This window comes from Lissotriton vulgaris, chromosome 1_1 (assembly GCF_964263255.1).
Source record: "Lissotriton vulgaris chromosome 1_1, aLisVul1.2, whole genome shotgun sequence".
Lineage (NCBI taxonomy): Eukaryota > Metazoa > Chordata > Amphibia > Caudata > Salamandridae > Lissotriton > Lissotriton vulgaris.
Window position 1 is genome coordinate 91,451,930 of NC_141685.1, and position 144,179 is coordinate 91,596,108.

Below are 144,179 nucleotides of genomic sequence, written 5' to 3' on the forward strand. Positions count from 1 at the left end.
GTTCAGTCACCGTGCTGGAGAATATCAAAACATCGTCTATATAGACGATCACGCTCAAATCCAAATATTCCCTTAGTACTTCGTTGATGAAGAACTGAAAAGCAGCCGGAGCATTACATAATCCGAAGGGCATAACACAATACTCATACAGACCGAACTTAGTCCGGAAGGCAGTTTTCCACTCATCGCCTTCACGGACTCGTATGAGATGGTATGCGCCTCGGAGATCCAATTTCGTAAAAACCGTTGCATGCCTCAGTTGATCGAGCAACACAGGTATCAAGGGAAGAGGATACTTGTTCTTAATAGTACCCTTATTGAGCGCCCTAGTCTACACAAGCGCGGAGGCCGCCTTCACGTTTGGGGATGAAAAAGATAGCAGAGGAAGCAGGAGAGGAAGAAGGACGAATAAACCCCTTAGCCAACATCTCGTCTATGTACTCCTTCAAATGCTGTTCTTCGGGTCCAGACAAGGCATAGATGCGACAACATGGCAGTGTAGCCCCGGGAGCCAAATCGATTCTACAATCGAATGAACGATGGGGAGGCAAGTCCCTCGCTCGTCCTTTGTCGAACACCTCGGCAAACTCTACATATGCCTCTGGTATCTTCTGCACATCACACCTTAAGCCATCACCTACTGCACAAGTTAAAGGAGTAACCCAATCCGTGGCGACCTTATAACAACTTTTCAGACAATAGACTGAATCAAGAGTCACAGTTCTTCGAAACCAATCAATCCTGGGATTGTGTGATTGCAACCAAGGTACCCCCAACACAATACCAAAAGAAGGAGCATCAATTAAATCAAACCCAAGGTATTCGGAATGTCCGTTATCACATATCTTACACAAGGGTTCTGTCTGTTTAGTTATAGTACCAGAAGACAACTCGGTTCCATCTATGGCCCTCACAGGTTCGGGTTGGTCTTTCATGATCCAGGGCACCTTTAATTGTTCTGCTAACTTGATATCCATGAAATTACCCGTGGCACCAAAGTCCAATAATGCCGATACAGGGGCCCTATGGCTGTTAGATATAACCAAGCATACGGTGATCATGAAATGTTTAGGGACTCTCTTGACTATACCAGAAATCTGATATGATGGATTAAGTTTGTCTACTACCAAATCTTCGGGTGGCTGCACACATGCTACCACCTTTTTGGAAGACGGAGAAGAGGGTTTTACAGAACAATCTCGGGCATAATGACCTCCTTGCCCACAATAAAGACACAAATTCTGAGATCATCTTCTACTCTTCTCTTCTGCGGAGAGGGGACCCCTTACTCCACCTATTTCCATAGGTTCCGGAGTTGTTCGGCCCTCTCCGGTACTCTTAGTGTCACTCCTAGCAGGAACTACACGTGACACCTGAAAGCGGTTTTTCTCACCCCTCCTTTCTAGTAGTCTGTGGTTCAACTTTACTACTAGATCGATGAATTCAACACAGTCCTCAGGAGGATTCACCACCTGTGAAACAATATCTTTCAAGTCTTCTGACAACCCTTGATAGAACAAGGAGGTTCTCTTATCAGCTGGCCAATGGGTCTCGGATACTAAACGATTAAACGCGGACACATAGGTCAGTAAATCCTGTTTCCCCTGTCTCAATTTTAACAACTCAGCATCACTGGCTTGCATGAAAGCATGTTTCGCAAAAAGACAACGCATCTGCTCTTTAAATGCTCCATAGTTATACAAAACAGGGTCATCATTGTCCACCAAAGGTACCGCCCAAGAGGCAGCAGTTCCCGCCAAATACGAAATAACAAACGCCACTTTGGAGGAGTCGTTTGGGAACGAAGCAGGACGACACATAAAGTGTAAATGACACTGATTCATAAACACACTGTATTTACTAGAATCTCCTGTAAACCTCTCTGGAACTGCCAACGGGACAGGGGTAGGGGTTGTAACGTTCACAGTTAAAGGGGGATTACTAGCACTTGTACTCCTGTCAAAATGGAAAGTAGCAGGCTGGACTAAAGAGGGTTTACCCATTCCCCAAACTGGATCCTTAGCCTTTCCTGCACTCATTTCCTGTCGTAGCCCTTGATTCTCCTGTTGTAACTCCTGTACTTTGATCTGGAGGGCATTAACAGCCACCATCAGTTCTTGCATCGTAGGGGCCCTCTCCTCCAGAACATTCCCTTCCTCATCCATTCTCGCTCGGGTGGTGTAAAGTTCGTGGGCTTGGTTTTCTGTTAGATTTCTCCCCAGCTGGACCCACACCACGGAAGCGAGGATGGCCCCAATCCTCTACCCCTATTCGGAATGCAACACGCCCTTTATATCACAGCGTGGCCGCGGACCGAACAAAGGGAGAAGGTAGGAAAAACAAAACAAAGAAAGAGAAACCCCCAGGCTCTTTCTATGTCACAGCTAGGCAGACCCTTTTTTGGCACCCATGGATAGGTCTTCTCACCTGCAGCAAAACAAGAGAAGAAGCAAAGAAAAGAACAGAATGTCACTCAATATCCCAGTGTCCTCTCACCTGAATCCCCCTCCATTCACCCTTAACACTGCCCAACACAACCCATTTCCCCTCCTTACTTGTGTGACATAGATGAATCTTCCAATGGGAGACGTGTGGAGGGAAGTCCAACAGGTAACTATAGACAAACTCCCAGTTGCCAGCGTTTTGTTTATAAGGGGGAAAGTCATAATCCTGACATAAAAAACCCATTGAAAAGTTATTACCAGCAAAAATCGCTGTAATGCATAACATATAACCTACTTGTGGCCACAAACTAAAGCGCGTTCCTAGATCAACGCCAGAAGCTAACTGCTTCGAGAAAAAGTCCAAGCATTCACATAACGATGTGAATCGGGTACTCAAGAACCCGGAAATCGGCACCGCCGTAAATCCCACTATATCAATGGTGAACACAAAAACAAAATATAAATGTCCCAATTCTCTTCGGTACTCCTAGGAACAGTAGCACAACGTAATTCTCCAGTGGAGAGCAGCAAGCGGGAAGGCGACCGATGCGTATCGCATCCGGGAAGCAGAACGAAGCCTCGTTCTGCGCGGGACTGCTTCCAGCGTCCAAACTCCGTGCTCGGAAGAACACACCCAATGGGATTAAAGCTAAATCCCCTTAACTCCAACCAGGTAAGAAACCAAGCACCGAGCAGTGGCGCTGGCACCCATTTATGGAAAGGAGGGAAACAAGGGGCGGAGGCTACCAAACAAAGGTGGAAACAGAAAGAGGACACCGGAGTAACCATGCACAAAGAGGAAAGAAAGGAGGAAAAGCCGGCTAATCCCTAACAGATTCTTGGCAAAAGAATACTGAAACTAAGCTACACCTCACTTACTTCTTCCCTTGTAGTAGACCTAGGTTATGTACACCGGGGTAGGCGTATTTTAGAAGCACCAGTTGAGTATCTTTTAGTCCTTATTTATTAATGTATGTATTCTATGTATTTTATGGCTTAGAAACCATGTCATGCTTTTACAGTATTATTTTATAATACTATTTGTACTGTACGCATTGTATTTTGCAACCAGTATTACGATTGTAGAAGTTAATTTCTCCTGCATGAGGCAGAAGACTGTTCAATAAATACTTTTTATTGAAAATGCCCGTCTCTCTATTTCTCTGCACCTCTGGTGAAACGAAGCATGCACGATTGACTGAGTGAAATAACTATCTATTGTTTCCGTGACTCTAGAGATACATTTCTTATTCTTGGGAAGCAAAGTTGTCATGTTTATGCGTTTGTCAGAAAGTAATCCCTTCGTGTTTATTCGAGAAAGTTTCTAGTGACCTCTGAGCAAGCTGGCACTCACAATTAAGTCTAATATATTCGATAGAGACCTAGTCGACCTCAGTAATACGTCTAATCTATAGTATATGATATTCCAATGCGCAGAGCCTATTGGCAATATAGGAACTACACTACAATTCCCAACTCGACAGCCGCCTCCGGACTGTGGTCATCCTGAACACGCTTGATCACAGAGGGCAAGACAGTCATAGACGGCGTGCCGAAACACTTCACATATACTGCTTCAAATACTTTACCCCAATTCTCACAATCTGTTACCTCTAGCAATAAGTCTTTCTGCAAACTAATTGTGAGAATCCTGTGTTTTTCCACAGGAGTGGTATTAGGAAACACTGCTTCCAATCGTACTTAGTTTGGGGGTGCTTGCCCATTACCGAATTAACCAAATGAACAATGACGGAACTAATCGACATCCCGGCCGGTCCAACTTGTTGCGCTGGAAGAAACATAATGAACTAAAGCCCTATGTACCCCAACCCAACAAGAGAGGTATAAAGTTGACACAAGTCGTCAATCGAGCATTGGGATAACGTGGATATGGTGTGAACCCGGCAAAGAATGGCCAAGTGGCCCCAGGAATTGACAAGGGACCTAACCGTACCGGAGTTACGGTGTGGGGGAGGGTGCCATTAAACCAAACACGATGCTGCCATGCCGAAATTGGAATCTCTTGTGTCCTATATGGAGTATAGTTCACAGGAATCACAGTGTGAATGTATGTATGGAACGTATCCTCATCCGCATTTATTGCAGGAAATATAACCCAAGAGTAGCAAAGCTCAAAGGGCTGAGCTATGTCAATATCACCCATAAGGACATAGAGAAGAAAAACAATTTATAAATTGCAACACAAAAAGGGTTGTAATTCAAAACGTGAACCTTTTTATAAATCTCAAGCTTGAAATACCCTATAACACATTCATATAGGTAGGTTAATCCGTCATGCCTGTTAACCGGAAACAGTGGTAAGGGTATTGTGGACATATAAAGCACTAATCAAGATGTTGAGCGCCATGTTGCGGGGAATCTGCTCATGCACAGAACTATGCGCAGGAAACCAGGTCCTCAGTGTATTGTGGTGTACCTAAAACCCACCTCAGTGCCCAGAACCCCTATCCAACTAGCATCAGTGTCTCATTCGTTCTCCGTACTAAAGCGAAGCTACCAACGATTAGACAACCCAGAACAAGTGACTTTGCGACCTCTCAGGAATAATGGGAATCAAGAACACTATTTCATTTTTATTCTCATAAATGTCCACAATGTGAGTAATCAGAGACAAGGTATAGTTTAAAATGTTTATTTCAACTACATGCTCTAAGATGCAGTATCGTTGGTAACATCAGTAAAAAGATGCATAAAATCAATACAATCAGCATTGTTACAATTCCATAAAATACAAAGGGAGAAATCATATTATAATGATAGTGGAACCAGGTCTATAGCGCCTTGTGTACCCCCCTCCCCTTGCTAGGAGCTAGGTATTATAATATTAGAAGATCTCTAGGTTAAAACCAGGAATCCCATACCTCCAAAGTCAGCTGAAGTGAATCAAATCATCAGCACAGCTCTTTGTCGATGGAAAGGTTTTTTCCAAGTGCTAGTCTCATGCATGCAGTGCAATATTAAAAGCACCTGAGTTTCAGAAATGAGCAGCTGTGTTCGTGTTGTGTCTAGAGCATGGGTCAATCAACCTGCATCAACAGCATACATTGTTATTTTAACCTTGAACACTTTGTGCAGACTTGAGGTCGCAGTGTGAGATTCGAGATGTGAAAACCAGACAGTTCTCATGTGAAGGAAAAGCAAGCAGTTTGTCTTTATAAAAACAGAAACCTGTAGTGTCATGTGCAAAAGCAGCAAAATGGTGTTTGAGCAACTAACTCACTTATGCTAATATAGCAATGTGTGCAGGCAGAACCGTATCCTCACTACACTTTTACAGGTAGCATGAACAGGAACTCTTGGATGTTTTTCTTTGTAATTCTTCATCGCTAAATAAAAACCACCAGTGTTTCTTTTCTTTTATTCCACATTGTGCTAGTCTCCCAGTGGATTTCCTGTTTTATCACATTGTTTTTTTCTATGTGTACTGAAGTGAACAATCACTGGGAACAGACTCTTTTATTATTCTACAAATCTTTGTTTTTTTTCTTTTCTTCTAGTCGAGTCTTCATTCATCTGGTGTTTGAATATCCCACATAATTTTATATTTTTTCCTGTAATTCCTTCATCTCACAATAATGGCACTGTTCTGCTACTGTCTATATCCTCAGATGAGTCAATATTATTGTTAATGTTCGTAAGTTCTTTCTGAATTCACTGCATCTCTAGGATTATTTCTAAGTGAGTTAAATGAAGGTGTGTGTTTGCTGAGGCTATGTAGGATCAGAAATTGGCAAAAGCTCGTCACACTTTTAGTGCAATTATAAGGTTTAGCCCAGGTGTGTTTGCAATTGACAAAATCACTTCTGAAATTCATTGCAATGCCCATTTGTACTCTGTGTATGTTAGTTGATGTACCCGTAGGTTTAATAACTGACTGAAGATATTCACACATTCACTGCACATGAAAGGATTTTTCTCTGTGTGCATTAACTGATGAATCCTTAATGCGAAAGATTTCCTAAAGGTACTTCTACACTCACTACAGTTGTACGGTATTTACAGAGTGTGTGTAAGCTGATGTCTATATAGGCTTGATAATTGACTACATTTCTTCACACATTCATTGCACTTGAAGGCTTTTCTTCTGCGTTTGTTCGCTGATGCCTGTTTAGGATTGACAATGGACTACAGCTTTTCAAGCATTCATGGCATTTAAAAGATTTGTTTCCCCTTTGTGAGCTCGCAGATGATTTCTTAATGCTGAAGAGTAAGTAAAACTACTGCCACATTTATTGCAATGGTAAGGTTTTTCCCCAGTGTGTATTCGCTGATGTCTCCGGAGGTCTGTTAACCGACTAAAGCTCTTTACACATTCATTGCAATGGTATGGTTTTTCCCCTGTGTGTGTTCTCTGATGTGTGTGTAGGTTTGATAGTTCCCTAAAGCTACTTCCACATTCACCGCAATTGTATGGTTTTTCCTCAGTGTGTATTCGCTGATGTCTCCGGAGGGCTGTTAACTGACTGAAGCTCTTTACACATTCACTGCACTGGTATGGTTTTTCCCCTGTGTGTGTTCGCTGATGTGTTTGGAGATGTGCTAACCGACTGAAGCTCTGCACACATTCATTGCAATGGTATGGTTTTTCCCCTGTGTGTATTCTCTGATGTCTGAGGAGGTCTGTATTTTGACTGAAGCTCTTCACACATTCACTGCAATGGTAAGGTTTTTCCCCGGTGTGTATTCGCTGGTGTCTCCGGAGGTCTGTTAACTGACTGAAGCTCTTTACACATTCACTGCACTGGTATGGTTTTTCCCCTGTGTGTATTCTCTGATGTCTGCGGAGACATGTAATTTGACTGAAGCTCTTCACACATTCACTGCAATGGTATGGTTTTTCCCCTGTGTGTGTTCGCTGATGTGTTTGGAGTTCTGCTAACGTACTGAAACTCTTCACACATTCACTGCAATGGTATGGTTTTTCCCCTGTGTGTGTTCTCTGATGTGTTTGGAGTTCTTGTAACCGACTGAAGCTCTTCACACATTCACTGCAATGGTATGGTTTTTCCCCTGTGTGTATTTTCAAATGTACGTGTAGCTTTGAAATCTGATTGAAGCTCTTTACACATTCCTTGCAATGGTATGGTTTTTCCCCTGTGTGTGTTCGCTGATGTGTTTGGAGTTCTTGTAACCGACTGAAGCTCTTCACACATTCACTGCAATGGTATGGTTTTTCCCCTGTGTGTATTCTCTGATGTGAGTGGAGGTTTGCAATTTGACTGAAGCTCTCTACACATTCAGTGCAATGATACGTTTTTTTCCCTGTTTGTATTCGCTGATGCTCTTTTAGGGTTTCTAATTGGCTAAAGTTCTTGACATATTCAATGCAATTGCATGTTTTGTCTCCTGACCGTGTTTCCTGAAGGGTCAGCATAGTTAATAAACTGCTTGCGTTATTTTCATATTCCCTGTATGTGTGTGATATTTTGGACACTTGATTTCCGATTTAACAACAAAATACAAGACTCACTAAATACCTGCCACATTCATAATATAAGTAACGCTTCCTTGTGGGTGATTGCATTTTTAGAATGGATAAATGCTTCGCATGCTTCGGGTAAAGCTTAATCTTCATTCCGGTAGGTGCAAATTGGGACAATAATCTGTGCTTTAGGCAGCAGAACCACTCGTTCCTTTTCCCTTCAGTTGTTTGGCTCCACTTCGTTGTGCTTTTCCCTGGTGCCTGTGGTTTGACTAGAAAGAGTTTGCAATACACCTAGAGCACTGAATGATGGTATGTTGCCAGTTTAGATAGCGAAGCACTGTTCTAGCCATATCATGATGATGAAGCGACTTGTAATGTGTACAGCTACTCCACAGAGTGTCCAGGGGCCAAGCACAGGTCAGAAAAGAAAGTAAATCAGTTTGTTTCAAACATGGACAAAAAGCCAAGTTTTCAACTTTTTTTAAACATTATCATGTTGCTAACAGCTCAAAGCTGAAGAGGGAGTTTGTTCCAAGCTATGGATTCCAAGTAGACACGAGACCTTCCTCCAACTCTCATACCGGCCTCATGATCAAAGCTGGTGTTAGACGCTTTTTTATACAGCAGGTGGTTTTTCAGTTTTGCTACCTTAATTTTGTTGAGGTCATTTCTTCGTCTTGGGGTATCGAGGTGCAGATCTCAGACTCTTACACTCACTGAATTGCCTTTGACTGCGTCTTCCTGGATCTTTCCTCTGCCTCGGATTGCACTGAAGTTTTTGGAGCATTTTATTTTTGATAATTTTTGCAGGTTTGATGGGTTATCTTGATTATTCATAATCAATCCGTGTATTTAAGGCTTATTTTCTGTTGGATGTAAAGAAATGCAATATTACTAAATGCAAATGTAATAGAATGTGAATACACAATATTTAACCAGCTGTAGAAGACATCTCTTCTCTACCATATTTGAAATTTAGTAAGGAACATGTTACCATACAAAGATATTTCATTAAAACTGCGGTTGAACATGTCACATCTTATTTACTTCTGAAAAGGCACTGATTTACCATTATTTACTGAGTAACTTACTAAAGAAAGGGCAGTCAAGAGCACTCATGCTACAGGTACAGTTTTAGGTAGATATACATGGACAAGATTTCATTTAAACAGAACAGATTGTGGAGAAAGAGAGGAATCAGGAAGCACTGCCGTTAATTCAGTTTCAGAAAGTAGCTTCCAAAGGTAGCTCTTCAGAAAGTGTATAACAAAGGTAACTCTTCAGGAAGTATTTAACCAAGGTAACTGAAATAATGTAATAATCTTCATGGAGTCAAGGTGTAGTTCCAAGTTAGTATTTATTGTAGTTGAAGTTACAGATGGTATTGGTGAACCAAGATGGTAGTTAAATGGTCAAGTAAGTAGGTAAGTTAGCCCCACCAGGAGCTGTCCTCCTGGACACTCAGCCTTCCATCACCAAGTGAAGGCCCATCTCATAGCCAGCATTCTATGACATACATAGCATTCTAAATACAGACAAGCTGGAAAGCATGAGAAGACAGATGACAGATAAGGAGATTAAGAAACACTTTACAACATATCCCATTTCCTTACACTAGAGAAGTGAAACAAAGAAGGAATCAGAAAAGAATGAAGCATAAGAAATATAAATAACGGTATACAAATAACAGGAAGAAGTGATAAAGTAGAAAAATAGAACTAATAAGAATCAAGAACAGATATGTCTAGAAATGGAATGATATAGAAAAAGATAATGGGGGGGCGTGGCTTAGCGCCCGGCGAGGACGGCAGCGCAGATGTAAGCGCTCCCGGTCGCTCGGGGATTCCGCCGCTTTCTTCGCACCACTTCTGCCTGCAAACCTGCCTTCAAAGCAGCGGAGACTGCAGCCAACAAAGCGGTTCCGAGCTCCGGCCTCGCTGAACGCCGGAATGGTGGTTTTCGGCGATTTCTCGGCGGACGCGGCTGAGTGATAGTCGCGCCCGCCATTTTATTTCCTGTCAGAGCGGACCTCGGCGCTCCTGTTACTCGACCATGCCGGCTTGCTCACAGGACCTGGGACTTACTAACTCTCTCTGGTGAGGCTTATTCCTGCATTTTTGTCTCACCGCTGCCCTAATTTTATATAAGCTGCTCTTTACTGATGTTCAACGAGTTTCCTCAGCGCTCTACATGTTCTGGGCGGCCATTTTACGCTAATGGACTTTCCTTTTTCCTAATATCCTGCTGATGCCATCACTGTAAGTTAACCCTTTGCTGAGGGCGCTGTTTTTTTTTTTTTTTTCTAACGCTCCTACAATTAACGCTATTTGCATTTCAATTACAATTCAAAGCAGCTTTGAACATGGCTCCTGCGTGTTCCTTACCTGCTATCCATATCTTTTTGACGTCCTCCACCTAAAGGACTCTCTCTGCTTTCCACAGCGAATTGGTGGCGGCTCTACCCATCTTTTGACTCTTTGGCATTCTGATATTCTGTGCAGTTCTCTAATCCAGGATTAGGACTATTGCTGGATTACCTTCTTATTTTCTCCTCACCAACGACTTCCTTCAACTTCATTTTTTATAGAGAGGAAGACATTTTCTCGGACCCCCAAAAATCCACGTCGTGTCTTCATCAAAAATTCAAGAGTTTTCTCCGCACTGGCACACCTTGAGGCCTCTCAAACTCCCGTCACTCAAATGTCGCAGTCATCTGCGGAGCGACCTATCCAGTCCTCAGGGAAAGTCACGACGAAACGTCTCAAAAAAGACCCTCCATCGCCAACGGGGTCCACATCGGCTGTCTCTATGGAGCTGTTATTGGAAGAGATACGTGCTCTCAAGCCCTTCATGGAGGAAACCAATTCTAAGTTACAGGTCCTTACCGACAACTGGTCCCAGATGGATGCCAGAGTGACTACAGTGGAACACTCTATAACTTCTCTCCAAGAGTCTTCCTCCAAGGTATCTCACATGCAATCTCAAATTTCCTCTCTCCAAAAACAAGTTGAGGAATTGGAAAATCGAAATAGGCGCAACAATCTTCGTCTTTACGGCCTGGCGGAGAACTGCGAGGGGGCTGACCCTATTGCCTTCTTCAAATCATTTTTGCCCAAACTTCTTCATTTGCCTGAAGACACTAAGCTCAACATCCAACGTGCACATAGATTGGGTCGGCTCCCTTCTACTTCCTCTCCCTCTTCGCGACCAAGAGGTGTCATCATGTACTTTTTAGAATATACTGACCTCCTCAAGGTTATTTCAGCAGCTCGTGCCTCACCTCGCTTACAATGGTCAGGCTCCAATCTTTTCTTTGCGCAAGATTATGCAAGAGCCACAGCTAGTCGCCGCAAGGCCTTTTTGGATATGCGACCAGAACTTCGTGCAATTGGAGCTAGATATGGCCTTTTCCATCCTTGCCTATTCAGAGTGACCCACAACAACAAGACCACGACATATGAAGATCCTGTCCGACTTCGCAGCTTCTTGAATGCAACCCAAGCATCTGACATGGATTTTTCCAGCTCTTCATCATCTTTCCCGCCATGATTCCAGCGTGATGCAGCATCGGAATTTCAATTAATCTGCACGCTTATTGTGCATTCTTGAATGTGTTACTGTCTGTTTTTGCCATGTTTCTTGATGGCTCTGGTTTTCTTGTTATCTCCCCCACCTTTCGTCATTTTTTCTTGTATTCCAGTTCGTTAATTAATATTGTTCGCCACTATTTCTTCATGTACCCTTGCGTTTTTTCCTGTTGTTTTGTTCCCATTTTCTCTTAATTGTTTCGCTCACTACTGGTTTTCTCCCCCTTTTCCTTGCAGGTTTTTTTTTTCATTTTATATGACGTCTCCCCCTCGACTTGTCGGTCCGCTTGCATTGGACGCTTGCTTCCTTTGCCTGGTGCTCCCCCCTCATTCATTTCCTCGTGTACCCTTCCCTCGATGATCGATCCTCCCCATCTCTACCCTTCGTAAGTATGTTTTCCTTTTTTCCCTGGTTGTTCACTTCCCTTCTTGTTTCTTTCTCACTTTTAAGTTCACCAATTTCCTTCTATTCACAGGTGTCTCTCCCTTTTGTTTCTCAAATTTTCTTCGCTCACCATCTTCTTCCTATTACTCTACTTACCTCCTGGACTACCTTCACATTTTCTTCACAGCGAGTGATTTTATTCTCCTTTTTTTTACCTCATTTTCTCTTTCCTCGTTCCTTTGCTCTCCCTGCTTTTCTCACTCCTCTGGGTCTTTCTCTAATTTTCTTATCTTCTTCTGCTTTTCTTTTTTTCCTTTTCTTTGATATGACATGTCTCTTAAAATAATCACTTGGAATGTTAAGGGTATCAACTCACCTATCAAACGACAAAGAATCTTGTCTCATCTCTCACGTCTAAATGTGGACATTGCTTTTTTGCAAGAAACCCATCTGTCTGCTGAAGAATCTGTTAAGTTGAAAAGAAGCTGGGTGGGTGATGTTTATTTTTCCCCTGGGGACGGTAAACGCAATGGAGTTGCTATTCTGTGTCACAAAGCTCTTTCTTCTTCCATGATTGCTCAAGAATCAGATACTGAGGGCCGATGGACCTATGTTAAGCTTTCTATTAAGAATGTTCCAATTTCTCTTCTAAATGTTTACGCCCCCACCACTGGTGACCCCACTTTCTGGCATTCATTCTCCCAGCACATCACTAGATTCATGGATGATAATTTCATCCTAGCGGGAGATTGCAACCAGCCCTTAGATCCCTTTTTAGACAGGAACTCCAAAGCACATTTCATTCCTAACAAACCTCATAAACTCTTCTCCCAAACCATTTCCCAACATAAGCTCACTGATGCTTGGCGTCTTTGTAATCCAAATCTCCAAGAATTTACCTTCTACTCCCCATGTCACCACTCCCAATCTCGAATCGATTACATTTTTGTTACTCACACTATTGCCCAAACTCTCTCTTATGCAGAAATAGGTCCAATCTTACTTTCTGACCATGCCCCTACATTAGTTCAATTGGATCTCTTACCTAAATCGACAGGCCCTAAACGTTGGCGTTTTAACAATTCTCTTCTTCTTGATTCCAAATTTACTACCGCCTTCACCTCTTTCTCCCATGAATTTTTTGCCCTAAACGAAAACTCCCCTGTTCCTAAGCATACCATTTGGGATGCTTTTAAAGCGGCAGCGAGGGGCTTTATCATTGGCTTTGTGGCTAAAAAACGTAAAGCTGCTCGAGAAGCTACTAAAACCATCCTTCTAGATATTAAGAAATTGGAGCATTCTTATTTTACCTCTCGGTCACAGCAATCTTTAACCGCCCTTATCAGCGCTAAGATGAACTTTAACAAAAAATCTACAGATGACGCATCATTATATTTATTAAAGTCTAGTGCCAAGTTCTATGGAGGCAAAAATAAAGCTGGCAAGATCTTGGCCAATTATCTGAAGGTGAAACACAACAAACTAAACATTGAATCTATCTACGACAATGATTTGAACCTCAAACACATAGACGCAGACATTCTTACTACATTTTCTGCTTTCTATAAGACTTTATATTCTTCTGAAACTCAACCATCTTCCCATTCACTGGACACGTTCTTCTCCACCATACAAAAACCCTCACATTTTCCACTTGACCTTTCTCAATTAGAACACGATATGTCCCAACAAGAATTGCTCAAAGCACTCCAAACCCTCCAAAAAGACAAAGCCCCTGGGCCCGACGGCTTCACAGTAGAATTCTTCCTCCACTTTTCAAAGCTTCTTATACCCAGACTTCACTCACTTATTGGCACCTTCCTTACCTTGGGTTCTTCCTCTGGCTCTTTTTCAGACGCCCATATCTGCCTCATACCCAAGGAGGGGAAAGATCCTCAATATTGCAAAAATTACAGACCGATTTCCCTGGTCAATATTGATTACAAAATTTTCGCAAAATCTCTTGCAGCTCGACTCGACCTTCTCCTTCCAGACTTATTGGGTGAAGAACAGTCCGGCTTTGTCAAAGGCCGGTTTATCACTGACAACACTAGACTCTTATTTAACATTCTTTCTAAATCCCGCCCTTTACCTCACCCTCTTGCGGCCATTGCCTTAGACGCTGAAAAAGCGTTTGATAGGGTTGAGTGGACTTATCTGTTTCATACCCTCCAATGGTTTGGTTTTGGTCCTGTCTTTACGTCTTTAATTTCATTGCTTTATTCTAACCCACGTGCAGCGGTCTGCGCCAATGGTCAAATCTCCTCATTTTTTGAATTAAAAAGAGGTGTTCGTCAAGGATGTCCCCTATCCCCCTTTCTTTTTAACCTAGCTTTAGAACCCTTCCTCTCCAAGCTTCGTCAAAACCCCTCCATTCATGGTTATCAACTATCAGATTCCCATATCAAACTAGCTGCTTATGCGGATGACATCCTATTATTTGTCTCCAACCCCTCTCTCTCCATCCCTGCTTTTCTTACCGAAGTTCATGCTTACTCCCAAATCTCTGGTTATAAACTTAATAATGATAAATGCGAGATCCTTCCTTTAACCAAATTTACATTCAAACCAGATTTTGCCGCCTCCAACTTCACATGGAAACCTTCCCATATCAAATACCTTGGAATGCATATTGCCCCAACCATCCCGGATACCGTTTCCTTATGTATGTCCAAATGTATTCAAAAATTGACAGATCTTACGTCCAAATGGCATCCCCTTTACCTCTCCTGGTGGGGCCGACTAGACACTATAAAAATGATGTTGTCTCCCATTGTTTTATACACGCTCTCTAACATTCCGGTCCCTATCCCATCCAAATTTTTCAAACAGATCAACTCCATTCTAACCTCCTTTCTTTGGAACAAAAAGAAACCACGAATGTCCTTGGCGCGCTTGATTCGTCCTAAATCAGAAGGTGGGGTTAACTTCCCTGATTTCCCAGCCTATCACAAGGCGTTCCAATTGAGACAAGCCTCTTTTTGGCTCCAAGACCCTGATACCCCATCCCCATTATGGGCCAAACTCGAACGCCTTCTTCTATCTCCCTTCTCTTTCACCGAATACCTCTCCTTCTCTCGCAAACCAGCATCTGTTTCTACTCAGATCCATAAGTTTACCACAAGAATACTTCTTTCTTCCTCTCATTCACCCCCTACCACTATTGCTGATTTCCTCTCCTCCCCCATATGGCATAACACCTCCTTACTTATCCGGGACAGACCCTTTTTCTGGAAATCATGGCATACTCGGGGTCTGCAATGGGTTTCCCAACTTTTTTCCAACTCCTCCTTTTTATCTTTTCATGAACTTCGCATCCTCTATGATCTACCCGCCTCTTCGGCACGTCAATATCAATCCCTCAAAAACGCAGTTCTATTGAAATACGATCTCCTCACTCAACCCAACCCTCCTTCCCCCCCATCCACTCTCACTTCCTCACTTCACTCCTTCTTACGCACTGCACCAAGGGCTACTGCTATTTATAAATACCTTCACGCTAGTAAGATTCCGAGACCTAAATCTAAAGTCGAGGAGTCCTGGGAGCATGACTTGTCAGTCTCTTGGTCAGTTCCCCTCTGGGACAGAATCTGGACCAAACTCCGCAAATCTTCAAGAGCAGCAACACTCACTCAAACTTTATTTTTTATTTACAACAGACTCCTCTTCACACCTTCTGACCTGCACAAACGCTTCCCTAATACTCCTCACACATGCTGGTCTTGCTCCTCTCCGCAAGCTGATTTATTTCACATGTTATTTTTATGTACTCATGTTCGCAGTTTTTGGTTGCAGGTTTGGGCTCAAGTTAATATGATTTTCCACACTTCTATCCCTTTCTCTCACACACACATTTTTATGGGTAGCCTCTCCCCTTGCTGGGATGATGTTGATTTGAAACCCCAAGTTGTTGACCTTTTACTTGCCGCTGCTTTCCAACAATTAACAGTTAACTGGAAGGATCTCTCCAAAATCTCCTTCAAAGCATGGTGGTTTAATGTATGCCATAACCACAGGCTCGATACCACTCATGTTTTCCCGGCATGTTTGGCTGTCAAACGCATGGACTTATGGACCCCAGTTACACTTTATTTGGACTCTTGCAGTAAGCGTCTGTTTCATCCTCAGCCTCCACAACAAGAAGTTCCCAAACCCCCTTAATCGCCCGATACGTTCCATTTATTCTTCATTGAATCACTTTCTCAAGTTTTCTCAAAGTTTTTAGGATTGCCATATTTTATGCTCATGTATTTCTCCTGCATCTTTTCCTTATTTTTCAATCTGTACCCAGATTTATTTCTCATTACAAATGCATTTATATATTTATGTTCTTTTTTTTATTTTATTGCTTAAGAGTCTTTAACTTTGTATTCCATTGTATTTTGTTTGACACCTGATTTTCTCTTTTGATTATTATCAAATAAAATTCTTTTGAACTTAAAAAAGTAAAAAAAAAAAAAAAAAAAAAAAAAAAGATAATGAATTAAAACACAAGACACAAGACACACACGTCCCCTTTCCTTACACTAGAGAAGAAAAAAAAACATTAATAAGAAGATGAACAACGAACACAAAGTCCACGGGATCGTCAACCACACCAATTGGCCAGACTGGCGTAGTTGTGAAAACTCGTAGAGAAAGATAGAACAAGAATGAATAAATATAATTCAAGTAAAGGTGAAAGAATAACACCTAACGAGAACATAAACAGCAGAAAAGTTATAAGTAAGAATAAATGAATAGAGCAATAAAAGAAAAGCAATAAAGCTCAAATATCAGGAATATAATAAAACCAAAGTTCCATGTGACGTACGTCTACGCACAGGAAACAATCAGAAGTAGTAAAACTATTTTGCGCAAAAAGAAGATAATAAAATTAATAGGGCTCGAGCAAAACTATCAAAAACAGTACTGAATTGAAAGGATGACATAAGAAAAACGTATTTTAAACCGGTAACAGTAGACAAAAATATTGCCCATTCAAAAAACATGCATCCATTGAATAATAACGTAAATATCATTTTTAAAACCGGTAACTGTAGACTGTCGACTCATGAAACATGCATCCATTGAATAATAACGTAAATATCTTTTAAAACCGGTAACTGTAGACTGTCGACTCATAAAACATGCATCCATTGAATAATGACGTAAATGTCATTTTTAAAACTTGTAACTGTAGACAAAAGTGTCCACTCATCAAATATGCATAAATGTAATAATGACATAACATAGCGGAATTCATCATGAAATTCAATAAACATCACTATGTTAAACCGTGAAAAATTCATATAATTAATTTATAATTATACCTGCTGCAACCTATCATTATAATACAAAATTTCATTTTAAAAGGCATCACAACAAGAAGAAATAAGTGGAAGAAATCTCACTATCAAAATGTGATGATTAATAAATAAAACAATGAATTAAAATAAATAAGGTTGTCACAATTGTCAAAGCACTAAGAAGATGCAAGCTGTGCGAATCAGCGCAGAGTATCCGCAGTTGAATCAAGATATTAATAAATAATTGGTGCTGAAAGAACCTGACAACTGTAGACTGAAAAACGGAAAACATGCTTGGCATTGTAGTTAAAGTAGAATTGAAGAAGTACCTGCGCTGAAATAAATGATAAAATGTACTCCATGCACTTTCCGATGTGAAGAAATTGTAATTCCGAATACCATGAGAGACATGCAGATAGGATTGTACCACCACAGAATTTAAGCAGGCTGAAACAGAGGAACAGAACTTGAAGGAAACACGTCTGGAAGAGGTGCAGGTTATGACGTGCTGAATAAAAAACACTTTGAAGTATTATGAAGATGGCAGCACGTTTCCTCACGTCGTGCCGGGTGGTTAAAGGCACAGTAATGTACTCCATAGCTAAAGCGCAGTGACATTGACGCTAAAGGCACGTCATCGACTCTTGTGAGGCTGCAGGCAAGATGAACGCGCTGAATGCACGCGCTGGGGCCACATTTAAATGAACTGATGGCGGTTGAACTGCCGAGGTGAACAGGCAAGTTAACAATAAATCTTTTACAGTTCGTAATCCAAATGCTAGACGTACCAATTCATTTTCCATGTCATGCTGCATATAGGAAAAACATATCACGAACTAAGTGAAAAGCTCTTCAAATGCCTTCACTTCGCCCAGCTGCCCCATAAATCTGTAATCACCAGACAAGCAGGGTCGGAAAGGGCACAGCAACAACAGATTGTGACAGATGAAACCCATAACTCGGGCGGGTGCAGTAATGAAACCTTTCCTTTTAGAAAGTTAACACTTTAAGTTGCAGGAATCCATGGAAATAAAACACACTGAATGCTTATGAATGAGCAAGTCAAGTACAGTCAGGCAGTCTCTTTTGAATCAGTCAGGCAGACTCTTTTGAATCAGGAGAATGAATTTTAAAATAGGAGCAGAGGCTTTAAAAATCAGATGCAGCAGTAAATAATTTAAAACTTCGAAATAAATAGAGAACTCACCAAGCTTAAGTTGATGTTGGCAAGCCCAGGTGAGGCTGACCGTTGACAGTTGGTCACTGGTGGGGCACGGGCAGCCAACAATGTATAGTTGCAGGTAAGTGCTTGGGTTCTTAGTTGCAGAGTTAGAGTTCTTAGATGTAGTTGAAGACTTTGAATGTAGAAATCCTTTAAAATAGCATCCACGCAGGGTTTGAAGTCCAAATCGTCGCCAATGAAATAATGTAATAATCTTCATGGAGTCAAGGTGTAGTTCCAAGTTAGTATTTATTGTAGTTGAAGTTACAGATGGTATAGGTGAACCAAGATGGTAGTTAAATGGTCAAGTAAGTAGGTAAGTTAGCCCCACCAGGAGCTGTCCTCCTAAACACTCAGCCTTCCATCACCAAGTGAAGGCCCATCTCATAGCTAGCATTCTATGACATACATAGCATTCTAAATACAGACAAGCTGGAAAGCATGAGAAGACAGATGACAGATAAGGAGATTAAGAAACACTTTACAACATAAACTCTTATGGAAGTGTATAACAAAGGTATCTCTTTAGGAAGTGTATAACAAAGGTAACTCTTTAGGAAGCGTATAACAAAGTTAACTCTTCAGGAAGTATACATGACAAAGGTAATTCTTTAGGAAGTATATATGACAAAGGTAACTCCAGACACCTTCTTCCACGATGCTTTCATGTTCACACTGGATCAGCTCAAATGCCAACTCCCGCCTTTACCTTGCAGCTCATTAAGGGCCTTACTACGAGTGCGACGGCCCTCATGATCGCCGTACGCACAGTGGCGGGCCAACTGCCACCATCCTGGCGGTCTGCCCGCCGTATTATGAGTGTGGTGGTAGGAGGCGGTCTGCAAACACCCTGAATATGTTGGCAGTGCCGATGCCGACATCGCCGAGCATATTACGTCTGCATATCCACCGCCCTTTTCATGGCGGGACCCCACCATGAAAAGGATAAAGGCCATGCAGGTAAAGGGGCCCTAACAGTTCCCCGGCAGACTCTGCTCCTGGGGTTGCATGCGGGGGGCACATGTTGTGCCACCCCATGGAATTGATCTCTGCCAGGTGTACATGTTTTGCATGTGTAGAATCACACACTAGTAAATGTAGCGCACGCATGCTTCGCCTTGTCAGTGTGTGAATGACCGCTTACTTGTGCGTAAGTGAGAATTCACAGACTTCAATCTGACTATTTCTGACACTGGAAACGGTTAGAGTTTCACTTCAACAAAATGCGGGAGTAACTCTAGAAGTCTGAGTTTCAGGTCATTGCTGCGCTAGCGCTTAGGGGCAAATATTGTGGTTATTGCTGCAATTGTTTTTACGGTCCACGCACCTTTTAAAAACTGTTTTCTGGCACTTGCTAATTGCGCGCTGACTCCCCGTTCCACCGCAGTGAATTGATGCAGATTTTTTGTGGAGGGAGAATACAGTGCATAGTATTTCCTGGTGGTGCCATTAGCGGGCGGCCATCTTGGCAGGGTGACGCTCCAGCCTTTCCAGGAACCCTGACTACTTAAAGCTTCAGAGCGCCAACGCGCAGGATCTAGAAATCTGAGTTTTAGGTCATTGCTGCGCTAGCGCTTAAGGGCAAATATTGTGCTTATTGCTGCAATTGTTTTTATGGTCCACGCACCTTTTAAAAATTGTTTCCTGGCACTTGCTAATTGCGCGCTGACTCCCCGTTCCACCGCAGCGAATTGATGGTGATTGTTGTGTAGGGAGAATACAGTGCATAGTATTTCCTGGTGGTGCCATTAGCTGGCGGCCATCTTGGCTGGTTGACGCTCCAGCCATTCCAGGAACCCTGACTACTTAAAGCTTCAGAGCGCCCATGCGCAGGATTTAGAAATCTGAGTTTCAGGTTATTGCTGCTCTAGCGCTTAGGGGCAAATATTGTGCTTATTGCTGCAATTGTTTTTACGGTCCACGTACCTTTTAAAAATTGTTACCTGGCACTTGCTAATTGCGCGCTGACTCCCCGTTCCACCGAAGCGAATTGATGCTGATTGTTGTGGAGGGAGAATACAGTGCATAGTATTTCCTGGTGGTGCTATTAGCGGGCGGCCATCTTGGCAGGTTGACGCTCCAGCCATTCCAGGAACGCTGACTACTTAAAGCTTCAGAGCGCCCATGCGCAGGATTAAGAAATCTGAGTTTCAGGTTATTGCTGCTCTAGCGCTTAGGGGCAAATATTGTGCTTATTGCTGCAATTGTTTTTACGGTCCACGTACCTTTTAAAAATTGTTTCCTGGCACTTGCTAATTGCGCGCTGACTCCCCGTTCCACCGCAGCGAATTGATGCTGATTGTTGTGGAGGGAGAATACAGTGCATAGTATTTCCTGGTGGTGCTATTAGCGGGCGGCCATCTTGGCAGGGTGACGCTCCAGCCTTTCCAAGAACCCAATCTACTTTAGGTCACATGTCACCACCGCGCAGCGGACACTCGCAGCGGGAGCGCCTTAGAAGCGCCGAAGAGGCACCTAAGGGAAGCCAGTCTGCGCCAGTCCACGCCCAGCCGTGCCCAGGTCCCATGAACCCTGGTCATGTGGCCGGGAACCTAATCACCTATGATTCCCCATGCCTACATGAGCTAAGATCGGTCGCCAATTTGAAATGTCTGCCCTCCATGCGCCTCACTGACACTATGACCAATTGCACTCATTGCAATTGGGAGTTACCACCTAACACCATAGGGAGACACTCCACTTATAGCATATGGAGGATGTTCCTCCTCAATTGTAGATCACTGCCTAAACACCATACTGAGTTAGCCCTTCTAATAGAAGAACATAAGCCCGACGTACTCTTCCTAACGGAGACATGGCTCCAACTGGAAGCCGACCCAGCCACCGTGTGGGCAATCCCACAAGGCTATACTATAAAGAGATCTGACCGTAATATGGGCAGAGGAGGTAGCCTAGCCATCATTTACAGAGAACTATATAAGTGTCGCATTACTCCAATCATAACATCAGTTTGTGAAAGTATGTCGTTTTCGCTGGAACTGTCCCCGACAAACACCTTTACGGGTCTCCTGGTTTATCGACCTCCCGGAACGCTAGGTCAGTTTACCTCGAACATGGCTGACCTAGCTGCCAATCTGGCGCTTACCTCGGCTAACTTTACAGTGCTGGGTGATCTAAATCTGCATCTAGATAACCCACTTGATCCTGCAGCCAATAACCTTCGGCTGAGCTTTCAAGCGATTGATCTGGTTCAAAAGGGATTCCTCCCGACACACAACAAGGGCCATCTATTAGATCATGTGTACAGCAATCTTGATGCTCTGAACACTGAAACGCCTCTGCCACTACCCTGGACTGACCACTATTTAATACCTTTTACTTGGGTAACTGGGAGCCCTTCATCTGTCCAAGAATCCAAAAAACACTGGGGTAGAAAGTGCTCCAAACTCTCTTCCATCAAATGGGAATCTGCGCTTGTTGACCTTAAACCTCTGAAGGCTTCCAATCCTGACACGGCCAGTAGTAATTTTGATAACTGGATCCAAAACTCCCTTGACTCAGTCCTCCCGAAGGAACCCATGCATTGCATAAAGAGGCAAAAAGTAGCCCCTTGGTATACTCCTAGACTAAGGGACATGAAAAAATCATGTCGTAAGCTAGAAAGGATCTGGAGACAAGATCGCTCACAGCACGGGAAGGCAGATTACAGAACCGCAATTAGGCTCTATAAAACCGAAATCAAGGCGGCTCAAGCCTGGTTCTATAAAACAAAAATTAATATAGCTGCCAACGCTCCAAAGGAAATATTCTTGATAGCCAAATCACTGATTTCCCCTCCCCCAGAGTTAGCACCATGAGACGGAGCACATGTACGTTCTAACAATCTAGCAACCTTCTTCTATCAGAAGATTCAGACTATCTACGCATCCTTTGCCTCTGATAACATCGAACTAGACGCTGCTACAACAGCGAGCTCCAGCACTCCAGCTACCTGCATGCTGGAAAAATTCACTCTCCTAGACGCTGTTTCCCTGGATAAAATAATTCCCAAGGTCACCTCAGGATCCCCTGGGGATCCAGCACCACCACAATTTCTTACCTCGGTCATTGACTTAATTTGTCCAGTCATTCTTGATGTTCTTAACACCTCAATCATCTCGGGCATAGTTCCTACATCATGGAAATGTGCAATGGTCAGGGCTCTTTTAAAGAAGCCCAATCTGGACCAAAGTAATGTATCCAACTTTCGCCCTATCTCCTTGCTGCCCTGGATGATTAACTGGTTGAGAAACACATTAATAACATCCTAGTGGAATACTTAGAATCCAATGATCTGCTGTGTGCTGCCCAGACGGGGTTTCGTCCCCAACATGGGACCGAGACAGCCCTGCTGGCAGTGACCGAGGAAACAAGAATTGTGCTGGACCAGGGAGGGAAGGCAGCCATTATATTGTTAGATCTCAGTGCCACGTTCGACACGGTTAACCATGCCATTTTATTACATCGACTCAATGGCATGGGAGTGTCGGGCACGGCTCTGACATGGCTGACCTCCTTCCTGGACAAGCGCTTTTTCCAGGTCTTTGAGGGAGAGGTTGCATCCACCAAGCAGCCACTTAGTTGTGGGGTCCCCCAGGGTTCTTCCCTGAGCCCCACACTTTTCAATGTTTATATGAGGCCCCTGGCAAAGATAGTCCATCCATTTAGCGTTCGAATTGTCACCTTTGCAGACGACACCCAGCTTGTGGTTTCACTGAATCACGCTGAGGGGTCGTCTAGCACTCTGAGCCCCTGCTTAGAGGCAGTGGCCAGATGGATGGAACTCTCCTGCCTCAGACTAAATGGGGAAAAAAACAGAAATCATGTTATTAGGCAATCCTTCACCTACCATCCTTGCCCCCATCTCGCCTACGTGCCTAGGACCCCTCCCACCTCTCTCCCAAACCACAGATAAAGAGCTTAGGAGTTTGGCTGGATAGCTCTCTCGATTTTACGTTCCAGGCCACCAAAACCTCATCCACCTGTTATGGTCTGTTCCAGGCGAGAAGAATCATGGTTCAGGCTCTGATACTTTCTCGCCTGGACTACGGTAATGCTCTTTACCTGGGAGCTCTGGTGGCTGCGATCAACAAGCTTCAGGTCACCCAAAACTGTGCTGCCTGACTGCTCTTTCAAATTCCACTTTGGCAGTCTGCCAAACCAGCTCTGAGGAAACTACACTGGCTTCCCGTTGCAGCTAGGCTACAGTTTAAAGCCATGTGTCTGACCCAGAAAGCTATACGGAGAATGGTTCCAGCTATAATGCATCCTTTAGTCACCCCCTACCTCCCCCACAGAGCTCTACGCTTCAGTTCATTACACCTGGCCACCGCCACTAAGATAAACAGGGCCCGTTGGGGTGGCTGTTCATTCTCACACAATGCCGCGAGAATGTGGAATTCCCACCCTCTTACCCTCAGAAAGAACAACAATCTGCTGGCATTTAGAAAGCTTTTGGAAAGGGGCGACCACTCGGTCCCCCCGAACGTATGGTGGAGTACCCCGATCTCCCCGGGAAACCATTTTGGGCGGGAGGCGTGTCCCGGCTGGTATGCCCGAAGCGGCGTAGCTGGGGCGCGCCTTTTCCCGCCCAAGAAGGGGTTGTCCTAGACACCAACACCGCCAGCCACGCCCGGGGGGCGGATTGGAGGAGGGTCTACGCCCGCCCGAAGAAAGATAAAAGGAGCGACAAGCGGGGCGGGGCGGTGAGTGAGCAGTGGCAGGGCTCGCAGCTGCTTTGCGCGCTGTTATTGTGTAATGTGTTTTTAATTGTGCTCACGTAGCGCTTTTACAGACTGTGCTGCACAGCATACCTTCATTTTTAAAAACTTTATTTCTGCACGGTAATTGGATGCACTTTCAGCAGTGTCTCCGCTAAAGCCAAACCCTTAGCGGACTTAGGCTTCTAGAACCCCCCCGGACTCCCTGACTCACCAGACGCTTTGGGGTGCCTGTCTTGTCTTCCCTCCTCCACGCCTCGGTCCGACAGGGTGGCTAGCACCGTTGAGCGGAGGGCGTGGAGGTGAGAGACAGTCACTTCCGTTTCCGCCTGCGAGTGACCGGTTAGCGGTCTAGTCGCGGTGAGACAGACGGGCTGAGGGCTTTAAAAGGCATCCAGGAACGTGGGACGAGTGGCGGTGAGTGAGCAGTGGCAGGGCTCGCAGCTGCTTTGCGCGCTGTTATTGTGTAATGTGTTTTTAATTGTGCTCACGTACCGCTTTTACAGACTGTGCTGCACAGCATACCTTCATTTTTAAAAACTTTATTTCTGCACGGTAATTGGATGCACTTTCAGCAGTGTCTCCGCTAAAGCCAAACACTTAGCGGACTTAGGCTTCTAGAACCCCCCCGGACTCCCTGACTCACCAGACGCTTTGGGGTGCCTGTCTTGTCTTACCTCCTCCACGCCTCGGTCCGACAGGGTGGCTAGCACCGTTGAGCGGAAGGCGTGGAGGTGAGAGACAGTCACTTCCGTTTCCGCCTGCGAGTGACCGGTTAGCGGTCTAGTCGCGGTGAGACAGACGGGCTGAGGGCTTTAAAAGGAGGATGTCATACCGGGAGCGCAGCGGACGTGCGCAGCGGGCGCGCCGAAGTGTCGCCAAAGTCGAGCCCGTCTGCGCCCGTCCGCGGCCGACAGCGGGCTAGGGCGACAACCCCTGGTCGTAAGATCCGCTGGTCTAAGGAGCAGCTCCTTGGCGTCCGACCTCGCACTATATCCAAATGCATGCATGGTATGACGAGTGATGATAGGGATTGTCCTCACTGCGGCTACTGCTTTACTACTTTGCTGCGGGACACTACGGAGCAAGCTCTTTCTTGTGGCCTCCTTAATGTAAGATCACTACGCAAACATAGACTTGATGTCTATGAGATGATCCTTGATAAAAAATTTGACCTAATGTTTCTTACGGAAACTTGGTTAGACCAGTTTTCCGACTCGGATATGATTGAGGCCACGCCTGAGAACTATTCTTGGGTTAGGCAGGATAGGCCTGAGGGGGTGGGAGGGGGGATTGCTATTATTTTTAGGAAAACTTTGGGTTGTTGTCTAGAGCGCATGATGATTGTGGAGAGTGAGGCGGGAGTCTTCACGATCCAAATCAATGGGGGCACAACGATCAAAGGCTGTCTGATATATCAGCCGCCAGGGGCCTGTACTAAGTTCAGAGAGAGCCTGCTAGAAAACCTTATGGAGGCTACCCTACGTAGGGATAGATTTCTCCTTTTAGGAGACCTGAACATTCACCTTAACTGCCCTGAGGATACAGGGGCTAAGGACTTCTGCCGGGACATGCTAGCTCTTCAACTCGAATTGAAGCTATCGGACCCCACGCACCGCCAGGGACACCTTCTGGATCCAGTTTATGCTAACTGGGGAGGTGTGGAGGTGTCCGGTATAGAGCCTATCCCCTGGACAGACCACTTTCTGGTGGCATTTTCCATACAGAGCTTAAAATCCAACAAAGCTAGTCAGGCACCCCCTAACTATCTCAGGAGGAAGTGGGCCAAATTCTCGGTGAAAGATTTCAACCAAGCTTTAAGTAAAGGTGGCCAGCCGGGGGGCGAAGACATCGAAACAGCGGTCCTAAATCTGAATCAGCGCATTATTGAAGCGCTTGACCAGACAGCCCCTCTCTGCCGCACTTCCATGGGTGCTCGGAAAGAACGCTCTGCCCCATGGTATAGTGGTGAACTGAGGTTAACAAAGGCAGACTGTAGGCGAGCTGAAAGAGCATGGAGGGTGTCGTATGACAATCAGGCCAGAGAATTGTTCTTGGAAAAAAGGCGCCTGCACCATAGGCTGATCAAAAAGTCTAAGGCGGCCTACTATGCTGGACAAATCCTGGGGTCGAAGAATTCGGCTAAAGAACTCTTCGGTATTTACAAGTCCTTGACCACGGTAAATTCATCTACTGAGCCGGAGAGTTCCTCTACGGAGTCATGTGACCGTATTGCCGAATATTTTTCAACTAAAGTCGAGAAGATCTACTCGACTTTCCCCAATCCGACAACAGGGATTGACCTCCTAGCAGCTTTTGCGGACACGGAGGCGGCAGGGCACCTCACTAACTTCTACACCCCGCCATCTGAGGATTTAGTAGTGGTGTGTCGCTCTGTTAAATCAGGGTCCCCGTGGGACCCAGTGTCTCCCAAACGCCTGGCGGAAAGCCTTGAAGTTTTGGAACCTTATATGAGGCACGTCCTGGACATCTCCTTCAGTGCGGGGAAGCTGCCTGAGGGATGGAAACAGGCGGTGGTGCTCCCGCTCCGGAAGAAACCCCACCTAGGCTTCGAGGTATTAGAGAATCTGAGGCCCATCTCCCTCCTGCCGTTTCTGTCCAAAGTGGCAGAAAAGGTGGTTAATACTCAAATCATGAAGCACGTGGAAGAGACGGGATTGCTCCACGCGAAACAGTTTGGCTTCAGGCCACGCCATTCCACCGAGTCTGCCCTCCTTATGGCTACGGAACATCTGAGGGAGGGGGTGGATGCAGGCCAAACTATGGCTCTGATCTTGTTGGACCTCAGCGCGGCGTTCGACACTGTAGCTCATAACATCTTGCTACAGTGTCTGAACAGAGGTGGCATCTCTGGCACCGCGCTGAGATGGATCCAGGACTTCCTCATGGGGAGAAGCTTTCGAGTTAGGCAGGGAGACTGCTATTCAAAGGGGGTTCCCTTGGGCCAAGGCGTACCGCAGGGTTCGTCATTGAGTCCGACCCTTTTTAATATGTATGTTGCGCCGGTTGCCTCGATTGTGGAGAGTCATGGTCTCCAATTGGTCTCGTATGCCGATGATACGCAGCTGGTGATCTCCCTATCGCACGCGCCCTGTCTTGCTGCCGATGGCTTCCGCTCGTGCATGAAAGATCTTGCCGAGTGGATGGCTATCAACTGTTTGAAGCTTAATGGCAGCAAGACAGAGGTGCTGGTGGTGGGGAGAGCCCAGTCTGCCTGGTCGTCGGCATGGTGGCCACCTTGTCTTGGACCAACCCCGACCCCCTGTCAAGAGGCACGCAATCTCGGGGTGTGGTTTGATCTGGATCTTACTTTTGGCCCCCAGATTAATCGGGTGGTAGGAGTCTGCTTCGGGATTTTGAAGAAGTTGAGAAAGGTCCTCGACCTGCTCCCGATTAGCGCCCGTCAAACCCTGGTTCATGCCCTGGTGACAGCTAGGTTGGATTATGGGAACCTGCTGTACCTGGGGGCTTCGGAGAAAAGCATGGCACGCCTGCAAGTGCTGCAGAATGCGGCAGCTCGTTTGATTCTCAGGCTGCCCAAAAGGGCGCCTTCTAAGGCGGCGCTTCAGAAGCTACACTGGCTCCCCGTAAGGAGAAGAGTGGAGTATAAAGCCCTCTGCACCTGTCATCGAATTTTGAATGGCAGGGCACCCGACCCTCTGAATAAATTGATCGAAGTGTATCAACCAACTCGTGCGCTTCGATCCGCAGGGGGCGGTCTCCTCAAGATCCCTAGAGTCAAAAAAGCCCGTATGGGAGGCAGGTCCTTCAGATGCTTGGCGGCCAATAACTGGAACAAACTTCCAGTGGACCTGCGCTTGGAGCCGGAGGAAGCCAGGTTCCGAGCGAGATTGAAAACATTCCTCTACACAAAATAATTGTCGGCTCTGTCTTTGTGATCCCTGCTCGCTGCCTCTTCCTCTTTTAGCGCGTGGACACGCCGGTGTGCGTAACGCAGCGCTCTACAAATGTCCCAATAATAATATTAATAAGCCAAGGAAGCATCCTCTTGTTCCTGTGCTCTGAAGGTGCACCCCCGCGTTGCACGTGAGCTCGAGACGGAACGAAGAGCCAATTTTGAAATTTGTAATTTCTCTTTTTTCTCTTCTAGTGCTGCAAGTCTTGTCAAGGACCTTCCTATATACGTGAGGAGAATGCCAGGCAAAAGGGTCGCAAAGAAGGTTAGCACCGACCAAATGCTCCGGATGCTGGTGAAAGACATGGCGGAGATGAAGAGAAAAATGGCGGCCAGAGATGGTGCAGGACGGCCAAAAAGAACCATCCCAGTGGCGGTCCCTGCCGGGAGGAGGAAGAGGGCCAGGAACGGGGCAAATGAGGACGAGGTCCCAGTTCCGGAGGCTCCCCCGGCGAGCCCTCCCAGACCGGTGGAGGCTCCCGTGCCGGTTCCCATCGAGGGGCAGCCGATCCCTGTGGTGGTTACCCCGGTGAACGAGGGGGACATGCCCCCGGAGTTGGCCGCCCAGCTGGCGGCATGGTTGGGTAGTAACAGCGTGGGTTCCGTTGCTCCAGGGGACACGGCCGAGGAGGCCAAGCAATTAATGAGGCAGTTGCGGCAATCACGGGAGGCCGCAAAACCACCTTGTCCTTTTGTTTCCCCGCAGGCGCCAGTGGGTCATCCGGGATCAGGCGTTGGTACGGCAGGGTCGGCAGTTACAGCGGCAGCTTCAGGTAAGCCATTGCCGATGGTTGGGGAGGGATCGGTACCTTCGAGGAGGGAAAAAATTGTGCAACATATCCCGAAGGAGGTGAAGGAGAGGATATGGGCAGATAAATATGTAAACATATTCTCCTTGTTGACCGATCACTACGAAATCGAGCATGTAAAAAACCAGAAAGAGTTTCTGCATCCAAGTGTATGGCGAGCCAAGATGGCCGGTTTTAGAGTCGATGAATCGATAGGCAATTGGGGCAGAGAGTCCGGAATGTTCATTGCAATTATGGGGGAACGTAGGCCCGATTTGTTGGGGGAATTGGCTGTGTATCAGACAGGTATCATGGGTTTTTATGAAACGTATGGAGGAAATCAATGGTTTGCCTATGATAATATATTTCGTAAATCCAAGGAACATGATGCATCCTTGACATGGGATTGTTTTGACTCCATTTCATGGCAAAATATGTAAGTGGGGAAGTCACCAGTATTGGGGGGTGAGATAGCCGGGTATTCCCGCCATTCGTCAGGGACGCCCTTTCGAGCAAGTTCCAGCAATGACCGGAACTCAAGGATTAGCGGCAGCACAGGGAAGAAAGGGGTCTGCTGGAGCTTTAACAGGGGCAAATGTACTAGGCCTCAGGGTTCTTGTAAATTCAGGCACGAATGTTCGGGGTGTGGTCAGTCCTCCCATCCGGAGAACACGTGCAGAGCCAAGACTAGTGATACGGGGAGTAGGGGTAGCGCCAAACAGGTCTGAAATGGTCCAGGGGGCACCGCTACCGACCCCGGTTGATATCATGGCAATGATCCCTTGGCTAAACGAATACCCAGATCATATCTCCGCTGGGGTGTTGCGAGATGGTTTCTCATATGGTTTCCGCATCCCGGCGGGGGATTTTCAGGGTGAAGCACAATGTAAGAATCAGCTATCGGTGCAGCAGAATGCGGCGGTGGTACAAGCAAGGATTGGTAAGGAGGTGGCCCGAGGTCGGGTTGCTGGACCATATGACAACCCGCCAGTTGCTAATTTTGTTTGTTCACCCCTCGGTGTAGTCCCCAAAAAAGATCCGGGGGAATTCAGGTTGATACATAATTTGTCAGCTTCAAGGGGTCTTTCGGTGAACGATGCGATTGACCCGGATGTCTGTTCGGTACGGTACGCATCTTTCGATGAGGCCGTCGCCATGTTGAATCGCCTAGGGCCCGGAGCGCTGATGGCTAAATCAGATATCGAGTCAGCGTTCCGGTTGCTCCCGGTACACCCAGACGATCAGCGTCTCCTTGGTTTCATGTTTCAGGGTCGCTATTACATGGATAAATGTATGCCAATGGGTTGCTCCATCTCTTGTGCTTATTTTGAAGGATTCAGTTGTTTTTTGCAATGGGCCTTCACAAGAATAACAGGGTTTACTCATGTGATGCATTATCTTGATGATTTTCTGTTCCTGGGGGCAGCTGGGGACATAGAGTGAACACGAGCTTTGAATGCATTTTGTGATCTCATGAGGCGCTTTGGCGTGCCATTGGCACCCGGTAAGACAGTGGGGCCGTCTACTTCACTCGAGTTTCTTGGAATAGAGCTCGATTCCGAAGAGGGGTGCTTCCACTTGCCCAGGGAAAAGGTGGCGAAATTCGAGGCATCGCTCAAAGCATGTATTAGCGCGACCAAAGTGAGATTACATCAGTTACAGCAGGTCGTGGGTCAACTGAATTTTGCCCTGAGGGTGATCCCAATGGCGCGCCCATTTTCCCGCTCAATTGCGCAGGCCATGGTTGGCCTTAAGGAAGGCCACCACCGCACAAGGCTCTCGGCTGAGGTCCGGCAGGACATGCTCATATCGTTGGCATTTCTGGTGGATTTCAACGGTCGGGTCGTGTGGAGCAAACCCGGGGTCTCCTCAGAGGAGTTGGGGTTGTGGACAGACTCGGCAGGGAGTGTTGGATTTGGCGCCATCTTTGGGAATCACTGGTCAGCACAAACCTGGCCGGCATGGTGGCACGAGAATGGGCTCACAGGTAACATAGGATTTCTTGAGCTTTTCCCTATTCTGGTGGCCTTGAAAACATGGCCCGAGGGATTTCGTGACCGCACTGTGGTGTTCTGGTCTGATAATATGACCGTTGTTGAGTGTATCAATAGTCAGGCTGCCCGCTGCAGATGGATCTTGAGATTGCTGAAGGAAATTGTTTTGCTGTGTATGAGACTAAACGTCCACTTTAGGGCAAGACATGTGCCAGGGGTGTTAAATCAGGCTGCTGATGCACTTTCTCGTTCCCGTATGCAGGCCTTCTGGGGTTTCCTACCCTCAGCGGACCCGGTGGCGGCACCTTTTCCCGAAGCTCTCTGGTCTCTCGGTGCCCCGGACTACAAGACCTCGTGGGAGAGAGTCTAGCTCCCAGAACAAGGAAGGCATACGAAGGGGCGTTCCGTTCCTATTGGTCCTTTTTGGGTTCTGCTGGGGGGGAGCTATGGGGCCAAGAGGAGTATGTCCTGAAGTTTCTGTTATCATTACGTCAGGCAGGCAAATCAGTAGCCACGGCACAAAGGCACCGGGCCGCTATTTCTTTCATGGCCCGAGCTCATGGTCTCCAGGACCCCACAGCGTCTTTTGTGGTTCAGAAGGCGCTACGTGGGTGGCAACGCCTTGAGGGTCGCAGAGTGGATGATAGGCACCCGATAGGTCTGGAAAGGTTGGCCCTGTTGATGTCAGTACTCCCTGCAACATGTTCATCACAATATGAGACAGTACTGTTTAGAGCCGCTTTTTCATTAGCATTCCATGGGGCTATGAGGGTAAGCGAGCTTGTAGCAAGGAATAAGCAGGATACGGGGGGGGGACTGTGCCGAGAGCACATCCGCATTGCTGGGGAAACAATGGTAGTCTCCTTTGCCAGGTCCAAGACCGATCAAGGAGCAAACGGCGAGTGTGTAATAGTCCGCCGGATTCCCGGATCGCCCATATGCCCGGTAGCCTGCGTGGAGGAATATTTGGCGCAGAGGGCGGCAGCATGGGGGGGAACCTTACTGAGGCACGCCGATGCCACCCCGCTGACGAGGTTTCAGTTCCAACGGGTGCTTGCGATGGCAATTACAGCCGCAGGGTTAAACCCGTGTGAGTTCGGGACCCATTCCTTCAGGATAGGGGCTGCGACGGAGGCCACAGCCAGGGGTCTGAGTGTTGATAAAGTGAAACAGTTGGGGCGTTGGTCCTCGAATTGTTATAAACGGTACGTGCGGTTGCACATGTTATGAAGCTAATATCATGAACTCACGCTTCTTGTTTTTGTTTGGTTTTACAGTTTCGCATGCTTACGAGGCGGGGCAGACTGTGCAGTCGACCCGACACCTGGGAACCAACGGTCAAAGGACACCGGCTGTGGACAGAGTGGTGTGGGTCGTGGGCCACTCATACGTGAGGCGTGCCGCAGACGTATTCAAAGCAGGTGACATGATTCACATGGCTGGGGAATACGGGTACAGGGTGACCTTCTACGGAAGGGGCGGGCTCTGTATTGACCAGTTTCAGGTTTTTATGGAGGGTTTGTTAGGGCGGACGAGGTCACTGCCATCTATACTCATAGTGCATCTTGGGGGCAATGATTTGGTGACCATTGGTCGACGAGTGCTTCTCGAGGTAATACTATCCACTGTAAGTTGGTTAGCAAAGAGGGTCCCTGGGTGCACAATTGCATGGTCCCACATGATCCCACGGAAGGTGTGGCGGGGGGCTAATTCTGTGTCTGCTTTAAATCATTCTGTGAAGAAGGTAAATAACAAAATTGGTAGATTCTTTCGTACGAATACATTGCATTCTATTCCACATGGGTGTATCAGGGGGGATCAGATGTATTTGGAGGACGGGGTGCATTTGTCCCGGGTGGGGAATGATTTACTCATAGGAGACTTCATAGCTTGGTTGAAGAAGTTATAGCCATGACCTTTAAGTAGGAGTTTTGTGGGGGGTCCGGATAGCCGGTCAACTATCCGGGCCTGTGGCGGTAAGGTCATGATCGGTGAGCAGTAATTGGAAGATCCCTAGAGGTTTGGGCGTTACCCATTACGGATGGGAGCGCCCGGGGGGAGGCGGCCATTGGCCCCTCAAACGGGAGACGGTCCCATCTAAGGATGGGACGCCGAAAGGGAAGGCGGCCATAAGCCCCTTCACTGGGGAGGAGGGGATACGGACCCCTCCTCGGAATTTCCCGGGGCCCGGACATCAGCGACGGCAGGTGTGGTAAGTTGTGTGGGGTGGGAGGGGGGTCTACGCTACCTTCTAGACACCTCACACGAGTCCTCGGACGACCACTAAGATGGCGTCGAGTTAACAGGGGGCCCCCGCTAAGGCAAGGGAAATTGGAAGTTGGCACAGAGGTACAGTCCTCTGTGCGCCCGCCCCTCACAAGTGAGGGGGGAATTGGTATTGGGGATCTGACACCGGTTACGACCTTGCCGTTGGCCCGTAACGTTAGGATGTACAATTTCAATGTTCAGAAATGCATTTGCAGGATGTTTAGTATCGGCTAGGAGAACCTTTGTATTAGAGATGTGTTAAGGTCAGCCAAGAACATCGTACTGTATAAATGAAATTGTACATGATATGAAACTGTTATTTTAATGTTTTCATTTTGTTTCATATTTTAATAAATACGGCCGGGAAGGTTAACTCCCTCCCGCCTTCCAAAAGTTCAGAACCGTTTCCGTCTTCCCATCCTTGGGGATTTGTGTTGAGAGGGGGTGGCGGGTATCTCAGCCATATGGAAAGGGGCGACCACTCGGTCCCCCCGAACGTATGGTGGAGTACCCCGATTTCCCCGGGAAACCATTTTGGGCGGGAGGCGTGTCCCGGCTGGTATGCCCGAAGCGGCGTAGCTGGGGCGCGCCTTTTCCCGCCCAAGAAGGGGTTGTCCTAGACACCAACACCGCCAGCCACACTCGGGGGGCGGATTGGAGGAGGGTCTACGCCCGCCCGAAGAAGGATAAAAGGAGCGACAAGCCAAGGAAGCATCCTCTTGTTCCTGTGCTCTGAAGCTGCACCCCCGCGTTGCACGTGAGCTCGAGACGGAACGAAGAGCCAATTTTGACCCACCCACCAGCCCCTGTTGACAGCGATTTGTTGGAATAAAATTGATTGACGCAAATTGGTTTCTCTTACAGGTTGTCTTGGAATAAAGTTGATAATGTGTGTATAATAAAGGATGATTTTTTCGTTTTAACATGTTTTCTTAGTAGAAATGTTTTCGAATAAGTTAATGGTGATGCTCAGTAGAGCTGGTCTCTCTTACAGTTTGTCTTGGAATAAAGTTGATAATGTGTGTATAATAAAGGATGATTTTCGTTTTAACGTGTTTACTTAGCAGAAATGTTTGCGAATAAGTTTAATGGTGATGCTCAGTAGAGTTATACGTGAAATCGTTTGAATGTAATAATTTCCTTTTCATTAGCTTAGTTTAAAATGTCGTATTTATTTCTGGTCGGGCGGTAAGGTCATGATCGGTGAGCAGTAATTGGAAGATCCCTAGAGGTTTGGGCGTCACCCATTACGGATGGGAGCGCCCGGGGGGAGGCGGCCATTGGCCCCTCAAACGGGAGGCGGTCCCATCTAAGGATGGGACGCCGAAAGGGAAGGCGGCCATAAGCCCCTTCACTGGGGAGGAGGGGATACGGACCCCTCCTCGGAATTTCCCGGGGCCCGGACATCTGCGACGGCAGGTGTGGTAAGTTGTGTGGGGTGGGAGGGGGGTCTACGCTACCTTCTAGACACCTCACACGAGTCCTCGGACGACCACTAAGATGGCGTCGAGTTAACAGAGGGCCCCCGCTAAGGCAAGGGAAATTGGAAGTTGGCACAGAGGTACAGTCCTCTGTGCGCCCGCCCCTCACAAGTGAGGGGGGAATTGGTATTGGGGATCTGACACCGGTTACGACCTTGCCGTTGGCCCGTAACGTTAGGATGTACAATTTCAATGTTCAGAAATGCATTTGCAGGATGTTTAGTATCAGCTAGGAGAACCTTTGTATTAGAGATGTGTTAAGGTCAGCCAAGAACATCGTACTGTATAAATGAAATTGTACATGATATGAAACTGTTATTTTAATGTTTTCATTTTGTTTCATATTTTAATAAATACGGCCGGGAAGGGTAACTCCCTCCCGCCTTCCAAAAGTTCAGAACCGTTTCCGTCTTCCCATCCTTGGGGATTTGTGTTGAGAGGGGGTTGCGGGTATCTCAGCCATATAAAAACTCATTTGTTCAGGAACAACCTGTTAGTGCCCTGTCCTGTCGCTTCTCTGATTCTAGCCAAAAGCGCTGCGAGGCCTCAGGGTAGATTATGCGCTATATAAATATAATTTTCATTCCATTTCACTCTCCTGCCCGGGTAGGAAGAGAAATGGATCACCCTCTAAACGTGGGGGCGAGTAGTGCTATAAGGTTCATAGCACCTTTTATCCGGGCAAAACTGGGGAAATGGTACAATGCACTGGGAAAATGGCATGTGATGACAATGTGAAATGACATTCCCACTACATGTTCTTTTGCCCTTTTTTAGGGCTGTCTGTGTCAAGTTTATCAAGGCCCAGGGTTTAGTTTCAATTCAAGAGATAGTGCAGGATTAGACTAATTATAATGTGATACATTCCAACAAATGCCTTTACCACGTATGCCTTTACCGCGCAATGCCTTTACCATGCAAGTCTTTACCACGTACCACCTTTACCACGCAAGTCTTTACCATGCATATGCCTTGACCACATAACACCTTTACCACGCAAGTCTTTACCATGCATATGCCTTGACCACGTAACACCTTTACCACACAAGTCTTTACCATGCATATGCCTTGATCACGTAACAGCTTTACCACACAAGACTTTACCATGCATATGCCTTGACCACGTAACAGCTTTACCGCACAAGTCTTTAACATACATATGCCTTGACCACGCATAAAGAAAGATTTACAAAAATGGCCCTGCCAGTAAAGGGTGGGTGCCCTTGAGCCCATCCAGGGCACCCACATCATTATTGTTGGGGGCCAGAGGGGGTCCCTAAGCCTCCGTGATGCCAGCGAGAGCCAGCATTGTTCCTACCCGTAGGGAGCAGTTTAAAATCCTGCGCTCTACGGGCAGGAGCAATTTTTACATAAGCAGTGCATTGTGGGTGGCGTACGTTATAGTTAGCCCATGTAACTATAACTGCTGAGTTTATATGGTTTTGTGTGTGTAAAATCTGAGCCTAAGGAAATGTTCCTGTACACTTTTTTTCTGTGAATTTCTAAAGTTTTTGATGCTATTAACGAGCTATAACGTCCCTGTAACCTTTGCTTTTTTTCAGTGAAAATATCTCTCTTTCTCTCTCTCTTTCTCTTTCTCTCTCTCTCTTTCTTTCTCTCTCTTTCTTTCTCTCTCTTTCTTTCTCTCTCTCTTGCTCTCTCTCTCTGTATACATATATATATATATATATATATATATATATATATATATATATATATATATATATATATATATATATATATATATATATATATATATATATATATATATATATATATATATATTCGCCTATTCCACATTTTGTGATATCCTACTCTAATTCCTCTTTTCTCTAACATTTTCATACAGAAATGTTGGCAGTTTTCAGCGTTAAAGTAAATAGATTCTCTGTATTTCTGGATTTCATATTTCCCATAGGAACCAAAGAAGCTTCTTGTACTGAGGGCATGAGAGGGTACACCGTGGCTGACCTCCGGACTGCCCTGGGGCTTGTCTTTATGGCGGCTCCCACTTCGAGTCTCTATGGTTTGCAAATAAACTTCCCCAAGGAACTGGGCTCTTAACACCTTAATATGGTGAACTTGAAGCACATACAGGAGATCACCATATCTAGTGAAGTTGTCCAAAAGTCATGACAAGACCTAGAATACAGGCACCTGTAATGCACCGAGCAGCCTCCTGTACTTAGCTGTGTTCACATTCAGTCCTGTTAGGCACTGCCATGCTCCCCGATGGAACTTCCCGCCACTGAGGGGCTGATAATCATTTCCAACTCTAAAGCAGGTGTATTTCACAAGTAGAACAATATCCAACGAGTCTTCACTCTTTCATACAACATCCCTCTCACAAATAAATATTTCTCCTCCAGCAAGGCTAGGTGACAGCAGCAGCCAGTGTGTCAGGGGCTCTAATCCAAGAAAGAAACTCCCTCTTTGGCCCGTGTTAAACTGTGAAATACAGCAATAATTAGAGTTCAGTGGGCCCTGGTGCCACTGCACCTGCTGCACTAATGGAAGCTACGCCTCTAGTTTACGCGTTGTGTTTGAAAGTAGGAGAGGAGATAGGCAATTTCTGTTGAGATAAAAATAAAGATTTAGAAGTACTGTATTTACACTGAAAATCTTATCCTAATAATTGATTGTGAATACATAGAACATTGTGTGTGCTAATGTAATTTAATGCGTGTTTTAATGTATAGGGCAGGCATAGGGATAACCTAATTAAAAGAGGATTTATATCTTCTAAGGAAGAGGTTAAGTACACTGGTAAAGACATAAAAGGGTGCTCCCACAAAGAAATACACATACAAAGAGATGCACAGACCCACAAACACACACAACAAACATGAACACACAGACACCTAACTACCCACAATGGTGCACACAAACACATAAATACAAATAGAAAAAACTAACAGCCACAAACAGATATTCAAACAGACGCACACAAACATGCACACACAAGCAAACACACAGGCTAAAAGACACTCACACACGTACACCAGCACACACCTCATTGACACTGAAGTAAATAGGTAATAATGAGACACTGGCAGGCAGGAGCGTGGCTTGGGCAGTAAGATTGGAGGGGTGAGCTGTAGATTTTCCATGAATGGAGCCGGCATATAATGTTAAAACACATTATATGACAAGCAGGGCGCATGAGAGGGGCAATGGAAAGGAGACACACGCGGAGTGAGAGAAAACACGTTATTTTGTAATACAACCAACATTGTTGAAGACTTTCAAAACAGAAAGGGAAAAGTGTGCGCGCACGTCTGTGTCTGTGTGTCGATAAAAATTCCTGTTGAAATGCAACAGACATCTCACCATACCCAAATGAAAGCATCTGTGCCCAACTATTTAGCTCAAAATACACTTACTAGTGAGATGTAACACCCCAAATACCACCCCCGGAAGCTACGCCCCTGCTGGCATGGCAGAGAATGACACCGGTTTGGGAATTAAGTAAAATTTCAAGTACTAGCGTCTCTACAGCAGCACACAGGATGGTAGCCTAATTTGGCCTGGTGCTCTAGGGGATGCCATTCCCACTAAATCTTCAGCCTGATCTTGCTATGCCAGGGATGATGGACGGCGACGCGATAACTTAAGACACAGTGGGTCGGTAACAGGCAGGAAGCTCTGATACCTGCTACTGTTTAGCCCACTGAGTAGAAAGGTGACAATGTCCCAAAAAGGGCTACTGCCCACTAGATTAGCATTCAAGGATCACTGACATAATCACATCTGTCCCCAACAGCCCCTCAACAGAGATCACTGAGCAGAGCTTTAACTATACACAAGGACAGAGCACAGAGGTCGCCGTCACCAACAACAATTGATGGAATATTTTACCCTAAGTGGGAAGTGTATGCCCAGACGTGTGTCACTTGCTCACTACACCACTGGATTCAAGCTAACCTGGCTGATGAGGGGTGATGCCTTGAAACCGGTCCCAGGATGCTTGTTTCCGGTCCAGGGAGGACCTGGCTTGGCAGTTCGGGCTGGACTGTTCCCATGAGGCACAGGGTTGAGACTGATTTGCATATGGCTGGGTACAAACTGGGGTGGTGAGCAAAAGAATGATGGATTTAACCCAGATCTTTGTTGCTGGGGGTGTATGTTTGCAGTGTCCAGCATTCCGTCCATAAATTGTTTCTTTTGAATATGTCACCCTAAGTGGGAAGGGTATGTCCAGACGTGGGTCCTGTGCTCATCACTCCACTGGATTCAAGCTAGCCTGCCTGATGAAGGGTGATGCCCTGAAACCGGTCCCAGGATGCTTGTTTCCGGTCCAGGGAGTATCTGGCTTGGCAGTTCGGGCTGGACTGTTCCCACAAGGAACAGCGTTGAGACTGATTTGCATATGGCCAGGTCGAAACTGGGGTGGTGTGGTGAGCAAAATAACTAATGGATTAAACCCAGATTCTTGTGACTGGGGGTGAATGTTTCCAGTGTCTGGCATTCCGTCCAGCAATTGTTTCTTTTGAATACAGCTTGACGCAGGGGCCTAGGCGCTGAGGCAGGGCTGTCCGCTGAACATGGAGGAGAGCGCTGCAAGGTGCTGCTGCGAGATGGTCATGCTGCTAAATCTTTTTCTTTTTAATTACTTAAGACCTACAAAAAGAGATCTTTCTGGACAAAGATCTAGCTTTCTGCAAAAGTTGGTGTAATTCCGTTCAGTGGTCCGGCCTGTAGTCATGTCTAAAACCCCTATGGGAAATTGCATGGGGAAAAGGTATTTTGGGACCACCCTTTTTTTCGGCCCCCACTGACGAAGGACCCCAAATCTTTCGACACAGCAGCTGAATTGAATGATAAACTATCTTTAAAAATATTGTAGACTCGTCAAATAAGCCAATGTTATTAGCAAAACAAAAAAACTTTTCTTACGGAAACTGGCTCCTAACTATAACTACCTACTAGCGACAGCAAGTGTTATATATATATATATATATATATATATAACCACACTCCTGGTCGACAATGCTAGTAGATTCAGCAAACAAACGAGAACCGGGGCCCAAATGTTGCTCGCAGTGCAGAGTTTTATTGGCACATGGACAGAAACAACCCTACGCGTTTCGAAGCTTGATCCTCTTGCTCACGGGTGCATATGTTTGAGTGGCCATTCTTTTTAAAGTGATACAAACATGTTTACTTTCGTGCACGTGATCACAAAGGAAATAAACGAGTTACTATGTAGCACATAATCTCCAATGTTGACATTTTCCAGGTTCTACGCTAGTGCGTGATTATAAACTTGGCATTACAATGGAAAAAGCATATTTGTCAATTAAATACAAATTTCCAAACTCATGCACCATTAAACATAAAAGCATAATAAATGAGATATTTGGTACGATTTTACGCCCGAGTGGGCAAGTTAACAAATCCTTATGAGCAAATATTTAATTTTCATATTGCTTTGGAAAACACAGTCAATAATTCATGCTTGATGGTGTCTGGCCCAAGTGGACAAAATTCGTTCCAATGCCAGTTGCTTTATCCGCATACCTGAAAATGAAGGATAATATGCAAGATGTTTACTATATGTAACCCTTGAATCATGTGGAAATATAACTATTAAAAACATTCAGAATGGAATATAGTAGAAAAACAGGCAACAATAAATCAATTATGTTTGTAAATGGACTGATAATTCTTCACTCATATTGTGTCCTGAGGGCTGAATGGTGTTGTACCAGATGATGTATCGGGATTCAAGTTTGCGCAGCTCTAATAGCCTATTACCACCCCTTTCGTTCCTAGCCACACAATCAATGACATAGAATTTTAAGAGGTTGGGATTCTGATGGTGTTCAGCTGCAAAATGTCTAGCCACTGGGTATTGCGGATTTGCATTTTTGATGGCCCGTAGATGTTCAAGTACCCGCAGTTTTGCTTTTTTGGTTGTCATCCCAATATAGAACTTGTCACATGGGCACTTGAGGGCGTAAACCGCATATTCAGTGTTACAGCCCAGCATTTTGGTAATCTTATGCTCTGTCTGGCTTTTATCGATCTTCAGACTTTTACATTTGTGGCTGTTTTTGCACGCCTTACATCTAGTGCAAGGAAAAAATCCCACCGTCTGTGGGGATTTGGTGGGTTCCTGTATTGTAGCTTTGCTCAGAGAGTCTTTGAGTGATCTGGCTTTTCTAAAGGCATGCTAAAAGTTGTCACCCCCCAAATTTAATACGCAGCATTCCCTTGGGTGAACTTATTAGGGCCAAGCGTAACTGTAGTTCGAAGGAGAGCTTTGAGGAAGAAAAAATCAGGATGTGTAAAAGGTTCAGTGAAAGAGGGTACAGCAATGCGGTGATCAAGCAAGCTGAAACCAGGGTTGCCACCATGAACAGAAGTGATCTGTTAATACCCAAAACACGAGAGGAATCCGAGCAGATCAGGTTCATTACCAATTTTGATAGTCAGGCATGGCAGTTGAGGAGAAGTCTCAATAAACACTGGGGCATCCTGAAATTGGACCAGGACCTTAAGGAGGCACTAGGTGAATATCCCTCTCTGACCTTTAGAAAAGCCAGATCAGAGAATGATCTTAACAACCTACTCAAAGGACTACTCAATAGTCCTACATGTGGTTATACTCGGTTTTCTATTGAACAAGGGGAGGATTATACCTATGCCTCAGATTGAAAGTTAACCTTTATAAATGTCTGGCCAGACTTAATGAAAAGGTTTTTATAAAAAACAATGAAGGTCCTCTCCCGTGTTCAACCCATTAGGGATTCTCGTATCTAGTAGCAAGATATATTTGCTCTCCAACTGCCTGAGAGATTTTTCTCTATTCCCACCCCTGATATTCTTGGGAACTCCGTCAATGATAAAATAGCTCAAATCATTCACATTCTTCTGATGGACCAAACCAAAATGACGTGCGACCGGGTAATTCTCATCAGAGTTAATGATGGCCCTGAGATGTTGGAGGATGCGGTTGAAGGCCTGTAGTTTAGTGCTTCCAACGTACTTGAGCCCGCAAGTACATTGGAGCACATAAACTACAAAATCGGTCCGGCAAGTGTAGTGCCCCTTTATCGAGATGGGAAATGGATCAAATGCAGACCTGTATTCCTTGGTGGAAACACCGAATTTACAAGCTCTGCAAGAGATGCATTTATAAAATCCTGGTTTCTCAGATAACCAATTTTTCTTGGGGATAACCTCAGGGCTCGATCTAACTAGGGCATCCCGCATTGAGGGTGCCCTTCTGAAGGTCACTATTGGTTACTCAGGTAGTAAGGGTGCCACACTTATATCCGTTTTTAACAAGGGCCAGTGTTTCTTGAGAATACCTCTCACTTTCCTTTCCTCACTGTTAAAGGTAGTAATCATGCTAATTCTATCAGGGACTTCAGACTTAGGTTCTTGTCTGATACTGATGGCTTTAGTAGAATTTAGATATTCATCCCGGTTCAACTCATTTGCTTTATTTAAAGCATCACTGAGGGCAGTAGTGTGATAGCCTCTAGCAACAAATCTCTGAAACGCCTCTTTTTGACATTTATTCAAGTCAACCTCGGAACTACATATCCTTCTGATACGTAGAAATTCCCCATAAGGAATACTTTTCACAAGGTGACCTGGGTGTGCACTACCGGCGTGCAAGATAGAATTGCCCGCCGTGGGCTTTCTATGGAGTCTAGTATGTAGTTTTTCATTCTGGACATAGATCTCAACGTCCAAGAATTGGATCATTTCTCTACTGATCTGTGACGTAAATTTAAGATTAAGTTGATTATCATTAATGACTCTCACAAATTCAGTAGCTGACTCTTCTGATCCCCTCCATATCATACAGATATCGTCTATAAAACGCCAAAAGTGGGCTATCCTGTTGGGAAACCTGGTAGCAAGTGACCCCATGAGGACATGTTCCTCCCACCACCCCACATGTAGACATGCGTAGGTGGAGGAAAAACATGCCCCCATGGCCACCCCTCTTAGTTGCTGATAAACTTCCTTGTTATACAGGAAATAGTTGTTATTTAAACATAAATCCAACATACTCAGAAGCATACTACTGTGTTGACTGAAAGCAATATCACGTTTGTTCAGAAAATACTTGACAGCGTTTAGTCCATCATGATGTGCTATGCTAGTATATAGAGAATCTATATCTAGCGCTATCAAAATTAAATCATTGTCCCACACAATATCATTGATTTTAGACAAAAAATGTCCCGTGTCTTTGATGAAAGAGGGCAATGACTCCACAAATTCATGCAGGAAATGATCCACGTATCGTGAAATAGACTCTAACAAGCTGCCCTGGGCCGAGATAATAGGCCGGCCAGGGACTGGGATGGTTTGCTTGTGAATCTTTGGTATCAGGTAGAAGAAAGGGGTTACCGGAAAATCATTTTACAGGAAAGCATGTTCTTGCTTGCTTAACAGACCTTCACGCCTCCATTGACTCAGATCTTTATGCACTTTTTCCTTGAGGCGCAGAATGTCAATAAAGTTGCCTTTCCTGTAACAAGTTTCATTGCTCAAATGTCTTTCTGCTTCAGCCATATACTGAACCCGAGGCCAGATAACGGTATTGCCTCCTTTGTCGGCTTTATTTATAATGAGATTGGAATCACTCCTCAATTTTTTCATGAGTTTATTATATTGTTTTTCCACACATCTCATACGTTTGCTCCTTCTGGACATGGCGTGTTCAAATTTCTTTAACTCTTCCACAACTATATCCCCAAAAGCGTCTATATTGTCTTTAGGCATTATTGGGTAAAACGTTGATGGAGGTTTAAATTTTGTGGCACATGGAAGGTTAGTTGATGGTGCATGAGTTTGGCAACTTGTATTTAATTGACAAATGTGTTTTTTTTTGTAATGCCAAGTTTATAATCACGCACTAGCGTAGAACCTGGAAAATGTCAACATTGGAGATTATGTGCTGCATAGTAACTCGTTTATTTCCTTTGTGATCACGTGCACGAAAGTAAACATGTTTGTATCACTTTAAAAAGAATGGCCACTCAAACATATGCACCCGTGAGCAAGAGGCGCAAGCTTCGAAATGCGTAGGGTTGTTCCTGTCCGTGTGCCAATAAAACTCTGCACTGCGAGCAACATTTGGGCCCCGGTACTGGTTTGTTTGCTGAATCTACTAGCATTGTCGACCAGGAGTGTGGTTATATGGAAAGGGGTGGCGATCCTGCCGGGAAGCCCGCTGCTGAAGGAGGCTCGAGCACGCCAAAACAGTGTGTGTAATATATATATATATATATATATATATATATATATATATATATATATATATATATATATATATATATATATATATATATATATATATATATATATATATATATATATATATATGTATATATATTACCTACTGGCGATAGCCAGTAGGTATATATAGTTAGGATTTTTTCTTTATGGAACTTTTGAAAATTCTATGTCTAATAACTTTGGCGTTTGTGGACGGAATTGGCTGAAATTTTCAGGAAAATGGCACATTTTGTTTCTGAGCAGCCCCTGAAAATTTGGGGGGGGTCGTCAAGGGGGGGCCGAGAAAAAAGGGGGGTCCCAAAACGCATTTTTCCCATTCATTTTTCCATAGGGCGGTTGGCCTCACTTTTAGCTCGAACGGCTGAATGGATTTGCACGAAACTTGGCAAAATTGTAGGGACTGTTAGCCCGATGTGCCTTTGCTAGGTCTCAATATATGTGCTTCAGTGGATTTTGAGAAATTAACGTTTAAAATAAGATATATATCTGTAACAGCGCTCCGGGCAGCGCTCCGGTTCGCGTACTTTTCGCGTAACGGAACTTTGCGATGCGAAGCTGATTCGCTCTCCGGTGTCTGTCAACATTCTAAACAGTCCGGAGCGGCCGCCATCTTGTCTCACGGTAGGATCGAGAGACAAGAGGAGGCCAAAACAAACGGGTAAATGAAGGAAAGGGGGCAAGGTAGACCCCCTAGGATTGATGAGGGGGATATTATAGAGCCACACGGGGCCCAAAAAAAAAAAAAAATCTGATTTTTTCGCCGTAGAGACGTGTCTTGGTACGCGAACCGGGCAGCTAACCGGGCAGCTAACCGGGAAGCTAACCGGCAGTGTAACGGGAGTCTGAGGAGTAGCTGATTGGCTGTCAACATTGTAAACAGTCCGGAGCGGCCGCCATCTTGTCTCTCGGTAGGATCGAGAGACAAGAGTAGGCCAAAACAAACGGGAAAATGAAGGAAAGGGGGCAAGGTAGACCCCTTCTGACCCCCTAGGATTGATGAGGGGGATATTATAAAGCCACGCGGGCCAAAAAAAAAAAAAAAATCCGGTTAAATATATATATATATATCTTTAAGCGTGTTCTGGCGCGCTTACGTTATGCGATGCATCATGAGGCGTCTCACGGGCTACGTGATACGTCACTTAATAAAGAATATATTTTACAGCTATAGATATTAGCTTTTAAAAAACCAATGAAATTCACAGAAAAAACCATAGGTTATAGACCATATATAGTTAGGAATTTGCATTTACAAAACCTTGAAAATTCAATGAAAAAACCATAGGTTATAGACCATATATAGTTAGGGATTAGCATTTAAAAAACCTTATTTTATTTGCACAAAACCATTGAAATTCCATATATAGTTAGTTGCACTAACTATATATCGCGGACCCGCAATCCACTGCTAATGATGTCACATATTACATCATTCATGACATGGTCAGTGACATCACTGATGACATCACTGATGACATCTCAAATGACATCACTGATGACATCACTGATGACATCTCAGTTTTTCACGGTCCCCCCCACGGCTCGGTTGAGGCACTGAACAAAGGACTGTGTATTGAAGATCCTTAAGTTTTTTATTATGGACTGCTCCAAAATGCCTACCCACTGGGTAATTGCTGTCACTGTTGACGATAGCCCTTATATGCTGCAATTTTCTCTGGTGAACAGGCAGCTTGGTGCTGCCTATGGACTCCAGATTACATGTACACCTGAGCTTGTCTGTGAGTGCCTGTTTACACTGAGCGTATCTATGGTTATATTAGAGTCTGAAGATGTATTATCACAAACTCAGATCTACATGTGAGGTGTTCTTTGATAGGGATAGGCGTGTTGCTGAAAGCTGTGACATAGTGACTGGTATTGGTGGCAAAATTACAGGCACGGCAAGAAGTGCATTTAAAGAAGCCCATTTTGGTGGTCTTAGTAGGTTTGGGAGAGGTTTCAGGAGCTACCCTATCAAGAGCATCGCGCATGGATGGCGCACGTCTGAACGTGATGGTAGGTGTTTCATTTAGCATTGGACCCAAAATGGGATCCGTTAGAATGATGGGCCATTCCGTGCCAATTATGCGCCTGATCTTTCGCTCCTGTGAGCTGAAAGTGGTTATGAGCCTGACAGTACGTTTAGAGTCATCCATGTTATCTTTAGTATTCTCAGTATGGAGCTCCTTAGGCTGGAGTAATGTAATCCTGTCTATTGATGAAGCTTTAGCCAAAGCTTGGTCAAGTATGGCTCTAGAGTACCCTCTTTGCAGGAAACGTTGTTTGGAATCCTCAAGGCATGTTGCCAAGGAGTCAGGGTCACTGCAGATTCTGTGAATACGAATAAATTCACCAAAGGGGATACTACGGATGGTATGAGCTGGATGGGAGCTGCGAGCGGGTAGGATGGAATTCCCGGCAGTACTCTTACGATGTAGTTTGGTCATGAGGGTGTTGTCCCTGATGAACAAATGCACATCCACTTCTGAACTGCTAAGGTTGGCAGTGAATTTCAGATTTAAGTTGTTGGCATTGCAGTCAGATACGAATGAAAGGGCTTGATCTTGGGTGCCCTTCCAAATAATGCAAATATCGTCGATGTAACGCCAGTAATGCGCGATACATGACGACCAGTGTGCGTGAGTGTCTCTGAGCTCGTGCTCCTCCCACCAACCCACATGAAGACATGAGTAGCTGGGGGAAAAGCACGAGCCCATAGCCACACCACGCAATTGTTGGTAAGTGTTGTTTTTGAAGCGGAAAAAGTTGGAAGTCAGGCAAAGTTTGATCATGGCAATCAACATGGAATTGTGTTCCCTGAAACAAATGGCACGTGTGTTAAGGTAATACTGACATGCGTTTACACCATGCTGATGGTTGATTGAGGTGTAAAGGGATTCGATGTCTAGAATCAAAAACATATAATCATTGCACCAATTAACAGTCCCAATCTTGGTCAAGAAATCTGTTGTGTCTTTTAAAAAAGAAGGGAGACTCGCCACATGGGGTTGGAGAAAGAAGTCTACATATTTAGAAATGTTTTCGGTCATACTCCCAATGGCCGATATGATGGGTCGACCAGGCGTGGGGGTTACAAGTTTGTGAACTTTTGGCAAAAAGTATAGGTAGGGTGTCACTGGATGGTCTTTTGACAGAAAGTTACATTCATCCTTAGTGAGGAGATTAAGTCTTTTCCAGGAACACAACTGTTTGCGTATTTGGTTGTGATTTTGCGTATTTGGTTGTGATTTTGAACCATGGCAAATTGTGATGACAGGGTGTAACAAGTGGCGTCCGATAAGTGTCTTTGCGCTTCCTCAATGTAATCCGTAGTTCTCCAAAGAACAGTGTTGCCGCCCTTGTCAGCACTTTTAACAATCACATTATTGTCAGATTGAAGTTTGTTGATGAGCAAATTGTATTGTTGGTCATTATATTTAAGTTGTTTACGTTGCATCATGATTGACCTGTTTAAAGCTTTAAGTTCAATGATAACACGGTCACTGAAAATGTCTACAGCATCACGAGGCATGAGGGGAAAAAATGTTGACTTGGGTTTAAATGGCGTCGTCACTGTTCGGTTCACATTGAACACTTGGCTGACAGTAGGCGTGGTTTGAGATGTGCCCTCAAATGCTAATCCAAGGAAAACCAAGTTAATGTTGCGCTCTCAGGAAAAAGACAAAACGAATCCAAAGTGTAATACTAGCAGTTTATTACACAACGCGTTTCAGCATTGAAGCCTTGTTCACGTGTCTTTTTCCTGAGAGCGCAACGTTAACTTGGTTTTCCTTGGATTATATATATATATATATATATATATATATATATATATATATATATACATATATATATATATATATATATCTGCTCCACGAGTGCCGGGAAAGAGTTCAAGGCTGTCTGGGCGGTCCGAGTAACAAAGCCGGCGCTTTGCAATTATCTGCTCCCAGGTTCCAAAAATAGTAAAGAACCACTCGGACACCTCGAGTGCTGTAGCTTGGATTAATTTGCTAAATAAATCCAAGCTACAGCACTCGAGGTGTCCGAGTGGTTCTTTACTATTTTTGGAACCTGGGAGCAGATATATATAGATATATATATATATATATATATTCACTGAAAAAACCATAGGTTTCACACCAGTTATAGTTATGAATTAGCATTTAAAAAACCTATTAAATTCACTGAAAAAACCATAGGTTTCACACCAGTTATCGTGAGGTGGAAATTTTACTCGCATAAAACCATTGAAATGCCCACGTTATAGTTAGTTGGACTCACTATAACTTGCGCGTGCAATGCACTGCTGATGACGTCACATATTACATCACTCATGACATGGTCAGTGACATCACTCATGACATCACTGATGACATCTCAAATGACATCACTGATGACATCATCCAGTGAATGTGTATCTTTCTGAAAAATAAATATTTTTTATATATGTATATCTAAAGGTTGATGGAAGAATAAATGGGTAAATAAATGTCTAAATGGATGTTTTTTTGTGTAATATTGATTGGTTAACTGACTTATTAAATGTATCTTAGTGAATACATATATTAGCGAGTAATGTTTAAATATTTAAATATCTGTATCTGTGTCTCACTTTGTGTGTAAGTGGCTGCATGGGTTGGTGAGTAGCTACATGAGTGTGTATATGGGTTATTAGTTGTTTTTTTGAGTATCAGTATCAGTGTCTGTATGGTTCGGTGGGGGATATTACTTAGAGCACAGATGCATGAATGAGTGACTCACTATTTGTATGTATTTTGAAGACAGCATGTGTGCAAGACTGTATGGGTGGATGATTGTGTGTATGGGTGGGTTAGTGAGTATGTGTTTTTATAATTGATTGTTTAAGAGAGTAAATATGTTTCCGTTTCTGTAGAAGTATGTGTAGTGGTGTGCATATAGCAGTATAATCAAGTAAATGGTTTTTTGATAGTTTATTTGCATGTGTGAGTAACTATATGGATGAGTATTAGTGTGTAACAGGATGTATAGGTGTATGAGTACATATGATGAGTAAGTACATGTATGAGTGACTATATAGAACTGTTGGTGAATGAGTGGATGTGTATGTAGATGTTGGAATTACCTAATAAGTTGTTGCAATTGGTATTGGTTTCTCCTTTTTTAAGAAAATGTTAGTTTCTATTTTTGAATGTGTGTGTCAAAGGTTATTTTATGCTGATAGGAGGTCTGCCACTTTGTCACAAGGATGTTGTCATCAGTGATGTCATTTGAGATGTCATCAGTGATGTCATGAGTGATGTCACTGACCATGTCATGAGTGATGTAATATGTGACGTCATCAGCAGTGCATTGCACGCGCAAGTTATAGTGAGTCCAACTAACTATAACGTGGGAATTTCAATGGTTTTATGCGAGTAAAATTTCCACCTAACTATAACTGGTGTGAAACCTATGGTTTTTTCAGTGAAAATATATATATATATATATATATATATATATATTTCACTGAAAAACACAGGTTACAGGGATGTTATAGTTAGGCTCAAATTCCACTTGTACAAAACATAGAAATTCAGACGTTATAGTTACCTGAGCTAATTCTAAGTTATGCCTTCGCAATACATTGCTTATGACCTCACATACTGCATCACTCTTGACATGGACAGTGACATCGCTAATGACAACATCCACACAACCACTCACACACCCACTCCCATCCCACAGAACCTCTCATGCATCCACTCCCAACCCTACACAACCCCTCACATACCCATTCACAGACCTATGCCAGTACTCACAAAATCAATGACTCATCCAAAGTGCCACTCACAAATCTACTCACTCATACAGCCACTTACATACCCACTAAGTCACCCATATAGCCACTCATGCTCCCATTCACTCACCAATACAACCACTTACAAATACAGATATACATACACTTACACACCCACTCATATACCCTTACATCTATTCACACACCTACTCAATCACCCATACAGAATCTCACACTGCCACTCACTCACCCATACAGGTACTCATACACCCACATACTCCCCTATAAAGCTACTCACACTGCCACTTACTCACCAATACAACTACTCACACACCCACATATTTACCCATTCAGCCACCCATACACCCACTCACTTACCCATACAGCCACTGACACAGTCTCTCACTGACCCATACAGTCACTGACAGCCTCTCACTCCCCCATACAACCACTCACACACCCACATAACCACTTACATAACCATTCACACATCCATACTACCATTCACACACCCTTACAGCCACTCACACAGACATTCCCTCTCCAATATAGTCACTCACAACCAAGGGGGCGTGACCAACCGCTATGCATAGCGGACACACTCTGAGAGAGCTTCACGCCTGGACCAACTAATGCTGCCAAATCCAGCATTGCAAGGACGCATCCTACACCCAGATGAGAGAAGTGTGACTGCACAGCGGAAGGCGGATGATATGCCCACTCTAAAACAGTCGATGCGACCTCTGGGTAGCCAAACAGAGCGACTGATGCCATTTGAGGCCTAACCAATTTGCCTGATCCCGATAAGGGTGAGACAGCACTGGTTTGAGAGATCACGAGGACGGCACAGAGAGGTACGATAATCCAACCAGTTGGGGACCCCTGCATTCCGGGGCTATAGAGAGAACCCTGGGTGCGGGCGAGGACCCTGGGAGCTGCATCACAGAGGCCGCCGGACCTGTCCCCGGCATGACGCACTGAGCAAACCCGCGCCTCTCCTGCTTTGGTGGCGGAAGGCTGTGTCCACCCTCCCCCCAAACCTACATTCTACTGAACTCCCGGGCTCATCAAACGGGCTACGAGCAGAGGGAGGCAGACCTGTGCAGGGCTCCGGGGATGGAGGGCCGGCAAGGGAGGCCGGAGCCAACGCCATTTAAGGCCTAACCAATTTCCCCTCTCCCGATACGGGGGAGACAGCACCGGTCTGAGAGATCGCGAAGGCGAGGATGGCACAGAAAGATATGGCAATCAGACCGACAGGGGACCCCTGCATTAGGGGGTTGTTGGGAAAGCCCTGGGTGTGGGTTAGGACCCTGGAAGCTGCATCACCGAGGCCTCTGGACCCATCCCTGGCATGACGCACTGAGCAAGCCCGCGCCTCTCCCGCTTCGGTTGCGGAATGTTGGCAGGCCTGTGCAGGGCTCGGGGGAAGGAGGGCCCGCAACGAAGGCTGGTGCCAATGCCATTTAGGGCCTAACCAGTTCACCCGCTCCCGAAACGGGGGAGACAGCACCGGTCTGAGAGATTACGAAGGTGAGGATGGCACAAAAAGATATGGGAATCAGACTACCAGGGGACCCCTGCATCACGGGGTTGTCGGGAAAGCCATGGGTGCGGCTTAGGACCCTGGAAGCAGCATCACGAGGCCTCTGGACCCATCCCTGGCATGACACACTGAGTAAGCCCGCGCCTCTCCCTCTTCGGTGGCGGAATGTTGTATCCACCCTCCCCCCAAACCTGCATTGTACTAAATTCCTGGGACCACTGGACAGACGACGAGCAGGGGGCTGGAGAGTGGAGGCAGGCCTAAGTGGGGCCCTGGGGGTTGGATGGCCGGCAACAGAGGCCAGTAAACTGGCAAAGTGCACAGTACAGCTCACAACCTCGCCCCTGCGCAACACCAGACTTGGCTGCGATCTCCAGTGGGTGAGCAAAGACCTGCAAACTCCCCCTGGGTATGTGAAATGCCCAAACACCCCTTCTGCACAGGACTAACGGTGGCCCGGCAGCACTTTGGGGCAACACCTGGGCACTGTCCTACATTGTGACTGGCCTGGGACAAACACACATGCAGTGGCTGTGCTAGACCATGAAAAAAAACAGCGAGTAGAGACTCTCAGTGCTCCCCCATCCACCCTCCTACTACTTTATATACACAAAGAGGTTGAGTAGGCCCCAGGAGACTGCCCATAAACATGGGCTTTCCCTGACGCTGGGTGGAGGAATCCCCACTGTGTGAAGTGTTACGCATCATATGGCCTACTGAGGGAAGCAAGACACTCTGCCGCACCTACCAACATAAGTCACCGTGCTCCTCCCCCATTGCAGCACGCAGACACTGGAGGGTGAACGAAGGAGCTCCAGGAGGTAGTTCAGGCTTGGGACAGAGTGGACACCGCATACAGTAGGGGGCAACTCGAGAATGAAACCGAGCTAACTGCCTGAAAGAGAATTCACCAACTTAAAAGCAGAGGGTTCACTTGGGTAATGTAATTTATCAGCTACCTGTGCAACAACACAGTGGGGTGGGGGGCTGTGAGTTGGAGGAAACTACCGAAGACACTACACAGAATCGCTTACTGGGGCCCCCTGGTTCAGGCTAGAACCATACATACGACAGACCACACTGAGCTGCCTGCTGACGTCAGTGTTTCACCCCGTGCAATAACAGAGACATTGCGCCCAGATAGAAACTTCTACCCGTAGGCACGCTGTGTGGCCTGCTGGTACTGTGCGGGGAACAAATAAAATGGGACGCCCCAAAAGTAAAGTCCCGGAGACGACCACAACTACAGGCAAACAACAAACGGAGGATACGGACCACCGCCTATCATCAGCCTTTCTTGAGCTGTGTCCCACCAACAAACATGACTTCAGAACCCGACAAACTAGACGTAATCCTTCAGGAAGTTTGGGACTCCAAAAAATGCATAGAGCAACAAATCGGCTCCCTAACAACAGGATTCACTCTTCTGAATGCAGACCATACTAAACTTGCCACCACCGTTAAAGATAATATACTTGCTGGTGCATAAAGCATAAAGAGAAGCAATGCAACTGACACAGCTACAGCGCCAAGTGTTGGGACAACAGGAACGAATTGATGATGCGTAGGGAAGATCTCGGAGGAATAATGTTCACGTTAAAGGTCTGCCGGAACGATGTGAAGGGCCCAACACTACCAAATTTATGGAGCAATGGCTCAGGGAGCATGTGGCCTCGGAGGGCCTCTCAGACTTCTTCTGTGTGGAAAGAGCACACAGAATTCTGTCAGGCAGACCAACAGCAGGGGCCATGCCCTGTCCCATAATTGCCTGGATCCTGAACTTCAGGGATCGAGACACGCTGCTTCAAAAGGACAGAGAGGGATCCTTAATACAATATGAAAATCAGAGGATCTTATAAAACCCTGATTACACGATGCAAGTACAGCGGAAAGGTCCTCATATCAGGCGACAAAAAAGAAGCTTTTAACTCTTAATCTGAAGTATGCCCTACTCTTCCCTGCTTGCCTGAAAGTCATATATGATCAAAAAGCGAACTTCTTCGACACCACTGAAGATGCAGATGAATGGTTGGAGATTATGTTCCCCTCGACAGTGTCAGGGTCCTCCACGCAAAGTAAACCTCAAAATCGGAAAATGACGGCTTCTCTTAAATCACGCCATAATAATCCCACAAAGAATTCCCAGAACGGTAGCTCTACTCCAGAACAGGCCCTTCGAGGATGGGCAGAGGCAATAGCAGCAGCAAGCACCTCTAGAGACACTAACCTCCAATCTGCATCTGATTCCTCAGGGGAGAACACAGTACATTATAACTCCGACAACAGTATTGCCCTGTTCCCCAACTTAACTCCTCAGACTGCAGATGATTTGCTGGGCTAGCATGCAGAAGGATAAAGGGACTCGAATGGTTTGATCTAATATGTCTTGATATGAACTGCCCAATCCGAGCACTTTGAACTAGGAATCGGAAAAGTAGCCGCACATGACATTATCCCAGCTTCGATACATGCACGTTGGTTAAGGTACTGGCTATAAACTCTCACAAACAAAACAGGTGGATTTGGGCCCAGATCTTTTGACTGGGGGAGTGTGTGACATTGATCCACATTCAGTCCATCACTTGTTGTTTTTGCAATTGCCGCCCTAAGTGCGCTGGGGATGCCCAGACGTGGGTCCCAGGCACTCCACACCACTTGGAGTCAAGCTAGCCGGGCTGATGAGAGGTGCTACCTCGAAACCGGTCCGGTCCTCGGATACTTGATTCCGTTCTGGGAAGGACATGGCTTTTGTAGTTCGGACTGGACTGTTCCCATGGGGCAACAGGGTCAGAGCTGATTTGCATATCGCCATTGTCTAACCCAGGGTGGTGTGGAGTGCAAAAAAACGATGGATTTGGGCCCAGATCTTTTGACTGGGGGAGTGTGTGACATTGATCCACATTCAGTCCATCACTTGTTGTTTTTATAAACTCTCACGTCACATGCATCGCTATATAACACAGGAAGCACCCCCAAGAATGCGAATGAACCCTATAACCTGATCATAGTTCACAATGTTGTGATATTAGTTTGGACCAGTGTAGTTTTAGCGCTGAGCCCAGTATTTCTAGTTAGTTTAAGGGAATTTAGGGTTACGGGCTCACCCCATGCACCTCAATTCCTACTATACGCCTCATTACCTAGACTTTTAAAACATAATACACTAAGATATACGGTCAAATGACAGACGTCTACACTATAACCTGGAATGTACAGGGATTGGGGTCAATACACAAACGCCATAGAATATATGCACAGCTCAACAGACGCAGGGCATGCAGGCTTTATTCAAGAATCCCACCTCACTAATTCTGAAGTCCTCTAGATGTGTAAGAAATGGAGAGGCCAATTCTTCTCCACATCATACACTGCCTTTGCCAGGGGGGTGACCACCTGGGTGCGTGGCGGGGTTCCCTTTGTAGCCTTTGAACAATGCATAGACCCACAGGGCCGATATACCCTAGTAAAGGGAACGCTGGATGGCGCGCAAGTGATACTGGGAAGTATATACGCCCCTAATTTTGATCAAGATAAATTCCTCATGATTATTAATGAAGTGCTAGCGGACTGGGCAGGGAACCCATGGATACTGGGTGGAGACTACAACACGGTCATGGATATTAACATTGACTGTTCACATCCCCTGATTCCAGGAGCAGGATCCATCAAGCAGGCAGAGGGAACGGCCAGGTGGTCGGAGGGCTGTGCGTTGGGAGGTGTCTGGCGTCTCAAAAATTCGACCAACAGAGAGTATTCCTTGTATTCCTCAACCCACTGCCTGCACATGTGGATAGACAGAGTATTTTGCTCTACTCCCCTCACAGCACAAGTCACACACACTACCTATCTGGGAAAAACCTTCTCAAACCACAGCCCATTAGAACTAACCATTTCCTGGGGAACACCCGCCACTCAGGTCCCAATCTGGAAATTATGGCCTCAGTTGTTAGAAGGCCCTATCTTTAAGAATGTAATGTCGGACGGTATACAAAAATATTTTACAGAAAATGCCAACCCTCCCTCCACTAGACACGCAGAATGGTATGCGTTTAAAGCCATGATCAGAGGCATAGCTATTAGTACTACAGCTGAGGCACGGCAGGAAAAACACAACAACTTTACAACTGTTGAAAACAGCAGGTACGCATTAAAACAAGAAGTGAAACGGTACCCCACACAGACATCAGAATTACAAGAGGCGCTCATAAAACACGCTGAACTGCTGAAAAGACTCAGAATAATAGACTATAAGTCATACACTCAGTTAAAACATACGGAGGCGGATAAATCAGTGGTGCTGCTGGAGCGCATCTTACGTGATTCGCGTGATAATCACACCAGGGGGGGCCACTGTAACCACTCAGCGAGATATAAATGAAGCAATTTGTACCTATTATGAAACTCTATACCAAGCCCCGCCACAACAGACAGATGACATCATAGATGCCTTCTTTGAGGACCTACATTTTACTTAACTAGGCTGTACAGCTCAAGATGCTTTATCAGGCCCTAGCAAAAGGGCAGAGTTTAGGGACCCTATTTGGGCAATCCCATGAAATAAGGCCCCTGGCCTAGATGGCCTCCTGATGGAATTATTTGACACCTTTGCGGATATTATGGTGCCCCAATTAGAACAGCTATATAACTCTGCGATGGAAACTGTGTCCCTCCACTACAATGCAGGCTCTGGTGGTATGCCTTCCTAAACCAGGCCGAGCTGCCACAGACATTTCAGGATATCGCCCCCTCTCATTACTAGCCACAGAATACAAGATATTAAGCACAATTCTGGCACTTCACCTCCTCCCATATCTACAGAATTTAATCTATTCCTCTATTCGGTACTTGTTTCTTCTGCGTTTGACTATGCAACCATAAATAATGTAACCTTGTTTTCCCTGACGGCCGAGACCTGAGCAACATGGCTGATGCCTGGTGGAGCTGCTAGACAGCTATAGAGGAGATCTGCCCTGGCTCACCACCTCAGCTGTCACCTACCCAGCCGGACATTAGGCACTGTTCTCCCCGTTTCCACGCTGTGTCTCCTTCCTCCCCCTCCCTTCGACGAATGACTATAACATTGTTTTTTGCCTGTGTTTTACTATGCTCTGGTAACGGTTGTAATTTGTAACGTGTAATGCAACGATTCCTCATGTAAAGTGCTCTGATATCTATGGGTCTAGCCAGCGCTATATAAAACTCTTCAAATAAAAAATAAAAATAAAAATATATATTGACCAATGTGGCTTCGTGGCCACACGCACTACCTCACTGAATATTCGCCAACCATACCACTTTATAGGGACCATCTCTGAAACAAATCACAACGCAGGCTGCATCACACTAGATTTAAAACAGGTTTTTGACACACTCCGTTGGGACTACATGGTAAAATCACTGGAAAAATTCGGCATACCACTGGCCTACTTGAAGTGGGTTCAACTACTGTATACCACCCCCATGGCGAGGGCCCGAACGGGAGGTCATATCTCCCACGCATACCCTGTTGGTAGAGGCATTCGACAAGGATGCTCACTGTCACCTCTATTATTTGTCTTGCATTGGAACCCTTGGCCATTAAATTACGGTCCAAAGCAGAACAAGCGGGTATTAGGCTGGGGCATACCACGCATGTATTGTCTGCATTTGCAGATGACATAATCATCTACGCTAAGGACATGGTTGATGACCTAGGACCCACCCCAGGTATATTCAAACAATTTGAATTGGTCTCTGGCCTGGCTATAAACGAGGCAAAATCACAAACTTTCTTTTTTGGTCCAGGTGCACACCCAGATACCATACAATTTGGACAACTTTCCCTATCGGTAGCACAACACACGTTTAAATATTTAGGTATAGACGTCACCAGAATATCACAAGACCTAATAGAAGGCAATCTGAATAGGGCTATTAGGGCAATTCGTTCCCAGACGACATTGTGGACTTCGCTGCCGTTATCCATGATGGGCCGAATAGCTATCTCAAAAATGGTAGTTGTTAGAAGGGGAGGTCTCAGAGGGCCAGGTTGTACTCCCCCGACCACCCCAGGACCCACCTCTCCCACAGATATTGCCGAGTCTTATCGTGAGATCCCCACCGGGGAGGACTTGGAGTCTAGGATCGTACCCACTGAGCTCACACCACACTTACGAACGGACACCGCACGGTAGGTATTCGGTTATAAGTTCTTTATCAAACAGGAAAAAGAATCAGCACTCTTATTTACAAGCGACCGAGGGATCGTAAAGTCTGTTGGAATTCGGGAAGGGGGAAGCGGGACAGTCTTAGTCTTTAGGCCAGTACGAAGCATACCCTGCGCACAGCTCTCAATCCTTGAGCTGGGGGATACGAAAGATAATGGTCGTGATGGTAGCGTCGATGGTCCAGCCGGACCAGAGTACTCCTCGAGCCTCGACGAGGTCAGCAGGGCTCGATCCGGAGAAGGTCTTGAGGAGCAGCGACAGCGTCAGCAGGGCTCAGATGGTTTCAAGTTCAAGCTCAAGCCGCGACAGCGTCAGCAGGGCTCCGAGGTATTAGTTCAGTCTTTGAGAGGACGAGCCGCAACAGCGTCAGCAGGGCTCCGATGGTTCAGTTCCGTGTTACGAGAAGGAGCCGCGACGGCGTCAGCAGGGCTCAGCGATTCAAGGTGAGTTCTCCTTAGGGTCAGCGGCGATCAGATCAGCAGGGCTTTTTTGGTCCAGGATACAACTGGCCGCTAGTTGTGGTTCGGGCCTTGATATAGTTCAGTGACCCTTTGATGTCCGGACCCTCGCAGGCGGAGGCCTTGTGCCTTGGGGGTTGGTCGTTGGGGAGGTCCGGCGGTTGGCTCTTTGATCCCTTTTGCAGATGCGCCCGGCAATCCCCAGATGCCCAGCAGGGTCTGGAGCCAGCCCTCGGGGAGGCCAGAGGTGCAATCGAAACTGGCCCACCGAGGGAAGCCAAAGGTGTGACAGAAACCGGTCTCTCAGGAGAGGCCGGAGGTGCGATCGAATCTCCTTGGCTTATCTCACTCGGGGAGCCCTTTCCCCCCAGCCGGGACTGGCGCGCCTTGGAGTCTATGTTTCGCTGGGGTCGGGGTCATGTTAGGCCCAGGGAGTCAGGGGTCTCGGGGAAGGAAAATGGCTGCCAGGCCTTGCGGGGCATGCAGGTTGTAGGCGCTCGGAGCCGGGAGTGGGACGGGATAAGCAGGGCTGGTCGTCGGTTACGGGGTCTGGGAGCCGGACGACCAGGAACTCTGGGTGCAGGCTACGCTAACGGGGCGCTGCACCAGACTCTCTGGGCGCAGGGCTACGCTAACGGGGTGCTGAGGAACGGGGGGGAACCACGCCATGAGGCCAGGTCCAACAGTAGTCCTCCCGCAGCTGCTGTATTTCTTCACTAACCTACCGGTGATAATTCCTACTCCCATATATAAAATGCTAGATACAATACTTTCCGACCTAACCTGGGGAAATGGCCGGCGAAGGGTGGGCCTAGTTAAACTGCAATTAGAAACAGATAAGGGCTTTTTGGGGGCACCTGATTTTCGTGCATACTGCTATACAAGCCAGCTACAATGGTTGTAATACTGGCTGGCAGGCCGCAATCTACATGAGGTTGGATACACTAAGCTCAATATAGCCAGAGGAGTTCTCCACACCTTGGTATTGCCTCACTCGAAAGTTCCACAGAACGCCCGATGCTATTACACATAGCACTCCTATACAGGCATAGGGTGGTACAATACACATGTCAGAGTATGTCTTACGCTAACAACTGTGCCATTACTAGGCATCCCTACAACCACAGGTCTAATTACAACCCGAACCATCCTCAGCAGGGTTGAGGATGGGGTCACCACAGTGGGGGCGCTTTTCAATAAATGTACTCTCATGGAATCTTTATCAGGACAAATGGAGTCATGGGCAACCTCTACATGACGCATGCAGCAATCCTTGCATATGTTAAAAACCACTGGGCACCCACCAGAGAGGCACCACAACCACATGAACTGACACATGCACTACACCTCATGGGAAGGGGGAGTCACCTCACAAAGTGGCTGTACCACGCCATTGGGGCGCAGGTTGGGGTCTTTCTCACTGTTTTACGAAACAAATGGTCTGTAGACCTAGGGAAAGAACTGACACTGCTAGAGTACCCTAAAAAGGTGTCCCGCAATGCAAGCATACAGTATATGGTGTGGCATAGGGCGTACCTCACTCTGCATCGCTTACAATGTATGTTTCCAGTTACACAGCACCAGTCCCCTAGAAGTAGACTGAAAAAACGCTGATATGTTACACATGTTATGAGCATGCCCTACACTAACTGGAAACTGGGACAGGGTTATCTAAAGTATAAACACCACAACAGCGATTCCAATAGTGCAAACAGAGGACAGTTGTATAATAGGCCTCTGCCACCGCCCTAAGTCGCAGAAGATGCAAATGCGATTCACTGACTTGGAGGTACTAATTGCTAAACGCGCCATCACCATGCTGTGGAAATCGGCGAGGGCCCCAACAGTTTACAGCTGATACAATGAGGTGGTGAGATGGGGTAGTGTGGAGAGCGCTGCCATTAGACAAGAGGAGGCCCAAGGCCAACGCAAGACCCCAACATCAATGGAATGGGACATATTATTAGAAGCACTCAGGGCCATTGAACCAGCACCCACCCCTCAAGAGCAAGATGTATAATATGGTAATCATCGTTTGTATGCAACCCTTCCCCTCATAATGTCGGACCAAAAACAATATATACGAGTAGTAGTGTTCTTCAACTCCCATACACTACACATGCAATGACAAGCAAAGCGAGGAAACCTGGATGGACTATATAACTGAGAATTTGAGATGGGGTGAGTCAATAGAAAGGGGTGAGGGATAGTTTAGATGTTCAACAATTACACAAGCTAGTATATCCTCTTAGCAGCTATTGAGGTTCCGTGACAATTGTAAGTGGTGTTTTTGACTCGCACGAATATGGTCGAGTCTGGTATCTAAGAACCGCAAATGACGAGTTTAGTAAGTGTGCGCAGTTTCGCTGTGCTAACTTAAACCGTTCGTTTGTTATGTGGGTTTTTCATCTGTACCCACAGGTTCCATCTTAGATACGGCATCCATTTTGTCTCTTGCCCTCAAGTAGCCAGCGAACGGACGTTGTCCGCTTCGCGACCCTGGGGCTCCCAAGATATTTGCGGAAGACACATGTTCTTTGTAAGTGTCTTTATGACAAGGGGAATGTTACTGTAAGGCAGATGGCGCCGCTCAAGGCTCATCTTGCTGCACGGACTTATTGTCTCAGCCGTGCATCTCATTAGGCACGTCCCTTTGATGCCTGTATCTCGTGTTTCCCGATACCTCCCCTTTTACACCCTTTCCGATCTCCCCACTGTCTCCGTCTTCCTCTGCACCTGTCTTTGTTCCTATTCCGATCTGTTTATTACCGATTGGAATGCACTAATGTTGGGAAGATGGGTTTTTACAGTTGGGAACCGCCAAATGTTTCCGCACTTATGATCCGGACCTCATGTGTTTCAAAGTGACCAAAGCGACCCCTCTGGGGGATGATGGTGGGAACCGGGTTGTAAACTTTTGTGTACCATGTTGTCTTATGGGTAAAAACTGTATAAAAGGAGCGATCCACAGAACCAATTTGAAGCAGTCTCCCCAAGTTGCACGTGTGTTGCTTGTCGTGACTTCTGTATTCCCTGCAGTAAATAAACCTTGAATCTTTGACGCCGAAGGAAGTGTCCCGTGTCTCTGTCATTCGTACGCCGGAGCAGGTTACCCACGAAGGTTTCAGGTGTTGTGCCCTGGCACCGCTGGGTCCTACAGAACCCAGTCCTTCAGTTGGCGCCCAACGTGGGGCTGCATCAGTGGTACCGGTCCAAGCCCGACGATCGTGAGGAACTTCGTGTGAAATCTCCGAGGGAAGGTGCACCCGCTTCATCGATCCTGTTGTCGCAATAAGTGGCCCGAAGACTTTTCCCGCGAAGATTCCCGCCTCCTGACGGCTGCGACGGACTGCTGCCCTGACTGTAGACCTGTTTTGGCGCCTGGCGTAGACCTTGGTAGAGCGAGACGATAGACGGGCCTTCCTGGTGACGCCATCGATCTTTGAGTTCAGTATTTGTGGGTCGCTCCCAGAGTTCTTGGTTGTTGACACTTTAGCGAGTGTTTTTGTTGTTAACGCTGTGAGAGTGTTTTTGTCGGTGACATTTTTCTTTTTTTTTTTTTTTTTTTTTTTTTTTTTTGTAGCAACATTCAGTCAAACAATATAGTAACACAAAATTAACCGACATATTTAACATATTTCAGAAATATTAAGAATCAGAGCAAGGTAATAATGCCTATTAATCAATATCTACTTCAGCTGTTAGGAGAAAATAGAAAAAAAACAAAACAGAAAAATCAACATATCCAAGATTATATACTCAATACCGTATTTTCTACAATATTATCTTAACAAATCAAGATATCGTAATCAGAGTAGGAGACTTCACATTAGAATACCAGTTAGAAATTGGGGCCCAAATCTGGTTCCCGAAAAGTCTAGTTTTTTTACCCCTAGTATTATAAATTGAAATCTCTTGTTTATATGTGGCGAGGAAACGACCAAGCCAGATCTGAAATGTGGGTGGCTCCAGATCTTTCCACCGGGCAGCAAGAATGATTCGTAAGATTGCAGTTGCTAAGAACATGGATCTTTGCTCCTCGATGCTATGGCCCAGAGAATCATCATGGCCCATCACATAGAGGGTTACTGAGTCTTTTATATTCCGACCAAAAACCTGGGCCCAAAATTTCATTATCATCGTTTTTAATAGATCTAATTTGGGGCATTCGGCAAACATATGGATTAAATTTGCTTGAGGTTGTTTACATCTTGGGCAATGATCATCGGCTCGTAGGCCCCATGAGAATAATTTGGCTGGTGTATAATACAGGTCATATATAACTCTATAATATTGAGCTTTAAGGTTGGAGGCGATAAACAATTTTGATGATAACGCTAATGAAAGATCAATGTCTATATTTGGATTAGTCAACCTTAGAGCCCAGGCTTGCTCTACTCGCTCCAAATCATCTTTAACATTTTCCATAAGCATTTGATATAGGATGCCTATACTGGTAGATTGTTTCCCAACAATAGAAAAAAAATGAAAGTGGTTTAGTTCAATTTTGGGAGTGCAGTTACGAATATATGTAGAAATTTGAAAATATTTAAGAAAGTCAGTGGCTGGAATGGTGTATTTCTGTTGAAGCCATTCAAAGGTAGTAATACCAACTGGATTTAAGAAATCTGCCACTGTCTGAATACCTATATTCGCCCATCTCCGGGAGGTACTATCGTTAAGGCAAGCCGGAATAATTGAACTATCCCACAAGGGAGTATATTTAGTAAACTTAGGGATCTTCAGTTGTTTTGATGTAAATTTCCAGACCTTCCAGGCATCAACAACCACTTTGAACTTAATTTTTTTAAAATAAGATGGTTCAATCTGCCTCAGAAATAACCCCTGACATTTAGTCCCCAGGCTAAGCTCATAAATAGAAGGGATATTGTAATGTTCATTATTACGTATAGTACGTGAATTTAACAGAGGGCCCATGTGTTGGATCAGTGTTGCCCATAAGTATAATGTTAAGTTAGGGATAGCCAATCCCCCCCTTTCTAAAGGTAGAGTTAGGTATGGTAGAGCCCTTCTAATTTTACCGTAACTCCAAATAAATTTAGACATGGAGGAGTCAAGAGTCTTTATATAGTTACCTCCGGCCAAGAGTGGTATTGTTCGAAATAGATAGAGTATTTTTGGGAAGATGTTCATTTTTAAGTAGTTGGCCCTTCCGATAATAGACAGATGTAAGTTGTCCACTCTTCTAAGATCTTCTTTAATCTTCTTATTCAGGGGGGTATAGTTAAGGTGATTAATTTCGCTCACGTTGGAGGATATAATGACCCCTAAATATGTGGCTTGTTTAACTTTATAAGGGCTTTCAAATATCGTATTATTCGTACATAGGACCATTGTTTTATCCCTGTTAAGGGAATAGCCTGAGTAAATACCAAAAGTATAAGTAATTAGTTCAATTTCGCTAATTGCCTCAGTTGGGTTTGTTGTTAGAACAGCCACGTCATCGGCGTAGGCCAAAATTTTTGTTGAGTATCGATCCACCGTAACAGGTTTAATAAGAGGTGAGGAAAGAAGTTTTAAAATAAGGGGGTTTATATAAAGGGCAAATAATAACGGGGAACAGGGACAACCCTGTCTTGTACCTCTTTGTATCTCGATAAACTCCGACTGCGACCCACATATGTTAAGTTTAGCTAGTGGTCCAACATATAGGGCTTTTATAGCATTGATGAATTTGTACCCAATGTTGTTCAACGCCAGTATGTTCCACAGAAATTGCCAGGAAACACGGTCAAATGCCTTTTCGGCATCGAGTAGGATCATCGACATCCTACCCCCCGTGGCGCCCATGATGTCAAAAAGGGCAATGGCTCTGCGGGTATGATCTGTGGTACCCTTCCCCGGGATAAAGCCATGTTGCCACGGGGAGACAAGACGTTCGATGACCCGACTCAACCGATTAGCCAAGACCTTGGCATATAATTTGGAGTCGGAGTTTATAAGAGAAATGGGTCTGTATGATGATGGGAGATGTGGGGGTTTGCCTTTTTTAGCAAATATTGCTATATTGGTATGTTTCCAAGATTCTGGTGGTATTGAATTACATTGGACCCCTAGAAAAAGATCTAATATGTAGGGTAGTATTTGTTTATTTAATATTTTGTAGAGGTCCAAGGGAATTTTATCAGGACCTGCAGCTTTGCCATTTGCGAGCTCTGCTAGCGCCCATTCCAGTTCTACAATCGAGATGTCCCTATCCAATTCTTCTTTAATTGATTCATCAATCAGTGGATTGTGGCCTATCTCTAATAGCAAGTTGTTAAGAAAAGTTTTTAATTCTTTGCTAGAGTATTGATCTTCATTTTGATATAATTTTTGGTAGTACCTCTGGAATACTCCTATTATATCCTGTGCGGAGGTATATTGGTGACCCTCGTACTCAATCATTTTTATGTTATTGTATGATTGTTTTTGGCGTGTACGTAAGGCTAACTGCCTGCCAACATTTTCCCCGGACTCATATAGACTTCTTTTGTTTGATTCATATGTTTCTGCGGCTTTCCTAATTAATGAGCTGTTAATTTCAGTTTTCAAAACTGTTATTTTATGAAGAATATCATAGGCTAGGTTTCCTTGATGGACCTGGGTTGCATGTTGAACTTCAAGATTGGACAACTCCAGATTGAGCTCATAGTTGTAGATGTCTTCCCTCTTTTTCCTTTTGGCAACAAAAGAAATAGTTTCACCCCTTAGTGCTGCTTTAAAGCAATCCCATACAATTAATCTAGATGCACTAAATCTATTACAGTCAAAAAAACCCTGAGCCCAGGATGTTATATGGGTTATATATTCCGCATTGACAAGTAACTTTCTGTCAAAGGTCCATTGTGATTTGGGTATATTATGACTAGGCAGATTGATGATAAAGGTAAGTGCATTATGGTCCGATATTGTTCTTGGGGATTTGATTATATCTAATATTTCCGGATCCATCAAGGAGGTCATGATGTAATCGATTCGGACATATTTGTTGTGAGGGTATGAAAAGAAAGTGAAACCAGAGTCATGGTGTTTTTTCAAGTCCCAGACATCTCGCAAATTATGGTTATCCATTAATTGGCGTATGGCCCTATATACCTTAGGCTTACGGCCATTGTAGTTCAGGGGCAATTGATTAAGAACATAACCCCCCACTGAAATATTAAAATCTCCACAGAGGATAAGAGGAGAAGGCCAGGAGGCTAGTTCTAGATCCATATCCCTGAATGTTGTCGGGTCATCTAAGTTTGACCCATAAATTGCACAGATCGTGAGACCCTGTTCTAATTGTACTATAGCCCACCTTCCGTGTTTATCAGCTAATTTGCGTCTAGGATTACCAAGCAGTGGTTTGGCCAGAATTGCAACCCCCCTGGTTTTAGCTGTTTGGGAAGTGGCTACGATCACATTATACCCTGGGATCTTCAAGAGATCTTTGTCTGAATCTGCTATATGAGTTTCTTGCAGGCACAGTATGTCCACTGGATCTTGCTTCAATAGTTGATATAGCTGTGCCCTTTTTTTCCTGTCATTCAAGCCTGCAATATTCCAATTACAAAGTTTTAATCTCCCCATTTAATATGGCAATTCTGAATTTAGACTTAACCGCATGGTAAGGTATATATATACACGTTTCAATCCACATGTTCCTATTCTGATTTGTCACTTTCCTCCCTTTAGCCATCACATGATCTTGTATTCTAGGCAAAAAGTATGTTTGAAATTGATTTATTTGTCTGAAGTTGCTATTTTTTTTTATTTCTCCCCCCCTGCCCCCACCCTCAACTCCCCTCCCCCCACTCACCAATCCATGAGGCATTTAGACTCTGATAGAGTCTATAGTGATGGTGAGATGGTCTCTGACCAGTACCAAAAGCAACCATAAACAATACATGCATAGTTAAACCCATTAGCTTAGAAAAGCATGTACACAAGAAAATAAGAGTGCTCAAATAGTGTATCAAAAAAAAAAATAAGAATAAAATACAAATTAGAGAAATTGGATTATTTTAGAATCTACTGCCCTGTTACATAGCTAACAAGAAATTATTAGAATATATAGCTAAGCTAAGCGCGATGTCTAAATAAAAAGAGACTACAATATATAGGTTTTTCTAGGTTTATGTTAGACTCTCTAGATACTCTTTGGCTTTAATCTCAGACGTGAAGAATTTAGCCTGACCTTTGTAGATAACTTTCAATTTAGCAGGGTTATTAAGATATACTTGGGCGTTTTTGTCCATAAATGGTTTAATCATTTGACGAAGCCGCCATCTTCGCTCCACGGTAGTGTGGCAAAAATCAGGCCTGACAAAATAAGATATATCATTTCTAGTTCGCCGGGCTTCGGGTTTTGCTTTGTCAGCAATGGCCTGACGGAGGAGAAAGTTACCAAAGTATACCAACACTGCACGGGGATACTTTCCTTGTAATGAAGACGCCATCATCCTAGATGGAACTCTGTGTACTCGCTGCACTTCCAAGTCCCAGTTCCAGGAGGCTAGTTCCGGTAAAGTGTCTTTGAATAGTTGAATAATAAAGGAGCGTATGTCCTCTCCCTCACTTTTTTTCCGGAATCCCAAGGACGCGGAGATTATTGCGTCGAAGACGATTCTCCATGTCCTCCAGCTTCCATCTAACGTCTTTCAATTCTTCCTCATGGGATTCAACTTGCTCTTGAGTGGCTGTGGCATTAGCTTCGTTGGCTACTATACGATCCTCCATCTCCGTCATCCTTGCGTTCGATGCTGCAACAGATTTTGATAGTTTACGAACCACACCTTGTACCTTATGTAGCGCTAATTGCGCTCTTCGACCATCCCTCGAGGTTTGCTCACGATGGGAAGCAATTGCCTGTAAAACTGTATCCATTACTGTATTCAGTGTGGCATTTTGTTGTTCATTAGGTATACTTGGCTCAGTTAGAGATGTAGAAGCATGCTCTTGTGAGTTCAGAACCGGCGCTGTTGATGGAGAATAATCCCACTGTAGATCTGCAGCACCATGGTGGGTCCTTTTTTTCCTCCGTACTGTCCTCTTGCCCTCTCTGGAGCCATTTCGAGCTGGGGCGTGGTCACTCTCTATCGCACTAGTACCAGAGTCAGTGCCAGTGTCAGTGCCTGTATTGATCTCCGATTCCACCTCTGAATCATGTGACCATCTCAGGTCATCGGCCCCTTCAGATATGGAATAGAAATCAGAGGGATCTCTATCTGTGTCCAGTGAATCGGACACAGTATAGTCCTTGCACTCCTTATGTGGTTTTAAAGATTTAGTTGCACTTCCTTTAGGTTTATTTTTCCCCCCTGCATCCTGCCCCTGATGTATAGCCGATTTTGCAGTGTCAGTTTCAATTTCTATCTCACGATCGTGCTCAAGCTCTGGCTCTTGCTCATTACTCACAGTCAAAGTCATAGTGTCTATTAGAGACAAAGACCCATCAGTATCTTCAGTGTTTGTGGGAGCAATGGTGGCACAGGGAGATGTATGTTGGTTATTGTCTTCTGTAAGCTTCAGTTGTTTATTAACAGGTTCAGAAATCGTTTGTTTTGACTTTTCCCCCTCCCGACTAGGTTCACAAGCACCATCTGCTGTCCCGCTCCCCGTCTCACCTGTAGTTTCCAATCCTGGAAAGGAGGGATCATCCATCGCTGTAGTCGTAGATAGGTGGGGGGTAGACGGGGTAGACGGGGCTGGTATTTTTCTTAACAGGTCAACCACTGAAGGGCCAGGCCGGGGTGTAGTTTGATGCTGCTTTAAAGATTTAGCTTGCTTTGACGGTGCCAAATTTTGTATATTTTCAGGGCTAGGGCTAGGGCCAGAGCCCGGAGTACCGCCTAATCCTTGTGTGCCAGTACGTTTCATTGCCAGTTCCCTGTCACGGAGAGCCTGTTTTGCTGCCCGAGTTTTAGAGGCTGCAGCGGCCGCCGCAGCCGCGTTCTTTGGAGCCATCTCTCTTGTGTCCACCAGGGCGAAAGGGCTGCTCTCTAAGTGGGAACGAGGTTCAGCCAGTGCAACAGGACTGTCAGGAAAGCAGCCCACGCTGTGCTGAGCTGCAGCGTCTCCAGTACCTCCGGTTCCTTGGGTGTGCCCTAGAAATCGTATCACCGCAAATCCAATCAGCGAGGAGAAGAGGGTAAGGCGGGAACGGAGCTCCAAGGTTGTAGCCGAGTCCGCCGCACTCCGCTGATTCCCAGCACAAAACCCTTCCATTCAGCCTTCAACACCGCAGCCAAAAGCAGGCGATATAAAAAAGTAAGTCCTGAATCGCTACTTTGTTGCCAGAGCAGAACAGAGCTCCTCCGTCCAGCCTTCTAAACTGTAGCCGAGAGCAGCCGATAGAGAAAGCCCTGAAGCGCTATTTTGTTGCTACTTTGTTGCCAGAGCAGAACAGAGCTCCTCCGTCCAGCCTTCTAAACTGTAGCCGAGAGCAGCCGATAGAGAAATCCCTGAAGCGCTACTTTGTTGCTACTTTGTTGCCGGTGTTTAACATTTTCACAGTGTAGCCGGTGAAAGAGAAACCATTATTTCTTTCCGATCTCCTTAGCTCCGCATTGATTAATAAATTGCACTGCCGCCTATTTCTCCAGATATGAGCATAATCCAGCGCATTTTAGTACCGCGAGGTACTGGTCAGTGGAGCCTCTCGCAGCGATCTAAGACGCCGCCGCCATCTTGCCTCTCGTGACACAAAAGTCGTCGGTGACATTTTTCTAGCGTTTTGTTGTTGTGTTGTTTGACGACTGCAGCCGCCAAAAACCGAGGGTTTTGTTCCTTGCTGGGACTTGGTAAATCCCGTAACCCTTGAAGTTTGTGAAACTCGGCTAGTGTGCAAGATGCCTGGTCGCAGTACTTTGTTTAGTTGTTTCAGACCTTGTGGTACGGATTCCCGACTGGAGGACTCGTGTCCGATACCTCCGGTTGGAACTGCCACTTATGAACTATATAGTAAACATGGACTAGGTCCGATTACCTTTAATGATTATTGGATTAAGTACACAAAGAAGGACGGTGACCTTCGTTGGCCACCTCATGGTAGCTTCGAGGCCCCGATCTTAGATAATCTAGAAATTAAACTGTTCGAAAGAAAATCAAGGCCGGCCATGTTTGATGCCTTTCGGTTGTGGCGCAAAGAAGCCCGACAGAAAGAAATCAGACAGAATAAACGTAGTCAGCGAGATAATGTTGCTACCATAGTGAAGAAAGCAGAGCAATTTCAGCGTGACAAGGAGGTTAAGGATAAGGAAGTGTTTGACAGACTACAGCGTATGTCCATAGATAAATGCTATCCGGCTTTGCCTACGGAGTCGGACAAGAAGGAAGAGCCAGTTGAGGATCCTTTAATGTCTTATCTTATGAAGTCGCCACCTCCGTACGTACAGGGTACCGCAGCTGCAGCTCCTGTGGTTCCTGCCGTACCTATTCTTCCGCCTATTCTTCCCCCGCCTGTTCCTCAGCCTGTTCCTCAGCCTGTACCTGCTCTTCCGACTGTTCCTGCTCCTTTGCCTGTTTCTATCCCTACTGCTCCTCCGCTTCCACATACTCCTGCTCCCGCTGCTGCTCCTGTTTTGTTAACTCCTGCTGTTGCTACTGTTTCTACTCCTTCACTTGTTAGTCCTGTGTCCTATAATTCTCCCTCGACTCGTTCTCGTACTACTCCTCTTGCGGCTAGCTTCTTTCATTCGCTTGGACCTGTTCATGGGTCCGCTAGCTCCGATGGTCCTCAGAGACGTAGTCAGCTTCCTGGAAACAGAGAACGCGTTGCGCTATATAATATGGCGATGGGTTGGATGGTAAACCCCCTTAGAAATCCGCCCCGTGTTGTACTCGAAACATTTTGTCAATTCAATATACCAACCCAAAGATACGTGTTTGATGAAATGTGTAAGTTCCTTCGCGATCAGATATCGGCTGATGCGCCTGACGAGGTGCTGACCGCTTTGTCTGATCTTCAGCTTCAGTTCTCAAAAGGACTGATAGTGGATACTAATGTTCGACGTGCTGTTGAGCGGTTGCTATCTTTTCGCCCCGCTCCGATCCCTCATGCATTGTTTATCGAGGATATTGAAAGACTGCCAGATGAGTCTGGTCAGTTTCCTATGCGTGAAGTTCCACCGGTGTGGATGCCAGGTGATGCTACAGCTAATCCTGTTATTCCCCCGCATTTCCAGAGAGTGTGGATACATCTCCCATGGAAACGCTCAGAAGTGTTGCAGGTGAAGCAATCTTTGCCTGACCCTCGCAAAAATCCTACAGGGTATTACAAGGAATTATCGCAGCTTGTAGACGCTACGATAATGAATCTTGCCGATATTGATATGTTGTTCGGCAATGTCGTACCGCAACCTGTTTGGGCTAAGATTCGGCAGGAAAATCATCCGAATGAATTAGGTGGTGATTGGGCTGCCATTGTGGCGGCGGATGGGTTACAAACTGGTGGGGCTAAACCTGAGCAGATGATTACTGCTCTTCCTCAGCGAATAATAACGTTAATGAAAACTCTTATGCCAGCCATGAGGGTAAATTGGGATAAATTGTCAGCTTGTAAGCAAAAGAAGGACGAGAGTGTTTCCGACTTCTTTACGAGGTTTGAGGAGGCATTCATCGACCATAGTGGTCAGGATATGGGTACCGAGGGTGGTCAGCGATTGTTTGTGGATAAATTTGTTTCAAACTTATTGCCCGATTTGAGCAATAAATTAAAGAATTCGGAAAGTGCATGGGCCGTTTCTACCTCAGCTCAGATATTGGCTACAGCACAATATTATGAGAACAGAGAGAAAGAGGAGAACGACCGTGCTGATAAAAAGACGAAAGAACTAAAGACTAAAGTGTTGCTTCAACAAGCATATCCTCCGCGTTCAAATCAGAATGCATCCCAACAGAATAGGTCGCAGTCGCAATCGAATCGATCGCAGACACGTAATGATTCCTCCTCCCAAAGATCGTCGTTAGGGTACAATCAATGTGCTTATTGCAGACAGGAGGGACACATTAAATTCAATTGCCCTGTTTTGAATGAACGTAATAGTGGTAACTCATCTAGAGGAGGTCGTGGTGGTTCGCAGCAGGCACCACGTGGTAGAGGTCGTGGTGCTCAGAATGACCGTTCTGATAACTTCTCTAATAATACTAATTGTTTCGATCAGCGTGGATCATCGCAAGGACGATCTGCGCAGTATAATGTGGACGATTATTACGTCGATCAGGGAACTGACGACAGTAATTACTAGAACAGCCGAAGACAAGGAGAGGGAGTGGTATCAGTTCCGGTTGATCAGAGAGGGCCTTACGTCGCAGTTGCTACATCGGGCGTCGTTGAGCCTTTTCTGTTGGACACTGGTGCAGCGAAAAGTTCCATTCAGCATTCGAAACTCCCTGGCGCACCTTTGTCTGGCTTAACAAATGTTTCCGTTGGATTTTCTGGCGCCCCCGTTAGCAATCCAGTTTCACGCCCTTTGCCCCTTACAATTGGGCCACGTGAGCTTCAGGCTCCGTTAATTTTGACTACTGGTTGTGGTGAAAATCTTTTGGGCCTGGATTTGCTTAAACGTTTGTATGCGACTTTGTATTGTTCTCCTGCGGGAGTACAGCTTACGTTTGGAGAGAGGGTTGTCTCTCCCATGTACTTGTCTCTCGACAAGCTTCCACCGGAATTGAGTTCTCTTCCTGCGTCTTTGTGGGCGACGGGTCCGAATGACGTGGGCCTACTTGATATCTCGCCCTATGTTGTTCAGTTGAAATCCAATGTGCGTTTGCCACGTATTCCCCAGTATCGTATCTCTCTTGATGGTGAACGAGCATTGTTAGCGATCATTTATGATCTGATCGAGAAAGATGTTATTGAAGAGACTCGGGGAAACGTGTGCAACAGCCCTGTGCTGCCCATTCTTAAACGTACGGATCCTTCCAAACCGCCTGTTTATCGTTTTGTTATCGATTTACGGGAAGTGAATAAAATTGTGGTTCCTCAATTCCCTGTTGTGCCTGACATCACGGCGCTACTGACTCTGATTCCAGCTTCTGCATCGTGGTTTTCGGTGATTGACTTGAAAAATGCGTTTTTCAGCATCCCGATTGCCGAAGAGAGCAGGGATCTTTTCGGTTTCTCTCTCGGTGGACGCAGCTTCCGGTTCAAGCGCGCTCCCCAGGGCTACTGTGAAAGTCCATCGATTTACAGTCAGGCCTTGAAGGGTCAACTGGATGCGTTTAGGTTGCCGGTTGGTGCGGCCTTAATCCAATATGTCGATGACTTATTGGTGGCTGCCGATACTCAGGACATTTGCAAAATTGCTACGGTGTCGTTGCTGCAACATCTCTGTGAGTTGAATCACAAGGTGTCACCTACTAAACTCCAATATTGTTGTCAAGAAGTAACCTATCTAGGTCACTTATTGTCAAAGGAGGGAAGGAGGTTGACCCCAGAGAGAATTGCAGCGATTGCGCGAATGGCTGTGCCAAAAACCCAAAGAGATGTGCGTGCCTTTCTAGGTATCACGTCGTACTGCAGGCAATGGATTCCTAATTTTTCATTGCTAGCGAAACCATTGGTGGCTCTTACGTGCAAGGATGTTTCAACTCCTTTACCATGGACGGAAGAATGTCAGAAAAGTTTTTCTGAATTGCGTGATTCATTGTGTTCGGCTCCTGTGTTGGGTACTCCCGACTACAGTAAGCCGTTTACATTATATGTTCACGAGAGGGAAGGTTGTGCTTTGAGTGTCTTAACGCAACCTTTTGGTGGTAAACAGCGTCCATGTGCATATTTTTCCTCGACCTTGGACCCAGTAGCTAGAGCCTTGCCGAGTTGCTTGAGAGCAACAGCGGCAGCTGCGGTCTCCATCCGACAATCAGCAGGTCTGGTCATGGATAATATGCTTACGGTGATGGTTCCGCATGCAGTCGATACTCTTTTGAATCGAACGAAAACTCAGCACTTGACGAGTGCGAGGTTGTCTGGGTACGAATTGACGTTGTTGGCAAGCCACATTCAGATAAAACGTTGTAATGTTCTGAACCCGGCAACTTTGTTACCAATTAGTACAGAGTCAGATGAAGTAGCAGAACATGATTGCTACTTGAGGACCGAAGAAGAAACAAAGGGTCGAGTGGACCTTAAAAACACCCCATTGGAAGACCCGGACGGTACATTGTATGTGGATGGGTCATGTTTTAAGTTGCCGAATGGCGATGTGACTACTGCTTATGCTGTTGTAACGCTGAATACTGTTGTTGAGACTGCAAGGTTGAATCAGAATTCTGCCCAAGCTGCAGAATTGATTGCTCTCACTAGAGCATGTGTGTTAGCAAAAGGGAAACGTGTGAATGTGTTTACCGACAGCCAATACGCATTTGGCGTCGCACATAGTTTTGGACGATTGTGGAGAGAGAGAGGTTTCTTGACGTCGCATGGTACGAAGATTCAGCATGGACAGCTTGTGAATGATCTTTTGGATGCACTGACGTTGCCTAAGCAAGTAGCGGTTGTTAAATGTAGTGCGCATCGTAAGGTAACGGACGATGTTGGTCGTGGTAATGCGTTTGCAGACGAGATTGCTAAGGAGACTGCCCGGAACCTTAGCACTCGAATGTATGTGACGAGTTCGGTTAGGTGGCCTACAGAATCGAGCATGTGTGAGGACACTATCGAAAGTGTGAAAGAAATTCAGAATGAGGCCACCGAGACTGAGAAGGCGAAGTGGAAAGAAAGCACGGGAAAGTTGGATGCGAATGGTTGTTGGATTGATTTGTCGGATCAGAAAAGATGGTTGTTGCCCGATGCGTATGTGCTGGCCGTTGTGACAATGGCGCATGGGTTAGCACATATTAGCGCGAAAGGTATTTGTAAGTTGCTGTCTCCTGTATGGAAGAATGATGGTATCACGAAATGTGCTGAACGTTTGGTGAAGAATTGTATGGTGTGTATGATGTACAATCCTGGCAAAGGAACCCCAACTCCTCCTGGCAGTTTTGCTCCCCCTTCATGTCCCTTTGAGGTGATCCAATTGGACTTCATCCATATGGAGCGATGCAATAACCTGAAATACGTTTTAGTTGTGGTTTGCGCATTCTCCTGATGGATCGAGGCTTATCCCCTCAAAGACAATACTGCTTTGTCTACTGCGAAAATCCTACTGAAGGAATACTTTCCTCGGTATGGAATGCCTAGAGTCGTGTGGTCAGATAACGGAAGTGAGTTTGTGGGTAGTGTGATGAAGAGTGTGTGTAAGGGCCTTGGAATTAATCAGAAATTCCACAGCGCTAATCATCCCCAGTCAGCTGGTTTGGTTGAAGGGTATAACGGCACCCTTAAATTAAAGTTAGCAAAGATTCAGGCTACGACTGGTCTTTCGTGGCCTGACGCTTTACCTTTAGCATTACTGTCAACTAGGGCGACTGTACACTCCCGAGTAGGGCTTAGTCCCTATGAAATAGTGTTCGGCCGTCCTGCGAATGTGTGGGGGGTTCCTAGGCCAGGAATGTTTTCTGATCTTGAGTACCCAATGTTGATCGATTATCTACATGATCTGACTGCTAAACTGAGGTTAATTCACCAACAGGTTTACGACGCACTACCGACGCAGACGGAGGGTCCAGGCCACCAGCTCCAGCCCGGAGACTGGGTGGTGACGAGAAATTTTTCACGCAAGAATAACCTGGACCCGAGGTTTACCGGACCCTATCAAGTGCTCCTGGCCACGAGGACTGCCGTTCGTCTCGAGGGACGTAAGAATTGGGTGCATGCCACGCACACCAAGAAAGTCCCTATCCCTTTGCCGGCAGACCCGTGGGTAAGGAAAGGCATTGCATCAACTGAAACCGAAGCATTGCCAGCGTTTGTACCTTTCAGCGACGCGCAGCCTGTTGGAGAATCCTCGGCGCAGCAGAAAGACTCTGTTGAACAGTTATCATCAAAAGACTCAAGACCAGAACACTCAACTGATCAGCAGGACGCTGTCTCTTCAACGGATCCTTTGTTCGACGAGCAGACACGTCTTGGGAAAACCCGATACTTTCTGCGATCTCGTACTAAGAACTAATAAAAGATCCTGCTTTGTTGTATTGACAACTGCATTATTCCGTTTTCCGTGATCAGTTTTGAACATTTATATTACTGTAATTATTCCTATATATATATATTGAGCTTCATTCCATATACTTTTTGCTTTCACAGCTGAGAGACTTTGTTTTTGCATATATACGTATTGTGCATTGAAGGCCGTAGGGCCGCGCGCGTACTTCCTTCTGGATAGTAGGTCTTGGCACTAGGTTAAAGGCCGTCGGTTCCTGGGAACTCCTAGGGATTGACTATTGCTACACAGAACGAAGTGCGTCAAGAAACGTTGCGGACGGTCGTAGGGAATGGCATTCTCGAAGCTGAACGATTTGGAAGGAGCACAAGCTCATAGATTCAAGTTGCAACAACTCAGTCGTACCAAATGTTTTATATTCCAATTGTTTGTATTGTTTTTGACTGCTTCTGCACTTTTGGCGGGAGGGGTGTATTACATGATGTCTTACTTCTTACCTTTTGCTACACCTACTCCTACTTCTGATCCTAACCTTACCTCTACCGTTTCTCCTCATTCCTTTCACATGTTACCGGAACACGAACAGGCTAGACGTGTAGAATTCCACAACAATTCCTTTATTCAGCTCCTTCACCAGCATCAGTTAGTGGTTAACACTACTAATTGTTGGGTGTGTGGGTTGATGCCACATACTACGGATAAGGGAATTCCATATCTGGTGTTACCGTATAGCTCCCAAGGGTCCGCTCGAGCATTTCAAACAATGTTTTGAAGCGCACTGGGTTTCCACCCCATTCGAGAACCACGTTCCCCCTACTCTGGTCCTACCTCGTATCAAAAACCTTTGTCAATAGCAATAGATGATTTAGATAGCGATATCTATGATCCCTCGCTTATTCCCGAGGAAGAGGTACAAGCTTATAGGGTGCTCAGTAGAGGTGAATATAGTTCGTTCACTAGCGAAAAGCAGCTTAAAAGCTCGCCTCCAATATGGGTCGTACCCCACACTGGTAATTTTTGTCTTATGGGTCGTGGTCGAAGATCACAAGCCCGACTTGGAGCAAGTGCTTGCACTGAAAATTACATTCTGCCAATGTTCTCGTCCCCTGTGTTTCTGGCTGCCAAGGGTACATACTTTATCTGCTATGATCGTGCATATGCATGGTTGCCCGCTGACTTCATGGGCTCATGCTTCATTGCAAATCTGTTGCCTCCGACGTTTACTGTAGATGCCGATTATCACAAGACTAGAGTTGTGAGAGGCGTAATTAGCGAAGAGGATACTGCCGGTCAAGAGGCAGGAGACTTTTTCAAGGGTTTCCTCCCGTTTTGGGGACCTATGGTTAATAGTAGGAACCTGAGACAGTTGACTCGAGTGGTAGAATCGACAGCTAATATTACTGCCAGTGCCCTTGGTAATATCACCACTGAACTTCAGGCGGAGAGACTTATGACGTTGCAAAACCGTATGGTTTTAGATGTCATTTTAGCAGATCGAGGTGGGGTATGTAAGGTGATCCATTCGAGCTGCTGCATTTTCATTCCGGATAATGCTCCGACTGTCTATCAAGCCATCTCGAGGTTACATAAGATCTCCGAATCCATACACGTGGATGTAGGGGATTGGACGTTACTTGGATGGTTTTGGGGCCTGATGTCGACTTGGGGTTGGAAGATTCTGATGATCATCGGGGTCGTTGTGGTGTTCCTGTTCACGTGTTGCCTTTGTGTGCAGTGCGGTCCTGCCTTATGTGGCCTCTGTGCTACAACGTGTATGAGACAGCCACCTGTTACCAAGGGGACTCGATTGGACAGAGCTATGCTACAGCAACATCTCGATGGTCTGATGAATATTGATTACGATTCCGACTAGTGCTTGCCTACATGAGGGCAAAAGGAGCGTCTGAGGTTCCGTGACAATTGTAAGTGGTGTTTTTGACTCGCACGAATATGGTCGAGTCTGGTATCTAAGAACCGCAAATGACGAGTTTAGTAAGTGTGCGCAGTTTCGCTGTGCTAACTTAAACCGTTCGTTTGTTATGTGGGTTTTTCATCTGTACCCACAGGTTCCATCTTAGATACGGCATCCATTTTGTCTCTTGCCCTCAAGTAGCCAGCAAACGGACGTTGTCCGCTTCGCGACCCTGGGGCTCCCAAGATATTTGCGGAAGACACATGTTCTTTGTAAGTGTCTTTATGACAAGGGGAATGTTACTGTAAGGCAGATGGCGCCGCTCAAGGCTCATCTTGCTGCACGGACTTATTGTCTCAGCCGTGCATCTCATTAGGCACGTCCCTTTGATGCCTGTATCTCGTGTTTCCCGATACCTCCCCTTTTACACCCTTTCCGATCTCCCCACTGTCTCCGTCTTCCTCTGCACCTGTCTTTGTTCCTATTCCGATCTGTTTATTACCGATTGGAATGCACTAATGTTGGGAAGATGGGTTTTTACAGTTGGGAACCGCCAAATGTTTCCGCACTTATGATCCGGACCTCATGTGTTTCAAAGTGACCAAAGCGACCCCTCTGGGGGATGATGGTGGGAACCGGGTTGTAAACTTTTGTGTACCATGTTGTCTTATGGGTAAAAACTGTATAAAAGGAGCGATCCACAGAACCAATTTGAAGCAGTCTCCCCAAGTTGCACGTGTGTTGCTTGTCGTGACTTCTGTATTCCCTGCAGTAAATAAACCTAGAATCTTTGACGCTGAAGGAAGTGTCCCGTGTCTCTGTCATTCGTACGCCGGAGCAGGTTACCCACGAAGGTTTCAGGTGTTGTGCCCTGGCACCGCTGGGTCCTACAGAACCCAGTCCTTCACTATGGAACGTCCAGCTCCAGTACTGAACGTTCCATTGCGCAGGTGAGGTTCGAACGTCCAACGGCCGACGGCAGCACTCCTGAGGTAGTGGCGCTGTCGGCCGTTGGAATAGGCGCAGCACCTAAGAGGTTAAATAGCCTTTTTCTCTTTGGTATGAATGAGAGACTGTACATATACATCAAACTGTACAAGTTATGTAAAATCTCATAACATCTACAGAGTAACTGCAAGAAGTTACACAATGTGATATATTATTCCAAATATACTGTAACATTGAATGCAAATATATTTTCTGTATTGGGGGAAAAAAGGATAAAATCAATTAAGTGTGTATAAAAAAAATGTACAGTCACTCACAACCAATCACTTACCTATACACATCCTCAAACAGCTATCCACTCACTCACACAGCCACTCCCTCACCAATTCAGCCACTCACACAGCCACTAACTCACCCATGCAGCCACTCACACAGCCACTAACTCACCCATGCAGCCACTCACACACCCACTAATACATCCATGCAGCCACTCACACCCCTCATACAGCCACTCAGACATCCACTTACACACTGATACAGACAGTCACACAGCCACTCAGATGAGATGTTAGAAATAGTATGACTAATTACTAGTACAGAAAGAATAGTAATTTAACTTACCCTGTCGCTTAGTATATATCTTTAAGTCTCAGAAATGTTTAAGAAACACTTACACTCACTGGATGATGTCATGGATGATGTCACTGACTGTTATGGTCCTCCGTAGCAGAAGAGGAAAGGGGTAGAATGTTGCAACGGGAGAATCACAGCTCACATATGGCATTGGGGCAGCCACTGCATCTTCTCCAGGGTTTGGGACTGCCTACATAAACCCCTCCCCTGGAGAGAGCTAATGCTTGCCAATCGTTAGAGAGCCGGTGGAGTCAGACTCTTTGTTTAGAGATCCATCTTCGGTTCCTGTGGATGATTGGATTTAGCCTCCTTCAGCTCTGCTGTGATGGAGCTCTTGTCAGTTCATTTCTTTTTGTAAGCAGCAGCCCTCCGCTGATACGGAGTGCCTTCCCACTTCCAGGTCGTTCAGTGGCAGGATCACTGCTGAACCAGGGAGCTCTCCTGCAAACTTGAAGGGGTTCGATTCTGCTGCTCTGCAGTGAAGGAGCTTTCCTGTGCGTTCAGTTCTTGAATGTTTTTTTTTGTGAAGGACACCCCTTTGGTTTCACCTCCTGCCGTGCCTAGTAAACACACTCCCTCTCCGCTGTGATGGACACCCCTTTGGTTTCACCTCCTGCCGTGCCTAGTAAACACACTCCCTCTCCGCTGTGATGGAGAGTGGTGTAGAGAGCAAAAATCTACGTTCTCTATACCTTGACTTTTTTTGTTTCATTTAAATGTAAATCCAGTATTTGTAAAGCGCACAGCAAACCCTGAGGCATCCCGGCGCTTGGGGCTGTCGGGAAGATTAAGCAAGCTATTGCCCAGAGTCAAATGGTGCTGGGCTGACCTGCTGCCAGGGATCGAACCGTGAGCCCCAGCTGCCGGTGTCAGTCACCCTCTTTTACATTTGCTCATGCAAACCCTTGACAGGGTTTAGGTATTCAGGCCTGTTCTTCTACTGTTGGGCCAGCGCATGCTCTCAGGACGAGAGTGGTAAGTGCACCCAGATTCCATTGTGCATAATCTTCATTGTCTGGATTTCTTCCTGGGTTCAAAGTGTTCCTCTTATCTACTCTATCAGATGCTATCATTGGGTTGCTGTGACTTATACCCAACCCATCTGAATGACAACAGATGAGTTCAGCCCTTATGGGTGTTTATTCTGTGGTGACACTAATCTGTGGTTCACTTCTTCCCAGTATGCATGCATGTAAGATTGTCATAGAGGCGGGGAGGTTTACTTACAGCTTCCATCTACAGTGTAGTGCATAGTGAGGTGTTTGAAGTCATTATGGCTGTACTTTCTCTTACATACAGGGGTTTACTAGTGTTTTAGGGCTTACTGAGAAAGAAAGATTTCTAGTAATAAGGAAGAGACAGAAGAGACCCTGTGGTAGTGGTCCGCTACCTTTTGTTGTTTTATCCCTTTCCCCTTTCCCCTGGGTACTTCCGTGCAGGGTAGGGTGCTGTATACTCCCTGGGAGTTAGTGTAAGGGGGAACTTGGAATTGTACATAGCCCCTGATGAATCTGTTAATATGTGAGGTCATAAGCAGTGTATTGCGGGCGTAAGTTATAATTAGCTCAGGTAACTCTGAGCCTAACTATAACGTCCCTGTAACCTATGGTTTTTCCATTGAATACAAACACTACAAACACACACACACATATTTATGTGTATGTATGTATATATATATATATATATATATATATATATATATATATATATATATATATATATATATATATATATATATATATATTTACTGAAAAAACTAAGGTTTAAGTAATGTTACAGTTAAGTGAGTTGTCAGTGATAACATTAATGCTTTGAACTAGAAAAATCACAGAAATTCACTGGTTATTAGCAGCGCTAACTATGACTTGCGCCCTGTCTTGCATTGCTTTTGACCTCACATATGACATCACTCATGACTTGTTTTATGACATCATTTATGACATCACTGATGACATCTCAAATGATAATATTGATGATATCCCTGATGACATAGTTTACATAGTGGTGCATAAGTACCATATTACTTGTCTACCTATTTTGTACACTCGGTCCAGGTAATGGATGTAAGTCTTTACAAAACACATCTGCTCCTACTCATCATAGGTGTGTAGAGGTATGGAATATGTTATAAATCTTTATACTGAAGAGTAAATCTCTGCAGGTAACAGCTGACATGTGTTCATTAAGTTCCACACACGTTTTATGGTTCTTCAGAAAGAGGAGTAAGATTCTAAATCTAGATAGTAACTTTTATAAGCAGCCTTGAACTATTAGAGAGAACTGTATCAGCATGACAATTTCCACATAACATAGAAGACTCTGTGCACCAGGTACTAACCTATGTACCAAAGCTTGTTTTGCTTGAGAAGATGGGCTAAAGACAGTATAAAGGGTGCGAGTTGAAGGGTGTTTAGCACTTCAGATATTGGTCAATTTTAGCAAATAGTGGCTTTTTTGACAGCTGTGCAATGTACAAAATTGATACTTTTCAATACTCGGGTGTGTTTGATATGAAAGTTTCACTGTTTGCAAACAGTGTGGTATAAAGTAAACTCCCTCTATTGAGTAAGCTCTGTTTACAGTACCCAGTTCTCTACTGATATCATCTTCATTTCTGAAAGTAGGTTCGGTGAGTTACAGCTGTTTGTCCGCAGTAGGTCGTTTGTTTTGAAACTGACATTCACTATTTTTTTTAAACTTGGCTTTCTCTGAACAGTTGTATACAGATCGTATTCTGTACTCATGGAGGGCTTCCTATATACCTGTGGCTGATAGTTAATGTGAACTATTCTAGCTGTAAAGTGTATGGTGTAGGGTCAAGGTTGCACATAATGATGCTTCCTACACCTAAGGGAGGTGAATCGTGATGGCAGTAGTGATGGCTGATATTCTCCTGAGCTATTCTGTACTTACTGTCCGGCCCCTAATGTCATAGTATTTTATAGATCAATATGTGGGAAAACAAAGCTTGGATGATGTCATCAGTGATCTCATCAATCCTGTTGTGTGAGATTTCATCACTGATGTCACAAATTATGCCATTGAACATGTCATGAGTGATGTCATATGTGAGGTCATTAGCAGTGAATTGGCGGGGGTGCAAGCTATAGTTAGCACTAATAATTTTAACTAGGGAATTTCTTTTTTTTTTTTACTTCAAAACGTTAATGTTATCATTGACATATTCACCTAACTATAACTTTACTGTAAACTTTGCAGTTAAAAAATAAATAAATAAATGAATACATCCTGTATGTAAATGCAAGCCCCCACTGAGCCTAGTCTTTGGCTGTGTGCTGCAGGAGGTTGGCTTCAGGGCCGGCAACCAACATCCCCCCCTACAGCCAACCCTTTCCTGCGCAAGGCCAATAGGGTTGGTCATAGGGCTTGGGGATCCCAATCCCCAGGGCCATTTTTCTGTAATTAAAGGGTGGAGGGAGCCGCACAGCACCCCTCCCCAAGCATTCTTAGGCCCTGGGGACTGCACCCTCCTGTGGGTTATGCGCTGGCTGTAAACATGCGGATGGGACCGACCTGGCATACATTTAAATGCTTGCCGGGCTCGTCAACCTTCTATTGTTAGAAGGATGTTGATAAAATCAATGACAATGATTTGGATGGTGATCTTAAAAAGCACCCAAAAACTATTTATTTTGTACTGCGTGCTATGAAAATGGTCATCAGTATAACTGCACACGCACACCTGCAAATATGCAATTGTGATCCACCTTTTGCCTTATTTTACGGCGCTTAACTAGAACTGTCACGGCCACGGGAATCTGTTTAACTTGCCTGATTGGGAATCTGTTTAACTTGCCTGATTTAAGAGGACGCTGTTTTGGGGCAGCTCATGCGGAGGTCGCTCTGTGCTACATCTGTGCCCATACCTCGCAGCACCCGCTACGCGGGTGCCGCTTCGACTGTCAAGATACCGGGAGGTGTTCACCGGCTGCTGATTGGGCTGTGCAAGTGCCTGGGACCGCGGAGGGTGAGCGAGCGGGCTAGCGACCGGCGCAGGGACTCAGTTGTCCAGGAGTCCCTGCGAGACTACAACACCTGGTCTGCGTTGCTTGATCGGCCCCGCCCACCGGCTACCACGGCTTAAAAACTACCAACTCTCCTACCCAAAACGGAATCTGTTTAACTTGCCTGATTTAAGAGGACGCTGTTTTGGGGCAGCTCATGCGGAGGTCGCTCTGTGCTACATCTGTGCCCATACCTCGCAGCACCCGCTATGCGGGTGCCGCTTCGACTGTCAAGATACCGGGAGGTGTTCACCGGCTGCTGATTGGGCTGTGCAAGTGCCTGGGACCGCGGAGGGTGAGCGAGCGGGCTAGCGACCGGCGCAGGGACTCAGTTGTCCAGGAGTCCCTGCGAGACTACAACACCTGGTCTGCGTTGCTTGATCGGCCCCGCCCACCGGCTACCACGAGGGAATTAAATCAATATTGAAACCCGCTCCGCGGGAGCGCCGGGCTAAGCCCGGGCAAAGGGCGGGCCGTCTGAGGCCGTCCGAGGTTGGCCAAGGTTGGGTTGGGCCCGGTTTCTTGGTTTGCTGTGATATATACTTTCTTGCAGTTTGTTGCTCACTTCGGACATCTTTATTTCGTGCTTCCAATTGTAGCTGTTGTGCTTAGAGAAACATGCCTGTGAAAAAGCAAGTTATCCCTAATAACACCATTGATAATTATCTTGTACATGTTGTAGAAAGAATCAATAGTGATAGGAGATCTTCCTTGGGAATAGATTCACCTACCCAATCTCCCCTTATTGATATTGAGTCAGATGATCCTTTTGCGCTTCAGATAAATAGTAGCTCCAATGGTGAAATACTTGAGTCTCTTCCTGATACCATGATCATTCAGCCTAGTGGTATTGTCGCTGATACTGAAGACACTAGTGTTAATGAAGCTTTGATAGAGATATCCACTAGTAACGAGTCCCCAATCTCCCCTGCAGCACCCATTTTAGTCTCGAAGATTATTGGGGAAAACCAAAAGGTTTTGCCAAAACGGGAGTGTTTAAGGTCAGCCAAGAATAAAGTAGCAAACCTTCCGAGGAAACTCTCAGAGGAAGAGGAGGCTGATCTGACTAGTGAGGCTTATGTTACACTTTCAAATGCCCAATTTAACAAACTACTGTCATTGATGGAAACAAAAATCAAAGGTGTAGTTAAACCTCTGGTCAGCAAAATAGATAAGTTAACCTCCGAGGTTAACCGATTAGAAGGTTTATTAGAAAAAACCCTGGGCGAAGTAGGTAAACTCCCGGAAATTGTTTCTTCTAGGATCGAGTCTACTCTGAGCAAACCAGCCACTGTAGTTAATAGTGGATTTATCCCTACCCCTGCATTAAATCCTTTAATGGCACCCAAGATTATCTTTCCAGGTGATGCTCCTAATGTCTCGACTTCAGTTCCCGTTGTTGTTGACCCAATCATTGAGAAAGGGACTTTTGAGCTTGTAGTTGAAGCTTCCCCATTGGTACTTGTCCTTGCTAACGTCCCTCCCTTGGCCCAAGGTGAACACGAAACAACATCTTCCTTAATAAACAAATCTTTATCATGGCTGACCAACAACATGGTAATTTCTCCATGGGGAAAGCAGCAACTCTCGGAAGAGAAGGGAAGGGTTCAGTGGATTGGGGACAGGGTCAAAAAGTTTAAGGGGGAGTGTGTTGTCCTTCACTTTTCTGACCCAGGGGTCTTGCCTAACATTTTGCCCAATATTTTACCACCACAGCGGAGATCAACCTCAATTGTTCCACTGACTTTGGACTTCTTCTACCCAAGGAAGGGAAGTGGTCCGAATTCAAGTATTTTGAGAACCAAATGGAACATTGTGACCAAGAGGGGGAGGAAGGATGTTGCCTCGGTGGACTGGGGCTTGGGGTTGGAAAATCGTTTCTCTGCATTATCAAACTTGAATGCTTGTGATTGACAACCATCTATTTGTAATACAATGCCACTGATTGTCTGTGATGAAAGCACTATTGGCGAGGCCAGCTACTTAACTAAAGATCGTACTAAGGGGCACCCCGTTGAGGATCAAGCAGGCCCATCCAATGAAATTATTAATCCTAACGATATTGGTGGAAAGATGATGCATGAGACTACTACACGCCCTAGTTCTGTCATGACAACTAACACGGGGAACCTTTTGTCTTGGAATGTGGCTGGTCTATGTTCCAAGATGGATTGTGCTGACTGGTTTGGATTTATTAATAAGTACGATCTTTGTATCTTCCAAGAGACTTGGGCGTGTGACCCTGTTTTTGCTTTGGGGTATATACATTTTCATGTTCCTGCTTCTAAGGGCCCTAAAGGGCGTCCGATGGGGGGTCTTACTATATGGATTAGGCAGTCTTTAAAAACTGTTGTAAAATGTGTGGAGCTTGACCAAAAAGATATCCAGCTCATCAGACTCACTAGTGATCTACCCATCTCCATAGATATTTATAACATCTATGCTGGAGGTGGAAACAAAGGTAAATCTGAGGTTCTTTTGAGCCTCTTCAATCTCCTTGAGATACATTCTGCAGGGAAAAACATACTAATTGCAGGCAATTTAAATCGCACTTTTGAACCTCTCATCACTGGTGACTCCCCTCTCGGGGTAGAGGAAGATAAGTTATGGGATATCCCTACATTAGACACTCCCGCGATAACTCGCTGGACGGCTGACATACTAGGCTTAAATGCAATGTGCCTGGAGTATGGGCTACGAGCCCTGAATGGTCGAACAAAGTCAGATCGTGTTCCTGCCATGACTTTTAATAACGGGCGAAACAAAAGCCGCATTGATTATGTCATTTGCAGCATATCTATGTGGTCATCTGTTAGCGACATGTATGTATGTATGTATGTATGTATAGGCATTTATATAGCGCACTACTTACCCGTAGGGTCCCAAGGCGCTTCGACCGCTGCGAAACCCTTCCTGGCTTCCCTGAGAGATGGTCCCTTAATGGGTATCTCCAGGGTGAGACCAGGCATCCCCGGCGCTCTGGTGGGGCCGGTAGTGAGGATGAGGCAAGCTAATGCCCAGAGTTGCCGAGTGTGATCGCTGATCAGAGTGGGCACCGAGGCGAGAGAATTATCGAGTCCGCTGACCCTGGTCCAGAAACCTGCCACGCCGGGAATCGAACCCTGGTCCCGGGCCGTCCTCTGCTCTCGGGTCTGCCGCCTCTAACCAGTGAGCCACACTACCTCACATGGTGGTAACAGCAAGACCAGAAAGCGACCACGACCCTCTATGTGTCTCTCATAATTGGTGGTCGTTTAAAGTAATAACATCAACCCCTTCTGACCTACCTTTGCTCCCGATGATTGTTCCAACTAACAATATGCGCAGGTTAAGATGGTCAGGTGTCAGGACAGACCAGCAGGTCCTCGAAAAAATAGGAGCAGCGACAGACAAGGCCATTGCGGCCCTGGAGAGCGTAGCTGGGACCTCACAGGGATATGAAGACATAACTAAAGCACACACGACTCTCTTTAATGAAGTTAAAAGTTACTTCCTAAAACCTGTACATAACAACAGGGTCTCCCCACATAAAGCTGTAAAGTGGTATAATCAGGATTGTAGGGCGGCAAGATCCAACCTAGGAGCTGCCATTAAGAGTAACAACCTGGGCGAGATTCGATCTGCCAGGAAGCACTATAAAAATTCTATTGCTAGGGCCAAAAGAGAATGGGACGAAGCCCACTGGCAGAAGTTGAAATGTGCAAGCGATCGTAAATGCTCTAGACAATTTTGGCACATTGTCAAGTGGGGTCACGATAGGCCCCCAGATGCTCCCAATAACAATGGGGCATATTATCAAGCCTGTGCGCTAAAATTATCGCCGCTTTATCGGCCGAAAACGGCCGATAAAGCGGCGATAATGGGCTTGATAATATGCTCTGTGGAATTCCAATCGAAGCCCATGTTAGATGTCTTCACATCTAACATGTGCTTCGATTGGAATTCCATAGAGCATATTATCAAGCCCATTATCGCCGCTTTATCGGCCGTTTTCGGCCGATAAAGCGGCGATAATTTTAGCGCACAGGCTTGATAATATGCCCCAATGTTTCTCATGATGCATGGGTCAAATTTTTTAGTGAACAATATTCTTCCAGGGACCAATTCGGTAACAGTTCCTGCCTTACTTACCTGTTCGCATATGATGATATCTTTGCTCAGAGTGAAGTTTTGTCTGCCCTGAAATCTGTTCACAGTGGCCGAGCACCGGGCATTGACGGGGTCCCTGCGGATGTTTTTTTAAACGACACCGATAGGTGGAGCAAATACATCTGCTTATTACTAAATCACATTGCTAGGGGTGCTGAAATTCCGGTATCCTGGCGGGGCGCTGTCATTATTCCAGTATATAAAAAGGGAGATCGTGCCCAACCTTGTAATTACCGCCCCATCAGCTTAATTGACACCGTTCAAAAGGTTGTAGGGCGTGTAATTATTAATAACCTGCTTGATTGGGTAGAGGAGCAGAATGTTCTATCTCCTTTCCAGGCTGGGTTTCGCAGAGCAACCAGCACTGTGGACCAGGTCTTCAGTTTTCAATTGATCCAGTGGAGGACTGTGGTACTGGGTGGAGGTAGTCTTTATGCAGCATTTGTTGACCTACGGGCTGCATTCGACCTGGTGCCTAGGGCAAAATTGTGGGAGGTGCTGGCAGCTCTGGGGGTCTTAATGACCCTGTTGACCTTGATCATGAGACTCCATGAGGGTACTTACGCTGAAATCCAATGGGGTGGCTATGGAAACGACACTGTCGATTTTCCTGTTGAGCGTGGGGTTCGACAGGGTTGTTCTATGGCACCAACATTGTTTACTCTTTTTATTAATGGCATCGTTTCCCGTATGCAATCTCAGTCTCTGGATGCTCCCTCTCTCGCAGGTGTAAAAGTTCCTATTTTAATGTTTGCCGACGACACCTTAATTTTATCGAAATCCCCCAGCGGCCTGCAAAAGGCACTGGTAATTTTTGACAAGTTTTGTAGTGACCACGGCTTGGAGGTAAACGCAGCTAAAACAAAACTCATGGTTTTTAATCCTTATAGAAATTTCAAATCTAAAATATCCATGAGTGGGCGTTACCTTGAAGTAGTCAATTCTTTTACTTACCTGGGGATCCACATTTCAAATGATAATAGATGGAACCATCATTTAAACATTGCAGTACTAAGACATAAACAACTGGCTGGTACCATCATTAAGGAGCACAGCAAATCATTGACCTAACCGATTAAACCCCCCTTGATCATATACGAGGCTAAGGCAATAGGGTCAGCATTGTATGGGGCAGAGTTGTGGGGGCAAGAAAACCTCCTGGAGCTACAGACATCGGAAAATAACTTCCTTCGGAAACTCACAGGTACCCCACAGAGCAGTCCCCTTTTGCCTCTTAGATATGACCTTGGCAGGAAAGAAATCTCGGCAATCTGTAAACTTCGTCCGATATTATATTGGCGTAGAATCTGGACCACCCCTGAGTTGTCACATTATGCAGAAGGGTTTGCTGATGTTGTCAAAGCGGACCGATTTAACAAAATTAGATGGTTTAAATCATTAAAATTTGCATTATGTGAATTAGGACTAAATGAACTGTGGTCCGATCCAGCCGGGTCATCCTTTCCATCTAAGTCATTTATAAAAAATCTTTTCTGGGAACGGGTTGAAAACAGGAGTTTGCTTAGCACTAACAATGGGTCTATGACTACTGCTTTCCTTGAAGTTAAGCTGTTTCCTACGTATGAAATGTACTGGGATTTTATAACGAAACCCATGGATAGGAAACTGTTTTTCCAAATGAGGGCTGGTTCTCTACCTCTACGCAATTTAACATCAAGGTGGAGCGATGGAGGTCCAGCTACTTGCCCAGTATGTGGGGAAGGAAAGAAAACGTTAGGTCATTTCTTGTTCTCCTGTTATGTATATTCCGCTCCCAGACGTGTTTGGTTGGCTCCTATTTGTAGAAACCTGGGTACTAAAAGTAGTATGGTAGCCTTGCGTATTATAAAATCTACCTCCCTAAACTGGATTATAATAGCGACTGCAAAGTATCTGGGGTGGGCGTGGGTAATTAGGAAGAGATTGCTAGTAGGGTAACTACTCTCTGCTTAGTTAATTGAACAGAGACTGCTAGATTATCTATTCTCTGTTCCGTTCCCACGTGAGGTGTCTTATCGGATGAATAATTTTAAAAACTTTTACTGATTTTTAATAGTGATATTGGACTGTTTTTTTAACCTGATTTTAATCAAATGAACTTTGCACCTAGGATTGTACGAAGTATGCTAAAATGTGATTGTATTCCTTATTATGTTCAATGTGCTTATGTCATATTCGATCTTGTAATTTAATTGTATTTTATTATGTGTTTGTATGTCTGCTTTTATGAGTAATACTCGAATAAAGCACTTTTGAATTGATAGAACTGTCACGCCTCGGACGGTCAGCTTGTGAAACAAGATTGCAGAGTGCAACAGTGAGTCTGTTGTTTCCCTGCTGAGTCTTCTGGTTCTCTGCTGAGTCTGTTGGTTACCTGCTGAGTCTGCTGGTTCCCAGCTGAGTCTGCTGGTTCCCTGCTGAGTCTGCTGGTTTCCTGCTGAGTCTGCTGGTTCCCTGCTGAGTCTGCTGGTTTCCTGCTGAGTCTGCTAGTTCCCTGCTGAGTCTGCTGGTTCCCTTCAGAGTCTGCTGGTTTGCTGCTGAGTCTGCTGGTTCCCTGCGGAGTCTGCTGGTTTCCTGCTGAGTCTGTGGTTTTCTGCTGAGTATGCTGGTTTCTTGCTGAGTCTGTTGGTTCCCTGCTGAGTCTGCTGGTTCCCTGTTGAGTCTGCTGGTTCCCTGCTGAGTCTGATGGTTCCCTGCTGAGTCTTATGGTTCCCTGCTGAGTTTGCTGGTTCCCTGCTGAGTCTGTTGGTTACCTGCTGAGTCTGCTGGTTCCCTGCTGAGTTTGCTGGTTCCCTGCTGAGTCTGTTGGTTACCTGCTGAGTCTGCTGGTTCCCTGTAGAGTCTGCTGAATTCCTGCTGAGTCTGCTGGTTTCCTTCTGAGTCTGTTGGTTCACTGCTGAGTCTGCTGGTTCCCTGCTGAGTCTGCTGCTTCCCTGCTGAGGCTGCTGCTTCCCTGTTGAGTCTGCTGGTTCCCTGCTGAGTCTGTTGGTTACCTGTTGAGTCTGTTGGTTCCCTGCTGAGTCTGCTGGTTCCCTGCTGAGTCTGCTGATTCCCTGCTAAGTCTGCTGGTTCCCAGCTGAGTCTGCTGGTTCCCTGCTAAGTCTGCAGGTTCCCTGCTGAGTCTGTTGGTTCCCTGCTGAGTCTGTTGGTTATCTGCTGAGTCTGCTGGTTCTCTGTAGAGTCTGCTGAATTCCTGCTGAGTCTGCTGGTTTCCTGCTGAGTCTGTTTGTTCACTTCTGAGTCTGCTGGTTCCCTGCTGAGTCTGCTGGTTCCCTGCTTAGTCTGCTGCTTCCCTGCTGAGTCTGCTGGTTCCCTGCTGAGTTTGTTGGTTACCTGTTGAGTCTGCTGGTTCCCCGCTGAGTCTGTTGGTTACCTGTTGAGTCTGTTGGTTCCCTGCTGAGTCTGCTGGTTCCCTGCTGAGTCTGCTGGTTCCCTGGTAAGTCTGCTGGTTCCCAGCTGAGTCTGCTGGTTCCCTGCTGAGTCTGCTGGTTCCCTGCTGAGTCTGCTGGTTCCCTGCTGAGTCTGTTGGTTACCTGCTGAGTCTGCTGGTTCCCTGCTGAGTCTGCTGCTTCCCTGCTGAGTCTGCTGCTTCCCTTCTGCGTCTGTTGGTTACCTGTTGAGTCTGCTGGTTCCCTGCTGAGTCTGCAGGCGTGCACTGGTGCCAGGTTGCTGCCTTTGGTTTATTACCTGTTCCTATAATACACAACCCTGCTAATAGGCAGTCACTTACTGCAGGTTAGAGGGAGCACTACGCCCAGGCCCTCGCCTCAGCGGATTACATCCTCATTGGCGATCTGAACTTCCACCTGGAAAATATCAATGACGTCAATATCAACCACCTGCTGGACAACCTCGCTAACCTCGGCTTCAAACAACTCTTCACTTCGCACACTCACACCGCAGGCCACACACTCGACCCCATCTTCGCTGCCAACAGCCACGTCTCCTTCGGCCACACCACCGAACTCGACTGGACAGACCATTACTGCATCCACTTCTCCTACCAGAAACCACCTACTCACCACCACCGCACACAACCCCCCCGACGCAACTGGAGCAAAGTCTCAACAGAACAACTTATCTCCACACTCGCCCAGACCCCACGGCCAGAAACCTCGGCCCGACACAGCTGCCACCGACCTGCATCGCTCGTTAGCAGACTGCGCCAACACCCTCGCGCCGCTCAAAAAGTCCTCAAACACCCTGCACAGTGCCAAGGCCAGCTGGTTCACCACTGATCTACAGAACTCCAAACAAGAACACTGCAAAAGAGAGAAGGTCTGGCTCATGGATCCTACCGAACCCAACCACATCGCACTCAAAGAGTCCATCCACAAGCATCACCAACTGATCCGCACCGCCAAAAGAACCCACTTCAAAAACCGCATAGACAACAACGCCCACAACAGTAAAGAACTCTTCGGCATCGTCAAAGAACTCTCAAACCCCAGGACCTGCTCCAACGAACCCCCTCCGTCACAAGAGCTCTGCAACTCCCTCACCACCCACTTCCGCCGCAAGATAGAAGAAATTCACAACAGCTTCAGCCCCAAACAAACCGCAGACACCCACGAACCCGACGCCCCGAGCAACACCAACCTCCTCCACACCTGGACCCTCATCAACAAAGAAGATGTCACTCACACCATGGCCTACATCCACTCCGGATCCCCATCGGACCCCTGCCCTCACCACATTTTCAATAAAGCTAGCAACATCATCACTCCCCACCTCTGCAACACCAACAACAGCTCCTTCGAGTCAGTCACCTTCCCGGAAATCTGGAAACACGCAGAAGTCAACGCACTACTGAAGAAGCCCAAGACGGACCCAGACGACCGAACAACTGCCGGCCAATCTCCCTCCCCTTCCCGGCCAAGGTCATCGAAATAGTCGTCAACACCCAGCTCTCCCACTTCCTAGAAGACAGAAAGACACTCGACACCTCCCAATCCGATTCCGAAAAAATCACAGCACTGAGACCGCACTCATCACTGCCACAGACGATATAAGGATAATGCTCGACAAAGGAGAAACCGCAGCACTCATCCTACTAGACCTCTCTGCCACATTCGACATAGTATGCCATCACACCCTCCGCACACGACTCCACAACGCAGTGCAGTATGACAGGTTTCTTATAGTGCAGTAAGATGCAGGGCAATGTGACAGGTTTCTCATAGTGAAGTAAGATGCAGTGCAGTGTGACAGGTTTCTCATAGTGCAGTAAGATGCAGTGCAGTGTAACAGGTTTCTCACAGTGTAGTAAGATGCAGTGCAGTGCGCATAGAGTCCTCACAGTACAGTAAGTAACAATGCAGTGTGCATAGATAATTCATAGTGCAGTAAGATGCAGTGCAGCATGTACCGACTGGTCAGAGTGCAGTATATACAGTACAGCGCACAGAGATTTCTTACAGTGTTGTATGATGCAGGGCTGCGTGCACAGATTTCTCACAGTGCAGTAAGATGCAGTGTAGACTGCAAATATACTTCACAGTGTTGTAAAGATGCAATGCAGTAGCACATATTCCTCAGGCAGTAAAATGCAGTGCAGCATGCAGTGATTTCCATCGTTCAGTGAGATGCTGTGCAGAGATTACTCATAGTCCAGTCAGTTGCAGTCCAGTGTGTACAGATTCCTCACAGTGCAGTGAGATGCATTGCAGCTTGCGCATATTAATGATAGTGCAGTAGGATGCAGTGCACAGATCCCCTCTTTAACACACATGATGACAACAATCAACCCCCAGGGCGGAAGGAAAGCCCCCCAGGGCCCATGGATAGAAGAGCTCAGCTAAGCCCCAGGGGCCCCGGATAGAAGAGCCCAGCTCAGCCCCAGAGGCCCAGGGTTCCCCGGATAGAAGAGCCCAGCTCAGCCCCAGGGGCCCCCAGATAGAAGGGCCCAGCGCAGCCACAGGGCCCCAGGATAGAAGAGCCCAACTGAGTTCCAGGGGCCCTCAGATAGAAGAGCCCAGCTCAGACCCAGGGGCCCCGGATAGAAGAGCCCAGCTCAGCTCCAGGGGCCCCCAGATAGAAGAGCCCAGCTCAGCCCCAGGGGCCCCGGATAGAAGAGCCCAGCTCAGCCCCAAGGGCCCCTGGATAGAAGAGCCCAGCTCAGCCCCAGGGGCCCCAGATAGAAGAGCCCAGCCCAGCCCCAGGGGCCCCTGGATAGAAGAGCCCTGCTAAGCCCCAGAGGCCCCCGGATAGAAGAGCCCAGATCAGCCCCAGGGGCCCCGGATAGAAGAACCCAGCTCAGCCCCAGGGGCCCCCAGATAGAAGAGTCCAGTTCAGCCCCAGGGCCCCCAGATAGAAGAGCCCAGCTCAGCCCCAGGGGCCCCCAGATAGAAGAGTCCAGCTCAGCCCCAGGGGCCCCTGGATAGAAGAGCCCAGCTCAGCCCCAGGCCCCCAGATGGAAGAGCCCAGCGAAGCCCCAGGGGCCCCCGGATTGAAGAGCCCAGCTCAGCCCCAAGGGCCCCCGGATAGAAGAGCCCAGCTCAGCCCCAGGGGCACCCGGATAGAAGAGCCCAGCTCAGCCCCAGGGCCCCCAGATAGAAGATCCCAGCTCAGCCCCAGGGCCCCCGGATGGAAGAGCCCAGCTCAGCCCCAGGGCCCCCGGATAGAAGAGCCTAGCTCAGCCCCAGGGGCCGCAGTTAGAAGAGCTCAGCTCAATCCCAGGGGCCCGGATAGAAGAGCCCAGCTCAGCCCCAGGGGCCCCCGGATAGAAGAGCCCAGCTCAGCCCCAGGGGTCCCGGATAGAAGAGCCCAGCTCAGCCCCAGGCCCCCCCGGATAGAAGAGCCCAGCTCAGCCCCAGGGGCCCCTGGATAGAAGAGCCCAACTCAGCTCCAGGCCCGCCCTGGTAGAAGAGCCCAGCTCAGCCCCAGGGGCCCCCGGATAGAAGAGCCCAGCTCAGCCCCAGGGGGCCCAGGATAGAAGAGCCCAGCTCAGGACCAGGGGTACCCGGATAGAAGAGCCCAGCTCAGCCACAGGCCCCCCCCCCGGATAGAAGAGCCCAGCTCAGCCCCAGGGGCCCCCGGAGAGAAGAGCTCAGCTAAGCCCCAGGGGCCCGAGGATAGAAGAGCCCAGCTCAGCCCCAGGGGCCCCCAGATAGAAGGGCCCAGCACAGCTACAGGGGCCCAGGATAGAAGAGCCCAACTGAGTTCCAGGGGCCCTCGGATAGAAGAGCCCAGCTCAGCCCCAGAGACCCAGGGTTCCCCGGATAGAAGAGCCCAGCTCAGCCCCAGGGGCCCCCAGATAGAAGGGCCCAGCACAGCTACAGGGGCCCAGGATAGAAGAGCCCAACTGAGTTCCAGGGGCCCTCAGGTAGAAGAGCCCAGCTCAGCCCCAGGACCCCGGATAGAAGAGCCCAGCTCAGCCCCAGCGGCCCCCAGATAGAAGGGCCCAGCACAGCCACAGGGGCCCAGGATAGAAGAGCCCAACTGAGTTCCAGGGGCCCTCGGATAGAAGAGCCCAGCTCAGCCCCAGGACCCCGGATAGAAGAGCCCAGCTCAGCCCCAGGGGCCCCCGGATAGAAGAGCCCAGCTCAGCCCCAGGGGCCCCATATAGAAGAGCCCAGCCCAGCCCCAGGGGCCCCTGGATAGAAGAGCCCTGCTAAGCCCTAGAGATAGAAAAGCCCAGCTCAGCCCCAGGGGCCCCCAGATAGAAGAGTCCAGTTCAGACACAGGGCCCCCAGATAGAAGAGCCCAGCTCAGCTCCAGGGGCCCCCATATAGAAGAGTCCAGCTCAGCCCCAGGGACCCCCGGATAGAAGAGCCCAGCGTAGCCCCAGGGGCCCCGGATAGAAGAGCCCAGCTCAGCCCCAGGGGCCCCCAGATAGAAGAGTCCAGTTCAGCCCCAGGGCCCCCAGATAGAAGAGCCCAGCTCAGCGGCAGGGGCCCCCATATAGAAGAATCCGGCACAGCCCCAGGGCCCCCAGATGGAAGAGCCCAGCTCAGCCCCAGGGGCCCCCGGATTGAAGAGCCCAGCTCAGCCCCAAGGGCCCCGGGATAGAAGAGCCCAGCTCAGCCCCAGGGGCCCCGGATAGAAGAGCCTATCTCAGCCCCAGGGCCCCCGGATAGAAGAGCCCAGCTCAGCCCCAGGGCCCCCGGGTGGAAGAGCCCAGCTCAGCCCCAGGGCCCCCGGATAGAAGAGCCCAGCTCAGCCCCAGGGGCCCCAGATAGAAGAGCTCAGCTCAGCCCCAGGGGCCCCGGATAGAAGAGAGCAGCTCAACCCCAGGGGCCCCCGGATAGAAGAGCCCAGCTCAGCCCCAGAGGCCCCGGATAGAAGAGCCCAGCTCAGCCCCAGGGGCCCCGGATAGAAGAGCCCTGCTCAGCCCCAGGGGCCCCGGGATAGGAGAGCCCAGCTCAGCACCAGGGCCCCCGGATAGGAGAGCCCAGCTCAGCCCCAGTGGCCCTGGATAGAAGAGCCCAGCTCAGCTCCAGGGCCCCCCGGATAGAAGAGCCCAGCTCAGCCCCAGGCCCCCCCCGAATAGAAGAGCCCAGCTCAGCCCCATGGGCCCCCGGATAGAAGAGCCCAGCTCAGCCCCAAGGCCCCCGGGATAGAAGAGCCCAGCTCAGGACCAGGGGCCCCCGGATAGAAGGGCCCAGCTCAGCCCGGCTCCTGCAGAGATTCCCTCCAGGATTATTCAGTCTATTTCTACAAACACAGCAAAGGTGCTAACAATCTCCTACCTGAGCAGAGACCTGTGTAGACGTGTCCAGGCTCTCTCCTCCCCCTGGGGGGCCTTGGGGGGTCAGATCTGGGGTCTGAGGGAGGGGGATCTGTAGATGGAGGTAACTGCCCACCAGACAGGGCTCCTTCCTCCTCTGCTGCAGCTGAACACACACAAAGAGAGGCCGGAAGAGATGTCACCGCCGTTGCTGGTGCTGTCTCTGTCGCCGCTGACCCAGAAGAGGAAACCCTTCTCCCTTTCAGCCAATGTGCAGCTCAGTGAGTTTCATCAGCAGGCGAGGAGCGCCCTCTGGTAACCGCTGACGGAACTACTGCCTCCAGTCTTTAAGAGTGAATTGGAAATGACAGCCTGAGTTTCATTAAATACATGAAAATGTAAGAAAACTGCTAGAATTAAACTAGTCAACGTTTTTCTGTTTTTCTATTTTCCCTGTTTCTGTGGGTAATTCTTTATATTTGATAGGGCTGTGTATACTCAAACAACATTCCAACGATTTGCCCCAAATTAAATTTTGCATTTCTCTGCATTTTTTACCCACTCTCTCCCCCCAAAGTTTCACTTATAAAACAAAATAAAGTAGATTACAGTCTTAATACATTCATGAGACAGAACAATCGGGTTTGACTCTCACAGATTTCTCCCTCAGTGGATGGTCCCTTGGCAATGAGTGACCGGTGCCGGGTCTGAGGATGAGAGGGTATTCCAGCACTAACAAATGTCAGAGTTCTGCATACAAGCTCTTATTAGAGTTACCACCTGCCTTTTGGTCATGTTTTAAGAATTTGCAAAGGCCCGGATATTATTCTTCAATAAGAATTTGAATAACAGTGTTTGTATTCATTTTTAACATGGCTTTGCTGTCTTTATTTACTTTAACTTTCAGTCGGGATTCATTAAGGCAGCTCTAGAACACATTTTAAAGTGATTTCTGCTTATATTTGATATTTTAAGTTTGCACCCATTAGAGGAAAAATGCCAGCTTTATGTAATCTTCCTACTTTTGTGCTGGCTGGGACATGAAAATACAGGCCATGCCATGCCTATAAAAGACCGGCCAGGTGGTAACCCTCTCTCCTATCATAAGACACTCTTCTTCAACGCACTATCAATGTGCGGGTGTAGGAGGGCTTCGTAGCACCGTCAGGGAAGTTGCATTTGTTGCCTCTGAAGTGACATTAGATCTGAAAATGCATACACATCAGATCCTTTAAGTCTTACTCATCATGAGTGACATTCACACATTTAGAGGTCGTGCTGAAGTCTCACTCACACATGGCTGAATCTTATAACTGGGAGACAGGAGGGGGTCCCAGTATTCCATATGTGACTTTGGTCGCACTTCTACTATGTGCAGAGTAGACGCTTACAACTAAAGAGGGAGACACTATTCACTTCAAAGAGTTCAGCAAACCCACTGTCAGACATTTTGATATCACTACATTTTCAATATTTCACCTTGCGGCTGCACAAATTATACTTTCGGTGTAATGTTAATTTAGATGTCTGCATTAATGATTTGGATGTTACCTGTTTACTCATCATTCCTATAATTTCACAAATGTTTCTTCCTCTGACATTATTAACGTCAAATGTAATGTGACATCACTTCCGGTGAGGTCATCAATAGGCTAGTTCTTTTTGTCTCCTAAGAATCTCAAAACCTTGACCTCTGTGAAGCACATACATGTGCGCTCATCTGGAGTAAGGGGGAGGAACACGCTCTTCGTTCAGAGATGAAAGCGCCTGAAAGCAGTGCAGGCGCTACACTGACACGTCCCTGCCAAGTGTGTGATCTCTGCAAAAAGATATGAAATGTGTGTTGCAGTTTAATTGCACTTCATGTCAGTGTTGTTCAACTCTACAATGGTCACAAAGTAGTTCCCCGCTTGAGTTCCTATGAGTACCTTCTGTCTCTTAACTTTCACACTGTGCTGTTTCTGCTTGAAATTGTCCTTGGAAGAGCATCCTGTCTTTTCTGAGAGAGAAGTCACACTTATAGGGGCATATTATCAAGGGGGCTTATCTCCGCTTTTTTGGCTTTAAAAGCCAAGAAAGCGGAGATAAAATTATCTCCCTAATACCTAGCTGTTGCTAACACCAGTTAGCGACAGCTAGTAGGAGATAACGACCATCTTGGGCCCCACTTTGCATGTCAGTGATATTTATCACTAATGACATGCAAAGTGGGCGTGCCAAGATGTTAGCGACTGAAAACAGTTGCTAACATCGCTATCTCCTATTACCAACTTTTGGAGTTATTCGCGCTAAGCGCGAAAATCTCCAAAAGCTAACACCTACCCTGAGCAGTTCTTAGCCATGTTATCCAATGGGAGGTGGATAACATGGCTAAGAGCATTAGCTCGCTAATGCATGAATATCGCTGACTTTTCAGCGATATTCATGCATTGCGGCCGATTTTTATCGCATTTGCGATAAACCTTGGTAATACCAAGGTTTATCTGCGATAAAAATCGCCGCAGCTCGGCGATAATTATTTCACGCTAACCAAGCAATAGCGATAATTATCGCTATTGCTTGGTAATATGCCCCATGTTTCCTGGAGAAAGTTGTTAAAGGCACTGTCTATGTTTCTGCTGATTCCTGGATTTGACTGAAGTGAGTCTAATGCTGTGCCTGGTTGGGTTCACAAAAGAAGCCCTTCAAAATGCTCTCAGTGCCTTGGCTAAGATCTGGAAGACAGGACCTCTGCTCCACTGGGCTGTGTCTGGCACACAAGATGTTGCCTTTGAGCCTCCTTCAGTTCACACTGACACATACAGGGGATTCAAAGGGCGTCTGATGAAATATCTTCATCCCGCAAAGAACACTACATAAACCGAGGAGGCATCAAAGAATCTAGCACACCGAAGTCATTGGGGGTAGAAGTTGCTCCTGCTGCAGACAGTCTTCACCACACCCAGGGGTTCAGGGGAAACAACACCCATGTGGCAACAGAGACCATGTATGAAAGGACTGACTTCATGTTCAGCTTTTCTGCACAATACAAAGCCCCTGAAAGAGAAAAGAAAAGGGACTCTTCATTCAAAGTGCATCACTCCTTTTGCTTGATTGTTTCTATTTTCACTTTTTGCCATTGAGTTTCAAATGTGATTATTACATATGATTTGGGGTGACTGATGCTTCTAGGGTGGGGGTATTAGGGGGGTGGATTTTAGTTTACATTTTTCAGGGTTTCATTTTGTTCCCGTTACCAGTCACATGCTCCCGCGAGTTGTACAGGATTGCTTTGATTCTAATGACTACCAAATTGTTGTCAGACTGTGAGATGGGATATATTATAAAGTCATGGACTGATAATAGTTTGAATACTAAAATTAAGAGGGGGCCTGTGATGTATTTAGATTCTGTCTCCCCTGTTCTAACATAGAATACTGATGATAGAGGATTCCTAGTTTGTCAGTTATTGCTGGATCTGGGATGGCTGAGGTTGATTAATAAAGACCTCCTGTGTCTCATCAATCTTGCTGTGAGAAGTACCTTTATTACACTGGCGACGATCGCGGAGTACGGAGAAAGGTGTACTTAAAGAGGTGGAAGAAGCGGAGCATGGTCAACCTCAACATCGAAACGAGGTTTAAAAAAAAATTGAAAACGAGAGTTAAAAGAAACGCGTTGGATTACCTGAAAACCATCAAGGTTGTATATCGAGTGGCTGCTTGCTGGAGAGTGATTCGGATTTTTGATGAATGACTTTCTTTATCGATAAAAGTAGGTAACCCAGTGATGTCAGAGCTGCTCGAGTTGTTGCACGAGGAAACCTCGAAGTGGTGCAAGTATCGAAGTCCAAGCCTCGTTTTCGAATGCGCATAAAGGATTGTGGGAGAAAACAAGCTCAACTTGAAAAGAAAGCTGCTTTGTGTTTCAACCCTCATTTTGAAGAGTTGCAAAGGAGCTTGGGTAAAAACAAGGGCAATTGCCGAATAGAAATAGATCTGGTTGCTCGGCAGCCATTTTAAGTGTGTTGTTTTGGGAATTAATTTTATCAATAGGATTTTGACTCAAGAAGGCTACTTTTAATCATTTTAAAAAAAAGTTTAATAAGAAGAACAAGACATTTGTGAGGAGGAACAATTCATTGAGAAAACATTGGGAGACTGGAGATTCTTCTTACAGAAAAAGGAATTTGTGCTTACGGCGATAAACACACCTGGTCTAAATTTTTTTTATATTTCTTAGTGTGTGAACATTTTAATTTAAAATGAAAAAATTACAGCTGCGGTGCATCCATCGGGGCGTAGGGGCGTAGCCCCACTAAGCCTGGTGGATGCACCTGCAGCTGCGACAGTCACAAGAGACTCAGAGTCAGAGAGAGCATCTAAAATGAAGCGCAGCACAGGCTTCTAAATCGGGATCGGGACAGACACAATGTAATCGGGAGTGCGCAGGGGGTGGGGCTGGCCTGGTAACCTGGGTAACAAACAATAACAACAAACACCTGCGACTCGAGTTGGACTCTGCAGTCTGCGCATGAGGCATTCAGGGCAGAAACTTGCCAGCGCATGCGCGTTACCGTCATTTGAATTGACCAGCACAGACCGAAGAAGGGGCCCAAGGGGGGGTGCGTCTTTAACCCGTTGATTGAGAAGGCGCCGCGCCAGGGCGAGGAGTCTGTGTGCCCCCCTAGCCAATCCTGGTGCTTATGCAGCGCCAGGATTGGCTGGTCCACCACGCTGAAGGACAGGCAATCCACTATAGGATGCCACGCCGGGCGTCGTGGGGTGGGTGGCACACACTGACTCAGGCCGCGTGCACTATCATCATGGACATGGCCAATCACTGTGACTTCAGCATGTGAAGCCATTCAGTGATTGGCCATGGCCATTCCGATTCGGGGACGTGCGCGCGGTGTAGTACTTAAAGTTGCAAGTGGAGGCGGGGGCTCTCTCTGTCTCATCGCAACTCGCCACGTGAGCAGCATAGAGAGAGACTAGGAGAGAGACATTGATTGTGCTCTGTGCTGTGCAATTATTTGAGTCGACTAGACGACTACTCTACTCTGAGTCAGTGACTAATAATCGACCGACGACGTCATCATTCATCATCAATCCAGGCATCGAGTCGCCGGCGGGCTGACTGTCTTCGAAAAAAGTAGGTGACGTGTGCACTGTGCAGTCAGGTCGCGCTTGGGGGCACCTGGGCAGGCCAGGCAGGCCTGTGAAAGCTGGTTGGCTCGTCACTGAGAAATCATTACACATCTGTCTTACCAAGGCTCCCAGGTCTTCTCTAGCTACAGGCACTGGTCACTTACTCTGAAATTAATTGCTTTAACGATTGCCTTTGTTTTTTATTCTCATTATATCTACCCTCGCTCCCAGGTCCTTAAAGTCCACTGTGGCATGGCCAGTGCCCTGCTCTCGACTCCAAATCCCCCTCTCTGTATGTCGACTTAGCACCTCAGCAGTCATCAGGTGTGCCCCAGCCTTCGAAAGATGACCTTGTAGCGTCCACACTTCGTCAGTTATATAGTGTATACCACCCGCTGTCCACTAGGCAAATGTTAGTCAATTCAGATTTTTGGGGCCGCCACACAGCTGTCTACACCCCCCGGCTGGCTCACCACAGGCATGCTCCTCACCAGGCTGTGCTCCCGGGCCTTGCGTCATCCCTCGTTGCACTCTACTTCAGCAACCACACTCCTCCCTGCAGCTGTGGGCACTTCAGGGTGTTGCTGCACCACTTCACCAACTCACTCCTGCGCATCAGCGCCGTAGGCCCGCATCCAGCCGTGACCCCTTCCTTACTTAGTGGTGCCTCGTCATAGATCATCCCCAGTCTGCACAATGTTCCCCAAATCTCACCGTTGGCGGCCGGGTGCACCAAATCAGTCTGTGCCTGCGCTGCGCAGTCAATTTTTGCTCCCCATGAAAAACGGCTTTCAGCAAACTGTTACTGCCGGTCACGGCCGGTGTTCTAACTAAATTCGCACCCCCATCGTTTTGTACACCCCCTACGTCAGAGGGGTGCCGATACATGCAGGTTCTGCCTGTCTATTCGTGCTTCCCCGTCTGGCTGTGCACACCCTACACTTGTCAGTCACTTTGCGCATGCTTGTTTCGGTGACTGTTTCCTGATGATGTAAGAGAGATGGTACACAGACAAACAGCTGCGTGTTTTTCTGTGACTATCTGAAGAATTTTCTTTTATTTTTCCCCAGGCTAATTTTGTTAACAGGGCAGCAGGCGCTGCCCACCCTTCCCCGCGGGCCTCAGCGCAAGGCAGGGGCCTCTCCATGGTATACGGGGGTTAACGCTGCTCAAAGATGCCCCTTGGTTCAGCCCCCCCCTCCCTAGGGGGGGTAGAGATAGGGAATGGAGGCAGGGAAGGAGCTGGACCAGCAGACCACAGCACGGGGTCAGCTAAGTAATACATTTCATGTTAGGAATTTGGCAGGGAGATACGGTGGGTCATTTAAGCACATACGTCGGTCACAGGGCCCTCTTTCTCCTGGGAATTGTACCAGAGAAGAGAGGTGCTGGTTCTGCATCCTGTGAGGTAGGTGAGGAGGGGGTGGGGAGGACTGCAGGAACCCTGGGGCTTGGGTGGGATGAAGTGCCGAGGAACAGGGTGAAAGGGTGGGAGAGACGTGGACAGCTTGCAAAGTGTGCTGATGGTCCGGGGCACACAGGCAAGGGGCAGCGTGGACAGTGCGATCGGGGGACGGGGGTCTGGGGCTTTTCACTCTATGCAGGCATAGGGGACATGTGGGAAGGCTGTCGGTCTTTCGCCCTCAATCGATTGAGGGCTGGCTAACTTGAGTGGGGATGAGGAATCAGGAGCCGCTAGTGTCGTAGTTCATGCCTGTAATGTTGTGCAAAGTGGGCGCGACCACCCTGGCCCACGAGCCACGCTAATGTGTTTGGTCACCTTCCCCCCCTTAAGCGTAGGTTAAATGGCTCCGCCCGACGTAGGGACGGAGGGCACGTTGGTTTGTTAATAAAAAGCCCAAGACCCTGGGCGTGGCAGGCAGTTGACTGACCACTAATCTTACACACGTGTGGTCTCCTTTAATGCATGCTGTGAGGCCTATTCACAACACGACACTGGCGACGAGGTGGTCTCGCCACCCCACCACGTGCCGCGCTCTGCCCTTCCACTCCGGGCGAGCCCCCGCTGTGCATTCCATCCTGCTGTCTTGAAGCGCCCCCCCCAGCGGAGCCCTCCCGGCCGCCCTGCACGCGATCCTGTGCCTCACCGTGACCCACCGGATTGCCCAACCGTGACAATCCGGCACCCTGCCGCCCTGCCTCCCTGCATCGCAACGACATTCAGCGGACAGTGCCACGGTCCTCCTACCTGCCAACAAGCGGCCCCCGCCGCCTTCACTCAGCGGAACCGGCCTCGCGGCCTCAGGTGCGTGCTCCCTGCCTGTGCGCCGTTTGAGTGCCCTGCCGCACTGCCTCTGGGACGAGCTCCCCGCCTCCGCTGCCTAGCCGTGCTCCGACACTTGCCTGCTTCCGGCCTGACACCACGCGGCCTGCCGGGCCCGCCGCGCGCCTCCCGCGCCATCCCTCACGCTTCCCGCGTGCACCGTTGCGGCCCGCCTGCCGTATCCCACGCATCCCGCGTGAGGACAGCCTGCCGTTTCCCACGCATCTCGCGTGAGGACAGCCTGCCGTTTTCCACGCATTTCGCGTGCAACGCTGCCAGTACTTGCCGTTTTTCACCTGGGATTGCCTGCAGTCGCCACCAGCGTGTCTCTGGACCCCTAGCCCCCTGGTGTCTGGGTGCTCCCTAGCCGTCAGCCCTTCCCGCCTTCCCCGATGGCCATGGCCGCCGTGCCGCCACTGGAACCCTTCGCAATCACGGGCACGCCTCCCTCCCAAGCTGCCCGGTGGAAGAAGTGGGTGGAACGCCTGGAGAACTACTTTGTGGCGGCGGACATCGCAGTTGAGCGGCGGCGTGCAATGCTTTTACACCTAGGAGGAGAGGCTATCCACGACATCTCGAAGGACGTGGTGGAAGGCGTCCCGCCCCGGAACTACACCACGCTACGCGACGCCATAACAGAGTACTTTGAACCTTTCGCCAGCGTGGACTACGAACGATTCTTGCTCCGCCAAGCCCGCCAGCTCCCAGAAGAGTCCGTCGATGTCTTCTATGCGAGACTCAAAAAGCTAGCCAGCACATGCACCCTCCCGGATGTGGACGACGAGATCCGCGCCCAATTTTACAAGGCTGCGCCTCCTCAAAACTACGCGAAAGGGTCCTAGAGACAGACAACATGCCCATGCGCGATATCCTAGCGCTCGGACGGTCTAAAGAACTATCGAAAGCTCGAGCAGCTCACATGGAGCCTAAACTAACGGTCGCAGTCAAAGTTGAACCTGTGTGCGCCATCAAGACGACGGCCACAGACACACGCACGAAACCACCCCGAAGACCTTGGCCAAGCCCCGCTCAGTCGTCTCACGACCGCTCCTGCATGTGGTGCGGAGAGACAACCCCCCACAGCGGTGCATGCCCGGCGCAAGGAAAAATCTGCAGCGCTTGTGGAAAAGCCAACCATTTCGCGAGCGTGTGTTTGTCATCACAGAGGAAGAAGCCCAACGGCCCACCCCGAAGAGTGAGACAAATAGAGCCGACCCCAGGTACCGCCACCAACAGCGACATGGACGACGACGAAGCGGACGCAGCGTCCGTCCACGTGGTACGAATGCTCAACACACTAGCTGCAACACCATCTGCAGAACCTATGTGCACAGTGAATGTACAGGGTCAAGCATTAGCAGCCCTCATCGACACCGGGGCAACGATCAACCTAATGGCAGCCAGTGTGTACGGGACTTTAAACGAACCACTGGTACTCCATCCCACGAGAGTACAGGTATACGCCTACGGCACCAGTCGACCCCTCTGCCTCTGCGGAGTGTTCCGGACAACAATCTCACACGACTCCCATCACGTACACACCAAAATCTATGTGTCGCAAGAAGGGTCCGGGTTCCTGCTCGGCTGCCGGACCGCTCAAGACCTCAGGCTGATCGCCCTCACGGTCCAAGCCCACAGCCTCGACCATCTCGTATTGCAACATACGTCACTGTTCGACGGGATCGGCTGCTTGAGAGGACCCGCCGTCCGCCTCCACATAGATCGCTCGGTCGCTCCAGTGGCCCTCAGACACCGGCGCATATCGTTCCACCTACGGCCCAAAGTGGAAGCAGAACTACGTGTGCTAGAGAGAGCCGGAATCATAGAAAGAGTCAGCGGACCGACGCCATGGGTGTCACCCATCGTAGTGGCCAAGAAACCGAAACAACCTGACGCTGTGCGGATCTGCGTGGACATGCGCATCCCCAACCTCGCAATCAAGAGAGAACGCCATCTGACACCAACCATAGACGACATCATCGGTGAGCTGTCAGGTTCGAAGTGGTTCTTGAAGATGGACCTGAGGTCCGGATACCATCAGATCCCTCTACACCCGGACTCCCGCCCGATAACTACTTTCTCTACCCATGCAGGCCTGTGGAGATACACCAGACTCAACTTCGGGATATCCAGCGCGGCCGAAGTATTCCAGAACATCATTCAAAACGTCCTGCAAGGCCTAGACGGCTTACTGAACGTGAGCGATGATATCTTAGTCCACGCGACGACGCTTGACGAACACATCCGACGCCTCCAGGCAGTCTTCACCAGGCTGCAAGAAAGAGGTCTGACCCTTCACAGAGAGAAGTGCGAGTTCCTCCGGAAGGACATCAGCTTTTTCGGGTACCGGTTCTCCGACCAAGGCGTGGGGCCAGACCTGGACAAAGTAAAAGACATCCATGATGCCCCCGCTCCAACATCAGTGACTGCCGTCCGCAGTTTCCTTGGGATGGTAACGTACTGCGGGCATTTCATTAAAGACCTGTCTGATCTCACCGGCCCCCTTCGCGACCTCACTAAGTCCACAGCCACCTGGGAGTGGGGACAAGAACAGCAAGAGGCCTTCCAGAAAACCAAAGCGGCACTCTCAGCAGACACGACCCTAGCCTACTTCAACCCTCGATACGAGTCCCAACTCGTAGTGGATGCTAGTCCAACCAGCCTCGGCGCGGTCCTGGCCCAACAGCAACCCTGCGGAGAGTGGGCACCCGTCGCGTACGCAAGCAGGACTCTCACTGCAACAGAACAAAGATATTCACAAATAGAAAGAGAGGCCATCGCTATTCTATGGGGGTGCCGCTACTTCCATATCTACGTGTACGGACACCCATTTGTGGTAATCACAGACCACAAACCGCTCCTCCCACTGTTCCAAGGGTCCTCCTCACGTCCTCCTCCACGCATCGAGAAATGGGTACTCCAGCTCCAAGAATACCAATTTGCAGTGGAGTATCGACCAGGCTCCAGAAACCCCGCCGACTATCTGTCGCGGCATGCCCGCCCGGCCACTGAGACAGAAGCCGCGGAGGCCGACGCCACCGAAGAATATGTGAGAATGATAGTAGAGCGTTCAAGGCCATTACCCATCTCCCTTGAAGACGTGACACGAGCCACCAAGGACGACGACTGCCTACAAATCGCCATCCAGGCCATCCAATCAGGGAACTGGAAGCCGCTACAAAGCCCGGCATCGTTCCGCAACCCAGAAGCCCAAGCCACTCTAAGAGCGCTTTACCAAGTCCAGAGCAAACTATCCATCTCGCCAGAAGGATGCCTCATGCGAGGCCCCCGCTTAGTTCTGCCCGAGAGCCTCACCCAACAAGCAGTCCTCCTAGCCCATGGTGCTCACCAGGGCATTGTGAAATCGAAGAATCGCATCAGAACCAAGCTCTGGTTCCCCGGGCTCGACAAGAAGGTTGAAGACGTCATCCAATGATGCCCAGTATGCATAGCGACCAGCCTGCCCAATCCCCCAGCACCGGTAATCACAGAAGAAGGGCCGACCGCCCCATGGACACGAGCCAGCGCAGATTTCGGTAGCCTCCCAGGCGGGAAGTACATGTTTGTAGTGGTGGATGACTACTCAAGATACCCCGAAATCGAAATTCTGACCTCCACTGCAGCCTCCAAAGTGATCCCAAAGCTAGAAAAAATCATTGCGACCCATGGCCTAATAGGAGAATTGCACACTGACAACGGACCTCCTTTCAATGGCGGTGATTTGGCAGAATATCTACAATCACACCGCATCAAACATCGGAAAATAACCCCAAGATGGCCTCAAGCCAATGGCGAAGTCGAGAGACTAATGAGGACTCTGAATAAGACAATCCAAATTGCCATGGCAGATGGCCAAAACCTAGAACTAGCCCTCTTCCAGTTCTTACGAGAGTACAGACTGACCCCCCACTGCACCACCGGAGTCCCTCCAAGCCGCCTATGTTTCAACAGAGCAGTGGTGGATACTCTCCCACACCATCCCAGGTGGGCCTCAGCTCCAACTCCAAACAACCGGTCCATGGAACAGCGAACCAGGGCTAACAAAGAGGCATCAAGACGGAGGAGAGCTGCAGACAGCCCCATTCAGGTGGGCGACCGTGTGCTAGTGAAAAATCGTCACCCAGGAGGGAAATTCCGTCTCCCGTTTGAGTTACACCCCTGGATTGTCACCGGCGTAAATGGCACCATGATCACCGCAGTGAAAGGGAGAGAGACTGTCACCAGAAACGTATCATTTTTCAAGAGACTGTTGCATAGGGAAGATGACGAATTCCCGGACTCAGCTGAGCAACTCCCAGGGCTGACCCAAAGCCCACAAGAGACAGAAGGAGAGGATACCCCCGACGAGGAAGAGACTCCGCAAGCAGACGCCACGGTACCAGTCAGGAATAAACAGGAGCCGCAGGTGGCCCAAAGCCACCCTGGAGATGGTGTAGCCAGAGACTCTGAAGAACTGACCCCCACCCCGTCGGGTGAGCGCAGCCAAAGCAGGTACAATTTGCGCCCCTGCCCGAAGCCATCCCAGAAGTACCAAGACTTCGTGGCCTGTTGCGGACGCTGAGAGAACTTGAGTTGCGCTGCAACCACCTTATAAGTAAGACTGTTCCTTTTGCATTTATAGACCTCAGAGACTGTAAGCAGAGAAGTTGATACATGATGCCATGTTGTTTGTTTGTTTTTCTTTAGGGTAAAGGAGGAATGTAATGTTGTGCAAAGTGGGCGCGACCACCCTGGCCCACGAGCCACGCTAATGTGTTTGGTCACCTTCCCCCCTGTCGTGTTCTGTGTGTGTGTCGGGGTTACACCAAACACGGGACGCAGATTAGTCTCACATTTCTTTATTGGCATTTCTTATTACTGCTGGTTAGCCCCTCGCGCAGCTGCTGGTCAGCACCTCTGTCTCCGTCCATGTCCTGGTCATTGTCTGTCCCCTTTCCTGTCTCGTCACCGGATCTGGTGTCTGGTGACCTGGTCACTCTGCCTGAGGACCCACAGGGTCCTAGCGCCCTACTGTCCGTCACCCACACTGTCAGAACACGACATCTCCCCCTTTGTTGCAAACAAATGTTTGTGACACATTTACCATAGTCCTCATTCACAGTTATATTGATGGAGGTGAACGAACGAGAGAGCGAGAGAGAGAGAGTACTTGTCATTCTACATTTCTTCAATCAGTCTCTGTTGTTTGCTGCATGTCCTTCGTGAATCTAGTGTCTCCATCGCTTCCTTTTCCTCTATCTTCTACCTTCCATGTGGCTGCAGTTGTCGCTGCCATTTCTTCTTTCTCCGCCTTCTTTGTCCTTGAAATGCTATCTGTCTCTTTTTTATTCGTCGTTGGTCGTAGGCAGCCGTTATCATCGATCCTTTCACTTTCGTCACCGCCAGTGATTCTTTGGAGAACTTGTTTTCTTATTATCCAGATTGTTTCTGTCTCAGCCCCTTTGGTCCTGGCCATGCGGTGCCTCTTGCCTTTATTTCCTGGGTGGCGCCTGTTTGCTGCTGTTTCTCCTGCGCCAAAGTCCTCTTGTGTTACTCCTTTTTTTTTTCATTTTGTTTCCTTTGTCTTTGTGTATTTCTTTTTGTTTTCTTTTCTTTTATGTTATCCTTTTCTCTTTCCTGTTTCTTTGTGGGTCTTTCATTTCTTCTTTTCTGTGCTCTTCTTGACACTCTTTCGTGTGCTCTTCCTGGTACTCTTTTATTCTCCGTGCTCTTCCGGCACTCTTCTGTTCTCTGTGCTCTTCCTGGCACTCTTTTGTTCTTTCTTCTATTGTCTTTTTTTTTTCCTCTTTTCTTTGCCTGGCCTGTGCAGATGTCGTGTCCATCGTGGCGGCAATACACACCAACCACTGGACACAGGTTAATTGTTATAATCTTCGTTTTATTGGTTACACAGGAGCGGTCTTCATCACGTCTGTCCTCTAGTCGGTCCTGATTCTTTCTTCTTTTCTTCTTCTTTCTGCTTTCCTTTTTTCCTTTCTCTTTATTCCCTTTTCTCTTTATTTTCCTCTTTTCTTTCTTCCTTTCTCTTTATCTTTTCTTTCCTCTTTATTCCTTCTTCTTTTCTTCTTCTTTTCTGCTTTCCTTTTGTCCTTTCTCTTTATTACCTTTTCTCTTTATTTTCCTCTTTTCTTTCTTTCTTCCTTTCTCTTTATCTTTTCTTTCCTCTTTGTTTTCTTCTTATCTCTTTATCTTCTTTCTTCTTTTCTACTTTTTTTTCTTTTTTATCCAGCTTTTTCTTGCTGTCTTTGTCTTTTCTTGTGTTGTTCTGCCCTTTTTTTGTTGCAGTTTTTCTTCTGCTTCGCGCTGTGCCTGGGCTTTCCTAGTCTTTTTCGTCTTTATTTCCTTCTTTTCTCAGCTTTTTATCTTTCCTTTTGTTTTATTGTTGTTCTGCTTTGTTTCCTTTATTTGTCCTTTCTTTTCTTTGTTATTTCTCTTTTCTGTCTTTTATTTAGCCTTCTCTGGCTTCTTTCACTCTCTTCTGCTCCTTTCTTTTTTTATTTCTTTTTTCTTCTTTCTCTTTGTCGATTTGTCTTTTTCTTTATGTCCTTTCTCTTTCTTTCACTTATTGTTTTCCTTTTTCTTATTGCCCTGTATTCTTTCTTTCTCTTATTGCCCTTTTTCACTTGTGCGCCCTTTTTGCGCTTTGTTTATCCTTTATTCTTCACTTTTTCTTATGTTATTGTTCTTGTTTGCCCTTCCTGCCTGGCTTAGAAATGGCTGCTCTGCTGTTTTCTATGATCTTTCCTTGAATGTCCCATTCACAATGTCCGCGGTCGTTCTCACGGTACTTTGAGTGGTCTTTGTCCCTTCTTTCCTTATCATGCCCTTTGTTCTCCTTAGTTTTTGCCTTTAGTTTGTCTATTTCTGTCTTCTGGGTGTCTTTCTATTTCATTTCCTCATTTTCCGACGTTATTTGGCCTTAAAATGGCCACTCCATTATTGTCTGTTTGTTTCCTGATCTAAGATGGACGCCGCTGTTCTCGCGCTATTTCGCGGTCCTCATCTCATTGCCTGTTCATAAGATGGCCGCCGCTGCTGTTCTCAGTGCCCATTGGCTAAGCTCGCCTGATTCTAATATGGCCGCCGAGACTTCGAAATTCTCGCGATGACTCGCGCCAGCTCGTGCATTTCTTTCTCAGCGCTTACCGCATCCGCGCTTGTTCTCATCGGTGGCAGTCGGGGTGAGCTCCCGCGTTGCTGCTCAATCTTTCCTGTGTCTCCTACACTTCCAGGGTGGGCTCCTGGTGTGTCTCCAGCCATCGATCGTTGCTCGACGATCCACGCGTTGTTCTTCACTTTCCCTCGTCGCCAGTTGTCGTGTTCTGTGTGTGTGTCGGGGTTACACCAAACACGGGACGCAGGTTAGTCTCACATTTCTTTATTGGCATTTCTTATTACTGCTGGTTAGCCCCTCGCGCAGCTGCTGGTCAGCACCTCTGTCTCCGTCCATGTCCTGGTCATTGTCTGTCCCCTTTCCTGTCTTGTCACCGGATCTGGTGTCCGGTGACCTGGTCACTCTTCCTGAGGACCCACAGGGTCCTAGCGCCCTACTGTCCTTCGCCCACGCTGTCGGAACAGGACACCCCCCTTAAGCGTAGGTTAAATGGCTCCGCCCGACGTAGGGACGGAGGGCACGTTGGTTTGTTAATAAAAAGCCCAAGACCCTGGGCGTGGCAGGCAGTTGACTGCCACTAATCTTACACACGTGTGGTCTCCTTTAATGCATGCTGTGAGGCCTATTCACAACACGACAATGCCCACTCTGGTTCAGTTTGCCTTTCACCGCACGCGCCGCAGGGTGTACATAGAGGGTACAGTGCAGTGATCACCACAAGATACGTTTGAAACGCTACAGTTTTACTTTAGTTCAGTGACTGTCTACAGTTTCTAGTTGCTTAAATGGACGTAATCTTATGTTTCCCTTGCCTTCATTGCGTGACTTTCCTCTCATAATGACACTTAAATTATAAAAATGTCACGCACAGCAACTTGAAACCCTGGCAGCTGTAGTTACGCTGCTCAAGCAGGAGTAGTGTTCGCCTCTGGATCTTGAAAGCGCATCCGTGCAACCACACGCATGCGCACTAAACGGCCAGGAGAGTGGGGAGCTTAAAAATACACGCAGCCAAGACATGGGCTTTCCACGCATGCGCATAAATTTGCGCATGCGTGGAAACGCAGGGGGTGTCAAGACAGATGGGGTGGGTCTATTGATAGTACACCTGTCTCAGCCCGGCTCTGTCGTCACTGTAGTGGCCTATCTTAGGCCTGTGGGGCCTCCCAGCTGCATGTACTGCAGTCACGCATGCTTACCAGAGCACCGCTAGTGTGTACCCTTAATTATGCATGTATCATTCACTCAGTCATTCAAACATGCAGTCACTTAGTCACCCAGCTATGTATTCACTGTGAATAAGCACCTCCTAAATGTTTGGGATTTGTTGAATAAACGATTTAGAGAAGTTAAAAGTTATGTCTCGCGTTCACAATTGTTCATTCTCACTCTAAAAAGAATTCGTTAAAAAGCCGATTTCTCTCTGTTTCTGCTAAGAGTGGGAAAGATGCGTGGGCATCATTTTAAAGTTAGCCAAATCACGTCATCAGGTTTTGATAATTATAATTCTGCTTTGAACTATGTGTTACCCTTGCACTTGCAGTATAACGATCTTAAGCAATAATGCAAATTATATTATTTATACTTTACGTGAATTTAAGGGGAAAGTGTGACGACACGACAATACCCTTAAATTGATGAATTATTTCTATTTATGAATTAATTATTTTTATTTAGTCACCTAACGTGCACTTTCGACCATCTTCCTTAGGTGAGTTCCTTGTCTTCTATTCGAGGTAATATAAGGCTGAGATGTACAGGAGGGTCAGAGATGTGGTGGTAGCTGTCCTGAATCGCATGGTAGCGAATGGTAGCGGACGCAAGGTCCTTTTTCCGTCTCGCCTCAAAATCATGTCACAAGGAAAATTAGTGTAATTTTCTGAAAAGAAATAAAAAAGAACAAAATGCTAACGTACAATAGAATTATGTTACAGAAGTAGTTCCTGGTGGCAGCTTCATGACTAACCACCGGACTGTTTGCTTTGACTACTCAAAATCTGAAGTCGTTTTTGTGTCTAGGTTTTGTGTCTAGGTGTCCCCGGTAGCTTGTTTCCTTCCCAGTGAAAGAATTGGCTTGGTAGTTTGGTTTGCCCTGTTCCCATGATACACTGGGCCAGGGACAGACTAATTTGCATATAGCCAGGTTCTGAGCTGGGATGGTGCAGTGAGCTAAAAAACGGTGTTGGATTAAGCCCTGATCTCTTGACTGGGTGAGAGTATTCTGCTTAATTCAGAAACTCTGTCCATCACCACCCCCTGTTGTTTAATTATTTTGTCCACCATAAGCGTGGAAGGGTATACTCAGACGTGAGTCCCTAGCTCATTGCACCATCAGGATTCAAGCAAGCCGGGCCGAAGACGGTTGAAATACCAGAAACCGGTCCCCGGTAGCTTGTTTCCTTCCCAGTGAATGAATTGGCTTGGTAGTTTGGTTTGCCCTGTTCCCATCATACACTGGGCCAGGGACAGACTAATTTGCATATAGCCAGGTTCTGAGCTGGGATGGTGCAGTGAGCTAAATAACGGTGTTGGATTAAGCCCTGATCTCTTGACTGGGTGAGAGTATTCTGCTTAATTCAGAAACTCTGTCCATCACCACCCCCTGTTGTTTAATTATTTTGTCCACCATAAGCGTGGAAGGGTATATTCAGACGTGAGTCCCTAGCTCATTGCACCATCAGGATTCAAGCAAGCCGGGCCGAAGACGGCTGAAATGCCAGAAACCGGTCCCCGGTAGCTTGTTTCCTTCCCAGTGAAAGAATTGGCTTGGTAGTTTGGTTTGCCCTGTTCCCATGATACACTGGGCCAGGGACAGACTAATTTGCATATAGCCAGGTTCTGAGCTGGGATGGTGCAGTGAGCTAAAAAACTGTGTTGGATTAAGCCCTGATCGCTTGACTGGGTGAGAGTATTCTGCTTAATTCAGAAACTCTGTCCATCACCACCCCCTGTTGTTTAATTATTTTGTCCACCATAAGCGTGGAAGGGTATACTCAGACGTGAGTCCCTAGCTCATTGCACCATCAGGATTCAAGCAAGCCGGGCCGAAGACGGCTGAAATGCCAGAAACCGGTCCCCGGTAGCTTGTTTCCTTCCCAGTGAAAGAATTGGCTTGGTAGTTTGGTTTGCCCTGTTCCCATGATACACTGGGCCAGGGACAGACTAATTTGCATATAGCCAGGTTCTGAGCTGGGATGGTACAGTGAGCTAAAAAACTGTGTTGGATTAAGCCCTGATCGCTTGACTGGGTGAGAGTATTCTGCTTAATTCAGAAACTCTGTCCATCACCACCCCTGTTGTTTAATTATTTTGTCCACCAATAGCGTGGAAGGGTATACTCAGACGTGAGTCCCTAGCTCATTGCACCATCAGGATTCAAGCAAGCCGGGCCGAAGATGGCTGAAATGCCAGAAACCGGTCCCCGGTAGCTTGTTTCCTTCCCAGTGAAAGAATTGGCTTGGTAGTTTGGTTTGCCCTGTTCCCATGATACACTGGGCCAAGGACAGACTAATTTGCATATAGCCAGGTTCTGAGCTGGGATGGTGCAGTGAGCTAAAAAACGGTGTTGGATTAAGCCCTGATCTCTTGACTGGGTGAGAGTATTTTGCTTAATTCAGAAACTCTGTCCATCACCACCCCCTGTTGTTTAATTATCCAGCAACCACTATGGCACAGAGAGGCAGGAGGCAGTACGGCTGTATTTTAGCAGTCATTTTGTGGGAAGGGGAGCTGTTGGAGATGTATTTGCATTTGTACTGAAATTTCATATTATTGCACTGCACCTTATACGTTGTACTTTGATTATTGACAGGTTTATCAGCAAACAACAAGAGGACCCCAACCTCCTATGCTGCTCTCTCACCCGACCCCGGCTACAACCCAGCAAACACCAGTGTTAAAGGTAAGGAAACTGATGCAATATATTTTTTTACATGGGAGTTAGGGCTATGTATCTGGTCACTCTCCAGGCCCTGAAGCAGTGTCTCTTTCAGTGCCTCCAGCAACCACTATGGCACAGAGAGGCAGGAGGCAGTACGGCTGTATTTTAGCAGTCATTTGGTGGGAAGGGGAGCTGTTGGAGATGTATTTGTATTTGTACTGAAATCTCATATTATTGCACTGCACCTTATACGTTGTACTTTGATTATTGACAGGTTTCTTTAATATATATATATATATATATATATTGGTAAGGCCAGCAACACACCATCATGAATACAGTACAAGAGCTGATTGCAAGGTCATTCCAGTCACGGCCACTTGAACAAAAACTACAGATAAAGCAATTAGGACCTCATCAGCCTGAAATAAACCTACAGCAAACTTCCCAGGACAGAGGAAAAATTTCAAAACGTACATTCACAAATGCCTGGTACAAAAAAGCTGATTGGCTTACAGGGTGCCCTATAAAAAATTCTCTGTTCTGCTTCCCCTGCTTGCTGTTTGCCGGTGACTTTTCTTGGACACGGCAAGGCTTAGTTGGCCTGAAGCACATCTCCGAAAAAATAAAGAAGCATGCGCTCACAAGAAATCATCTGGAAAACCTGACAAGACTGGGAATGTTGGGGGAAGACGCACCAATTGAGCAGCAGATAAATGATGCGTATCGCAAATCCGTTCAAAAACACAATGAAGCTGTTGATAAGAACAGACAAAATCTATCCAAGATCATTGATTGCATTCGTTTCTGTGTTGCTTTCGAAGTGGCATTGCGAGGCCATGACGAATCAGAAACTTCCTCAAAACCTGGGATCTTCCTAGGCCTAGTGGATTTAATGTCAACCATTGACCAGGATTTGGAAACACATTTAGCATGTGCTACAGTCTTTAAGGGCACCTCTAATACAATACAAAACGAACTCCGTGACTGTATGCTCGAAATTATAAGAAGCCATATTGTGCAAGAGTTGCGAAACACAGACTTTGTGGCTATTCAGGCTGATGACACCACTGATGTGGCCACTAAAACACAGTCCGTGTTAGTGTTTCGGTACCTTGACAGTGACAGAAACGTTGTGTAGAGGTTTTAAGGCTTCACGCATTTAAGAGACTCTAGTGCAGCAACCATCACTGAAGCAATACTGTGTCAACTGGACTTAATTTTCCCGGACCTGCCTCAAAAACAAAAACTTATCGCACAAAGCTATGATGGTGCGTCCGTAATGAGTGGAAGCCTTAATGGAGTACAAAAACGAATTAGAGATGTGTACCCTAATGCTCATTTTGTGCACTGTTACGCCCACCAACTCAATTTTATTATGCAACAGGCGGTATCAAAGATCAGAGAGACACGAGTTTTCTTTCAGGATATCAGAGGCATAGCAGCATTCTTCACACATTCCCCCAAAAGAACAGAAGCCCTTCATGAGATTGTGGACAAAAGCGTACCAAGGGGATCCTCAACTCGTTGGAACTTTCACATTCGTACAGTCAACTTAATCTTTGAACAGAGGGAGGGCCTTGAGAAATGTTTTGTTACCATAGCATCCAGAGAAGACTTTGATCACACAAGTCAGAATGAAGCTCATGGCTTTATTAGAACAATACAAGACAAAGAGTTTCAGTTCTTACTGTTTTTATTTCATGACATAATGTTTCATGTTGATGTGTTATACGATCAGTTGCAAAGAAAAGACATAGATACTGTCTCTGTGAAAGCCAATACATCTACATTTGTACAAAAGATTATGAAAGTGAGAGATGGGGTTGATGATTTAGAGAGCAAAGTGCTGGATCATTCTATTTTTGCAAACCGCAGACAAAACATCACCTCTCTGGTTCGAATTGGAAAGGAGATATGTGACATTGTAATTGTGCGGGCAAAAGAACGTTTTTCATTCACAACACATTTGGTGAGTGCCACTTTATTGCCCTGAAAAAAGTATACAATGTACCTGTGAACGTTCTATGAAACATTGTAATCTAATGAAAATGCAATTGGTTAGAATGTCTTGAATTGAAATATGAATATGAAAACAATAATGAACAAATCACCAAATGTTTGAGTTTATTATGGCAAGTTTATGTTGATGAATATTTTGAAATTTACAAATGAGTCCAAATTCTGTCTTTACTTTCTTTCAAAACTCCTGGTTGGGCACTGTTGTTGTCATTAATCATTTAGCAATGGCAAGTGACTCTTCATATGCTTCACTGAGCCCCTGGCGTGCCACATTTACTGTAACTTCTCTTTGTCGAGCACTGGTGTATCACTGTAACTGCTACTTGTCAAGCACTTGCGTGCCCCTGTTCCTGTTCCTTGTCGAGCACTGGCCTGCAACTGTTCCTGCTTATTGTTGAGCACTGGTGTGCCACTGTAACTGGTCATTGTTGAGCACTGGTGTGCCACTGTAACTGGTCATTGACCTGCTAAACATATATGTGAGGGCTTTAGATCTGACGTCACTTCTTGTGATGCCACTTCCTGTAAAGTCGGGGCTTGTGATGCCACTTTGGATGATGTCAATTCCTGTGATGCTATGTGTGATGTTGTGCGGCGTGATGTCATGCGCCGTGATGTGACTTGCATTCTAGTTAACTAGGTTAGTCCCCCCACTTCTTTTTTCAGAACTTGTGCCCTGGTCAGGTCCAATTGATTAGGAAAAAACCTCTTCTTTAAACGCATGGACTTACACTTTCTTTATCTATCTATTCCTACTCGCGCGGGATGGTCGTGCCTCACTCGCATTGCTTCTTTCATGCCAGTTGAGTGAACAAGTTAAACAGAAGCCATCCAGCAGGAAGTGCAACAGTGCGCAAAAGGTCAGGTGGTTTCACTTGAGTTTGTTTTGTTAGTGACTAGAGGAAATACCATGGCTCAGATTAGGCGTAACCCAAAAATTGGAAGAGAGAGTGTTAGACCTGGCAGCCTTTGCCTCCTGTGTTTTACTGTGTGTTGGATTTTATTTTTGCTGGTCTAGATCCCTTGGGTTACTGCTGTTCAGTGCCCAAGTCCAAGTGTTCCCTCTGTAAATTGTTATCATGGATTAGTGTTTCCATATTTGGTTTACTGTTAAGTCCCTAGTACAGTGCACTGTGTGTGCCCAGGGCCTGTAAACCAAATGCTGCTAATGGGCTTGCAAACATAAACAAAAGGGGTATACCCAAATTACCCTCCTATACCTGGGTATGGGACATACTTTAAGACAAGAAGAAATGGAAAACATTCAAAAAAGTTTGTGAGTAGAGCACATTTAATTACCCTCTCCGAAATGTTGTTATGGTTAATGTACGTATCACAATGTATTTACAACACACATAAACAATGGCACCTAATCAATGAAGATAACAGAAAATAACATGTACCACAACATTATATCATCAACATAAACACAGTTATACATTACACAGAAACCCTAGAATATTATTCTCACTAGTGTCCACCCATAAATTCTGGGCAAACCGCTCAGAGGTAGTCCGGGTGAAACACTTAAGGACTAGCGCTAGTGTGTCACTACACAATTCCAAGGAAAACTGTAGTTCCAAGGACTCCTCCTTAGAAGTGTCGACATGACCACGTTTCAGCCTTCTCTTCTTTGGCCTCCTCGGGACAAGGGTAATAAGACATTAATCATTTTTAAGCGACCGGAACACTTGCCACAAATATTTTACACTGCCTTGAGTACACGGGTGAGACAGAGTTAGTACCATCTTTTATTGGTGGGGCTGTTCTTTGAATATAGACTTTATTATGGTATCTGCTCCCCTGCTCCTTGGCATATTATTAAAAGTAAACCCTATGTGGAGCTGCTATAGTGATCAGAATCCGCTGCTTTTACAAATGATGGGAGAGTTGGACTTCCAAGGTGCGGAGAGAAAGAGTTTATCAAATTGGGACTTTAAACCAACAAATCAGGGCTGCAAAATGAGGTGGGGGAGGCCTTTTTAGATAAGTTATATACGAAGGGTGCTGAAGATATTAAATTGTGTCTTGATTCCCAGGCTGAAGCTGGTGTGACAATAGGGGCTTTTGGAAATCTTGTCAAGAGGATTGTAGAAAGTTTAACAGGGAGAGGAAGGATAGGGATATTAGAGGGGGAAAAATGGTTCGACGCAGACTGTTCTAAATCCCACAAAGCTCTTATGAGTGCTTTAAAATATAAACCCAAGAGTGAAGAACAGATAAAGGTACAGAGAAAAGCCTGTAAAGTGGCCATAAATCAAAGGAAAGACAAGATACGGGAACAAGCATGGCACAATCTAAATCAGGTTAGTGTTTTGTCGAATAGTTCAACATTTTGAAAATCTGTAAACAGTCCTTTTTTTATGAGAACAGACGGTGTCATCCCTGCTGATGGGTTCGTTATTTTGAGCAGATTTATAGAGGAATAGATTTGGAAAAAAACATCACCGCCCGAGTACCTTGCATAGAGACGCGTCTGCTATGCTTTGGGGTAGCTCAGGTCCAGAAAGCAATCATGGACACATCAGGACAAAAAGCCCCTGGGCCTGATGGGGTCCCTGCAGATCTTTATAAAGCTGACCCAGGGATGTGGGCATAGATCCTAGCTAGGGTCTTTAATGCAGCAACGGTAGGCGGTTCACCCCACTCTTGGTCTACGGCGGTTATTTTACCCAATTTTAAAAAGGGCGCTCGGGATGACCCTGCTTGTTATCGCCCGATCTCAATATTAGTCTGTGCTGCAAAAATGATGGGGAAAGTGATTTTACAAGGCTAAACAATATGGTTAGATGCAAGTTATATAATATCTGACCTGCAATACGGTTTCAGAAAGGGGGTTGGGAACAGTGGATCAATGCATAAAGGTACTCATGATTATCGGCAAATACTCACTCACTATAAAGGGATATATGCACATGGCTTTCATGGACTTACTGTCTGCTTTCGACCGAGTGAATAGGTCAAAATGATGGCCTTTATTAAAGAGTGAGGCGTATACCGATCTAGTGGCTTTTCTGCATTGGTCCCACCCACATTTAACAGCCTCTGTCAAATACAATGAAAATGGTTCCCTTACAGAATCCTGGGACGTTAAGCGAGGGGTTAGACAGGGATGGATTTTGGCCCCTGTCTTGTTTACCTTATATATTAACAATCTGGGTGCAGCCCTATCATCGGCTAGCAAAGACACTCCTAGAGCGGGCGCTAAACCCATCCCTGCTCTTTTATATGCAGATATTGCAGTTCTACTTGCAAGGACACCAAAGGTGCTGCAAAGAATTGTAAATACGTCTATAGATTTTATGGTTTCACTCAACCTCTCTATCAATTTCTCGAAGTCCCACATAATGTCATCTGGTAAAATAAATCGTGACGAGCGTACGCGTTTATGCACAGGTGGAGAACTGACAAATGTTGCTACATTTGCCTATTTGGATATCGTGGAGCAGATTTGCAAGCCCCCTGCGTCATTTTAGCGCTGCTGTTGTGTCACTTTTGTGACGCAGCAGCAGCGTAAAAATGCGGCCATTTACAACGTGACGCATCTAGAGAGATGCATCACGTTGTAAAGCCCTGCGTCACATTATACCTGTATGCGTGGTGGGTGTTCCAACGCAAAAAAGCCACGTAGAAGTGACGCAGTGAAATCTACAAAATTTCACTGTGCCACTTCTAGGACGCCACTGCATCAAATTCCTATGCCTGCTTGAAGCAGGCGTAATAAGTGACGCAGCATAAGGAGAATAGGTCTCCCCTGTATTGCTGGAGTTGCGTTGTGCTTGTGACATGACTCCAGCAATGCATGACTTTTGCGTCAACAGATGCGTCAGAATTTCTGACGCATGTGTCAATCCTTGCGCCATGGTGCGCCGTACTGGAAACACGGTGCATCCATAGTGGCACAAGTGTTTCTCAGGGTGGCGCAGGGAAAGTGACGCATCTTTACATATGGGTCACTTTCTTGTAAATCTGCCGTCCTGTTTGACAAAAAAGGGTCTTGGGTACCTCAGCGAACACTAAAAAACAAACACCCTGTCTAGATCAGCCGGAGCGACGATTGAGTTTGCTAGGAGACTGGAGAGCAAACCACTACGAGCATTACTGAAGGTCTGTAATGAGAAATGTACACCAATGGCCCCATATGGCAGCGAGGAATGGGGCTATAAGGAGGTTAGTGATCAGCAGGTGGCTGAAGATAAATTCCTGCGGAAACTATTATCTGTACCCCCAGCACCCATCTTTTATGATGCATTCAGAATTAGGACTGGGTTATATCTCTGGCCGCATAACAGTGGCCCCTTAAACATGGTGTCTAAAAATATGGTCTAGCCCCACACCTACTCCGAGCCAAACTGTTTTAGAAGATTGTATGAGCCTCGACGAGGTGGCTGACATTACTTGGCTGGGTTACATCTCACAGCAGCTGGCATATGTAGGGCGCCCTGAGCTTTTCATACATCCTAGACAAATGCACCGTGGTGAGTTGAAGGTAATTAAAAGACAAGTTTTAGCTAAGAGGATGGTGGAAAGGGAGCTTAAAAAACCAACCATAGGACAGTACATAATCCTGAGTCCTGGAACTTTAGAACAACCCTTCTGCTCTTATATTAAAAAATCTACACCACCGTTTTCTTTTAATCAGGTTTAGGTTCAATTGTATCCACTGGTCCCTCACAGTCCCTAAGGGGATTTTGAAGCCTGGGGCTGTAAAGCCATGCCGCGTGATGAATTCTTGGACCAAGATCTCATAAATGTTATGTTCTTCTGTGGATTTTATAATGATCTTCGGTCAAGATACATTTTACCACTTTTAAAACACTGTAATTTTGCACAAGTGAGGCCAGCACAGATATATCTGCAAATGTTGTCATCACCTTTGATATGTTTCGGGGTTGGGAGTTTCTTAACAGGAGCCCTATGCCGAAAGAAAAAATGTGATCTTGTATTGACTTGTCCATAGAATTGTTATATTTTAATGGGCATTGTTTTAAATAATTTTTTAGTACTGTACAGAATCCTCTTTATCCAGGTCAAAGAAGGGGTAGTAGTTTTGACATGTAGTAGTTTTTATATTTGATTAAAATTAATATAAACTAGGGCTTTATCACTCGTACATGGAAATTTGTACATGAATTATCGGTTTCGCCCTTTTATTAGGTATTGTACAAGTTTTCAAATTGTTACTCTAGGGCTGTGCTATTAGGGAGACATCCATTACAACGCGGTCTTTACACCGCGATATGTTTACAACGTGGCCATTACAACGCTTGCGTTATACACTAAGGAATAGTATGATTTACTATTCCAACACCTTCCCTATTGTTACGTAGGCTGGAGTTGGAATAGTAAATCGTACTATTCCTAAGTCCAGCACCATCCAGCACAAGTCATTGTAATGACTTTCGTTGTAATGGCTGTGTTGTAAATGTTTCGCGGTTTGAATACCGCGATGGAATATCATACATTTGTGCAATTGTGCTTTTATGGTCATTATTGGCCGGAAACATTTTTATTTGACTAGCATTACATTTTGTGAGTGGTCTTTTTGAAAAGTAAAGGAGAGTGATAAACCCCAAGTGAAGTAACCATAGCCAGACCTCTAGGCATAGGTGAAAATGAAGTGCCTTGTAGTTAAAACTGGGTTATTGGTACATACAAGGATGTCTCAATGTTCATTTCTCAATGCAAAAAAGATCAACCAGATTGTTGAGCACAACGCCATGGAGAGACAAGGACCCTCACGACAGCGGGTCAGGAGTGGCTGAAGGATATTAGCTTAGTGGACCTTTGGAGAACCTCACAGCTGGAAACTCCCGATTACACATTTTACTCTCATGCCCATAAAACATATACCAGACTCAATTACCTACTCAATACCCCAGAGGTATTCACGGTTCAGGGGTCCTTCTCTTATACCCCAAAAAGTCTTTGAAGTCCTTTGAAGTCCTTTGAAGTCTTTGTGCAAGTGGGCCCTGAGCCCGGTCCAAACCAGTTCTGGGTTTTGCTGGGGCTCTGGGGGTTTCCTGGCTTCCTTCTTCCTCTCAGTATCAGGGACAGAGGTGATAGTCGCCCAGCGGGAGGTGGAGCCAGCATTGTGGCCAGGCAGGCACAGCCCTTCACTATCAGGTGCTATCTCCTCCCACTTCCCTGGCAGCAGATGCTGCCTTTCATCCACGGGCTGGCTCAGCTAACCCCCTGGGGGCTCTGCAGACCCTGTCATCCTCAACCCAGATAGTCAATCCACAAACAGTCCCAGGCACACAGAAAGGTTAGACAAGAGAACAGCCACTTTCTAAAATTACTATTCTCAAACACAGAATTTAAAAACAACCTTTCCTAAAAGATGTGTTATTAAATTCAGAGTTCAGGGATATCAAGCATCTTGTTCCTATGGGAAGATAGGCTGGGATCCAATGGGACCAGCCTCCCCCATGTTACTCTATGGAGCAAGATAACCTTGCAGCAGTGAGCACACAAAATGGCTGCTGCTCACTACCAGAGCATGTTACCTGCACTAGTACATGCTCTACCTTACCCATGCACTGCACCCTGCCCAGGGGAGTACCTTGAGCCTTCCATAGGGGTGACTGATGTGCACAGACAGGGAAGGGTTAGGCCCAGCCAGTGGGGACACTGGCCAGGCTGACATGGCAGCCCACTGACTGCACACAGGCCCTGCGCTGGCATCGATGAAGCCCTTCGCCAACTAAATGAAAAAAAGAATTATGAACCATTAACAAAAAATCCCATTCCAGAACTTATAACAGAGCTTGAAAAACAACTGAACTGTTGGTTACACAAAGGTTTAATTTCGGAGAATAAAAGAAATATCTTATGGTGGAAAATCCTGTCACACCGACTATGTACTTTTTACCAAAAGAGCACAAAACACTTAATAGACCTCTCGGAAGGCCTATAATCTCAAGTTGTGCCGGCTATATGAAAACATTGCAAATTATGTAGACTATTTTATTGCTCCCATAGTGCCAACATTAACATCCTATATAAAGGACACAGGGGATTTCTTGAAACTATTAATGAACCTAGATTGGCATCCATCTTATCTTTTAGTAACGATAGATGTGGTGTCTCTCTACACTTCCATAAGCCATGAAAAGGGAATCAGAGCCATCGAATTCTTCTTAAAACAGAGGCCAATCACAGAAAGAGAGCATTCAAAAATGATAATTGACATGATCAGGATGTGTTTGTACAATAATGTATTTCTCTTTAACCAAAAAATGTACCAGCAAAAGTGTGGAACTGCTATCGGAGTTTCCTTCTCTCCAAGCTATGCGAATCTCATGATGGGGTGGTGGGAGAGGAACATAGCTTGGAGAGAAGAAAACGACCAACACATCGCCAAAGTAGCGCTATGGGTGCGCTTCATAGATGATTTATTTCTTCTATGGAAAGGAACATCAACAGAATTTGAGACCTTTTTTAACATCCTCAACAACAATGAAGAGGGATTAAAATTCACATATAACATCAGTCCCAAAGAAATCGAGTTTTTGGACATAAAGGTCTTTATACAAAATAACAAAATAGAAACGACCACACATAGAAAACAGACTGCTACAAACAGCATCCTCCATGGATCAAGATTTCAGCCCCAGAAACTGATAAAGAGCATACCGTACGGAGAATTTCTCCGTATGAGAAGAAATTGCTGGACGAATGAGGAAATGGAAAGAAAATTCAGAGACACAAAAGATCGCTTTATAGAACGTGGATACAAACACATTGACATCATTCAGGGGGAACAAAAAGCAAGATTGAAATCAAGAATAGAAACACTGACTAAGGAAAATCAAGACAACGGAACAATGAGTAATGAAAAGCACATGCAGACTGAACATGGAAAAGAAGACCAACCGCGAATGATTGCAACTTACACAAAAGAAAGTTACAAAGTTCAGAAAATATTATCAAAATATTGGCATGTACTTATGAAAGACCCAGACATAGGAACCAAAATTGGAACCGGGCCGCTAATCTCATATCGAAGAGCGCCGAATCTCTCGGACCATTTGGTGCGAAGTCACTTCTCAACGAAAAAAACTGTAGACTGGCTTCAAAAAAGAAGCAAAGGATTTACAAAAAGCATGACATGCAAAGCATGCAAGATTGGACAAAACACAACAACTCTGAAAGATCCCTCAGGTAAAGACTTTGTTATCAAGACCAAAATAACCTGTGAAACAACATGTGTAGTCTACATGTTGAAATGTTACTGTGGGAAAGAATACATAGGCAGTACAAAGTGTCCATTAAAAAAGTGGATACTACAACATATCCGGGCAATTCAAAATCTTGACAATGCATATGCCATGGCGAAACATATCAGAACTCATGCTGGAAAGACGTGGCAAGACATAAGATACTTAGGCATGGCTACGATCCCGAAACAAGAACGAGGGGGAGATAGTCTACTCGAATTAAGAAGACTGGAGTCTAAACTGATAATTACAATTAAAACAAAACATCCTTTGGGACTGAATGCAGATGAGGAGATGCATGTTCATCTTTAGAAATGAAAAAAGAGAAACTTTCATAACAATGTGATATGTACAGTTTGGTTTGGGCGGAATTTCTTGTAAGGATTGCAGCACAATGTAGAATATGATACAATGGCCTATTACAAGTGACAGAAAGGTAATAAGTGGGGTAAAGGGCACTCAGCCCGAGGAACAAAGGTGATATCATTCAGTGAAAGGCACTGGGATGCTAATTATTCACGGAAATTCTTTATGTCCTTCCGTGAAACACGTACCAAATATTCTACTAAAGAGTATACGTGTATAAGTGCATCACTTCATGATAAGCTACCCCACTACTACCCTTAACAATAATAAAAATGACAAATGTAAAGTATATATAAGATTGATAACAACTACATGGCCCATAATTCATTGCTCTGCAAACGTAATGAGTGAGAGTATAAAATGTGGAAATTGAAAAGGGACTAATGTAGAACACTGCCGTGATCAAGAACGTTTGTTCGAAACGCGTAGGAGTTTTGCGCTAGCCCTGAAATAAACGTAAATAATTGCTGCCAAGAAGTGTGCCGCGTGGTTTCTTGTTTCCGAATATATATGTATATATACATACATTGCGTGCATTTTCTCACACACGGGGGTCTGGCGACACATAGAAGGGATCTAACCTGCAGTGACTAAGGTGTGTTAGGTATTTACACCTACACCACGCAGTATACGGAATACACATGGCGAATGACATTTTAAAGGAAAGCGAAGCATCAGCTCTTAGAATCTTTAAATCTAAGTCAGCTGTGAGAGGAAACGGCGCTTCCGATGTAAGTGATGCCGATGGCCCAACCGGCACTTTGAAACAACGAGGAATTACACTGGAAAAAATGAGGACAACGGAAATCAGTCGATGGTGAGTAGCCACATCACTTCAAAATTACCTTGATGTAAACAGGATAACGAGAGGCCTGAAAACCTTTATAATCTCCACATTGGCAAATCCTGGACCTGAGCTACTGAAGGATTGGACAAAAAATACTAATGCATGCTCGAATACCATGCTCAGAATCCTGTTCAGGAGTGCATGGATAGAGCATACGGAACTAACAACTAAAATCAAGGGCATAATGGATGAATTTGAGAAAGAAATAGATCAGGAAGCTGTTAAGAAAATACTTAAGCCAATTGAAGAACGCCTCAAGACCCATGAAAAGGATGTAATAGAGCGCAAACAACATAAATTCCTTTGGGATGAACTGATTACGCAGCAGGAAGGATTCTGATATTTGCCAAAAACTGTGATAAAGCCCGCCAATAAATTGCTAAAGATAGAACACTGGGAGCAATGGAGGAGAGAGTATCCGAATCAGGCACGGACCAGAGCTCTGAACTCGGATCGTACTGAGAAACAAGATGGCACCAAAGATTTCTTTCTCCGAGGAACTTCAGATGCTACAAAAAAAAAAACAAATACTCATTTCAGTCAAAACAAAGAGGCAGAGTAAGGGGCACAAAAGTGAAAACCACAGAAGCAGGCAACGAAGGAAAACAAACAAACAGCGGCATGACAATACGGGGCCAGCATAGAAAGAACAAGTAACGGCAGTACAATCAAAAAAAGTAACGGTAATAAACCTCTCTAAAACACAATTCACACATGAGGACATTGGGACTTTTAAACTTGGATTATCATTTTGTCCTACATCACAAGTAAATTATGCACAATTAAGGATAGATTTATTTAAGTTTGTTAGGAAGTTGAAATTGTACAAAATGCATGCATTACATCCAAACAGGGAAACAATTGATGTGACAACAACAACCACTTCTCCCCGGACTGCACTTACAATAAGAGACCTTGAGACATTACAAACACTACACAGTTTAGAAGGAATGGAAGAGACCACAATCATATCTGGTAATTCCAATGACTCTCTAGATCCCACTAATATTGACCATATTAACAACATCCTTGGTATCGACACAAGGGGTACTGAGGCAACGAATTTTAGAATTCTATCTAGATCCATTCCCCAACTACCCAAAGACAATATTGACGTATTCTCAGACATAGTTGCGGAGGACATTTTGAAACTAAGTAGAGAACACTTGAAACAGAGTAATTTGAACAAGAGACAATCAAACCCATTCACTGAGTTACAGAAAGATCAGACAATAATCATTAAACCCTCAGACAAGGGGGGCAACATAGTGATAATTTGTAGAGAGAACTATGTAAAAGAGGGACTCAGACAGGTGAGGAAAAGCACCTGTTACATTAGAACTGACAGGGAATATTTACAAAATGTAATTACACACTATAAAGAAACACTACTGGAGTGGCATGAACACCAACTACTCATTTGGGATTAACTACAGTCCCTAAAAAATGAAACACCTACCATACCCACACTTTACCTGTTACCAAAGGTGCATAAGGATGCACTATACCCACCAGGTCATCCCATTGTTTCCTCAAAAAATAGTATTTTTGAGAATACCTCAATCTATGTAGATCATTTTCTGGCGCCATATGCACAGAATTTGGATTCCTACATTAGAGATACGCAAGACTTCATCAAAAAATCCAATAATCGGTGTTGGGACAAGGAATGTTGGCTAGAGTGCTTAGATGTGGAAAGTCTGTACACTAGTATTAGGCATCAAGATAGAATGAATGCCTGTAAATACTTTCGGAGAATGAGAGATGCTAAGGTACTACAACACACACAGATGAAAACACATTCTATAAGCAAATACAAGGAACAGCCAGGGGGACATGCTTCGCCCCCAGCTATTTCAATCTTTTGGTGGGCTGGTGGGAGGAGCATGTCCTATGGATTCAAGATCAGAATAGATTCATTGATCAAATCAGTGTGTGGCTCAGGTATATTGACAACGTCTTCCTCATTTGGGAAGGGAGTGAGGAAGACCTTAAAATCTTTTCATCTGTCATCAATAACAACAACATCAATCTGAGATTCACCACGAATTACAGCCAGGAAACAGTGGATTTCCTTGATATCAAAGTTTCACTCAAAAATGGCACACTCCAGACTGATCTCTATAGGAAGAACACTGCTGGCAACTCGATCCTCCTAGCGGATAGCCATCTTCCACCAAGCTACTGCTGGAGTATACCCTATAGCAAGTTTCTGAGAGCCAAAAGAAACAGTAGCACCAATGAAGGCTGAAGGAGAACCAAACTGGACACGCAAAATCGCTTTAGTGCCAGAAAGTATCCTAAGAAAAGTTTTATAAAAGCTAGCATAAGGGCTGATGAAAAATCGAGATGTGAACTTTTACAAGAAAAACCACACATATCAAGGGAACCTGACAAAGAACTGATACGATTTATCACCACGTTTACAAGTCAAACAAACAACGTATGCAAGATCTTAAAGAGTAGGTGGGCAATACTAACACATGATACCACCTTGAGAATGAAGATAGGCAAATACACCCAACATCACTTTTAAGAGAAATCTTTCCATAAAAGACATGTTAGTACACAGCCATCTCACGAGCAACACACAAACTTGGTTGCAACAGAGTTGAGGTTTCAGAAAATGTAGTCACTGCAAGGCGTGTAAATTCAGCACTAACGTCTATGAGATTACCCTAGACAGGATTAGGAAAAAACACTGTATCACTAACCAATCTGTTGCGAAACAGACTATATAGTATATGTAATCATCTGCCCATGTGACAGATGGTATATAAGGTCGACTACCTTTCCCATACAAAAGCGTATACTCGAACGTTGACATGCCATCACAAATGCAGACATGAGCTACAGCACAGCGCAACACTTCAGGGAACACCGTGATGGAGACTGGACAGAAGCCAGATTGTTTGGCATTGATACTGTTTTGAAACACCCTAGGGGTGGCAACAGAACTACTGCATTATGCAGAATGAAATCTAGGTGCATACTAGAGGCAGGAAGTCTCGCTCCACATGGTATGAACCAGGGCGAAGAGCTTTACACACACTTGTAAATTAGAAGCTCCTATGTGTAACTCATTTTTCTTTTCATTTGATGATATTTCTAATGGTCACAAATGTATATATTTCTTTCTGAAGACATATCACATTCACCATCGATATTATTTTCTCCTCTTATAATAGTTTTCCAAGATGCAACACAAAGAAGACTGTACTTAGGTTGTACTTATGTTACGTTGGTATACTAAATTGCTCTTTTTCTCACTTATAAATATTTGGAAGCTTCCATGCACATCTGCTGGTAGTATTAAGGAGACTACAGAAGGCGACCCCCATGTGGCAACACCTTTTTTTATTCACTGAGGTGGAAGTACGATTTAGTTTAATTTGGGTACTATACCCTTAAGCACAGCAGCATTTGTTTGTCAATTTTGAATTAGTGCACTAGACCTTAACAAGAAATTTTGTATCAAAATAAAAATATAATTTAGAAACGACCCAAACATTTGTGAACAACTGTCATAGAAACTGTAATATACCTAATATATGGTGGCTAAAGTCAATATTATTGGTAAAACTTAGTTTACTAAATAACTGCTTTTGTTCGTCATTGATACATTTTTTGTTGAGGAGGAATGACGGTATGTGAAGTATTTTGTTTATGTTTACTTGAACGCGTTTTTGCACGTTGTATAAATGCAATGAACATAGAGAAAAACGGGTTATGTGAAAAAGTTTGTCAGATCGAAACGCACCAGTTTCGTTTTACAAATAAATACCAGTGATAAAATACTACTGCATTGGTGTGGCTGTTTTCTCAGGAGTGACAGGAAAGGCAGAATACATGTGGAGCATACATATATATATTCACTGAAAAAACTACAGGTTACAGGGACGTTAGAGTTAGGTTCAGATTTCACTGGGTCAAAGCATAGAAATTCAGCTGGTATAGTTACCTGAGCTAAGTATAACTTATGCCTCTGCAATGCACTGCTTATGACCTCACATATTGCATCACTCATGACATGGTCAGTGCCATCACTAATGACAACATCCACAGAACCCCTCACACACCCACTCCTACCCCATAGAACCTATCATAGACCCAATCCCAACCCCACATAACCCCTCACATACCCATTCACAGACCCATACCAATACTCTCACAACCAATGACTCATCCAAAGAGCCACTCACAAGTCCACTCACTTATACAGCCACTTACATACCCACTAAGTCATCCAAAGAGCCACTCACAAATCCACTCACTCAGATAGATACAGCACATTCCTGCCCTATCACTATCACGCAGTGCAGCTAGGTGACTTGCTGTGCTGTGCTGTGTGCCCCTAAGTGTAGCAGAAGGAAGTGCAGTATGGACAGATTTTTCCCAGTGAAGAGTAAAGAACGGTGCAGCGTGCCCAGATGTTCTCTTATTTAAACGCCCCTCAGACTGTAGTAAAAAGTGATTCCATTTGCAGACCACAGATGGGCTCTAAACACCCTGCACAGAATAGTCAAAGGCAGAGGAGTCTGCACAGATATCCTCTTTTATTTTAAACTCCCCTCACAGTGTAATAAAAAGCAGTGCAGTGTGTGCACATTAGCTTTCCTGTCAACAGCCCTCATAGAGCAAGGAAAAGCAATGCAATGTACAGATTTTCTCGGTTGACAGAGATTATTAGTAAGCTGAGCACAAATTTCTCACAAAGTAGCAAAAAGCAGTGCCGTTTTCACAGACATCTTCTTCAAAGTGCAGTAAAAAGCAGAGCAATGTGTACCGATTTCTCACAGTGAAGGGTGCACAGACTACTCATAGTGCAGTACAATGTATGGCCGCATGCACAGATCGCTCATAGTGCAAATAGCCGTGCAGCATGCACTGATTCCACACAGTGCAGTACGATGCAGAGCAGTGTGCACAGATTTCTCATAGTGCAGTAAGATGCAGTGCAGTGTGCACAGATTTCTCATAGTGGAGTATGATACAGTGCAGTGTGACAGGTTTCTCATAGTGCAGTAAGATGCAGTGCAGTGTGCACAGATTTTTCATAGTGGAGTATGATGCAGTGCAGTGTGATAGGTTTCTCATAGTGCAGTAAGATGCAGTGTAGTGTGACAGGTTTCTTATAGTGCAGTAAGATGCAGGGCAGTGTGCACAGATTTCTCATAGTGGAGTATGATGCAGTGCAGTGTGACAGGTTTCTCATAGTGCAGTAAGATGCAGTGCAGTGTGACAGGTTGCTTATAGTGCAGTAAGATGCAGGGCAGTGTGCACAGATTTTTCATAGTGGAGTATGATGCAGTGCAGTGTGATAGGTTTCTCATAGTGCAGTAAGATGCAGTGTAGTGTGACAGGTTTCTTATAGTGCAGTAAGATGCAGGGCAGTGTGCACAGATTTCTCATAGTGGAGTATGATGCAGTGCAGTGTGACAGGTTTCTCATAGTGCAGTAAGATGCAGTGCAGTGTGACAGGTTGCTTATAGTGCAGTAAGATGCAGGGCAGTGTGCACAGATTTCTCATAGTGGAGTAGGATGCAGTGCAGTGTGACAGGTTTCTCATAGTGCAGTTTGATGCAGTGCAGTGTGACAGGTTGCTTATAGTGCAGTAAGATGCAGGGCAGTGTGCACATATTTTTCATAGTGGAGTATGACGCAGTGCAGTGTGACAGGTTTCTCATAGTGCAGTAAGATGCAGTGCGACAGGTTTCTCATAGTGCAGTAAGATGCAGTGCAGTGTGCATAAATTCACCTTAAACACATAATGACCACAAAAGTCCCTAGGGCCGGAAGGAAAGCCCCTTCACCCTCCCAGAGGTCCCCAGGTAGAAGAGGCCAGCTCAGTCCACCCCCTTCAGTGATTTCTCATAGTGGGGTATGACGAAGTGCAGTGACACCGATTCCTTATAGTGCAGCAAGGTGCAGTGCAGTGTGCACAGATTTCTCACAGTGCAGTAAATAGCATTGCAGTACTCCGAATTCCTCATAGTGCTGTAAGGTGCACTGTGGTGTGCACAGATTCCTCATAGTGCAGTAAGAGGCGGTGAAGCGTTCACAGGTTTCTCAGAGTGTACTACGGTACAGTGCAGTGTAAACAGATTTCTCAGAGTGGAATAAGACGTTTCACAGTGTGCACAGATTTCTCATAGAACACTAAACTGCAGTGCAGTGTGCATAGATTACTCACAGTGCAGTGGCACAGACTTCTCATAGTGCTGTAAGATGCAGTACAGTGTGCACAGATTTCTCATGGTGGAGTATAATGCAGTGCAGTGTGATAGGTTTCTCATAGTGCAGTAAGATGCAGTGCAGTGTGACAGGTTTCTTATATTGAAGTAAGATGCAGGGCAGAGTGCACAGATTTCTCATAGTGGAGTATGATGCAGTGCAGTGTGACAGGTTTCTCATAGGGCAGTAAGATGCAGTGTAGTGTGACAGGTTTCTTATAGTGCAGTAAGATGCAGGGCAGTGTGAACAGATTTCTCATAGTGGAGTATGATGCAGTGCAGTGTGACAGGATTCTCATAGTGCAGTAAGATGCAGTGCAGTGTGACAGGTTTCTTATAGTGCAGTAAGATGCAGTGCAGTGTGACAGGTTTCTCATAGTGCAGTAAGATGCAGTGCAGTGTGACAGGTTTCTCATAGTGCAGTAAGATGCAGTGCAGTGTGACAGGTTTCTCATAGTGCAGTAAGATGCAGTGCAGTGTGACAGGTTTCTCATAGGGCAGTAAGATGCAGTGTAGTGTGACAGGTTTCTTATAGTGCAGTAAGATGCAGGGCAGTGTGAACAGATTTCTCATAGTGGAGTATGATACAGTGCAGTGTGACAGGTTTCTCATAGTGCAGTAAGATGCAGTGCAGTGTGACAGGTTTCTTATAGTGCAGTAAGATGCAGTGCAGTGTGACAGGTTTCTCATAGGGCAGTAAGATGCAGTGCAGTGTGACAAGTTTCTCATAGTGCAGTAAGATGCAGTGCAGTGTGCACAGATTTCTCATAGTGGAGTATGATACAGTGCAGTGTGACAGGTTTCTCATAGTGCAGTAAGATGCAGTGCAGTGTGACAGGTTTCTTATAGTGCAGTAAGATGCAGTGCAGTGTGACAGATTTCTTATAGTGAAGTAAGATGCAGGGCAGAGTGCACAGATTTCTCATAGTGCAGTATGATGCAGTGCAGTGTGACAGGTTTCTTATAGTGCAGTAAGATGCAGTGCAGTGTGACAGGTTTCTCATAGGGCAGTAAGATGCAGTGCAGTGTGACAAGTTTCTCATAGTGCAGTAAGATGCAGTGCAGTGTGCACAGATTTCTCATAGTGGAGTATGATACAGTGCAGTGTGACAGGTTTCTCATAGTGCAGTAAGATGCAGTGCAGTGTGACAGGTTTCTTATAGTGCAGTAAGATGCAGTGCAGTGTGACAGGTTTCTTATAGTGAAGTAAGATGCAGGGCAGAGTGCACAGATTTCTCATAGTGGAGTATGATGCAGTGCATTGTGACAGGTTTCTCATAGTGCAGTAAGATGCAGTGCAGTGTGACAGGTTTCTTATAGTGCAGTAAGATGCAGTGCAGTGTGACAGGTTTCTCATAGTGCAGTAAGATGCAGTGCAGTGTGACAGGTTTCTCTCTCTTTTTTTTATTTTTTTTATTTAAAAGTTTTTTTGTATATACCAACATTATCAACAAAGAAAATTTACAGCACATTTGTTTACAGCTGACTTACATATCCTATTACTTCTGAAAATCCGTAAACCCAACATATACATAAACAACAAAGAGATAGGAGAAAAGAAGAAAAAAAGGAGTTTCAAGTTTCTGTAACCGGGGTCCCAGCGACAGCCCCGCATTAGGGCGCGAATTAACCTTTTGTGACCCCCCCCCTCTTATTTCCTCAGCCCTTACCTGCAACGAGATGGCCTGGCCCGGAGAGATACAGTTGCGACGAGGAGGAAGACGGGCCCTTTAACTGGACCAAAGACCTGGAAGAGGAGGTGGAGTCAGAACATCCCATAAAAGGCGTAACAGACAAGTCCCAGGTGTGTTATTTCACCGGAGGAGCGGTCAGTGAGGAGCTGGGCGGAGAGGCGGGAAGCAGCGAGGATAACTGGAGGAGCGGAGGACGAGCGAGCGGGGAGGACGAGTGGAGGAGAGAGAACGACTGGAGGAGCGGAGGACGAGCGAGTGAGGAGGACGACCGGAGTGGAGAGGACGACTGGAGGAGAGGAGGAGGACGAGAGACGGACCACAGCTACAAGTGGATCAGCGAGGACAACATCGCGGACGCACCAAAGATCTCGGAGCAGAGAAGAGGACAAGACGGGGGAGCCGAAGCAGCACTGGACACGCCCGGAGGCCAACACCACGATCCGCCCAGCCGTACGCCTGGAGGGGTACGGCTCTCTGAGGTGCGTAACCGTTTCATAGGCTGGATCAAAAAGCGAGCTAGTCGCAACTAGTAGAGTGTTGTATGCTTGGAGTAAAACCCTGGGTTCCCTCACCGTCACTTCCCCTCTCAGCTGCGATTAATTGTGATTCCTGTTGGTGTGCATCACTGGGTGGTTCCCTCACGGCCCCCCTCCCCTGAGCTCCAATACTTGTTTTGACGATCATACTTATACCGGCCTCTCTTCTTTTTACCCCTGTACGGTGTCGGCGAGGGCGGACAGCACGGAGCCTCCGGAGCCCAGAAGGAGGAGGAGCCCCGTAAGAAGAAAAGAAGAGGGAGTGCTTAGAAAGACCAGACGGGAACGGAGCAGATCGCCACGCCGGGGAGCCATTCGTAAAACTTGTACTGATTCCCTTTATGAAAGAATAAATCCTAGCGTTACCAAAACCCGACTCTTGCCAATTCCTAGTCCCGCTGCTACAGTTTCATTTTACAAATTGAATCAGTGAAGGAGAGAAAACGGGAAAAAAAGGAATAAGATAACTGAAAGCTTATAAGAAGGGGAAATCAGGACCAAATGTCCTATCTTAGGTTTTACACCCTCCCCATTCTAGTTTTCCATAATTCTATAGGTTGCCATATCTTGCCACCTAATGTTCTTGCTCTCCGCCCCTACCTACCGTATATTGCGCTTTCCAAGTTATATGTGGAAAGTAACCTTGCTAACCAAGTTTGAAAGGTTGGCGGAGCTCTATCCCGCCATGATTTAGCAATACAGATTCGCAATACTGCCATAGCAACAAACAAAAATTCTATATAATGTCCGTCTTCCTCTATTATCAGCCCAAGCATTATCAGTTTTGGAACCAATAGTACTTGGATTCCTAGTGTACCTCCTAAAAAAGACTTTATTGCTGCTTTTAAGGAGTATAGTTGTGGGCATTCAGCAAACATATGGACTATATCCGCATTGGTCGAATCTCATCTCGGGCAGGTAATTCCCGACGTGCCCCCCCATTGTGCTATTCTAGCAGGGGTGTGGTAAAGTGAAAACAGCGTTTTGTAATGTTGTGACTGGAGAGTGGCTGAGCATAAGACCGTGTGGCCTAAATCCAGTGAATCCTGAAAGTTCTCCTGTGACGAGCCTATTTTCTCCCCCATTTTACTGCATACTTTCCCCTGTCATCTTCTTTCAATATATACAACTCAGCAAACAGCTGTCGGATCGTACAGTAATGGCCACGTTGTACATATTCCATTATTTTGCATTCCCCAAACCCCAGTGTGCCCCCCTGTGACAGGTTTCTCATAGGGAAGTAAGATGCAGTGTAGTGTGACAGGTTTCTTATAGTGCAGTAAGATGCAGGGCAGTGTGCACAGATTTCTCATAGTGGAGTATGATGCAGGGCAGTGTGCACAGATTTCTCATAGTGGAGTATGATGCAGTGCAGTGTGACAGGTGTCTCATAGTGCAGTAAGATGCAGGGCAGTGTGACAGGTTTCTTATAGTGCAGTAAGATGCAGGGCAGTGTGCACAGATTTCTCAAAGTGGAGTATGATGCAGTGCAGTGTGACAGGTTTCTCATAGTGCAGTAAGATGCAGTGCAGTGTGACAGGTTTCTTATAGTGCAGTATGATGCAGTGCAGTGGCACAGATTTCTCATAGTGAAGTATGATGCAGTGCAGTGTGACAGGGTTCTCATAGTGGAGTATGATGCAGTGCAGTGTGAAAGGTTTCTCATAGTGCAGTATGATGCAGGGCAGTGTGCACAGGTTTCTTATAGTGCAGTAAGATGCACGGCAGTGTGCACAGGTTTCTCATAGTGCAGTAAGATGCAGTGCAGTGTGCATAAATTCACCCTTAAACACACACAATGACCACAAAAGTCCCCAGGGCCAGAAGGAAAGACCCTTCACCCTCCCAGAGGTCCCCTGGTGGAAGAAGCCAGCTCTGTCCACCCCCTTCAGTGATCTCTCATAGTGGGGTAAGACGAAGTGCAGTGACACCATTCCTTATAGTGCAGCAAGGTGCAGTGCAGTGTGCACAGATTTCACACAGTGCAGTTAGATACAGTGCAGGGTTGTAAACGAATCTAGGAACCTAGTGTAATTTTCCGATTCATGCCCTTATATAGGTATACTTTACCCTATCCTTATATAGGCATAGAAAGCATTACCATATTTGGCCTAAGCCTTACAGCCCAAATACGGCAAGGCTACTTCCACTAAGTTCCAAGAATTCACAAGGATTTCTTGGAAAAACCTGCCTTCAGCAGCTAGGAACATCCCCCTGCTTGAATATTAAGTTATCCAAGAAATCCTGGAGTTTTCTAGGAATTGAACCTTTGAGTGACGTTATTAAGTCCAATCATGCGTCAAACTCGGCACCTTCATGGTATAAATATGCCTACATTTGCCCAAACTAACACACAGTGGTTTTGGAGCAGATCGACTAACTAATTGCCCGACGCCCTGCAGCAGCAAGTGCCGAAAGAAGCTGACCCTCCAACAGACGCACTGAGAGACGCTGTTTCTTCTCTTGCCGAGAAATCCAGCTCTAGTGTTTCCAGCTTACCCTTGCGGGTATCTGGGAGATCGAGTCCTGAGAGAGAGATACAAGACCTCATTCATTCTAAACCAAGGTAGGGAGCTGATTAGACCCTTAGAGAATTCTTGATTAGACTCTTGCAGATTCCAGGCAAAGAATACTAAACTTAAAATTACTCCTAAAACGTATTTCTTCCCTCGTGCTAGGCTTAGGTCAGGTACACCGGGGTAGGCGTATTTTAGAAGCACCAGTTGAGTACTTTTAGCCATTCTTTAATCACTGTATTTATTTTATATAGATTAGGCAACTTATGGCTTAAGAAACCATATCATGCTTTTACATTACTACTTTATAATACTGTTCGTATTATATGCCCTGTACTTTATAACCAACATTACTATTGTAGCAGTACATTTCTCATACTTGAGATAGAAGACTGTTCAATAAATACCTTTTATTGAAAACGTCCGTCTCTCTAATTTCTCTGCAACTCTGGTGAAACGAAGCATGCACGATTGACTGAGTAAAATAGTTATCTACTGTTTCCGCGACTCTGAAGATTGTTTTCTTATTCTTGTGAAACAAAGTTGTCATGTTATATGGTTGTCAGAGACTAATCCCTTCTTGTACTTTCGAGAAAGTTTCTAGTGACTTCTGAGCTAGCTGGCACACACAATTAAGTTTCAGTCCTACGTCTAAGCTGCAGGATATATTATTACAATGCGCAGAGCCTATTGGGAATATAGGAACTACACTACAGCAGTGCACTGACATAGACTTGTCATAGTACAATAAGATGCAGTGCACTGCACAGACTCCTCATAATGCAGTCAGATGCAGTGCAGTGTGCACAGATTTCACACAGTGCAGTTCGATACAGTGCAGTGCACTGACATAGACTTGTCATAGTGCAATAAGATGCAGTGCACTGCACAGACTCCTCACAATGCAGTCAGATGCAGTGCAGTGTGCACAGATTTCTCACAGTGCAGTAAATAGCATTGCAGTACTCCGATTCCTCATAGTGCTGTAAGGTGCACTGTGGTGTGCACAGATTCCTCATAGTGCAGTAAGAGGCGGTGAAGTGTTCACAGGTTTCTCAAAGTGTACTACGTTACAGTGCAGTGTGAACAGATTTCTCATAGTAGAATAAGACGCAGCACATTGTGCACAGATTTCTCATACAACACTAAACTGCAGTGCAGTGTGCATGGATTACTCATTGCAGTACAATGCAGTGCAGTGTGCACAGATTTCTCTCAGTGCAGTGGCACAGACTTCTCATAGTGCATTAAGATGCAGTACAGTGTGCACAATTTCCTCATAGTGCTGTAAGATGCAGGGACGTGTGCACAGATTTCTTATAGTAGTAATATGCAGTGTGCACATATTTTTCACAGTGTAGTAAGATGAAGTGCAGTGTGCATATAATCCTCACAGTACAGTAAGAAACAATGCAATGTGCATAGATAATTCATTAGGCAATAAGATGCAGTGCAGCATGTACAGACTGCTCATAGTGCAGTATATACAGTGCAGCGTGCAGAGATTTCCCACAGTGTTGTATGATGCAGGGCGGCGTGGACAGATTTCTCACATTACAGTAAGATGCAGTGTAGAGTGCAAAGATTCTTCATAGTGTTGTAAAGATGCAGTGCAGTAGCACATATTCCTCATGCAGTAAAATGCAGTGCAGCATGCAGTGATTTCCATTGTGCAGAGGGATGTTGTGCATAGATTACTCATAGTGCAGTCAGTTGCAGTGCAGTGCGTACAGATTCCTCACAGTGCAGTAAGATGCACCACAGTGCACAGATTCCTCAAAGTGCAGTAAGATACAGTGCACAGACCTCTCATAGTGCAGTAATATGCAGAGCAGCATACACATATCCCTCACAGTGCAGTAAGATGCACCACAGTGCACAGATTCCTCAAAGTGCAGTAAGATACAGTGCACAGACCTCTCATAGTGCAGTAGTATGCAGAGCAGCATGCACAGATTCCTCACAGTGCAGTAAGATTCAGTGCACAGACCTCTAATAATGCCGTCAGATGCAGTGCAGTGTGCACAGATTATTCATAGTGCAGTAGGATGCAGTGTACAGATCCCCTCTTCAACACAAATGATGCCCACAAACACCCCCAGGGTAGGAAGGAAAGCCCCCCAGGGCCCCCGGATAGAAGAGCCCAGCTGATCCCCAGGGCCCCCGGATAGAAGAGCCTAGCTCAGCCCCCAGGGGCCCTGGATAGAAGGGCCCAACTCAGCCCCAGGAGCCCTGGATAGAAGAGCCCAGTTCGGCCCCAGGGCCCCCGGATAGAGGAGCCAAGCTCAGCCCAGGGCCCCTGGATTGAAAAGCCCAGCTCAGCCCCAGGGGACCGGGATAGAAGAGCCCCGCTCAGCCCCAGGGGCCCTACATTGAAAAACCCAGCTCAGCCCCTGAGGCCCCCGGATAGAAGGGCCCAGCTCAGCATCAGGGCCCCCAGATAGAAGAGCCCAGCTCAGCCCCAGGGGCCCCCAGATAGAACAGCCCAGCTCAGCCCCAGGGGCCACCGGATAGAAGAGCCCAGCTCAGCCCCAGGGCCCCCGGATAGAAGAGCCCAGCTCAGCCCCAGGGGCCTCCGGATAGAAGAGCCCAGCTCAGCCACAGGGGCCCCGGATAGAAGAGCCCAGCTCGGCCCCAGGATAGTAGAGCTCAGCTCAGCCCCAGGGGCCCCGGACAGAAGAGCCCATCTCAGCCCCCCAGGGCCCCGGATAGAAGAGCCCAGCTCAGCCCGGCTCCTGCAGAGATTCCCTCCAGTATTATTCAGTCTATTTCTACAAACACAGCAGAAGGTGCTGACAATCTCCTACCTGAGCAGATACCTGTGCAGACATCTCCAGGCTCTCTCCTCCTCCTAGGGCTGGGGGGAGGGGGGGGGGGGTCTGGGGTCTGGGGATGGTAAATCTGGGCTTTGAGGGGGGTCTGCAGATGAAGGTAACTGCACAGACAGACAGGGCTCCTTCCTCCTCTGCTACAGGCTGCAAACACCAGGAGAGGCCGGAAGTGATGTCACCCCCGCTGCTGGTGCTGTCTCTGCCGCCGCTGACCCGGAAGAGGAAACCCTTCTCCCTTTCATCCAATGTGCAGCTCAGTGGGTTTCATTAGCAGGCGAGGACCGCCCTCAGGTGGCCCCTGACGGAACTGCTGCCACTGTGGTGCATCTTACTTCATTGTGAGGAATCTGTGGACTGTTCACTCATTGTCATGACACCATCCACTGAGGGAGAAATCTGTGACAGTCAAATCTGATTGTTCTGTCTTATGAAGTTATTGAGACTGTAATCTACTTGTTCGTTTATTTTATAAGTGAACCTTTGAAGGGAGTGAGCGGGTAAACAAAGCAGACAAATGTAAAACTTAATTTGGTGCAGAGTCGGAAAGTTGTTTGAAACACACAGTCCTACCAAATATAAAAAAATACCCACAGAAACATGAAAAATAGAAAACATTGTCCAGTTTAATTCTAGCAGTGCACAGATCCCTCACAGTGCAGCAAGATGCACCACAGTCCACAGATTCCTCACAATGCAGTAAGATGCACTACAGTGCACAGATTCCTCACAGTGCAGCAAGATACACCACAGTGCAGAGATCTATCACAGTGCAGCAAGAATGAACCGCAGTACACATATTCCAAATAGTGCAGTAAGATGCAGTGCACAGATCCCCTTCTTTAACACACATGATGCCCACAAACACCCCCAGGGCCCCCGGATAGACGAGCCCAGCTCAGCCCCAGTGGCCCCGGATAGAAGAGCCCAGCTCAGCCCCAGGGGCCCCTGGATAGAGAGCCCAGCTCAGCCCCAGGGGCCCTGGATAGAAGAGCCCAGCTCAGCCCCCGGGGCCCCGGATAGAAGAACCCAGCTCAACCCGGCTCCTGCAGAGATTCCCTCCAGGATTATTCAGTCTATTTCTACAAACACAGCTGGGTTGTGTCTGTGGAGCTAATATCAGGGGCGAGATAGCCAAGTCTGCCTGCGCGTCCGGCCTCTTACTGACCTGTTCTTGTAGTCACTGGTCTGCAGACGTGCGGAGCCCACTGGGCGGAAAGGACTTTAGCCCCCATCCCCTCCCCAGGCAGCTGTGGGGGCAGGCGGGGCTGGCATCGCTCAGTGAAGTGTGGGGGAGCTCCGTCGCTCCCACCGAGGCCGTGTGAAGGTGCACGCGCCCTCCTTTGGTTAGACTCAGAGCCTTTCATTTCTTTCAATTACTGCCACCGTGTTCCCTTCCTAGTGCTCCCCTCTATGCAGATGTGACATGGTGCGTTCTAAGTGTCCTGGATTAGGTGAGAAAGTTGCTCTGAGGAATACCTCAGCTATGATCAGCGGGGGTCGATTGTAAAGGAAAGCATCTACAAGGGACACTGTGAGGCAGAATAGTGAAAACGACGGCTGGGGCTTCAATAATGGCGGCGCCCGCGGACTGAACCTGGCAAAGAGAAGAGCCTCGGAAGACCTCGGACTGCGACTTAAGGTGCTCCTTGAGACCTCTACGGAGATCGGAGTAGCTACGGGAATGAACAGCTGGCACCTCACCGGGAGAACTGCGGTCAGTGAGTACTTTATGGGGTGCATTCCACGGGGCCTCGTGGGTGTGTAAAATGACGGAGTACGCGGAACGCATAGAGTAGAAGCGTTTTTGCCGTCTCGGGACTCCCCTTTTTCGGCAGTAGTAACTCCCGCGACCTAAGGTGAGCCGACCCAGGAGCAAGTGAGCGCCTTGACGCCGCGCACAGCGTCCACTTTCCCACATGATCGGCCACTAAGGAAATATTTAAAGATCTCTCCGATCCCACTGCCTCACCTTGGGTCTCCTCTGCCTGACCTTGCAATGGTGGAGGGGTGGCTGAAACGCTGCGATCTACTGGCGCTGATGTGCTTGGTAGAGTGGTCTAGCCCTCTTGCTCCTTACTGTCCAGCGAGAGCGGGTGCCTTACTTTCCCCCTGCTTTGCCTGCTATGCCTGTACTCCAGCACTGACCCCACTGCAAACGTGACATCGGTCATCACCCAGCCTGACCTCAAAATGGCGGCGGCGACGAAGAGGGATATACTGTAAATTTAGCCAGGAACCAGAACCGGCAGGGATCTGGGGATCTGATTCCCTTCAGTGGTCTACTGTTGTCGTTGAAATACCCTGCCACAACCCACAATACCCTGCCACAATACCTGCCCTACTACTGCAGCCAAAAACCTCAGACTGCCAAATCCTACTCTGTGGCTATAACCTTCAATGCTGCCATCCACTGCTGCCTTACTTACCTGATATACTGCTGTTGCCAAACCCTTCGTTGCTGCCAAATCCATTCCGGCTTTTTGCGCCCAAAACCTCAATTGCTGCCAGGGGATTTGCTGCTGATGCCACGTCCTGCCTTAACCTGGGGAAGATGGTGGACACCTTCATGGACATGAGCCTGCCTGTCAATGGTGGAGAGCTAGGAGCGGACCCGGGACCCGTCCACCTGCCTGCGCGCCTTATTACTGAACTGTATTTAGTGAGCTCACAGCCTGTCCTCCAGTTGTGACACTTTTGCGACCAGTGCCTCCTGCAGTAATTAGTCAGCCCTGCGGGCGTCTGCGAGTAATGAATTTTTCCATCTTAAACGCTATCCGCTTAATCACTTTAAATGTGTGGTATTTATCTTGTACTCTTTTACAGCTGCGCAGCAAATAGCGCCAGCTGTACCGTTTAGGCCTTTTTACGGCTGCGCAGCAAGTAGTGCCAGCTGCGTCGTTTAGGCCTTTTTACAGCTACGCAGCAAGTAGTGCCAGCTATACCGTTTTGTCCATCAATCAGATGTACAGCCAGGAGTGCCTGCTGCATTGTTTAGACCTCTTACGGCTGCGCATCTAGTAGTGCCTGCTGCACCTGTTAAGCAACTTTCTCCGTGGGGACAGTTCAATTTGAGTTATGACTCCCTGGTCCTACTATGTGCAAACATTCCCCCGGTAAATTTTATCGAGTGACAGGTGGCAGCTTGTACTCCTAGTTGAATGGCCCAACAAATACCCACCTCACTTCCCGGACGGCACTTTAGCTCGGTTATCGCACCTTATACATCTGGATTATGCTCCCCCTTTTTGCCCTTTTACTTCTCCTCACCTTGGCTTTCCCAGCAATACTCCTCTCATCTTCCCACCACCCTCCTCCGCCTCATTTTCCCAACATGGCCACCTCGCGAGTCAAGTCTGGAGCCAACTGCTACAGAATCATTTATCCTCCTGACCAAACTAAAGCTACAATAAAACGACTGAAGCATAACACCATTGAACGTTTCCAGGACTCCCTTTTTGTTGACCAATTTTTCAATGGTAGTCTTGGGAGGCTTAAAAACGATTTCATTTTCTTCACCCACGACACCCCTCATGGTCCAACAGTTTTTACCATTCCCTTAACGTCACCTCCTCCTCCTCTATCCCTTATGGAAAACAACTAAAAATGTCCCCCTCTGCGCGCTTCAAAGGTTACCTCACTATCTCACTCTATAACAACGGCACTGTCATGATTCAAGGCAAAGACACCTGCCTCTCGCTCTTTGACCTCCTCTTTCCCTCCTTACTCCCCTCCTCTGCAACCGGGTTTCCCTCTGTCTCTCCTTCCAGCTCCACCCATTACTCCCTTTCTCCTCCGCCGACCCCACCCCACTCCAATTGGCAGCACTCTCGAGAAGCACAGGTCGGCACTCGTCCCTCCCCCTCCCTTGTGACCTCCCCTCCTATCCTCCCCCCTCACAGTATGTCCCCTCCTACATTACTTCAGCTTTACCACTAGCTAATACGCTCCTCGTCCCATCTTCACCATCCCAATACTCCAATCTCCTCTCCTCCCCCATTTTCCTCCCCATCACCCCCCTTCTTAGTCCACCTCTCCTCCAACCCTCACCCCCAATGAACTTTCCATATGCTCCCCATATCCCTCCTTCCATCCCTTCGTTATTCAACCCGTTTTCTCCACAATCCCACTGCATTTCTCTCCTTCCTCCTACTCCTCCAGTACTGCTGCACTACTCCCTTTCCCCTCCTAGTAACCCCTTCCATTTCCCTCCCTCAAGCCCAAAAGGACCACTTCCTTTCCTCAACTTCCCTTGCTCTCAACCCCCCTCACTCGTCTAGATGCCCGTTCCCTCACAGCCGCCTCTCCTAACTGACAGGACCTCCACAACCACCGCACCTCTCTTCCTCCCAAACCTCCCACATTCCCATGACTCCACACAGGCCTGCCCTCTCCTTCTCCCCTACCGCCGTGTTCCGCACCCTGCTCCCTCTAAATTTGTCCTTAACTCCTCTCCCTCTTGCAACCCATCACCCATCAGAGCCCAAGTGCCCCCGTCACCAAAACAGTCTTGACTGAGCTGCGCTGTATGCTTCACAACTGCAGATCTGCAGTAAAACACAAACTCGAAATCGCCGATACCATCACCCTTTACAATATTGAGTCAAGTCAAGTCAAGTCAGAGAATTTATATAGCGCGCTACATACCCAGAGGGTCTCAAGGCGCTTGAGGAGGGGTGGGGAATTACTTGTCAAATATCCACGTTTTAAGTTGCTTTCTGAATGCTAGGTGGTTCTGGGTAAGGCGAAGGTAAGTGGGAAGTGAGTTCCAGGTTTTAGCTGCCAGGTAGGAGAAGGATCTGCCTCCCATAGTGGTTTTGTTGATGCGAGGTACCGTGGCGAGGGCTTGGTTGGATGATCGTAGCTGGCGGGAGGGGGTGTAGAAGGACAGTCGTGTGTTGAGGCATTCTGGTCCGATTTCGTAGAGTGATTTGTGTGCGTGGGTTAGGAGTCGGAAAGTGATCCTCTTATTGACGGGAAGCCAGTGGAGGTTCTTCAGGTGACCAGAGATATGTTCTTTACGTGGAATGTCTAATATGAGCCTGGCTGAGGCGTTCTGGATTCGTTGGAGTTTTTTCAGGAGTTTAGCGGTAGTACCGGCGTAGAGGGTGTTTCCATAGTCCAGTCGGCTTGTGACCAGAGCGTGGGTGACCGTTTTCCTAGTTTCAGTGGGGATCCAACGAAATGTTTTTTTGAGCATGCGAAGAATGTTGAAGCAGGATGAAGAGACGGCGTTGACTTGTCTGTTCATCGAAAGGGAGGAATCCAGGATGACGCCCAGGTTCCGTGCGTGGTCTGTCGGGATGGGTGCTTTTCCAAGGGCTTCTGGCCACCACGAGTCGTCCCAT

The 144,179-nt window shown here is 46.4% G+C and overlaps 1 protein-coding gene across 1 annotated transcript; it reads right to left on the minus strand.

The window, feature by feature from the left end:
- Positions 1-5,902: 5,902 nt before the first annotated feature.
- On the minus strand, positions 5,903-95,290 carry LOC147737513 (uncharacterized). Its single transcript, XM_086935300.1, has 2 exons — positions 95,183-95,290; positions 5,903-8,756 (listed from the first exon to the last, which is right to left on the minus strand). Exon 2 carries the CDS (start codon positions 7,837-7,839, stop codon positions 6,601-6,603), a length of 1,239 nt encoding a protein of 412 aa, XP_086791426.1. The 5' UTR covers positions 7,840-8,756; positions 95,183-95,290; the 3' UTR covers positions 5,903-6,600.
- Positions 95,291-144,179: the final 48,889 nt, after the last annotated feature.

What these genes read in the sequence shown, in the direction of transcription:
- LOC147737513 (XM_086935300.1), bottom strand. Translation starts at nt 7,839, where the DNA reads ATGCTGACCCTTCAGGAAACACGGTCAGGAGACAAAACATGCAATTGC.